We start from the raw sequence: 126,145 nt of genomic DNA, 5'->3' as shown, positions 1-126,145 counted from the left end.
AAGTGCAGGGTGAAAGCTAGCCCATCTTCCAGCATGTCTGTCTATGAGACTATGTCCTGCTAGTGTTCCCATTACAAACATCTCATTTTTCTGGACAGAACTAATGGTACCAATTTACTCCAGCATAAAATCTGCTGTTCAGAATCTGCCAAAAATCTTTTCCATATGTAAAATATTTCTCTATTTTGTATCCTAGAATCACTACTGCTCAAACCCCATCAGTTATTTCTGCAACACAAACACTCACCTCCTAAAGAAATTGCTTTTATTTTTGCCTTCCCTTGGAACTCCCTGTAACTAATTCCCATTCATCCCCACCCCCAGAGGGGAGTTATCCTGTGCAGAAACATCTGCTGAGGGAGAACTGGAAACTGACAGCTTTTTCTGCCCAGCTATTTCAGACGTTATGCCAACGAGCAGAAATCACTGTTCAGCAGACTGACTAAAAACTGTATCAGGTGTTTGGGCTGAGGGCAATCCCAGCAGCAGTCCCTCAGCCCAGGCAGTTCTCTGAAGCAATTTGCCAGCTTCTCCAGCAACCCAACAGCCAACGACCGTGTGTAGCGATGGTATGCTAGGAAAAAGATCGTTAGAAAATATTAGGGATATGAGGATGAAGTTCTTCCCTGTGAGGATGATGAAGCGCTGGCACAGGTTGCCCAGAGAAGCTTGGCTGCCCCATCCCTGGCAGTGTTCAAGGCCAGGTTGGATGGGGCTTTGAGCAACCTGGTCTAGTGTGAGGTGTCCCTGACATGGCAGGGGCATTGGAACTAGGTAATCATTAAGACCCCTTCTAAACCAAACCATTCTGTGATTCTATGATACCTAACAAAGTATGAAACTTCTCCTTTCACCTCCAGCTGCAAAGGGCAGCATTGGTGCACCCATCCTGAATTTCTGCCAGGGACTATCCTAAAAAGCAAGAGCAGCATTAGCTCTGAATGTGGGTGGGCTAGGCCAGACTCTTTGTGCAGTCCAGCCTTAGTCTAGTGATTTCCAATGTGTCAAACCAACCCCAGATTTTCCCTAAAGATCATCCTTAGATGAGGAGAAACCCCTGTGAAACAAATTGTTATGCTGGTGGTGTAGCCTGGTCACCATTAAAATGAAATGAGGGATGATGATGGGAGGGCACACACATTGCTAGATTAAGAGGGAAGAAAACTGTGTGCTTACTAATGATACCATCTGAACAGCTGCATGGACTCTGCAATTGATACACGACATTTTAAGCATGCATAAGTCCTTCTCGCATGCTGCAGGGGAAAAGCAGCTCCCCTGAGACTTGGGAAGAAGGGTTTATTTGTCGCCCTATGCCTCAGCTCCATTAGCTTGGTTTTAAATGACTGAAGACAGTGCACAGTTACCATCCAATCTACACAAATACATGATTTGGTTAAAAAAAAACCCAAGCCATTGTCATTTCCATCTGAGAACGGGTGCTCCTCACTTCACCAGCTGCACAGGCAGACCTTTGTTCCATAACCCCTACGCGCATTTTCAGGGGCCAGCCCAGCGGGACAGATTGTGCCTGGCAGAGAGAGGATGGATGTGGAGAGCATCCCACTGGTGTGCCAGCTCACTGCCTAACCACCGTCAGGATCTGGGGCAGAGAAACCGTGCAGGTCTGTGTGAGCTGACAGATTTCCTTAAAGGAGGATGGTTTTCCCTACCCCCGAAGTTAGACCAAGTTTTGGCCCCCGGTGAATGTGCTGTGTTGGCAGTCATTACCCAGCTCTTGCAAGGCTTGTAATTCAGTTCCATGCTGTGATCATTGTGAAAGAGGTGAGAGAGAAAAGCTGCCTACAGAGGAACATTGATTTTTAAATGGCATTTTGTTTCACAGCAATACTCAATTAGAAAAGATTGGAACATCTCCCATTAGGCCTTTGGAAAAGGAACCTCCCCTGGGTTTGATAGCACCAGGCACAGGCAAGGGCTGTTCACTCCAGCACTTCATGTCATCCAGTGTGAGGGGCAGCCCCCACTAGGGACTGGTATGAGATGGGAATCCCCCACAGAAACTGCTCATTCTGCAGGCTGGGGCTGGGATGAGCTCCTTAGGTCCTCACAGAAGAGATGGCTGTGCTCTGTCTCCAGCCCTGTGCACAGTAGTCTTGATCCTTATGCTAGACATATGCCATTGTCCTCATGTTTCAACAGAGAAGACAGTGAGCATCAGGATAGAGGAAGTTCAAAGGTCTGCCTGATTTTTTGTACCATGCTCAGTTTCCAAAGGGTATCAGAAAGGCTTTTTTCTCCTATGAGAAGATAGAAAGAGCTCCATCTGCACTCACATTGCTGGAAACAATTCTGAATTACAAATGTACTAAGGTCACCTTGTGCTTTTGCTGAAGCAGCACCACCCATGGAGTCATTCAAAAGGCAAAGGTTTTGGTTTAGCCTTCAAGTTGCACTCACTGCTTAAATAGCCTCGCTTAGGATCCAAGCCCCCACCATCCCCCTTTTTTTTCTAATGCAAATAACAAGAAAATACATAAAAATGCACAAAGTTTAAGATTAGACAACAGGAATTTTCCTCTGCAGACATTTTACTGCAGCCCAGCAGACACAGAAAGTAAGAAACCTACTACCTCTGGTAGGATCAGGGGTAAAAAGGCAGGGGTTTATAACTGAGGACAGGGATGGAAGAACAGCAATGCCACCAGTCAGTTCACTTCAGTCAGCAGGGTAACTTCTGCATCATGAAAGCTCATGCTTGTACTGAAAACACAATTGCTGACTCCCTCCACTGGCGTGAAAGTTTCTTTGGATCAGATCAGTGGTGCTCAAGTAAAATTAAACTAGCAATTTAATTGTGCTGCTGTACAGTGCCTGCTTTATGAGCAGAGAGCATCTACATCTGGAACTGTCAACCCAAACCTTTCAATTTACTGAGAACTGAAAGCGTAACCTTTTATACAGAAGGGGAATAAAAAGGGGGTGTAAGGAGGGCCCATGGCAATGCCTCACATTACAAACACGTATCTGCAAAATTACAATCAGAATGCCTCGATCACAATGCTGATTTTACACAAAAGTAGAATGGCTCCAGAAATGAAACAGAACAACGTCCTTTTTCAGTCTTTTTCTGGCTCTTCTAGTTGCATTAGACATGCAAACTGCACACATTTGCTTTTCCAAACAAACACATGGGAGACAATGAAGCAATCTTGTCCATGGCAGGTGCTGGGTGCCTATTAACATGTTTTACTGAGCTTCCCCAGGCAGCCTTTCAGCTGAGCCAGCAGAGAAGACATGGTTCCAGACCCAGGTTCATGACCTATGGCTGATGCCACCACGACAGATGCTCTGTGACACCAGGACGTGGGTGCTCGCTGCTCACCCCTCCTCTCAGCAGAGCAGGAACAATTGTGAGCACTGACAATCCATGTGGAAGCAGTTGGTGGCTGCCAGCAGAGGCAGTTCCTCCAGTTCTTGCCATGCCCATGGTAGAGAAACTCAGGGCACGCAGAGGGAGATGTGCTTTTGCAGCGCACCATGAGAAGGGTTTTTAGCTGCAGCCTTGCTTAAAGGTTTAAAGACTTCAGAGCAAGACGAAAGACAGATTGAAGCTGACTTTGCAGGCTGGGGGGGAGCTGGAGTTGAGAAAGAGAGGGAGGAGGATCTCAGACTTCCCAAAACATCTCAGACCATGGACTACAGAGAGAAGAGACAACCATCGAAAGGAAATTGATACAAGTGCATCAGCAATTTCTGCCTCAGACTGTGTTTTGAGTGCTTGTCAAGTAATAAAAAGAGCTGTTTTCAGAAAGCCTTCCCAAGTGGCTGGTCAATAACTCAACAAACAACCTTGCATTCGTGAGGTTGACCTGGCTGTTCACGGAGCAGCTCCACACACAGCTATGAGAAAGCCCTGAGCTTTCAGCAAAAGCACTCTCAAAGGGGATGCTCTCCTTCGCCTCCCTCTCCAAAAGCTTTTCCAAGGCTCTCCAGAGTCATAACATACCACCCTGTTAACAGACACCAATCTGACTGTGCTTAGTTTTACTTCCAAAATGTCCTCACAGAATGACTCAATTCCTGCTATTAGCACTTGATGTAACTGACTGGTTTTCTCAAGACAACTGCAGCTCCACACAGGGCTCAAGCAATCCCCAAAGAGAAATCCTGAGATGTTCCTGCAGCTCAGCCACACCTGGGCAAGATGTGCCTCACCTCTGGATCTGGATTGCTACTAGAGCTATCTATCGATCTGTAAGGATCAATACCAGTGACTGGAAGATGCATGGTGCTCCTACGTAGCAACCATGACACTAGCCAGCTCCCAAAATTGTTGGCACCTATCTGCTCACCCATCACATGTATTAGCTTTCTCACTGCTGGCTGCTGGGATGATCCAGATCTAAAAGGCTCCACTGGTGCTCTGTACCTCTTAAATTATACATGCAGAGCTCTGCCACAGGAGAAGAACAATCAAAGTGATTTATTTCTGGGTGAGCAGAAAGCATCCCCTTTGTCTCAAAACAGTAATTACCGCAGGCCACATTCCAATGCTAGCTAGCTTTAGTCAGGGCAGAAGTTACTAGAGCAGAGATTATTTGTGGAGTAAGGTATTCCTCAGCAGGTATCAGGATGTTGGTTTTCAGCCCTAAAGCGTCTACGTGAAATACCACATCTTTAATTATTTCAATTTATCTTTAATCAAACGATGCGTAGCTGCAGTGCCTCCCTTTCTCTTTGCTGATAGCTGCTCCCATAGATACACGGAGAAGCAATTAATTACTGTAAATTTTAGAACAGAAATAGCTATGCAGATATCCTTGAAGACGGGAAAAATGTCAGGAGAAAAGCAAGATAAATGACAGAGTTATTAGAAAATAAACATTTACTTAATGCAACATTTACCTAAATGTTTGCCAGGAAAACAGTAAATACAGAATATAAAGCCTGATGCAGCACAATTACACAGGGAGGCTCAGAGGGTAAACCCCACCCCTGTGCTGAAAGGCAGCCTGAGATGCAAATCTCCTTCCAAGCCTTGATATCATCTGGGCTAGCCCTCTGCACAAAAGTGGATTTTATCCAACGTACAGTGACTTCGTAAACAACCCATTTCCTTTTACCAATACTGAGCTTAGTTTCCTTCCACATCCACAACGGTGCCTTATCAAACCCCACACCCTGGCAGAGTGCCAGGATTTAGACTTCCTTTTCCATTCATCGGGGTCCTTGTCATTGCTGCTCTGCAGGACCAAAGCCCCAGGCCTGTGCATGACCTGAGCTCTAAATACAAGCCCCTGTACAGGGCAAACAATAAATGAGCATTTCTCGCATTGTCCCAGTTTATCAAATAATGTAGGGGGCTCTTCCAGGGAGCCGAGTTATCCATCACCTCAGCAGTCTCCAGCCTGCGTGCGTATCTACAAACATTATCAGTAATGATTTTATGTTTCTAGCAAGCTACTGATACAAGTGTTAAACAGTGAAAGGCCAGCAAACGATCCCTGAGGAACCCCGCTGTACACACACCAGCTCGGAGATGATTCCCTCCATCCGTCTCCATTTGGAAAGCTGTCAATGTCAAAACCATTTTCTGTTGGACACTGCTCATTTCATCTCTGGATCAAGACATGAAGGAGACCCACTCAGAAGACTGCTGCATCTTTTATCAGGCACGCTTGTAGCCTTGGTAAAGTAAAACACATCAAACTGATTTGACAAGATGTATTTTCCTTACACTCAGGTAGATGGATACTAACAAAAAGGTATTCCCTTAATTTGTTATTAAAGGAGCCCTATTTCAGTTGTTCCATTGTTTTGCTTCCTATCAATGTGAAGCTGACAGACCTATACTTACTTGATTTTCATAACATGCTTGCAATATGCTTTTTTCCACTCACTGCCTAAAAAGCAGCATTCAGAGGTCAACAGAGCTCCTCCCTCCAGGTCTTTAAAAATTCCCAAATACAAATTTCTTGGATTTAATGATTCTGAAAGGGATCTGAAAGACTCAGCAGCTGTCCCGTATAACCTTCTCTAGCTGATGTCTCACTGGAAAATACTTCAATTTCATCTTCATAATAGCTCTGCAACTTCTATTTGCTAGGCCATGCAAAACTGTGCATCAGCACTGGCTTGAACACCAATCTCAGCAGAAAACAGCAAAATTGAGCCAGTCTCCAGGTTGAATGTTCAAAGCTTCCACCTGAAAAGCTCCTGGAAGGAAGTTTCATCTCTCCACAAGCTCATCCTCTCAGCTCTGTGAGAATAAGTTATTTTCTATAACATCTTTAAGCATTTCTGGTTGAGCTATAACAATTTCTTTGATGCTTGTGTGATGGACTAGGAGGGAATATAGTGGGCTTCATGTCAGAGTTAAACCTCTTCTAAACTAGAATAAAGTAAAAGCTTTGTTCTACCTTATTTGGGTTATGAACAAGGCCTTGGATCACCGCCTAATTCAGTCAGCCTGCTTTATTGCCCCCAGGAAGCCTTGCTGGAAGCAATCACCCTAACACCAGGGTAATGCTCAAATTCACATGCATTGCAAAGAACAGTGACAGAAAACAGCAAATGTCCTCACATGCATTGGCAGCTTTTAGACCTGCAGGGGTTGGACTGCCTGACAGGGAGAGAGCTGGGACCCTGACACTGTTCAGACTAATAAGCACATGCTTGACTGCAGTTCAAACAGCAGCCGTAATTGCCACCTGCATTATTTTCCTCCACTGTGTACAAACAGTGGCAGGCCCATATTTCAAGGAGGATGATATTCCAGGAGGAAGTTCAAGATGGTGATATTCCTCCCCTCACAGGCTGGGGGTCAGAGTACCCAGCCCGCGTTATCCATTCTTTTTCACATGCCAAACCACCCTTGTTGCATCACTTCTGACAAAGTAATGCTCCAGCTTCATCTTCTGTGAAGTTTCCAGCAAGTTGTGAAAACTTATCTTGCAGACCATAAAGATTGTATTTTCATAGCCTAGATATTATCAGCTAATATAAAAACATAATATCTCTTCTTAGTATCCCAGTAATATCTAACCCATCCTAATTTCCTGTTGTTTCTTTCAAGAGACAGCACATCAGAACAGCTGTGGCAGCAAATTCAGCTGCAGATATTGCATGGAGTGCTCCTGCACTCACATCACAGGAGTTTTCAGGGAATGGCTTCCATTAGATGCCTATTAGCAATCCTTCCCTTTGCATGGTTTCAAGATGGTTGATGCAGAACAACAGCAATGGTCTATAGCTAGATTTGATTAAACAACGTAGTTCTGCTTAAGGGGAAGTTTGCACTGTCAGAGATCCAACTCTTCATCCTTTTCACAGGAAAGCCACCAACGTTTTAAGAATCCATTGCAGAATTTACTGAGAGCACTACCACTGACAGCAACCACGCTGTCAGTATGAAAGATGAAGCTGCAACGTAACACAGAATGAATGCCCACTTTTGTGCAAAAACACAGTCCTAGAAAGCTACAAAAACATTTGGAAACAACAGCTCTTTCATTTGGCTGTAATACTGCCCTCATGTTGAATCCAGTTCACCAAATAAAGAAGACAGCCCTGTATCATTAAAGATGATGTCATCAAAAAGCAGCTCCTAGGAAGTTCTCTCACATAGGAGGCTTTAGCAGCCAGCCCTGATGTAGCCTGACTAGGAGAGGTGTTTGCTCAGCACATTCTGGTGGTTTCGGACACCAAGCCAGCATTCCCAAGGCTCGAGGTAATCAAGCAGATGAAGTCATGCACTCCGGATGCTCCAGAAAGAGAAATGGATTTGAGGGGGGAAGGGGACAGGATGGACACACACACCACATTTAGCATTACTACATGGAAAAGGAGATGGGAAGAATGTTCCCCTTTTAATGATTCTATATGTGACCAACTGGCATTACCAACAAAATAGTATTTGAAGGGATGAACTATTTAATGCCAGGAGAAGTCAGACTTCACAGGCAGCCCATCTAAATGCAGACACTATAATGGAGCAGCTAGGCCTACGTGCTCTCCCAAAGATCTTTGGCAGCTAGAGAGGGAGCCTAAAGCCAGTGACTTATTTTAGGGATTTCAGTTAAGTGTCACCTTGTTATCATCCCCATCTCTTTCTAGGAGAGGTGCTGCTAGTCAACGACGCAGAAATAAAAGGTGAACCACATGCTTACAACAAACCCTTCCATTTTGAAGCCTGTTTTAGGAGCAGGCTAGGGAAGAGGAGGAGCACAGAGCAGCTCTCAGTAGTGATACTTCAAAGTCAGCCGAGGTTGGAAAGCAGGCCAGGATTAGATATTGATAACCACAAACATTTCTGAAAGCAACTGGGTTTTTAAGAGCCCTTGGGTTTTGGAGTTGAACTCCAACTGCTTAAGGGAAATAGATTTTCAACCCCTTCTAGAAAATCCTGTAGTAGTTGCTTAAAAACTGAAATCATTGTATTGACCTATCCCTGAACTCCTGTGCCTTCTTTTTATATTCATCTCTGCCTGCAGGCCCTCCAGGGAGGGATCTGGCCTCATACTACAGCATATTTCTGGGGCTTACATTGCAATTATTATAATGGACAGCTTTCTTTTCAGATTGGGGCAGAGTCTGGTGAAAATCCTTTCAATTCGCATGTGTTTTCAATCATTTTTTCCTCCTTCTTACGCACACACACACACACATATCTCTTTCCAATTGAAAAATACATCATTTCTCTGCAGATAGCACAGTTGGATGAGTAAAAGCTCATTACTTTCTTAGAAGCTTCTTTCTTCCAAATGCCTTCTTTTTATTTTAACTCTTGCTTTATGCTTTCTTCTAGCTGGGTATGGATTATGGGCATAGTGTCTGCTGCTGGATGGACGTGTACCATATTCCAGTGATCTGCTGCATATAAGATAAAGCTACCTCTGGGTAAACTGCTAAACTCCCCTGGAGATTGTTTATGGAAGGAAAACTCATGCCAGGTGCCATGCCAGAATTTCTCTCCGTATGAGACAGGCAGCTGTGGTCAGGCTCTGTTCAATCTTATTGCCACTGAAATGGCAGCATGAAACCTTAACAGAGAAAACAGTTCACACTTCGGCATTACAGCCACGGATAAAATATAGCTGGCATCCCTGTTGCCAAACATCCCGCCGTCTCTCACCACACTGATTTCACTTCATGCTGAGTCTAGTGGCAAAACCCCAGCGCTAATGAAGTTAATGCGAGTTTCACCATTGGATTCAAGAGGGCTGGGATTTCACACAGACTCTTCAGTCATAAGATTCTTTCTACTCACCCCTGAGCTTAAAGACTGTGCCCGTTACGCCCTGCACGGAAGATCTGGGGCTGATCCAATATCCTTTTAAGTTAACGGAAAGACTCCCACTAACTTTAATGAGGACTGAGATAGATGGTTAGTGGATGAGAACGTTTCATTTGAGAGAGGAAGATGTTGTTCTACAGCCACTTACATCAGCTTTTAACCCCTCACACGCTTCTTTTGTGTTTCCCTTACCCTCCACCATGTTGATCTCAGTTGTTGCCAATAATGATTTTGCAAGAGTTGGGGAAAGGATCCTCCCATCATACTCATACAAATCTTTACTCCTCCCTCTTCCTACCATTTAACGTGAGAAGTAACAATTGAGGAAATCTGAGTATCAGCAGAAGCATTCAGGAGTGAAAAACATAAAGATGTAAAAATGCACTAGAAAAAATAAACTGGGTAACCGTGGTTGAGAACATGGCATGGCGTCAGTCATGCCTGCAGCTTACAGCAACCTCTCTGCATTAAGGCAATGTAAAAAAGGGAGGAGACTTTAGCAACCAAAGGGCTGTGACAGCAGAGTTGTGCGTAAGGGAAATCTATTACTTTTGTACCAGTGCCAATCAATAGATCTGAATCGATGTTCTTTCCTTTCTGTGTATCGGTGAGACTCACTCCTCCTACTGATCTTTCCTGCCACCCCCTCTATCCTTCTTGCTGCATCAAACCTCACATTCGGGTACCTTGGCTTTCTCTTGTTCTACCCCACACTGTTTTCCAAATAACATTCTACAGGGCACCTCCTTATAAAGGGCTTACTCATACCTCTGACTACTGGCTGTTTGTTTTAAATGGGAGGCAGTTTTTTTTACCCTGGATGAAGAAAGACACAAAGATAATCCAGGTAAACTACTTCTGATCCAAGTCTCTGAGCCTGTGGGAAAATTTTGTGTGTCAGTGAGAGCTGAATGACACCGAAGCCCATGTGAACATTGTGCAAACCTTCACTGTGTTTTGCCCCAAAACTGGCATGAAGTTGGGCTTTTCTTAGTATCTCATACCTCTGTTTTTACTGCTCTCTTTAAGTCCTATCCTTGGTAGTGCACCATGCTTGAAAACTGAGCAGGAAGTCACAGGGCCATGTGCAGGGCTGTAATGACAGTCAGTTACCTGAAGCATCAGCCATGGGGTTTTAGTTCCATGCCATTAGAGAGAAACATTCCAGTCCCGGCCTTCCCACCCTCAAGCTCCACGTCCCCATTTTTTAATGTTTTTTTTGGATACTAAATGTATTATCAGAGCAATGTATTCAAATGGAAATGAATAATCGCCAGCTCAACACAAGTCATTAATCCACCCCTAAGCACGCTTCTGCATGAATCTATTAATTCTCATTTCCAAGTTTTCAGAATTAAAGCAAGTGTTTGATATACGTGCTACCTCATCTCTTTAATTAAACAACCTCCCACTGCTGAAGTGGGTGAAGTATTTAATCAGTCAACAGCACGCACAGCCCTCATGGAAAAAGTTTCCGGGCTTGCCTGACACACAGTAAAACACTGAACATCAGCTCAAATTTCTCAGCTCACATTAAATCCCATTTGTGGCAGAAGCAGTGAGGGAATTAATTTCCTGGCATCTTTATGACATGTACCTTAAGAGAGAATTCCATGGTTCAGATTTATATTGAATAGACTCTGCACCCTTCTTCATAGGCTGAAGTGTGGCTCAGATGAACACCAAAAGAACACGACGAATAACACCCCTAAGCACCTGAATGATAGCAAATCAGTGACCTTTAGGAAACAGGTTCACAGCACCAATGTCCATTCACTAGTGTGATTTGCAACGTGGCAAATCTGCCAGGGCATTTGAGCAACAGAGAGATATGTTGTCTAAGCAGTGCTGAAAAAGGAAGAAAATAGCTGTGCTTATACTTCTCAGTGCTGCAAAGTACGTGGAAGAAATTGGAGATCTAACAAGCTGGTGGCAGAAGATACATAGTACGATTCATTTTAATTAGTTTTATAATTCCCTCTTTTTTAGGAGGGAGGGGTAGGAGTTGTCTACAAAGAGTGCATACAGCATGTAGTACCCTTGTGATAGTTTGTGATTTATTATCATTCTCATAAATGTAAAATGGAAACATACCCATCTGTCAAGAGGGTGGACTTCTACACATCTGAGATAAGCAAAAGTCTCTAAAGGCTTTTTAATGGCGTCTCATAAGCAGGCCCCAAGGTTGTACTTTCAGTTCTATGTGTAATTGAGAAATCTCACATCCTAAGCACAGGTACAAGTGAAAGCATCAGGGCAGTACAGATGTTGGGTGGTCATGTGGGATCATGACCCTGCTTGCACAGGGTAATTTAGGACTAGAGAAGAGCTGAGCATGGAGCAAGCAGACTTGCCTAAAAGACCTTGGGCACTTTAGTAGCTCATGTCTTGGGGCTCAGACCTGGAAACTGGAAATTGCTTTGAGACTTTTAAGCTTTTAGGTCAATTTGAACAAGCTTCTCTTAAGTGTGTGCAATGTAAGCCATTCCCAAAAGTCCCAGAGGCCTAACACCATCCCATCCCTTGGTGGAATCAGATTACAAGGAAAACTTGGGTCATCCAAGAAACATCATCTAATAACAAAGTCATCTCTGGCAGTCCCAGTGGGCCGCAGTGTAGGAGGCTGTGAATCACTGAAGATGTGGGAAAATGGCAGCAAGAGAAAGAAAGAGAAAGACCGGCTTTCAGCAGATAAACAGGTGTAACCTCGCTAAATGCTTCTGCAAGCAGTTGTCAGAACCTGATCCCTGCCTGGGAACTAGCTCCTGTCTTCCTTAAGCAGCCAAGTTCTGATACTCAACATCCTATAATGAATTCCAGGGTAACTGCTGCAATACTGAGCTTCTGAATTCAACCAGCTCCAGCCATAGAGAAGAAAGAAACATCATTAAGAAGCAAGGACTGTGAAGCTGAAACAAACAGAACTTGAGAGAAATGAACTGCCAAACTTTAGCTAAAGTTTATGTGATATCACTACGCCATCATGAACATAAACATCAAAAACCATGAGACAAACAAACTGAAACCAACCATTCATAATCTACCTTTTGAGATCATTCATATATTGATAAAGTTTTTACTACAATGACACAATGTCCATGTTAAAAGCAAGTCCCAAAACTGGGACTATGCAGGGGGGCTGCCTGCTCTGTAATTCCAGAACGCCAAGTGAAAGTATGCTTCCATAGCCAGCTCATTTTTTAATACTGAGTTATTATAGATGAACAAAATGCACAAAATCTCTATGGGATGGGAATGTAAGGTCCGAGAGCACGGGCACAGTAATACCACAGTGTACTTTGGAGAGCTGGAACACTATTCAAAAGGTGTAACAAACCAAATAAGAAAGTAATAGCATCCTTTTCTTCTCCAGCCTGAGGTTTCTAAGCCCAGAAAAAGCATAATATTATTTAAATTTCTAATAGTGAGAAGGTTTTGCCCATTAAAAAAACATTTAGCACTTAAACCACTTTCCTCTAGCTAGGGTAAAATAACATTAAGAAAGGGAACTCTGGCATTGGAGCTGAATTTTAATAACCAGAAAATCTGGGGAAAACCATTGTAATTCTATAGCAGAAAACCTAGGAAATCAAGTTCAGTTAAATAACAGCACAATAGCTGATACCAAAGCAAGCAGGAAATCCTCTTTCATATGACATTTTCTTTGCAGATTTGGCACCATGTCCATTTTTTATCTTTTTTGCAAGATTGGTAAAGTAAATATGCTTCGCCTATGACAGTTTAGAAAAAACACAGATGTGTAATTCATTCAGTAACTCTGGAACAGAAGTTACCATTTCTGATCCCCTCTATCCTCTAAAATTAGGTCTCTTAAAATCATAAGGGTAAGTGCTTTAATGCTTTCTGATATCAAACAAAAGTCAGTAAGAAATAAATTGTATTAGAGTTTGATCCAAAGCCAAGTCTAGTCACTTTGATCTTTCCATTAAATTTCAGCCTGCCTTGGTATAAGCCCTTAGAAAACATCCAAAGTAAACGTTGATGCTCTTTGTGGTTATTGCGTAACGTCGCAAGGCTCTTTGCAAATGATCTTCTCCTTCTGCGTCTCAGCTCATGGCCATTGGGCATTAAAAACCGAAGTATTATCAAAGTAACAATCAGGGTGCCAAATAAAGAATATGAATCTGCAAGCAGTATCTCGTTATGGAAAGTAGCCATGTACGCAAAAGACCAGCTAGAAGTCTATGATAATGTGTAAAACACAGAGTAAGCACTAGCATGTTCCAACACCTAAAAGATAAATGTTAAAAGCGTGTGTGTGTGTATATACATATATATATGCAGAGCTACATGTGCCTTTACTTGGCAGCATCACTGAGGGTCAGCAATTTTGTGTCTGTGCATGCATAATTACACAAGAATCTTGCTGAAGGATGTTAACAAGTCTGTATATTCCACACAAGTGGCGGGTGTAGGTTTTAAGCATTTACCAGAAGACAGTACCAAGACTGGCCAGTTTCCTGAGCTCAAGGGCAAGAAAGTAGGAGGGAAGGAAGTACTGTCAAACTTCCCTATGTGCTGGGAAGGCCAAGGCTTACAGGAAAGGTGAATGATGTTAAGAAAGAAGCATCTTCATTAACGCTTCCTATTTTTGCAGTACCTCACTATTTGTCATCTTAGATGAGCATGAAAATCTCTAGCTGTCTAAGTTCACAATTTATCATAGCTTAATTTCAAAAGACTGTTCTTCTGCTGACACAAATCCAAGCTTTTGGGAAAATATCTCTGCTTTCTTTTTCAGGCCACTAAATGATGGATGTGATTTCCATCACTGGCAAGCACAGCAGTCCAAAGCACAGGGAAGGCTTATTTCAGAGCCCAGCTACAAGTTCCTAAGTCACTTCTAGCCATTCCACCTGGGAGGAGAGGGGTCCTATCCAGAAGTCAGAAGGGCCCACTAGAACTGATGGAGAACCAGAAAAGAGCCTGAGTCAGTCAATAGTGTTAACAGTGTATTTTACTTCAGATCACTGCTTTTGCAACAATTATGTTCTCCTGCTTTAGAAACAGAAGCACCACAATGGATTTCAGTGTTTTTCATGCTTTGCATCACCCTAATGTGTGTACTGGTAAGTCTGCTAGTTCAACTGTACAGCTATAGGAGAGCCAGCACAGCCATTAAGACCTCTGCATTGAAAAGAACAAATTCAGAACAGACATGCACCATATTTTACCTCTTGTCATTAAGTTTTACACATCATTAGCTCCTGATCCAACTCATATCAATGTGGATGTGGAATCACATAGGCTCAACATAGAGCCTCATACCACTCTTCCACTGGTGATGGAACATTCCCGTTATTTTCTGGATGCTGCTGGTGGACAACATGTTCATCTGGTTATGGCAGTGGACAACCAGCTTCCTGGCTGGCATGTGTACAGCTACGCAAGTGCAGCCGTTTTTCATATTCAGCAGGAAAGTCTGGTGTGAGGAGAAGCAGGCTTAAGAGGTTTTTTTCCAATTATCAGACTTAGAGGTGAGATAAAATCTGAACAAGTATCAGGGCTGCAAAACAGATTGCAGAAGCCAAAGAGATACGTGTAACCAAGCAGTCAGCATGGTGGGGAAGGTGGGAGAGTAGAGGACTTTTAATGCAATAATGGGCACTACTAAATGGTTCAAACACTGGCTTTCCCTTCAGAGACCACTGAGCTCATCAAGTATTAGTCACCCATGGGCAGTCCAGGGCAAGTCTGCACTCGTGTTCAAATGTCATTAAACCTTTCCCTAGCGATCACCCCGCTGCAGAAAGGTGTGCACTGATTCTGAAAGGATAAGCGAGTTAGCTCTGGAACAAATCAAATTTGAAGAAATCTTTTAAATGGAAAGTAAATATGTGCACACACACATCTATCGGGGACAAAAGGGATTCCTTATATGTCTTCATTTCCTGCTGCAGAAGCACAGGCTGATGGCTTATTCAAGCCCACTGCTATTTATACCCAGTCTCTGCATCTCGAGAGAAAAAGCAAAACCACTTCAGAACAAAACTGAAGTTCCTCCAGCCTGGGCTTGCCAAGCCCGGTCCCTTTGCAAATGCCTTGTGCAATCGTTCTGAACTTCCCTCCTGCTCATTGGTGCCAACATATGTATCATTGCATTTGTGTGGGTGAATGCACTCCTAATAGCATTATCTGTCACCAGTCCTTTTATGATGCTTCATTTCCATGGCTCCTCAGTGTATGCTCTTTGTCTGCTCTCCACCATCATTGTACAGTACACAGCAATTATTCTGGCTGTTCTTTTCAGTTTGAGCTGTTCCTTCCTTTTGTACGTGGGCTGGGGATATTCTTTTTCTTTAATTAAAAGGATGTTGTTTACAGTATCAGCTTTTTGAATGAAGATTTATAGCAGAGCCCATAATTACAATAGCCCCAATAAACAGTGTGAAATGTCACCTACAGCTACAACACAGTGTTATATTCAGCAGTAACATCTCCACTACACCAGTCTAACTAATACACTTCCAGCAAATCACATCTCACAAAACTGCTACTGCTGAATTGTAACTCTCTTAGACGAATCCTTGATATGCTGTCTCTCCAATACTGGAAAATACCATCCAGTAGGTCAGGGAGAAGAAAATTCAGCAAGCAGGAAAGGAGGGTTGGGCAATCCACCCCAAATACCAAAATAAGAATTTCACTGTCCCTGTTTTTATGAGCATGCTGTGTGACACTTTCAGTAAATACATGGAAATACTGACCATATCATTCTCTCCTCCCCATGTCAGAGTGGCAGCTGCTTAGTCTGTTTGAGCACCAAGCCTTCAACAGTAAGAACACGTGCACTAAAGCCATAAAGTCAAGCTGCTGGCTGAGACTGGGATTATATTGTCCAACAAACCACCTCTGTGAATGGTAAGAGCAGTTCCTTGCTGCACTCACAGCACAAATACAGGCACACCTGAGGAAGTGGGATGCTTCTCTGCAACCTGGATGTATAAAGGAGAAATATGAAGTACAGCAATTTTTCCTGTTCATTAGATGGGCTTTGAATATTAAAGGGCGAAAATGGACAGAGAGTAGAGACAACCAAAGAAAAGAAGAAGGAACTGAAAAAAACCTGAGAAGCTTTAGGGCACAAGAGAAAACAGGAGAAAAGGCAGAGTAGAAAACCCAGCGCAAACGGGGCAGGAAGGCACTGCACAACAAAGCACAGGACAAGTAGGATTCCTGGAAACTCAACAAGCTCAAATGGAAGCAACAGACCACATGCAATTGCACTAGAAAACACGCAAGAAAAAAAAATATCATTCACAGGTCATCATAAAGTAAAACTGTTGCAGTTAACCGGGCTGGATGACTGCACGGTGTCCTATCCTGAGAGGTCCAGAACCATATTTGTTACGCACAGCTTGGTTTCGGGTATGTTTCTGAAGGTGGTTGGGTTTGTTTTACACAAATTCAACAAGTATTCCAGAATTAACGTTCTGCTACTGCTGAGGAAAGCAATATCCTCCTCCCACTGGTAACTAAAGTAGTTCCTGGCACTGCACTATATAATGAGCTTCTACCTTCTTACAGCTTTAAAATGATTTGCAAGCATTTACAGAATGATTTTATTTGAACCAGAACTGTAACCTGCTCCCTCTATTTGTTTCTTTTTAAAGACCGGCCAGAGTTCATTCCATTAGCACAAAGTGCTTCCAAGAACTATCATAACGTTGGAAAGCACCTTCAGTTCTTATATCCCCAGCACAGGATCCTACAATTCATCAAGAATGGTATTATTTCCCACTAAGCCAGCACTGGATGGAAAACCTGTTGTTCCCAAATGGTCCACAGAGTTTCAGAATGGCAGCCAAAAAGACTTTCTGAGAAGTAACAGGACTGCCAAAGACAGATGTACGTGCACTTCTGAGGAAAAGGTGGAGGGGGAAAAAAACACCCAAACCCCAAAAGGAAGAACCATAAGAAAAAAGACAAATCTGATATTAATTTAGGGAGACAAGTCTCAAAGACCACCATTAAAAGCCATGAGATATTGCTATCAAAGGGCCCATGATTGGTAATCTAAGACTTACCACATGGCAAAGGATTTAGCTGAGATTGCTAACTTCTGAAACATGCTCAGACTTCTTATTTTTGCAGAACAGGTTACACTAAAGAGCATCAGAAGGCTGACAACACAGGTGTGCTATATACTGTATCAGAAATGCCAGTTAAAAAGAAATAAGTTTCTCTTAAACTATCCTGAATTTCACAGCAGAATGATTTCAGAGAGACAAGCAAGAGAAGTGGCACACCTGATCAAAGTTACCTGTTAGCACAAGAAATATCTTTGTGCCATATTAACATAGAACATCAAACACTGATAATGTCAGCACCCACTGCTGAATTAGTAAAGGCAAAAGACAAAAATAATTGGATTAAAAGAGTTCTTTGTAGAACCATTACTGGGGAACACTCATTCAACGACTTGCTCTTCTCTTTACATTGAACTCTTGTGCTTAGCCCAAGCCAGTAGCACAAGAGCCTTGACTACGTTATGGAAATGTCCCCTAACATAATCACAGTCACCCCGTCTTCAGCAGAGACAGGTTATGCCAGCACAAAGTCAGGCTGACGCCAGTGCTAAACCAAGCAAAACAGAGGAGTATCCCACTTTTCACTGGAATAGAAACTTGGGACAACTTTCAGCAAGAAAGCTAACAACAAACACCGGTACCTTTCATTTTTCTTAGCAACTCAACATTCACTTTCCCTCATGCAGTGCTAATTCCTTGAATTTACCTTGTACTAAACAGGCTGTACACCAAAAAAGGGTTAAGTTTTACTTTCACAAATCAGCTATGCATATTCAAATGAAAACAAACACCCTAATTCTCCAAAGAGAAACCAACAGATACTTGTTTCATGATCCCAGGAGCCTGTTTTCTCTGCCTGTCTGCTGGTGCCCTTACCCATGACTCTTTGTGGCTGTATTATCATCATCATCTATGGACTTAGTATTCCAAACATACCAGCCTCCCACAACTGAAGGGCTTCTTTGCATTACCAATTATAATTGCACTGAATGCACTACTGGTTCTGTGACATAAAAAAGGAACAACAACAAAAAAATCAAAATAAAAATAAAAATCATCAGGGTTATTTTACCTTGACAGAGTTGAACCCAGGTGAAAAGCTAAACCAGTAACCCACGAACCCACTAATTAATTACCACAGAGATGTACGTGCCCAACCTAATGGAGATCAAAATTAGTTTAAAAAAAAAAGAAAAAAAAAAAAGAAGTAACCCATTATTCACCACCACAGTTTCAATTACAGCTGGGAGAACAATTCCTGTTAATATATTCTCTGTGGCCTGGCTCACACCCAAAGAGATGCTTCTCAGCAAGAAGCTCAGAAGTGAGATTTGGCTTGGAAACTGGAGCAAAAAACCTCTTTTGAAGTCTTCCTTCAAAACTCAGAAGAGAAAACCCCCACTACCAAAAAAGTCCCCACAAATCACAGTTCTCCCCTTTGAAGAGTACTATTTCCTAGTGCAGGGCATTAGGATTAACAATTTTATCCATCCATTCCTTCATTAAGATGGACCAAGTCAGCATTAATTTGTTAACCTTTGTAACACTTCATGCACTAGTGCTGTATGATGCCAAGCTAAATTCCAAACTAAATCCACTTAAGAAAATACAATAGAACATTTCTTACCTGTTACTTTTTCCTTGTAACTGTGAACTCCCACTGCTGAAGATAATCTGTCAAGTTAAATTGATTTTTTTTTTTAACCTCCCACTCCTAAAACATTTAATATTACCACATATGAAAGAAAATGCAAGGGAAAACTTGTCTAATCTGTCAATGGTTACATGCCACTTCTGTTAGTCAGCTTCTGTATGAGCTTGGGTAGATATTTCAAATAACAACAGGGGAGACAATCTATTGTATAACAAGAAAAGAAACACAGCATATGCCAGAAAAACTTGACTTTAAAATACAAAAGTAGCATAGGGTTCCACAGGCATGTAAAGGACCAGAAAATGTAGTTTTATGTATATTATATATTCGTTATATTTCACATAAAGTCAATATAGGTCAAAAAACGTTCTGTGTATTGGTTTCTCCAACAAACTATCACTATATCCAACATCTCCAGATATAAATACTGACCTAAAATAGAGAAGATAATAAGCTACTGCTTTTGCAAGACACCAACACAAGAAAATACACTTATTAGGTAGTGTTATAATATACTGAAGTTGGTGCACATTTGGGTTGCAATTGCAGCATACTTTCTAGAGCAGTATTACACAACTAATCTACTTGTTACTTTAAAAACCTATTCAACCTAGAAGTAAGTAGTGAATGAACAGCAGTGTTTACCTGCATTCCCCTTTTACTCTGTAACCTTTTATTGATGTGGTCCAGGTGATCTGTAACACTATTCAGGACTGTGCACTCTGTACTCTTGCTGGTTTACACTTTTCCACTTCTTAAAAAAAAAAAAAAGGCACTGAATTTCGGATGTACTGAAGAGAAAGGAGTTGAAAGATCCACAGTTTCTGGTGCATTTTAAGAGCTCAGTTACTTTAGCAATACGCCTTTCAGAGCTTATCAGCATAAATATGTTAACAAGTGCCCATTTAAAAATGAGTCATCCCACACCACTGGAGTAAGGAAACAGAACTTGTCAGATTCAGATTCTGGAGATTGCACAGGTTTCATTTACCTCTAAGTCCCTGAATCAAACTAGCATATCATTAAAAAGGAACAAAAGCCCTTACAGTTATTTAGTAGCTTTCGCCACAGAAATTGCCAGACCTAATCCAAAAGTGTGATCCCTTTTCTAGTTTTTTTATTTTTTTTAGGCAAAATATGACTTATTTTTATAAATAAAATTGTATAGTGGTATTTTAAAAGTACTTCAACTTTGTGTTGTAACAAGAATTATCATTCTAAGTGTGGAAGATCTGAATTTCCCCTTAGTGAAACCATTAAACGAGGCAGCAAACTTTACAGTATAGAAGAGCTACAATAAAGGCTTGGAAGAACAACTGTAAACTGTAAGGATTTCACATAAATTCATGAGAAAAATACCTGAATAGAGAACACTAAACAGAATCATTCAATAGTGGGACTTTACAGTCCATTCATACCGTCACATTTATCACCCAGCTGTACATCTTTATTGCCTCTTGTCTCTTCTCCCCAAAAGCAAAGACTAAGCAAACCTGTTGCTTTTATAATACAGTAGATCCACATGAGCTTACCTGGCATACTCTCAATTAATTCTTAGGTTAACCCTTTAGTAATTTGTCCCCACCTCATATGTGACTACCCCCAATACTAAATCAGGTCAGCTGTGGCTACCTGGTACCCAACTGTGCAGTATTTTCTGACAGATGCTCCAAACCATCTGAACACTATACAGCTATATCATGTGTTTTTGCTTGTACTTCTCTGCAAGATTCAGGCTGAGACTCAGCACTATGCCATGGGTTCATGCTAGCAGCTGCCTGGCTTGGAACCTGTGCAAAAAAAGTATGTGTGCATTTATCTGTGAACCACTGTAATACTTGAAGCTCTCTGAATATTTTTGGCCAAATACCACCATCAGCAACAGTAGTGTGGCAGTGTAGGCACTTGTACAAAGAGCAGCAGTTGCCAGTTAGCGTTGGGCTATACACCACTCTAGAGTGGCTGGTGTAACACCCCTTGGAAAATGCCTCATACACACACTCTTTCATAAGATTAAACAGCATAAAAGCTGGGACCAAGGACTACACTGTAGATACTTATGAAGAATAGCTACCAAAGCATCCTTTAAATAAAACATCTTCAGAAGAGGAGTGCTACAGAATAGACGTGCTATGACGTCTGTGACAAGATTTTGACAAGGTGAGGCTATTTGGTGATACTACAAATGGTTGAGATAACTGGAAGAGGGAGCTCGTCAATAAGCTCTCAGAGCTAGAAGTGAAAACATTAATCTCAGACTCCTGCCACTTCATGGAAAGTACAGCAACTGCTATAGATTTGGACAACTCATTCACATTCCTATAAACACATAAGCATGGCAAGAAAACATTAACAACTGTACAGGAATAATACTTAAAAGTACAACTTATGCACCTACACAAACCAGGCATGATGGGAAAAGTGAGACTGAATACTATAAAGAAAAATCACCACTTCTACTCCATCAGAAATTATTTGAGCCTTTAATTAAAACCACAGGTGAAGAAACTCAGGTCACCACAATTCCTCTCATCTTGAAAAAAATTCCATAGTCCCCCAGCTCCAAGCTTTAACAAAGAGGCTTTAACTAGTCAAAAATCAGGGGTGAAGTTTTGCCAAACAATAGGAAGGTACATAGAAAATAGGGAAATAAAAATAAAATCCATGTCTACTGTCCCTTTAATAAGCAGTTAGTACTGGAGATTATTAATGCTTAGGCCTAATCCAGCAAATAAGGTCAAAAAGGCAGCAAGACTTATAGAATCTTATCTCAGTAAAGATGGAAACAATTGAAGAACTATTAATGAGCTTGTTGAATGGAGAGAATGTTGATTAAATACAGCATGAGCAAAACCAAGATGAGACCTATTGGGTCATAAATTCATTAACTGCTTCCAAAACAAAATACTTTCAGCAACTCACACCTCAATACTCTGAAGCTGTTTGCAGAGGACGAAGTAACAAAGAATAAATAAATAAGTAAATAAAAAGGCACATGGTAAAACTTCACTTACACGCCTACCTGGTTTAGCTTTAAGCTACTAAAACTAGAAAGGGGTTAGGGACTTAAAGAGCTTGTAAAAAGGGACTATGAGAAAAAAGTGAAAAAAAGGATTGCAAGAGGCATAGGAAGGCTCCTGGAACAGGAAACATAGGGAACATTTCAGAAAAACGAACAAGGGGCATGAAAGAGTAATTGCAGTAATCAGTTTACTAAAAAGGAAAACCATTCCCATGTATTTTTCCAAATACTACAAAGAGTCAATGAGACTGAAAGGCAATTCACTCAAATCTAAAAACACTCAAACATATAGTTGACTTCCTTAATGTCATTGCCATTCTTGGTACATGCTTAGTTCTTTCACCTAAAGAACTAGGTATTAGAAGGCAGAAAAATACATTCTCTGCAGAATTCGCTTATGATGTTTAAAAAGCAGCCCCCTGTGAAGTCCTTTTGTAGGTGTAGGTATATTGTAAACAACTTGTACTTCTCACCAACTTCCTACGGCAAGCTTCTATATTCTTAGAAGGCAGTCATGGGTAGGTGCTCTTCAGGCTAATGCATGACCATTCTGGATTGCTCTGAATCACTGCTTTTCTTCATTAAGCTGGACGAATCAGAAGTGCCACTGCTCAATTTGTAGTTAATGCGAGTACAGAAAAATACAGTTGTTAATTGAAATACAGCTGTCAATTCAGATAACCTTACAGAAATAAGATTTCAAGAGTGGAGAGAACATAATGTGTGTAGAACTTCAAAAACTGTACTTGCATCTCAGGCCTGAGCAAGACTGCGATTCATTCAAACTTAACAATGCAATCTTCTGGCAGTGGTATGACTTACACCAAAGCAAGTCAGACAGCACTGGTGTCTGCTTAACCCACACTGGAATTATGCACAGAAGTAGTTGTGCTACCACTGGCTGAAATACACAACAGGTAAGTAACATGTTTTAATAGCAAAAAGGTAGCAGGAAACAGCTCCATCTTGCAGCTTTCGTTAAAGCTATGAACAGACTTACTTATCACAGAAACAAGTAACACAGAGCTCATTAGACACTGTCTCATATCAAACTGTCCTCTGCAGTCACAGAAGTTTTCTTTTTAGGACACACAAATTCCAAGACAAAAAAGTTCATTATTCACTCTATTTCACCTTGCTACAGCAACACCAGGACTACCACCCAAGGATAAATCCAGTACTCCATCGTGACATAATACCTTTTTTATTACAATATCCAAAAAACTGAGTATGCAAGATTTTGAGACCTCACGATCCCTTCTTCAGTCTCAGGAATGTGCCATCTAAAGACTGTATATTTAAACCATAAAGGAGTTTAACTGTAAAGAAAAGAGAAAAATGCATTTTCTTCATAAACATTCTGTGTGTCTCTTCCTACCAACCACACCATCCTCTGTAAAACCCGAAGATTTCTTTCTGTAAAGCAAATATATATATAGTGTTGGTAGCCCGCCCACCCCATCCCAAGATCAGTTTTTATTAATCTTCTGTATTAGTGTCAACAATCAGCTACAGATACATATTACTTTGAGAATTAAATACATAATCGTTTAATTCAAACAAGCAGAAGGGCAAGAGGAAAAAGCATTATGTGGATGGCACATTTGGTTGTAGATTACCAAAACATTCAGCCTTTACAATTCAATGATTCTTTCTCTAGTAATCAACTTTCAAATAAAATTTCTCTTTGTTGCAATTACAGACCAAAATACACTAGATAGTTTTCTTTTACTACAATCTTACCATAGTAGTTTAAGAAGTACTATTACAAAATGCTTTTAATTAGTGTACTCTTTACAAAGAGTCAGAGAGGCAATGTAATAGCAGAGTACAGTGTAAAGAGTGCTTCTAGGAACTAGGAGGTTTTGTAATATACTACTCGGTAAGCAATATAGCTACAGAACTCACAGCCACAACTGTTAGGTCTACTCTCTCTCACTTAAGTAGCTGCAGCTTCAGTGCATTCAGACTGTGCCCGATGTCTCTGAATGGAGAGTTCTGCCTGTGTGAGCAATCTGATCAGATTAACACTGATTTGAATTGAAAACACCCCTCCTTGATCTGAGCTAACTATGTAAACGTACACAGGAGAGGGGAGTTTTGAACTCAGCCGGGAAGGTGAGTGCTCGCCACGGCCACCCAAGGGAAACTCTCAACCTGAAGAGAGGTGGTCGGAGATTAACAGAACTGGAACACAAAATAGAGGCAAACAAAAAAAGAAAGACAAACAGCAACCGACAGAGCAAACACTTTAGAAAGAGCCTATTCCTTAAGCCTGCTTCAGATATTGCTCTGCTCTATAAAAGTGAATTTAGGACCTAAGGCTTGTAAGTTATAAGAGGCCCAGGTGGCCAAGTCCATCTTCAACGTCACTGAAGTGCTTTCACAAGATATAGCTTTTCCCCGTGTTCACTGGTGAAGATGGGAGCCTTTTTGTAGTGTTCCACCAACTCATCCATAGTATTAAAGCGTCGCTGCCCAATACAATAGACATTGTCCACGAGCTGCACCTTGAAATGTTTGTTCTTCCCCGATGCCTTTAGAGATACTGAGAAGTCACTGGGCTGTTGAGAAGAATTAAAAAAAAAAAAAGGAAAAAGAAAAGAAAAAATTACATAAAAGTGAACAAAATGAAGGCATAATTTTGTGGTTTCAGGAACAAACTGTGTCATACAGCTTATGGTAATTTATGCTAGGCTTTGTTCCATAGCTCGGTGCTTTAGCTGCTTAAGAAACCCAATAGTCTATTATTCAATAAATAATTGCCACCATTATTAACGTGCAGTTAAGTCAGTTAAGTAAAAGCTCCCCAGATGCACAGTCTGAAGCTGCCAATTACATGACTAAATTGCAAATATTATCTTAGCTACTCAATCTAGAAGCAGGAGAATATCAAGGAGAAGGGAAAAACTTCCATCACATATGATTTCCTTGCTAAAAGTCCTGGAGAAAGCAATTATTGCAATATTGCTTGGATGAGACCAAGAAAATTCCACACACTGCTTTTTTCAGAGCCGTGACCGCTAGAGGGCCATTCTTGCTTTGCATTGCAAAAGACAAAACCACATTCACCTTTTATCTTCATTACCACATGTATGGGGAATAATTTCTCCTATTGAGTACACCTTTTTTGTAAAAAAAAAAGGATAAGGCTGTAGAATAAAAACACAGTATGAACCCCACCATCAAACCATCTCCCACAAAAGACAAAATGTAAGCACTAATTAAGTTATTCAGGACAGAACAATTTCACATGATAAATCTCTTTGTCTGGGCAATCAGTTGCTTTAATGCAGACAGCGCTCTCTTCCCAATAGCTGGGATAAAACCATTCTGCTTTCTGTACCACACCATCCCTTGCTTTCAGCTGAACTCCTCTAGCCATCAATTGCTGCTGGCTGGTCCTAGGGATAGGAGCACAGGCTTTGCCCTGCAAGAGGTGGCTGGAGTGGGTGTCACCAGCCAGGGGAAAAAACAGAGTAATAAAAAGTAAAAGCACACACCAGTTTGTAGCAAGCACTTAATGGAGGCAAGTAATGCAGGATGTGACTATGGACGTACTGCCGCAGGGTCTCTGTCCACTGAAGGCTCAGCTTCAGGCAGAAACTGCTGAAGGCACTTGCTGAAATGCTTCAGAAGCAGCCTTCCTGCAGTCCCTGGTCAGGCTGGTGCTGTGAACCTGAACTTGTCCAGGCTAAACAAATGCCACAAGTGACTATCTGGTTCAGGGCATCACCTTACAAACCACCCCAATGCAGCTGAGACACAGCAGAGGACCAAGCAGTTGGGAGCAGGAGCTCTCAGGCATTACTGCTGTCATCAGACTTTGGTTCATAAAACCACATAAAGCAGACTCTGGAGTCCCCCATATTGTGTTTGGATGGTCAGATATATACTGAATATGCATCCAAGTAAGCTGAAAGACTGCATTTTCACAGGCACACTTTCTGTGTCTCTGCCCTACACATTCCCACATTCTGTCTATTCCCTTCCAACTCCATTTGCCCTGCCCACAGCAGACAAAGTTCCTGCCATGCCTGTTGATCTGGCTCTGGCTCAACGTGCCAGGCTCGCACTTTGGCTTTGGGCAGCAGCTTCTTCTCTCTTGTACTGCTCAAGCCAGCAGCTCCCGACACCTCTGGACCAACACACTTCTACCTCGAGCCACTACATTACAGATCCACAGGCATCATTTCTTTAGAAATTATTTTACGTAACACCCATAGGAGAATTACTTCTTCCATCCATGGTCCATTGTCACTGGGCCTTGGCCAGGAAGGCTGCCTCAGGCATTGAGCAGCGCCTAAGCCAAATACACACAACACCCCCTGTGACTGCCAAGATGAGAGAGCTGGGGAGGGTGGGGGAATAGGATGGAAAGAAATGCGCATAAAAGTGCATCTTTGGTGCTCCCAGTGCTCCACCCAAGATACATTCTGTGGCCTGTCATCCACCCCTAACTCCAAGTTTGAAAACTGCTATTATAAGCCAGCTAGCTCTGATATTAAACCCCTGCGACTGGAGCATCACAAACAAGGCTGCACAGAGTGCACAGCAAGCCTAACTTATTTTCAACACCTACTCTACTGGGTTAAAGCTAACCTGGTTGCACCAACACTGTGATGTAGTTAATACCCCAAACGCAGTGTGGACAACCCCCAGGCAGCAATGACCACACAGGCCTAGGACCTGTTTCAGTGCACACCTCCATAGCCATAATCAGCAGCCATTTTAATGGCAATAAACCACAGTCCTGAACAAACAAAACTCTGGGACCATGGGCTCATAGAGGAGAAATTTAGGGCACGGGCTCTGGGCAGCGTGCTGATGGCTGCGTTTGAAACACATAGTAACAGGCAAGTCTGTAGGTCTGTTTAGGAACAGAGCTCAGGGAAGCACGTATGAACTATCTGCTTATGATTCACAAAACCCAAGATTAAGCCCTGCTGACTTACTTTCTGTTGCTTCCATGGGTGACGCCTACGTCAAACAAAAAGCAGTAACCTTCATTTAAAACAGAAGAACTTACAAGTGGGAAGTTCATAATCTGCACCAAACACATTGTTTTTTGTTTTAGGAACAGGAAAAGTTGTTATGACAAAGGTTTAAAAATAAGTGAAATAATCACTTCAAACTCAAAAAAGTTTTAATGTCTTCTGAGAAAGCACAGTTGTTTTCAGCATGTCAAAATTACATGGTTTTAAAGCTCTTTTTATCTGCTAAGAAACACTGTCTTTAGAACAGAAAGGATGTGCTAATGACACAGAGAAGCGCTGGAGTAGGTCTTAGACCTCTGATCTACTGACCTATGTCCCAGGCACGGGCCTGACTTAGATCTTTGTGAAGAATACATTAGATGCTTTTCCTGCCATTTTAATTATAACATTAATGAATGAACATTCTCCTGAACTATTGTCTATTCTTCCCAGCCTCAGAACTGCTAATTGGATTGATGCATAGATAGAAGACATTATTATCGCTTATTTTCTCCAGAATATGTTACAAAGTTTATTCTTTTCGTGATCTGATTTAATTCAGTACAAAAAATAGCGGAAAGGCTGATCTAACTCTTTTGAGAGCCATCATCCGGTGCAAAGAGATGGAAGAGCTCAAACAGCTGTTGCAAAAACCCTGAAACCCTTTATTGGCCTCAGCGCAGTAACTTCTACAGGATTCAAGACCAAACATCAAAGGCAACTGGACTTGCATTTGGCTTTATTTTGGTTCCTTCCCACTCTAACAAAGATGCAAAATGGTTAAAAAGACTTGTTAAAAAAAATAAATAAAAAACTCTAGATAAACTACTGCTTTTAATGTTACCATTTCAAAGTATGCTGGTTCAATACAGCTTGAATTGGTTCCCTGCTGTCCTCCTTGGATTTGCTCCAAGTCTGTTTATTTTATTTACTGTTAAAGCTATTTTGTTTCAACTGCTGGCCAATTTTTCTCCCTTCTCCCTCTTAAATTAATTGCTACATTTGGATGTTTGCACACTAACTCTTCTAGGATTAAAAGCCTCACATACACCAAATAAAGGCACATCAGAAGTAAGCTTTAATCCCTGAAATCTAGAGAAGAGTTGTTAATTCTGCAACAGAAGTCCAGAGCATAGCTCTGTGGCAGGGAGCCTGTGAGTATTTCTGTACCATCCTAAATGGGAAGACCAAAACCTGAAGTTATAGCAATTCCTAAAACAGAAAATTGAATATTAGCTGTCATGCATCTGCAGCTCTTCAGTCCAGGTGTAGTAGTATTTTTAATTATTTCAGATTCCTTTAACTCCTGCTTATGACTAAGATGATCATAAGCTAACTGGTGCCTACAACGTGAGGAAGACAACAGGTAGGAAGATGTTTCTTTTACTTCTTTGGTCAGAAACTTCACTGTCTTTTCAAAAAAAATATGGAAAACTATCATGAAGACAAGTTATAAAATGATATAAGGGAAAAGAAGTGAAATCAGGAAAGTAGTTTCCCTCTTACAATCTCCATTGGAGAATGAAACAAGGCAATTTTATCATAGATGGCAAAGCTGGGAAAAATAACTCCCTCTCAAAAGCCTTTTACTGATCCTGTAACTTGTTTTTTCCCTTTTAATCCAGTTCCATTTGGCAATGTCCTTCCTCCATCATAGATATTATGATGCACTCGCTCTTCAGACTATTCTAGACCATATCACTTGGATCTCCCCAACTCCTGCTACTTCCATGCCCAGGTTTGCCCTTCACCCCTCCTCCTCCTCAGTCACCCAGCCAAAAAAACAAGTCACAGCTCAAAAGTCTAAGGTCAGGCTGAAAAGAACCATCTAGAAGTGTTAATTCCTTTTTCTACCCCTTCTACCTCATTTAGATATAAGTAAATACCCTTCTCTATGCAATGTTCACCATGTTCCAAAATTCAGTGTTGCACAGATCAGAAACATGTATTGGCTCCACTGATTTTCAAATGCAGCTCTAATAAAATTTCTATACTTCCATTTAAAACAAGCCACTGAGCTATTTCCTTAGCTTATTTTTAAAGATAAACTTTCTTCTCCTCTCTGCTGTACTCATCAATCACGGCACGTCACAGAACATGACAAATGCTTCAGTTTTTGAACAGTTGCCACATTTCACTGCTTCTATCCAACACTTGCAGGATTAAACCCACAGGAAAATACGGAATACCCTGAATACTACAGAATTAGCACCTGAAAAAGCATATGAACTATCAGCCTGTGCCTCCTTCCTCTGCTGCCACTAATGCTGGACAAAGAGCACAGAAGGCAAATGCTGTATCAAAGACTGACACAAATCCAGTCGTACCTACAATCCTCAGCGCCTTCTTACTACATCCACAGTCATCAGAATCACCTTAATACTATGCCCTGCAACCCCATTTAGGATCAGTTGCTGTAATTTCATATCTGTGACACTATTGGCAGCCATTACTTCCTAATGAATAATTGATTCTGAAATTGCAAAAAAAAATCATGTAGCCCATTCATGTTAATAAATACAACCGGCCTGAGAAAAATAACATTATCTCTGCTTTATGGAAAGACATCACAGGGCTATGAAGCAGTGGTGTTTGTCTCATCACCAGTTTCACAGACACTTGCAGCAGAACTTAAGAAGCCTGCAAGTCCCAACAGAAGTTCCCTTTGAAGTTTAAGAGTGTCTGCAGCAAAGGATCAGCTCAGAAGCTAGAAGCGTGGTGTGGTTGCCCTCTCTCATCACCAGCCACAGCCTATTACTGCTTCCTGTTAACTACAGCACTCAAAAGCACATTTGTTTCTCAGGGTGGAACTGAACAAAAAACTCTTTTCCTTCCAAATTTGCTTTTCTCCCCAGTGGAATCTTAGATCTTCAAAGCATGACGATCACCTACCCAACCCAGGCCAACAGTGTCAGCCAAAACTTGTTTGTCTTGTGCTAGGTACTACACTAACAGAACAAAACAGCCTGCAATTCAAAAAGGGTAAGAAGTGGCTGTACATAGACTGCAAAGATTAAATCTGCATTATTTATTCAGGAGTGCTGCTTAAATGAGAAAACCAACTTCAGTTTTTAATCAACCAAGCAGCCTGCAACAAAAGAACAAGTCAAGCACTACCTCTAACTAGGTATGTTCCACTTCAGTTTCCTTCTTTACATCTCCAAAACCAAGGTGACATGACCTAGGTATTACAGAGCTGGCAAAAATGTTATCAGTAGGGAACTGTGGCTGTTACATAAACTATGAGCTTAAATGGTTCAAACAAGCTTACGGTTCTAATAATAGTATTTCGTAATTAATTAAGATAATCGGGCTCCTATCTACCTGACAGTGTTCATCTCAGGATATTCTCCACTATGGCAGCATCTAAGTGTAACTGAGGAGAATATTTTTGGCTAAGGAACCTAGCTGTGAGACAAACATCTGGTGAAGTTAAAATCTAGAGAAACAGTGTAAAATCTTGAAGCTACTAAAACCTGAAATGGAAAAACATGTCAGTCTCATCAAGTGAATACAGAATAATACAAACCTTCATCTATCCAAGGAGAGCTTTTCATAGCTCAGTAATGAGAGCAAAACTCAAAGAAATCTAAGAAAAAGTTTAATGCCAGCAACTTCTTGTAACTATGGTGATGGAAGGCTATAGAAAACCCTAAAATAGGTCAAAAATCAGGCATGGGATTAGCAGGATGACTCACAGTTTTATTGATGGGCCTTTTCAGAAAGGAATAACCCCTGCATCCACAGCTTTAATAGGTGGATTCATAACACAATGGAGTAGGAAGTGCTGGTCTGGTGGAAAGATGAGCAAACTTTGCTATGTTGTTTCTAATCAAGATCTTTTGCTCTGATTGTGAAGACACTCCTGGCTACTCTTAGCCACAGCATAAACAGCCTCTAGTCACACATATGAAGTATGGCAACTGCCAAAAATTTATCAGTTATTTCTAACATCTTTATTTGTTCCATACATAATGAGCTTGAAATAGATCTTTTATGATCTTCTTCATAACTATGCCCATTTGCTTATTGTATCGCTCTTAGCACTTCAGGAACACCCCCTTCTTCCCCCAAACCACAAAGTAGGTATCCCCAGCGCTTTTATAATTCACATATATAAACAAATTATATGATGGTATGATCTATAAAGATTAGGGCAGACAAAAGTTTGAGATGTAAAATATTTCTTTAAGCATAACAAAGCCTAAAACTCTCTAGTAGTACTAAAACAAAGGAGGCCTTTACTTTACATGCATAACTACAGTTTATCTCATTACTCAAAAAAAACCCAAATACAAGATCTGCAAGACCAGACAGAGATTAAAAAAAGTGGGGGAAAAATGGAGAAGAAAAGAAAAAAGAAAAAAAAAAAAAAAGAAATAAAGATCAGTTCCTCAATTCAGCATATTGTTCTTTTATTGCATGTGTGTAAGAAACTTGCTGTAATAGGAACTGAGTAAGTTTTCTGGGATTCCAGCAAGAGTTAGATGCTGGAAACAACTTGAAGAACACATTCTCCATAAATCTTTTTGTGCTCCACAAAAAAAACTTCCCCCGCAACAACACAGGTAGCAAATTTGAAACTGCTTTGAATACAAGTGTGTCTAATGCTATGATGTCATATTAAATTGAAAGGAAATTTGTTTGCTCCAGAGGTGTACTCTTAAGAGCAAAGAAACAAACCATGGCACAGTGGTCACTGTGACATGGTATGAGCTGAGAAATGGCTGCGCATTTTTGTATTTTAAGTAATGTCTTAACTTTCAAACTTCAAAGTTCTGGCACCTTCTAAAAAGGCAGAAGGAAATCGACAGATACTGTCTCAGGGTAACCCCACATGCAGCATCCGGATTTGAAAGTGAGCTTCTGTCTACTGGATAGACACACCAAGGGTACACTGCATCCAGTATATCTGCCTGCCCCTGTCAGACAAGATGCTACTTTGAAGAGACAGTTGAACTACTGTAATTTAATGATTACCATAATCCTCTAGTAGCTTTGTACATTATAAAAGACTGCATGCCCCACTTCCGTCTCTTCTGTTGACTAAACAAACTTGATTCCTCACAGGCTCTGTCAGTCACATTTTCTAAATTTCTATTTTTCTTCCTGTTCTCCTTTGTTTCATTTGTATCTAGCTTCAGTTAGTGGTTACAGTTAACTAAGAGCAGAAACAGGAACTCGATGACATGGAGCTTCAAACAAAGGGTAGTTTGACAGCTATCATGTCTTCTTCAGAGCAAACTCATCAAGGAAAGATGCCCGAGATTTAATCAGACAACAACAGTATTGGATACAGATCTAGAAAAAAAAACCAGAATATTTGGGACTGTTACAGAATTATATTTTGTCAACAACGTTCTGCACGATGTAAAAATTTCAGTATAGCAAGAGTCCTAACTTCAGCAATAATATCAGTAAACTACTAATGTTTTCAAAAAATTAGACTCCAAAGTTGTATCTGGATACAGAAAACCCTGCAAAATTAACAATTTCCTTGTCTTTCAGCTGTTGCTCTGCTGTCACTCTAAGCCGCTACTCATCTCTCTTGCCAAGAGCCAACATGACACTCAATCCCAAATTTCAGCATTGCACATGAGAAATATGTGAAAAGTGAAACTGAAGCCCAAATTTTTTAGTTGTTTGTCCACTAAAGATTACCCTTTAGTTTGCACTGCCTAATGCATCTGTCTCAATACCATCTCAGACTTTGACTTCATTCTGGGACCTCTGTGAGTACCTGAAATTGTTACTTAGGAAGAACAGAATCAGCAAATGAAATATGAAACATACTTCCAGAAAATTATCAGGAGCTAAAAGGATCTTTACTCCGAGATTTGAGCTCAAGCTTAGTTCTACCCTTTACTTAAATCAAGTTCTTTGCTTTCCAGCGTGCAGTCATGCCAACAACTATTACTGACTAGTTACTGAAATCATTTACATGAGGAATAGCATATGAGAACAGTTTTCCCCGATTTATAGGCAATTATGATAAAGAATACCACAAATTCTAACCAGAAGTGATGAATGAAATCAATACAGCCTTCTGAAGCTATTAGAGTTAAGAAATCTTTTTAAAAACATATTATGGCTCAAACTATGAGCAGTTGACACTGATTCAGTTTCTATTTGCAATCTATATTATACACCAGGATAGCCCACGATACACGCAGAGTGAAACCTCACACAAAGATGATAGAAGACTGTAGCTGTATATGTTAAACTGATTTTAGTATTATTATATGCTCAAATTAGAAGACTGTACTATTAATTAACTATTAATTTTTAACTTTTATATGTGCAGCAACAAGATAGGAGACATCTATGAAACAACAATTTGTTTTCAGGGAATGGTCCTACAACTGAAGCAGTAAATGTAGAAAAGCCCTAATTGCAAATTCAGATTTTATTCAAATTTTTTTCATACCTTTTGGAAACTGTATTAGGGAACTATTAAAATCTGTCACCTTTTCCAAACCACAGTCGAGGGATAATAAAAATTTGAGTGCCTTAATTATGAATTCTCTGGCCTCAGCATACATGAAAGGCCTTTCACTGTAATTTTAAATCTGAATTTTCAGGATTACAATGATCCCTAATCAGTATTACTTATATCCTCTGATGTCATCAAGGCTCAATTTACAAAGCATGTGAGCTGCTGACTTGGCCCTCATTGTGTATCATAATCTTAACTATTAGATACAATACTTTAGATTTAGGTTGTAATAAGGTAAATAGAGCAGAAATACATTAAAATGGAATTTTAACCAATAAAGAACCTATGTTACTATTCAATTAAAAGCAGAAAACTGACCAATGCAAAGACCTCATTTGAAATTACCTTTAAAATAGAATTAATGACTAAATTTGCAATTCACAAGAACTCTTTTACCTTGTAGCGCTGTAAATTTGAGGAGGATTGCAGATAAGGAACACACGAAAAGTCAGACTGAAGCCTGAAATATTTACTTGCCTGCTCACCAATTAAAACCCCCTGGATAATACAGACCCAGCCATTAAATTTCAGTGTAAATGTCACTGCATTTCAGTAACAGAGCAACTCTCACAAGCATCAAGTGTATCTGTTGGTAATGCCTATATATAGGGAAGCTATTAGTGGTCATGCTTGCTAACCCAAGCATGGAGTATTACGAAGCCTGCTGGGCTGGTACCACTTACCGAAGATTCACTATCTCTAACAAGGAAGTCTCCTTCCACTCCCCTTTCATTCAGGGCACATTCCGCTTGGTGTCGGGTAACATTCCCGTAATACCACTCTCTTCCAGCAAACCGTCCGGTAGAAGATGGTCCCGTGTAGCTTATCTGAGGTGGATGGGAAGTGTTAATGGTAGGACCATCACTAATGATTACTACATAGTTTTTAGGGACAAGACCAATTTGCCCTCTGGAATTTTTACATTTCCACCATTCAGGGTCATTTTCTGGTTTTTCAATGACTTCCATTGTTTCCCCTTTTTCAAAGTTGAGCTCTTCCTCTGTGACGGAGCTGAATGGATACAGTGTCTGAACAACGTGGAGTACTTTGGTGCCCTGGCCGTTACTCATGGAAGCGCCTTTCCTTAAGTTGAGAAAGCTGGGTGAATCTGCGGTTGCCTCCTCAACCTCCTCTACCACATAGTTCGAAGGAAACCAGCCAATCTGTCCATTGTAGCTACCTCTCCACCAGCCGTCACTGCACTTCTCCATGACAATCACTCGGGACCCTTTAACGAGGGACAGTTCATCCTCCCTCTCAGCAACATAGGCAAATTTCACATAGGCTGGAATGTTGAGATCATAAATCCGGTCGGCGCTGCTGCCGTTGGACGGGTACTCTGCGTCTGTGCTAGGGGTGGGTGAGGCGTCTCTTGCACTCGTCTTTCTCTTGGTTTTTCCCAAACCTGTTCAAGAGAGAAAGGTAAAGTGGTCACTTGGACTGCTCGTCCCCAGACTGCAAACGCTGGTTTTTAGTGATGTGCTGCTCCATCACAGCACTGTTAAATGGAGATCTCTTCTGTAACATTATATAGAAACAGTAACACCTTTAAGAGATTAACATCCTGCTGATGTACCATTAGCTAAGCAGCAATTAATTTGTAACTGCTCAGTTTCCTTCACAGAAGTGCCAGTTTTAACACACTTAAAACCCAATGGTTTCTTCACATTACAAGAACAGCCAATCACTAAAATGCTGCACAGCTTGCTGTTATGTCTCTTAAAAATCCAGCCAACAGATCATGCCTTTAATTTTTAGCAATGACTTTAATTTGGCTTAAGCAAAACATGAAAGAAAATCTACAAAAATAAACTATCACAGCAACAAAAGCTTAAGTTTCTCTGCAGATTACATTTTCCTCTCTTCATCCTTCAGTCAGTCCCCAGGCAGCTACAGCTGCAACTCCTCCCTCTTGAAATGTACACCTCTTTCATCTACAGTTCTTCATGTACTGTAAAAGCATAAACCTGACAGTCAGGAAGACCATTTGCATACATTCCCCTACAATCTGTAAATTCTGATGTACTGTTGTGGCTTTAATTATAGTGCGAAATACAATGTACAAAAGAAACAACAATAACATTAAATACATAACTTTCTTCCTTAATTAGAGGAACCATTCTAATGTCTGTTTAAATGTGGAACTAAAACTGCAAAACAGACTTTGCGTACTTTCCAAACGTTTGCAGCAAAGACTGCTTAAGCATATATAAAAACCAGAAAGATAAAGACAAGCAGTCCTTCCTGGTGAAACTGACTTAGAAAAGTTCTGAAGAGAAAAAAGATGAAGTCTCAGGATAGTACAAACCAAGCAACACACAGTATGTCATGTATGGGACAGAGAGCAGAAACCAACACAGAAATAGGAGCTTCTGTACTTTTCTCCGTGCTCCTGGAAGTCTTGCTGGCAGCTGAGAGATTCACTTGAGACACAATGAGTACATGCTGATCATGGCAGATTGAATAGGAATAAATAAATAAATAGGACTTTGCTTTTCTTGCTTCCAATAATCTGATAAAAATGAAATAGCATGCATCTCCTTCTAACAAGTCAGGACTATTTAATCTGGCCACTCCACTGCTGAAAAGCTCATAAGCTTTTTTAATATATATATATGTACATGCATGTACAATGGATAGCTTCAGCAAAGCTGTTTATTCAGTGCAAAACTACCTGGTTTATTCACAGGGTTAGCTGTATAGCACAAACAGCACACATTGGACCACACAAGGATTGCTAACTAGAAGGGTTAAATACATTAATTAATACAGTCTGCAGATCTCAAAGACAGCAGAAAATTCCAGTGATCCTGAAGTGTTCCCTGACCTTCCCCAGCAGCTCCTTACTTCCTGCAGGAGCCTGCTTACATCCTAATGTCATTCTAACTACATAATTTCAGCCAAGAACACTGGTGGCTGCACTTTCACGCAAAATGAGGGAGAGCAGCTTATTGTACTAGGAGAGACAATCACAGGAAAAGCATGTCCAAGCAAGCATTAATCGGAAGCTGGCGAGGCTCCCATCTCTGCCTAGGCTGGAAATTTTCATCAGTTTAGAGATCATTTTCAACAAAAAGATGAGGATGCAACAGAGCTAAGGAGCATTAAATTAGGGTGATATAAACAAACACAACTTCCGTTAGGAAAGAGGGGAAATTACTTGTTATAACTTCATGGAAAACAAGGAATTGCTATTTCAATAGATTCATCCTACACAAAGCCCTACACTGAGACTGAACCTTCCAGATTAAAAGCTTAGGTATTGATGTACTTTGTAATGGAGATATGCAGCACCACTTCCTGGAATTAAGCAGGAGAACTAATAAAATAAAAGAAAAATCCAAGCAGATGATGAAGTAGCTGGCCAGGAGAAAACAAGCTGACAACCAGAGCAGAGAAATAACTGTGAGATATGGGGTTGCGGTGTGATAAGAGAATTCCATAAACTGGAAAAAAAAAATAAATAAAAAAAAAAGTTGACAAACAGGTGAAAATTTTTTCCCAAAAGAAAAATTTGACATCTGATAAAGTTATTTAAACATTTAGTGAAAGGTTATCATCCAAGCATTTTCTTGCACTTCGAGTTTTATAAGTTGTGTCTTTTCCCACAAACCTCCAAATACTACATCTAGTGTTTAAAATGTTCCTTTCTGTCCTCCCAGTTCAGCACAAATATTGGAGGGGGAGGGAAGGGAAATAATCAGAAACTTCACTTTTTTTTTTAATCAATAAAGGCAGTGAGAGCTCTTCAGTTTAAACTTAATTTTTAATCTAACCAAACTTTCAAAGGCTGACAGCATGATTAGCCTGTAGCAGTAGCAGTGATGTGCATCAAATACTGTGTTTCCAGTTGGTTTGACCAAGGTAGCTAAGTATGCAGAGACCCATCTGCAGCCAAGCACGGCAGAGGGCATGCACAACATTATCTAACACTCATTTTTTTCCGTGAGGTTACAACATTCATAGCTGTGCCTATGACAGAAGAGGAAACAAGTTGTTCCATGAGCAGAATAAAGGAAACCTGTTCCTGTTTTTCTCCTTACACCTCCTACTGCACTATTCCTCCTTTGCCTCCCCCATCTTGTGCAGGAGCCACAGTAAGTCCCTTTACCCTATGACTGCCTTCACACTCCCAGGTCCTCCTCATACCTCCAGCTCCCCACTGCCATCTCCAGACTGCCCTCACAGCACACTCCATCTCCCATGGTGCTGCCTTCCCTACCCTTTGTGGGTCTGGCCAGCCAAGCTCAGCACCCGGGCTCCCACTGCTTTTCAGCCCTGCATAGACTGAGCAGAGCTGGGATTGCTCTGGCCTCTACGCCAGTGAGGGACACCAGCAACAACCCTCCCAGGCACAGAGTTGGAGAAACCTAGTTAGTTTACCTCTGCCAGTCTGTCAAGTTTGCTTGAAATTGGCTGAGTTATCAAGGGTGGACAGATGGATGGACAATGACAGCTGACTCTAACAGCATGACTGGTGTAAGCTTCATTTCCTTAGGAAACAAGTCTAAAAATACAATTTAGTAGGATGGCTGGTCATAGCTAAGCAAGAATAAAGTTAGGACAATTATAAACTTCGTATGCATCTGTGACAAAAAACACAACTCTATTAGGAAAAAGAAAGTACGATCTACATGAGTCATCTTTGGAAAAGTAAACACTGCCATTACTCTTTACTAACAGAAATGCTCGCTTACTACTATTTGTAAGGGTAACCCTATTATGTCTGAATGGAATGAAACCCACACAAGGAATTCACGGAAAACAAAACATCCATCCACTTGAGGAGTCATATCTGGAAGAGTCAAATATATTTGTGATTGCAGCCATAATTTTGTCATTTTTATCATCTTTATTTTAATGAAAACTTATCTACTCGTGAAATACAACTGCATTTTGCCATTGTGACTCAGTGGTTACAGTTCAACTGAAACCATAATCCTTTGTAATACAGCTAGTTGTTAAGGAAAAACCTAAAGCAATGGATTAGCTTTCAAGTGAGGGCAAAAGAGTGGAAGCAAAAGCATTGCATAGCAGCAGAAAAATTGTTTTATGTTATGGCATTTCATAGGGAATAATGCTGCTCACAGTCTACAGCTGACCCACACTGAACTGGCTCATTTGTGTTCTTAGAAACAAGTTGCCAAGTGATGTGAGAAGGTTTAATTTTTAGGTGGATATATTGCTGAGATAAAACCCATAAAATGGTTAGCATCATTTCCAGAGAAGGGATCCATGACAAATCCTTCTTCTCCCTGCAGTGAATGAAATCCTCTGGCCCCAAGGTCAGTCCTAGGGAGACTCAAGAAATGTGCCTCCCACATTACTTCATGCCCTCTTCCTTTCCTTGCTCAGTTTCAGCTCTGAAGAATAGCTTGTTTTGCGAGCAGCAGGCTGAAGGAAGATCAGTTTCCTATGAATTTGCTTCCTGTCTAAGTCCCTATTGTGCAAACCCCAGCTTTGAACCCTTTCGTTACCAGCTTGCCCTCCTGATGGCCTTCCCACTGTACTTGTAGGTTTTCCAGCTCAAACCTACAGTGCCTGCTCTGTGCAGCTCTCCCAGCCTTCCCACTTTATGGAAAGCTCCTTAAGCTCCCCCAGGAAATGCCTTGAGCCCCCCTCTAAACCCCAAACCTCAAAGTGGTGGAATTTGTTTCTGGTCACTCCCTTTTGGCCTGATACTGTGACAGTGCCAGTTCCCCTACCCCTGCCTGTGTCTTCGGTTATGCTCCTGGCCCAAAGCTTGGCCGCCTGTCAGACAGCACAGATGCCCCAACTGCCTAGCCTTCTCCCACTAAAACCAAAAAGATCTTCCTGTCTTCCTTCTGCCTTCACTAAAGGTGCTGAAACAAGGATGCTTAGCTACCAGCTTTGCGAAAATTGGTGCTTAGGGTAAAGAAGTTTAATTATGTTTAAAACTTTATCCTAATACATACTTTATCAAATACATAACATTTGCATAAAGGTATTTTTTTGACACTGGTAAAAATTCATATTCAATTTCCTAATTATGGTTTATATTACATACTCCCTTTAGTAGAAAAAGCCCATTTACAAAACATTTTTAATGGTTTAATACCTAATTTTAGGAAGACTTATTTGATGATTCCTTTCATGCTCCTGCGAGCTGCTATCCTTGCCTGAAACAGATGAGTAACCACATTTTGTATTTTAAACTGCTTTTGCTCATCCCACAGGTAAAAGAACAGATTCACTGACATGGCTCTATAATGCATTTCTACAGGCTTATCTGTACTCACATTTATTTCATTAAGTTCTATTTAAGAATAATACACACTAAACACTGAAGATATTTGCAGTCAACTTCTCTAGCATTTCCCTCCAAGACTGCTCCCTAATTTATTACATCTCATATGTAGCTTAACTTTAAATAGACTAAATACAGTTGTGTTTCTTTTCCAAAGGGATTTTCAGTTTTTTCGATACCTCAGATTATTGACTTTTCCATCCTCCCCATCTTCTGCATGTAAAAAAGGTCAGTAAATATCCAAAGCCAAGTTCTGAAAAACAGTTGGCAGTGAGACTAGTGTCATCTGAATTCTCTCAATCTGTCTTTCCTAAAACCTTCTCTGATGCATAAATCATGATCAAAAATATTTTCTGTAGCTTACCCTGCATATCAAATCAAATTCTCAGGATAAAAATAAAAGGCCTTTCAGAAAAAAAAAAAAAAAAAGTGCAATACAAGAAAACTGTAATGCTCTGAGAAATGATAAATGCAACATTTATTTTCCAAAACAGAATTCCTCAATCCCAAACCCAGTAGAAGAGACCACATGCCACTAAATATGCCAAATACAACATTTTAAGAAGCCTCCGGCAACTTCTTATTAAAAGATTGAGGGCCATTAAAGAAGGACACCCTCCCTCCCTAAGTAAGGGCCATTAAAGGACACCCTCCTTCCCTTTAAACTATAAAGGCCATTGCAAAACCAATAAAAGAGTCATAACCAAATTCTTGTAAACTGCTTCCTCTTGAAGGACTAAATTTTTCACTAAATGGTATCCTTCAAATATCCTGTATCAGTGTAGCAGTAACTAGTTTTAGTCTAAATATACAGCAGGAATTTAACATCAAATGCAGCTGTTGATGTTGGTAATGCTGTTACCTTTCCTCTCCCTGTGGCAATTAGAAAATCAACTTTTAATATTTTCTTTTATTGCTATATTTACATCTTAATAGATTCTTTTTCCATAACAAGTCAGAACTGATTTTTGTACCATGTTCTCAGCCTTTTGTGTTTGAAATTATTTTCCATCAGTTATTAAGTATTATAACAAAGCTGTAAATCAACAAAAAAATTAAGTATTATAAGGATCATTAAATAGATATCTTGAATTAATAGTGCATCAAATACCGCCAGCTACTTTCTCTTACAGTCTATTTACAAATACAACAGCTTTTTCTCTATTAAAAACCTAAATTGTGCTGCATCACCTAGTCAAAACACAGGAACTCATACTAGAGCTGAATTAAAAGCACGCTTACATACAGTCAAAACCAAAGGTAAAAAATAGTGTATTTAACTTGTATGCCTCTAAAACAGATTTTGCAGATTCATTTTTTAAATCCTCCAGAAATACGATGCTCTGTCCAACTGAAAAGGCAGGCAAAGCTAATGAGAATCTCTGCCTTCCCACTAGCCCCCAGGTTACCCAAACTGGCCATGCCATCCACAAAGTAACTTGCTCTGCTGTGAAGTTAGTACCCCAAAAATCAACCCATGATGCATGGTTCTGTCAAAAGTTGGCTAACTGGCATGATTTTAGTGAGATGTATGGAACACTGGGTTTATTCTGATGAGTCAGCAAGAGTGTGGTGCTTTGCAGGGCTGAAGTGCTTCCCCTCCTTGCTTGGGATGACACCCTGGCCCAACTTCCCAGTCCACACTGCATGGCAATGCCTTTGAGCACTAAGCTCAGATTCAGCACTTGAGTTCACAGCTATTCAGTATCAAACTGACCAATGTATAAAATCAAAGGTTTTGAAAAGAGGAAAAAGGCAGAAAATTCTGGGAGACGTTTCCTTCAGCTTCTGCCTTAAACCTTACCCATGCTGCCCCAACTCTCATGCAGGCTGTCAAGGCATGGGTTTTAAACATAACATGAATATTTGAAAATTTATTTATGGGAAAAAGTAATTTAAAAAATACCCAATAACTGAAATTTCTTTATTTTACTGGTCATTCTTCTCTGAATTAAAGCAGACAAACAAAACACAACAAAGCAGTTACTTTACAATTTGTACAATTTGTGTACTGCTAGAGTAAAATGCTTTAAAAGGTTAGTACCTGCTTTATGCTTAAAAAAAAATGAAATCAAGCCACCACAAAGATCATAAGTACAGTATGTGTTTTATGAAAATATTTTCATTAGATTTTTAAAGGAATATTTTTTAAAAAATAAACCCATTATAATTCTAATTGAAACAAGGCACTGCAGAGCTGAAAAATTTATCATTACTGAAATCTATTCAGACAGCTTTCATTAAACAGCTGAAACATTCAAGCAAAACAAGTCTGAGGCTGATCAGTTTAAGGAAGTCAAACAAATGAGCTAGGAGAACTCCAAGTATAAGTACACAGAGTAAGAGCTTGTTCAGATACTGGGTAATAATAGTCACCCCTGAAAAAGCAAGAAAGAATATTTTAAAAATAATTTCTGTTAATCTTAGTGATTTAAAAAGCTAAGAAATAAGATGGAAATACATTTTAGTTCCCCAAATTGAAAACCAAGTTCTACAGAGCAGCTCTCCTAGTTCTAAAAATCTTCCAAGAAGAGGCAACCAAAAATTCTCATTCAACATGGTAATCAAGTGTATTGCGTCAGAAGCAGCAGAACCAAACAAGTTTATCAAAGCACGTTTTTGGGGTTGTTTGTTTGTTTTTTTTTGGGGGGGTGGGTTTAGAGGTAACATTTATTCAACATTTTAGTAAATTTTTGAGAGAATTCAAAATCATTATTTTTCTGCTGCATTTCAGTAGAATTGCAATTCCATCTGCTTCATATACATGCAGTTAAAAAAAATGATCCTTTTCTGCTTACCAACTTACTCATCCCAAATACTAAGGCTCTGAATTATATTTCATATTAATGCATATGGTTAATAAGTACGCAAAGGGTACAGTGTCTTTTTTGAAACAAAAAAAAAGCTTTGTATTAAGTTGTAATTAACTTTCTAGTAAAATTCTTAGGAAAAAGCACAAAACTATGTAAATTAAGTAATTAATTCACCCAATACAGAGATAAACACATAACTTCTTGACAGCTGGAATGTCCAGATCAGATATACATTCAGCTTTGTAATTTATTAATTTTTTTAAATAATTTTAGACTAACTTTGGTTCTTTATTAAAAAGGAATTCAGCAGCCTGAGGTTTCTTCTGTTACACAGAAAGAAAAAACAAACATTTCTGCATGTTTTCACTCTGCAACCTCCCACCCCTTCTTCTCCCCCTCTACCTACACATTCATTTTCCAAGTGAATGTTCAAAGGCCAAGATCCATATGGTATAGTCAGTATTTTAGAAGCAGCATCTCCATCAATAGTACTCTTTAAGGGACACTGCTATAAATTCCAGACTTCTTCAACTGCATCTTTGATACAGAAATGAAGTTTTACAGCTCTATTAATGACTTTTTTCTTTTTATCTTCTTTAAGAAGCACAATACCAAAAAAACACTGCACTAGAACAAATCAGAAAATGGAAATTCTTCTTTAAATGTCAAAGTGAAACTCTGACATTTCGACAGTCAGACTGCTTTATCTCTATGTTTTTCAAATACAGGAAAATGTAGTTTCCGAGTAACCCGTACATCAAGCACTATTTAGTATGGAGGCTTCCATAAAGAAATCAGCTCAACAACTGTATTAAAAAACAAGTACTGCATTAATTCCTGTAAGTCAGACTGTGTTAAACATGCCTATCTTATCAGGAAAGGTACATTCAAATTCCAGCACAGATAATGAGTTTCCTGTACCCAATGAATTTTAGAGCGAGGTTAAAATGACAGATGTACTACAGGAACATATGTGGACAGAGTTCTTCCGAGGGTGCCAAACACGTGATCCAAAGGCTTCCATCAACCGCCTCATGTATGCTCATGTATGTTTCCCCAACGGAAAAGTGAGTAGATAAAGTCGTACCAGGAAACAATAAAATGGCATTGGGATTCTAAATCCTCTATGGAATAGCAAAAAATGGTCATTTCAGTCTCAAACAGAAGGCATATAAAATGAATGGGGTTTCTCAGAATCTGTAGTTCCAATTTCTGACTACAAATTTAAATTGAAGACAGCTTTCTTTAAATACACAGTTTTTGCTTTCAAATAGAGAACATTTAAAGATATTTCCACCTACTTTATAATCTTATTAAACTGCTTTCTTGATTTTGTAGGATGCCCTGATAAGAAAAAATAACCAGGTACATTAAATCTAGGGCAGCCCTATCCTTCCACGAACAGACAAGGTATGGGAAGAAGATATAGTAGCCCTGTAGGACTTCCTGTGCTTTCTGTTCCCTTGATATTGAGAAGAAGAGCTCCGTTTTGCCCTTCCTTCATAAACACACACTGACAAAGAAATCCCTTTCTGCATGAGGTGCTCCAAACTGTTTACCTCAATACAAACTCTTGCCCATCAGAAAGTATACAATAGCTTATATTTCCTCTCCTTTTCTAGCACTTGATGGAAAGATGATTTATATTTAGTTATCTTGCATTTATATGAAGTAAAAGAGGTACACAGGACAGCTTGGGATACAAATCCAGCTTGCCAGCATGAACCCACTTTTTTTTTTTGTTAAAAAAATAAAGTGAAAGTTACAGCAAGACTATCCCAAATGTAAGATTATGGTTCTCCAATTTAAAGACTCCTCCAGCTGAGATGGAAACATTCTATTTTGGATATGGGCAATTTTAGTGCTAACTTGGTCTTTTCACTTCTTGTTTGCTCAATTTGCTCTCAACTCTGTACATGAAAATGAAAGACCTAATAGGTGTTAAAACCGCATATTGCAGTTCACATTATCAATCCCAAACGTGAACAGGTAAATTACAAAGCAGTAACTATACAAACCCTTGACTCAAAGAAAGGCTTGAAAAGTCAGTGATGCAAATACTGACCAAAGGTCAATCTCTCCTAGCATCAAAGAGCTCAGGTTAGTCCTTCCTGAACCTAACACAGTCAGCTACTCTTTAAGGTTATAGCATTTTATTCCAGTTGGCCCATGCCAACACCAATAATGACATAAAGCCTTGGCAAGTCTACTGTAAAGGTCACAATGACAATGCTATGCTATACTATGTTTCCAAACTTTAAATCCCATGTTACAAGAAAATCCAAGGTATTGATTACTTTCACCTTTGGAAACCTCAGAACTCCTTAGAAGCCTGTCACAGACGCTGCAATTTTACTCAAAGTTTCCTTCAGGAAATAAAACTGAAGTAAATGCCACCTTTTCTTCACAAACTTCCTCTCTGAACTGCAACGTCCATAGCCCCATTAATCAAGAGCTTTTAGGTTATTTGCAACTACACAAGTAAAACCAGACCTCTCCATCACTGAAGAGCAAATAACAGGAGAAAACAGTTCACTTTATGAAACAGCCCGTCTCCTCTGATGTTTGGCCCTCACAGCCAAAACATAAAGCCTCACAACTCACACAAAAACTAAAGCAATTACTTATGTAGATTAAAACTCAGTAATGAACTAGTAACAGAGCAATAGATTTTGCTCCTGATCTGGAGATCAACCTCCTGAGTTAACAATTAGAAAAAACATCTTACAGGTCTGCAAATTGGTAGATCCCATGTACAACAATAACATTTTCACTACATTAAAATAAGTTTTCCCCTTTTTTGTTTCACCTTCTCTTTTCTTTCATTTAGAAGTGTCAGAGACTGCTAAACAGGAGTGATGGCAATGACAGTGTAGAGTTTAGATGGTTTGCAACCGAAGCCCTGAATCAATTTCCTGGTGCAAAATACAGCTTCAAATAGTCACCTACTAGAAACAGTACCCTGAATGCCCATTTGGATGACCCGCAACCACAAAAACTACTAGTAAGTAAACAAACCATGTGCACCTTTGAAGTGACTCTCGAAGAAAGCCATTTCTGCTACTGGAACCCTTGTCTTTCAAAACGAAGAGAGGTGGGTGTTTTCTCTCACATAGCAGGTTTATGCTGTGTCTGCATACGTTATGCACCATCTTGATTCCTGCTTTACAGATGTGCTCCACAAAACATAACATTTTTGAGGCTCAGAAAAAGGAAGGAAATCTTCTCTTGTGCATTTTAAGACAAAGCTCATTTTTTGTGGTGTGAATGCTAATCTAGTAATTTTATTTGCACAGTATGAAAACATGTCACAGAATGGTCACCTATTGTTCAGGTTTTAAAAAAACCTGAGAAACAGAAGGCAAGGAAACCCAAGCGGGACCACACAGAGAAAAAGAAACAAATTTACACTCCAAGAGACCCTGGGAGATGAAATGTGAAGACAGCCCAAGGCCTTAAAAGAAAAAAGGAGAGATCCAGTAATACTGAAAGACTTATTTGGAGATGCATATTGGAGAAAATTTCCACATCTAAATGAGAATTCCCTAATGATGCTAACAGCATAGTAAGAGCTGCCACTGTCAGTTTGATATAGAAAAATTGTCTTCTCTTTAAGTCACTAGAATTCTTTGGAAAATGGTGTCCCTGAGATTACATACTCTCAGGTTATTGATTTTTGCCAGGCATCTTAGTTCAATCTTTAGAAGGGTGACCCAGCTATACACACCAAACAAGTTATGCACAAGACCTCAAATCCGACTGTTTCTTCTCTGTACCACCCTCATGTGCTAAGTCATGAATCTGAAGGTAAGGACAGTATACACAACTACTCATTTTCTGAAGAATTGTGGTCACTGCATATCCCCATAAGCACATGCTTATGGGAAGAGTTCAACCCAGGCAGCAGAGTGTGACACAGTGGCCCTCACTGCAGTCCCAGTTCTGCTGCTTCAGAAGACTTCAGTCCTCCCAGGAACCTGAGGGGAAAGGAGGACAGAAGAGAACACAAGGCAAGAAATCCAGTACATGGCATGACTTGGAAAAACTTAATCTATTTTCTCTGCCTCGGAAGAAAAGACATGATTAGGAGATTGCTTGAAGGATTTTATTCTATGGAAAAAAGAAACATCAAGAATTGAGGAGACTCAGACACAAACTTTTAACACCAAAAGGCTCTGCCACCGTAGCTGGAACAGGTGTGGGAAGAGCTAAAGGCAATGGGGTGACTCTCTTTAATAGGGAACAATAAAACTACCTGAGGAGCTGATTTTCAGGTTCACTCTAAGCCAAAAATGATAACATGCTGAAGCATACCTGGCTCAGAGAGGTGCAAAATCATGGGTCCACAAAGGTGACAGCCAAGGGAAGTAATGTCACCAAAGCCACCAGTACATGCAGCCACAATGGGTTAAGGTGATCCTTTTATCTTTTCAAACCATAATTATGACTAAAAGACTAATTTTGAAATCTGTAAATGTCAAATTGTACCTCCCAGCACACACACACTGCATGGGAAGTGAAGGAGAGAAGTACTTATTACAGTAAACTACAATAAAATGACCAGATTTATTCACTCAGCATTGACTAAAATCAGCAAGATTTATTTACACCTTCAACCTTGCAACATTTTACTGCAACCATCATATTAGAAAAACCTGCTGAAAGGTAGGACATATCATGGTTTTGGTTATGTTATTCTCTGCTGGTGACATGGACAGTGGGATTGAGTGCACCCTCAGTAAGTTTGTCGATGACACCAAGCTGTGTGGTTCAGTTGATACGCTGGAGGGAACGGATGCCATCTAGAAGGACCCTTACACGCTTGTGAGGTGGGCTGATGCCAGCCTCATGAAGTTTAACCATGACAAGTGCAAGGTCCTACACTTAGGGTTGGGACAATCCCAGGCACAGCTACAGGTTGGGTAGAGATGAGATTCAGAGCATCCCTGTGGAGAAGAACTTGGGGGTGTTGGTCACTGAGAGAATGAATATGAGCCGGCTTCACTGTGTGCTTGTAGCCCAGAAAGCCAACCGTATCCTGGGCTGCATCAAAAGGAGCATGACCAGCAGGTTGAAGAAGGTGATCCTGCCCCTCTACTCTGCTCTCGTGAGACCTCACTTGGAGTATTGTGTGCAGTTCTAGTGTCCTCAACATAAAAAGGACATGGAACTGTTGGACCAAGTCCACAGGAGGGCCACGAGGATGATCAGGGGACTGGAGCACCTCCCATATGAAGACAGGCTGAGAAAGTCGGGGCTGTTCAGCCTGGAGAAGAGAAGGCTGTGTGGAGACCTCGTAGCAGCCTTCCAATATCTGAAGGGGGCCTATAAGGATGCTGGGGAGGGACTGTCCATTAGGGACTGTGGTGATAGGACAAGGGGTAGTGGGTTGAAACTTAAACAGGGGAAGTTCATGTTAGATTTAGGGAAGAAGCTCTTTACTGTGAGGGTTTTGAGGCACTGGAATGGACTACCCAAAGTAGTGGTAAATGCCCCATCCCTGGCAGTGTTCAAGGCCAGGTTGGATGGAGTCTTGGGCAACATGGTCTAAATGTGAGGTGTCCCTGCCCATGGCAGGCGGGGTGGAACTAGATGATCTTAAGGTCCTTTCCAACCCCAACCATTCTATGATTCCACAATTCTATACATTTGTCTCAAACTCTTGAAGCAGCAAACCCTTTAAAGAATCCATTCAAATAAATAATTAACGTAAGACAAACTTCAGCAGAATACAATGCATGCAATTGTAAATGGAAAAAAGCATGAGCTTCTCCTGCTGCCACCAGCTAGTACTGGAGCTCAGGGCACTGCAACAAGCTCCAGGTTCTGCTTTCACTGCTGCTTTTGGCTTTGCACCTTAGATCAAATAAAGGGCCTGATGCACACATCTGTCAGAAAAAGTCTTTTTATCAGATACTCTGCTTGAATCATTAATCTGTACCTGGACTTCTCCAGAATATTTATCAGCTTTCTCTGATTTCAAGTCCTGCAGGTAACAGAAAAAGTGTGAAATTCGTTGTTTAGACTTTGTATTTGGTTGCTTTGGGGTTTTTTTTGGGGGAAGGGGGTTGCATTAGTCTTGTCCACCATTTCAGATTTATTTTTTCTTTTTAAGCACACATCCCTTTAGAAATTATAACATAGGGTTTTTTTTAGTCTTATTTTAGTTCCATAGAGCACAGACTTCAATTCTTTTAATGATACTTTCACTGGAAGTAGTTGATATGCATAATGTTATTTAAATTTTTACAGGCTTACAATAGGTCCATAACCATAAATTTGTGAGGGTTTTTTTGGCATTCTGGGTAGCTATTAACATGAATAATAGTAATACTAATTCAAAATGAATATATTCTTCAGCCATTATGTATATATCAAATTGATAGTAGGATAGCAGACCCTACCATGTCAGCAATATCTTTTTGTATCATTTTCCATATGCAGAGCTACTGCTACTGAATATATCTTTCGATCTTTAACAATCAATAATGAAATGAAAATAGATGCTTAAACAAAGTAAGAGTTTTGATGATGATCAGGAGGCAGGTATGTTTCCAGAACGTAGCAAAGCACTGGAATTCCTTATTATACAAATCACCTGCTACCACACCACTGGTATCAGCATTGCCAGCTCCTAACTCCATGTGCTCTAGACAGGAATGGAAAAAATCTCTTTCCTGTGTTCTGGAATAATTTCTCTTTTTTCCGCATCTAATGACAGTAATCCATGCAACCAGGTTGATCTATTATTACTGTTAAGATGGAAGAAAAGCAACTGCTCCAACTTTTTTTATCCCAAACCACCACAGACGACACACAGAGGTCGTACCAGCTTCTCTCACTACCGCAAAACCATGTTTCTCAATTTCATCACTGGTGAAGAGTCACCACTGTTGCCACCCTGCCCCACAACAAACATGCTTATTTTGAGCAATACGGATAAAAAGCAGGATGCAGTGCAGCCAAGAAAGTGCTTTTACCAAGCAATTTCAAACATGGAATAAGCTATTTTAACACACAGATTCTACATGAAACTGAGCAAGCATTTGTGCTGTACATAAAAAGTTCAACTACTTCTCTATAAAGATTAGTTTAAATTACCGCATATCAACTGCTTGAAAGTACCAATACAGACAACATATCATCATCCAGTCCTCCAAGAAACATGACAGACATACCACTACTGTCATGCCCACATTTTCTGACAAGCTAGAAAGCTTCAAAACAACAAAGTCTCACAGGAAAAATATTTTTATTTGTGCTAAATTCCTACAACGGTATTTTACTTCTTATTTCATGTAGAGATGTTTGGATTTCATATCACTCCTTCTTTGAAATCTTTATATATGATAAATAACTTGAAAAGTAGCTACATACTGTAGAAAGTTCTGAAGGTTAGTTGGTTACTTTTTTTTTTTTTTTAATCAAATTTATAAAATTCCTGCTCTTGAGTGGAAAGATCAGCATTTCTTATAGATCTGTAACAAGGAATTCCAACCACACTGGGAACTTGAAGTTCTAAAGAGATTAAAATAACTTCTGTTGTCTTATACGGCAGTTCTGTTTTTATTAACATGAGCTCTACAAGGCATAAGAGGCTGTGCTATACAACAGTGAACTTAAACAGTGATTCCATATTTGTTCTTATTTCCACCATTCTTTCCTTTTGTAGTAAATTTTACACCCACGAAGTGTCCAGAAAATGCTACAATTTAAAACAATTAAGAATAGAAATATTTTCAAGCTAGCACTTGGTCATATCACAAATTCAATGTGTTTTCTGTGATCTTTCAGCAAATATGGCTAAGGCGGTTTGCAGACAAACACATATTCATCAAGCAAAGACTATGAAATACTGTGTATGCTTCCTTTAAAAACTAGTGCTGAAGAACGGGAAAAAATTCAGCTAAAAACCACAACAATTAAGAGTAATGTAAGTAGCTCTCACCAATGAAAGACTTCAGTAGTAATCAAATTTCAGATGTCGAGACAAGACTTAGAAGCAATCTGATCGATAATTAAATGCCACCTTGCACAGTTAAATCTACTAGCACACCACGTCAGAACTACCAAAATTGGGCCATTAAGGTATTTTTAAAAAGAAAAATATCCTCAAAACCAAACCAAAAAGTAAAGATCACTAACCCACACACCAGAAGCTGAAGGCAGAATACTTGAAGTGTAAGATTTCATATTGCATGACCATGTTATGCAGAACTATGATGGTATCAGTTTAAATACGAGTTGAAATACTTGTCTCTAAAATGGAAGCACACCAAACTTAACTGACAGTGGTTTCCAATGTTAAAGAAAACATTACATTGAAAAGATGACCTATTCTGCATATCTGCTTGTAGTAAGAAGTGTTTGTCTAGAGAAAAAAGAGCTAACTTCCTTGATAATTTGCAGAAAGACACAGTGAAAGATAGCATTTAGTAGCTCTCAAACAGGCAAATGTTAAGTTATAAAGTGAAAAAATCCCAAGCTTTTTCACATACATGAATAAAAACAATCAGGGGAGGAGAAAGGTGTAAAACTATTGGTTTCTGGAAGCTATAGTATATATAGCACCTGGGAGCTGCTGCATTGATCTACAGATTGACCCAGGGAGACACTGCAGAGGCTGACAAACACAGGAAATACTCCTGGATGCTCACAAACTTCTGAAATAACAGTAGCAGTAGTGATGCAAGTATAGACTTGTTTCTGTACTTAACATCTCAATCGGCAATTCTTACTTTCCATGTGAAAATTTGGCACACTGAGTAAATTAAAACCGAAAAGTTACTGAAATGTTTTGCTGACTGACAGCAGCTTAATAAAGAAGTCATATGAAGGATCTTTCATCCAACTTAAATGCCTCTGTGAAATGTTATCGAGATTACTGTTGTCTGCCACCATTGTCAACAAACATCTCCACTGTTTCTATTGTTCCTATGCATTCTGTAAACACCTCTCCTGTATTCCTGGTGTCCAATCTCTCTTTCAATACCTTTTAATAAACCTTCCTTATTTTGCTGGGCATCTGTTCAAAAACCCACACCAAGAACCAAATGGAAATGTTTTTAAGGTTTCTTAAGTGGCTCTTCACTAAAGGCAGAAGGCCAGACACCTTTCAAAAATCCCTATTATGCAGTGTTGGTTGTGAAGCAAAAGCAGTAACATTCATAAAATCACAGACTGCCATGAAAATGGCACCCTGCTGCTGGATCACACACATCATTCACCCATGGACATGCTGCTGCCTGGGGAGTTGTGCTGTTGCCAGGAAAATGACTTGCAAAGGGATGGAAAAAATGCAGAAGTTTTATTTTACTTACACAAACTACAGACTTCTGAATTATTTTTGCTTCCTTCAGATAAGGTTTCTGTTCAGCGTGACGGAGATGAGCCAGCAAATACGGTTCATCTTTGCTGTAGAAGGGGAAACCCATGGAGCCCCACTCAGAGCCAGCTCTGGGGGTGGTGCTGGCAAACACCCGCTGCATCCAAATGGGTATGGGAATTCCTCTCCACCCCCAGCGCATGGAAAGAATTATGCCACAGAAAATTACAATTTGGAAGATGCATGCTGGAGGTCTCTTCCTTAGTAAGGCTTAATAGATATGTGTGAAAAATACCCTCCTCACAAAAGAAATACTGCACAAGGAAACTATTTTAAACTTCATTATAATGAAGATGAAATTTTAATCACAGGACTAGAAGCTGTCTTTTGCCTTAAGAATAGTAATAATTACCAGATTTCATTCAATATGAGCAAACAGAAGACAGTCATTTCAAATGGCTAAATTGCCATTAACTTTTAACTCGCAGTATCAGTCAGTTAAGACAAAAAAGAGAATGAGAAGATGAATCATTTAAAATACTTAATAGGTGGCCTATATGCTACATTTCCATAATTAAAACTGGGCCACTGTAGGTACAGACCCATTAGAGTTTGCTCAAGAAAGAGATTTTACATTACATAAGTAACACGTGTAAAACAGAAAACTGATACGGACAGCCACCAACAGAGAAATTACAAGACTTGAAATGTCTTCATGTCATGTAAGGAAAACAACAAGTTTTGGAAGAACTCCCCTGTGACAGGGCTAAAAGCTGATACAGTATAATGGTATACATCCTTAGAAGGGGAAAGAAAGTGGTGCAGAAAAGGTTACTGCTTTGTCAAAAGATGTAGGATGATCCAAAAGCATCTCTTCAGAAACTAGTGGGGGTCATTTGAGATTTGAGGTAAGCTGTTTTGCAGTCCACAAGTAACTGATTTAATGAACGTATGCTAAACAAGTGTCAATCAGCATTTTAATGTGCAACCAACATCTAAAAGAGCTGGTTCTGAAGGCATTCTAATCACTGAGGTTCTTTTCCAAAAATGCTCAAGTGCAATGGAAATTCCCGGAACCTCAAGACATTCCTGAAAATGAACTGATGTTTTAAACCATCAAGCCACATGTTCTAAGTACCCACATTACCATTAACCTTTCACCAACCCCAAGCCAAACAATGGTAAAGCTGATGAAATCCTATTAATAAAGTATTCAAGGGCTGAGATTTAATTAATGACAGTAAACAGAGTTCCAGGAAAATTAGTTTTCAGCATCAAATAGGCATGACTTCATTCCCTGATGAGATTAAAAGTTTTCCTGATAAAGGCAACTTCACAGAGGTAGTAAACTCTCATGATGTATTTGGCTTTTTATGTATGAGACACCAATAGTATTAACTGGTACTATAAACTTTCATTAGAACACAGACTACATAGATTAAGTACTATTTAGATGACGCATCTTCAACAGCCAGATATAGGGACTATTAATTAAATAGTAATAGCTCTTATGGGGTCTGCCACAATCTGACATACGGCTGGCACTGTTCGTATTTATGGAATACCTGGAAGTATAAATCAAGCACCGGTAATTACTGTGGATAAGCATAAAGAGTGGCAGATAGCTACAGGCAATGCCATAGACAACACACTACATCATTCGTGCGATAACAATGCTTTCAGATGAAATATGTTTAAAGACAAGGAAATGCAATTGATTAAGGAAGAGGTAGGAAAAGTGCATCTGTATGGGAGCAACCATTCGCAGGAGCGCAGCAAGTAAGGAAGGTGGGCCCAGGTATGTCAGGGTTCTTCTACTTAAAGCCCACTAGCCTAGTCACTGAAAAGAGCTATAAGCCTGCTGTTTCTCTCCTGAGACGTCATAAAACTTTTGATTAATTATTCATTAATTATTAAGTCAGTTTATTTATTTATTTTTTTAGTTCAATACCTGGTATTTCGGTAACAGGTTCAAGATCAAAGTTGAAACAGATGTGGTTTACAGACTAATACTCATGACCACCATTCCCACATGTGCTGGGTTAGCTGGTATTTTAATGTGAATTTTTCTTGTGATCTTAGGAGAGGCATGTTTGATTAGGCATTAGACATATTTCTATAAAGAGAACTTAAGAACTTGTTTGACTGGGCACAGCAATACTTTCAAAAGCTGTTTCACTAGATCAAGCATCAGCCTTGCAATTTGCAAGCCTTTATTTAAGAAGTGCATTCTTGATGGCCGCTCAGAAGAAAGGATCCTCTAAGGAAGGACACAGGGTATCCTTTTTCTCAATGGGAAATTACTGCAAGACAAGCAAGGCTTAACGACTGTACTTTAGTTGAGGACTCCAACCCAGGGAAGGTAAAAATATATTTGTACAGATACATGGTGCATAGCACAGATACAAGTTTCATTATGCTAAGCATAAACTGTAACAAAAGAAAACAACTCTTAAGCTCCAACAGGGGGGTGGGGGGCATTAAGAATATCCTGAGCCAATTTGTGGGTTAGATGTGGGGTAGGTATGGCTTAGGCAGCTGCTTACTGTCACAGGATGTATGAGCATAAAAGAACAGAAGAGATGCTTCGACCTCTGTGCTTAGCAGGTACATGTGGTCACTGCATAAGAAAAAGCTAGGCTCCACCACATGGTATTTTCCACTTCATCTGAACAAACAACATATAAAGAAAGTAAGGAGGGAATCAGTAGTTTGTAATAACAGTCCTTCAGAACTTAAAAACCCTTGTACGTGCATGCAAAGGCCTAAGGTTTGGAAGATGTGACACTAGCGAAGGCTCAGACATGAAACCACCCAGCTTTGTTCTTATACCCTTTCATCAGTTGCCACCATAGCGAATCACCCTGCAGCATGCAGTTTTGTTAAGTTCAAGGAGATAAACATGTATATATGCTAGGACAGTCTTTGTTCCTTCACTTAAACTCATCCCTGTTGGATATAAATAAAAATGTGTTTATTTACATCAAGTAAATACTGTCCACATTCTACACAAACACTTGATATATTATCATAACAGAAACAATCCTTTCATAAACTAGCTTTTAGACAAAATGTGTATTTAGACAACATAAATCTATATAAAAGGGTATTAAAGTCACAACCGGGACTTTAATATTAACTAACTAATTGATGTTGGAGTGTATTCTTTATGCAAATCTTTGAAAAGGCATAATCACATTTGCTAGCACTGTGATGAGTATACTCCAAGAGTACCTGCAGAAAGGCCTATGGTTTTAAAAATTACAATTAAATCTTGTGATAACCTTGATCGCCTGCCACCCACACTACAGTCTTCAATTTCTGTGTACTTCATGGCAGCTCAGCAATAGAGGACACAGTAAGGAAGTGACAAAGAAACGTAACCTATTAGACATAACATTAGCACAGGACACCTGTAATAAACCTACATAAGCTACTGCCATGCTATTTTTAAGTGATTTTTTTTTTTCTTTCTAACAAGTCCAATTCGAAATATTAATTTTTCTGTGGAAGAGTCAGTATTTTCAATAGCAAACCCTAACAGAATAAGCTTTCCCTATGTAAAGCTCCTCAAAACAGGAACAACCCAAAACACGAGTCAAAAATAGCTTTAAAACATCTCCGGGTGCATATATGTTTCTGTTTTATTCATTACATCCTAAAATACCCCTAGTAGATTTCTTTTTTTAGCCCCCAGATGTAAAGTAATCACATATCACTATGTTTAACCTTTTGCAGCTTATGCAAATACTTTTATTTTTTTAGTAATTTAATCAGTCACTAAAAATCATTGCAGAAGAAGGAAAAACATCATTTCACTTGACTCCTAAATACATTTACTCAAAATACACTCAAATTTTTTTCAAAGTTGTATTATTTTACATGCATGATACACTACTGTGAAGAATTTATGAGCAAGTATAAAACAGAGGAAGGACCTGGAAGCAGAAGGAACATCTCAGACAACAGAAACTTAACCCTTGACGTTGCACATAGCCACATCTTATAATCCCATTCATAAAATGATTTAACTATGCTATAATCGCTATGCTGAACAATCCAGTTTACATCCTTCTATTTTTGAGTGAAAGGACTTTGCATGAGTGGAGAAGATTCAGCAGTTAATATCTCAATGAAAACACATTTCTTCAGCCATTGAAAACACACAACCTCTGACAAACTGGAATAAAAATAACATCTTATTCTCCTGGATGTGATGCAAGAACACCCACCCCTACTCTCTCCCTCAGTCATTTAACATGTCACCTCAAAAAAGAAAACCCAAGTAAGCATATTAAAAAATAATATTTATACACACATTACATGCCCATCTGAAACCCATCAAGTCTACTACACAACTTCTAAAATACAAAAGGACTTACCCAATGTGTCTTTGAGATTTTTAACCAGAGAACCCTTCTTCAAGCTGTTTTTTCGCTCCACATAATTTGATGGCACATATCCCGTTTTGTTGGCCGCGTTTCTTACCCTCCACCATGTTTTGGAATCATCTAATAGCCAAAGACGCTCATTTTTCTTGATGTCAAGTTCTTGGTCCTGCTGTGCAGTGTAATCCCACTTTGCAATAACAATAACTTCTTCTGTCATCTTTCATGGAGTCCTTCTGCAACAAAATATTAAAACACACTCATCAGTAAATTATATGATGTAATTCTGACTCAGATTTTCCTTTAAGTTCTGAAATAAACAAGAAAAGGGTAGGGGAAAATCAGAAAGTTTTACAGAGCAAAAACTCATAGATCTGAACTCCTCTTTTAAAAAGAATAAAAAATATTTTAAAAATAATTGACCTTTCTTGCCTTTTTTCCCACTAAAATATGACAATACCTTAATAGTAAATTCTAGTCATAATGTATTATGTCTGCTTCCTCTGAATATATAGAAAATATTAGTCAGCTATGCATTAGCAAAATATAACTTATAAAATCATTTAGTTTTTGCATATAGCATCATCAAATTATCCCACACCTGGCATTCAAAGTTCTGATCTGAGAAAAAGAAATTTTAAAGGCACCATTCAAAAAATGTATTTTCCTTCTGCCCTAGCTCCTCATCCATATACTGATATATTATTTATAAGTTTTCTGCATCTAAACAAAGTTATCCATCTTTATTTTGCAAATACTTCAAGAAGTAATGTAACTCAGCAGGGAAATCTGCCATCAAAAAGAAGGCACTGTCATTAGAACCCCTTTGTTCACAATGTTTTGTGCAGGCAGCACAAGACTGTATTTTAGGAGAAGCTTTCGTTCCCACTTTGCTCCTGGGAAGATCCCAGTTCACCGCAGTCCTGCAACGGTCATGAGTCAGCCGGGTGGAGAAGAGTACCCACTGTGCTTCCCTCAACTGTATTTCATTTCTTGCCTACCCGAAACTTACCCAGAGTTCTGTTAAGATTGAATAAGCTGGCTTGTTTTACTTACCTGTAACATTAAGGAGCTTTTCCAAAGCTATTTGTCAGCTGCATAAAGACAGCTGCATGCCTCCACATTTTCCTACGCACCCCAGTAATTACCAGGAACAATGAGAGGGAGCACAGTAGTGTGCAAAGAAGAAAAAAGTCCCACGCCACTACCAGTGCCATTCTAACACATTACAGTGCCAACCAAAACATGTTGGTTTGACCCTTTAAATTCGGAGAAGTTACCTATAATTTTCTAATCACTGTTGAGTGATTTTAGGAAAGAGGAGGTCAGGACAGACTGGGAAATCAGAATGTAGTTGAAAATCAATGCAGCAGATTTTAAGTAAAAGCTGTAGATTTTCCTTTAAATTACGGGTTAGAAACAGGTCCCAGAGTACTTCAACTATTCATATCCAAGGATCTTTTTAACATGATTTGACTTTGTTGCCCAATCCTTAGAAGTCCACAACCACACAAACTCTAACACCTAATACCTTAGGTGACAGATAGGTAATTAAAAAAAAAAACAAAACAAAAAAACAACACTCAAACCAACCCAAACCTCACTCAGAAATTCTGTTCAGCACATATCACCCTGTATTCAGAAAGGGTTCCTTCCGCAGTCTGTAAGCACACACACACACACACACACACACACACACACACACACACACACACACACACACTTTCTCCTGTCGGCTACAGCATAAGCTGTGGAAACTACATGTCAGACAGCCTAGCAGCCTCCTCTTTCAAAGAAAAAGAAGTTAACCTATTTATTTATAGTTGAACCTTATTCAAAGTTAACCTGTCATCATAAGACACAATAGTCAACTCTATTATAATTTAGTAGCCTCCTATTACCACAATTTTTGTTTTCAGGAGAGCATTATATTCGATTGAGCTATGGTTGCTAAACTGTATGACAGCAAAGCTCTGGAAAGCATTAGCAACTTCACCCTTCATGGCCAAGGTAGAACAATGTTTTTTAAAATCTGAAGTAGTAATCAACATACTTACATTCATTTTCTAATTAGAAAACACAATGGAACACACAACAACAAAACCATTATTCAAACATGCATTTGCATAGCTGAAAGCCGCAAGATGAATTCAGAAAGAAGTGATGATGTTTGGAACACTCGAAACACAACTCTCAGAATTCAAACAGGCTATGACTTATGCAGGTAGAATTGATGATTTCACAATAAATAAGTCACTATTCCCTTTAACTTTTCTTTTTTTCTCCTAAAATAATAATCTGTTAATGGCACAGGATAGCCTGAGCTTTGGACAGCAGTCTCCAATAAACTGCCCTGGTTTCTGACTCACATGAAGCGGACAGATAGCCTACAGGTCGATAAGCTGAGGTAGCCACAGGGGAATTGCAATCAAGCATGTTCTGAAAACCAGCGTTGTCAATATAATCTCTCTCTCTCCAATTTAAATCTGTTTATTTTATCTCAGCAATTGTAAATTGGTCAATTCTTACTATTTCTGGCAACATGGAGAACATAAAGAAATAGGACACCATCAATGCAATTGGCTGATGTTGCCATCACAAAGGCTCTACTTCTAAAAAGGTTATTTTCACAACACAGGCAAGTTTAAAATATCTACCAATATTACAGTATATGAATAATTTAAAACAACACATCAGGCATAATATTTGACTAGTGACTGATGGAAAACTATAAAATTCGTTCTGTTCCTCTGAAGAAAACAAAAAAAACCCCTCACGGTGACTTGGCTCTGCTGCAAGAGTCATGAAGTGCTTCCCCAAGGTGCTGTACAAGGACAGAAGCACAGGAAGAGCCCACACATCAGGGCTGACATCAACTATACAGGTCTCCACTACCCAATTTCTTCAATTCTGGTTCCTATAGATGTGTAAAACAATGTCATTTCACAAGCAGTCCCTTGCATGATGCAATTTTGGCAAAAGTGTAGAGAAGGTATGTTTCTCAAGTGGCATGCTCCTGCTGAACCCGATTCAGTAAAGTACTCCAGGTTTTGCTGTATGTTTAATGGCACAAGTGTTCCTACCCAGGTGGAGATGGGATTTATAGTCAAAATGCATCATATAATTGCAGCCAAACATTTGCGCATTTAAAGCTCTACGCATGTGTGGAGAAGTCTGGTTGTGCCAGTTTTTTAGTTTAGTTTGGGGGGGGGGGTGCAGTCCGGCAGGGGGATGTTTGGAGGTTTTTGGGGGGTTTAAGAGGATTTTGGTGGGTTGTTTGCTTGGGGTTTTATATGTGAAGAACTAGTATTAAAGTTGTTAGAACTACTTTCTTACAATTATGGCATGAGACTGGCTCCATCAAGGACAATATGGTTCTTCCTGTGACATTTGCAGAGCTAAGATTTCCTTGTGTGTGAATAAGGACATATTTGTTCCTTGGAAGGGGGCTGTAGAATTAATAGTTTTGAAATGCTTCTGCAACACAGCTGAGTGCCAAACAGAAGATTAGAAGCAAATGACATAACTAGATTTGGAAAAAAAAAAACTTAAGGAAAAACCAATAATACAGCCTTCCAAAGCATCCGAATGTCCAGTAAAAACATGACATGCACTCAAAACATTAAATTTCTGTAGAACATTGCTTAGTACACAGACTGTACAACAAAAATTCCATAGTCTCTATAGTTTCTAATGTTAGCATGAGACTTCACATCAAGAAAATGAAAATCCATTACTACAAATAAGGTACAACCTTCTGGAATGTTCCTCCTCAAAAAGCTGAAAAGTTCTAGCACTGAAACAGTCTTCTTCTCATGACTGATAGGATAACACTCCCCACTGTAACAAGCACCAGTGAAAAGCTCTGAAATACCTATGCAAGGAACTGTAAATCTACAAAATATAACAGTCATTTCTCAGTACAAGATTGTTTCACTTCAAGAAGTACATATATATGGCTTTGAGTTTTAGCTTATCAAGTGGTCATTTTCTTTACTTTTACAGCAATACAACTTCCAACTGCAGTTTTTGAAACAAAATACAAAAAAAAACCCAAACCCAACCCAAGGCACCACACTAAGCGAGCAAGCAAACAAAACTGCACAACCCAGACACTGAAAAGGTAATTCTTATACTAGCTATGTGACCAATCCACACTTCCAGTCCCTTTAGGCCAGCATTTTGTTTGTTGCTAGCAGCAGTAGCAAACTATATTTTTTACCAACACTGTTATTTGTTGAAATGCTACAACTAGTTAGTTTAGATTGAGCTCAGATATTTTCAGCCCCCTCCAGTCTAGAATTTGTTGGGAGAAGAGTCTTGCCTTCAGTGGCAGCTGCCCTACTGCAGAAGCACACGTAAAAGTTTTCCTACACAGAAACACCCTTGGGAGACAGGGAAAAACTGAGAAATCCGCCAGGCTAGAAACATACTGAACAAAAACCCAGCCAAGGCAAAGTCAGTTATAAGAGGCTTCATTGAAAGCCTGCTCAGATAGGTGAGCAACACTTGCTGTCTCTAAGGCAGAACAAAGGCAGACGTTAATGGAATATCTAGTAATGTAACTCCCATATAGACTTTATCAGAAGAAAGTCCAGAAAGGAAAAAGTTATGTTCAATAAACTATCTATGATTTAAGAGTTTAGCAATATCAGGAAAAAAAACCCAAACAACCACCTATGCCATTTTGAACCAATAATTAAAACTGAACCGCACAAGCAACATTTGAGATTATGTAAACTTAAACGTGGAGGAACTTAGGAACACATGAATCTGCTGATGATTTTTCATGTTAAGAGATTTGCTCAGGTAATGTTATTTTAAATATCAAACTACATATAATTGTTACACAGATCTCACCTTTCACCAGGCCTGCATTCTCACACACACATACGCACACACCCAGCCATACAGGGATAATGTGTTTATCCCACAATGATAAATAAGAAAGAATCCACTCCAGCATGCCACCTGAATTGGAATCTTCTCCCTAGAGACTGACACAAGTTAACACTCCCCCTAGTCCGATGTCCTGTCCCAACGGGCAGAAAAGCAGCATCTTTTCTTGTCCTCAGGAGGAAGGCTCAGGGTTCTGCTGGGGATACAATTACTTAGGAGGCATGGCTGAGCTTTAAAGATCCAGCGAGAAAGGAAGTAGGTGCTCTCCTCTTTCAAAATGTATTTCGCGCAAAGGAACATGGCTGAACAATGACTGACAGTAATGCTTGAAATTTAATCCCTCACCAAGGGAACAAGCAAAAATTCTATTAATAGGAAGTGCCAATTGATATAACAGACTGTTCTGGAGTTGGATGTCCTCTTAAAGCACACTGAAAGGCACTAAATTGATATGAAGGCTTCTACATGACACTGATGTTCATAAAAGACATAATTGCTATACAATATTACATAAGACATAATCGCTATACAATATTTAGTTAATTGCCTTGGGAGAACAGAAAGCTAACAAATGACATATCACAGTTTTCTCTAAGATCTGAAGGCTGAACAACCTCTCCTTCTCCTTCCCCCAAACTTAGAAAATCAAAATGGGTTTTGAATGCATATGTTGTCGATGGGCCAGCTCTTTGGTGTCTACTTGGTTTATCTTCCACAAGCTATAGCAAACAGGCAATATATGGTCCTCTAAGCACGGTGGTGGAAAATAAGGGAAAAAGCCTCTTTCCTAGTAAGTGAATGTGCTTACGGTATTCTATAATTAATAAAATAACTTGTATTAGATCACTTAATCTCAAGTACACTCAAAGTCTGAAGCTTTCTTACTTACTAAATGCACTCTCTGGTAAGCCTGTCTACTGTTTCAGAAGGTTTGAAGCTTTGTTTTCACTTACAGTTGTTTTCTGTCTTGCTGTGTGTGGGTGTGTGGTTAGGTTCGGGTTTGTTTTTTTTTTTTTTTTCTTTACATCAGCCTGGATGAATAGTTTTGACATATAGAAAGAGTTCTAAAAAAGCGCATCTGTCTACATTTGAGATCATTTAATTAGATTCTTGGCGATCAGTAAAGCACCAAACTCAAAGACAGAGCTCAAAAGGCATTAAAAAGAAAAGGAATGTGAATTCAAATAAAAACTTACGAAAAGAATATACCTTTAGGATGTGCTTTCAGCTGTTTCCAGTAGAACACAGCATTTCTGACATTTATGTGTGCTTGAAAAACCAGGAAAATATCTCTTTCGTGCAAAGTTAACCTAAACCAAACAAAAAATACTTCTAAAGATTGCTACAAGAAAACCTCAAAATGAAGAGGTTTAAAAAGAGTAAGCAAATGGCCCAAATTATCACAGAATCATAGATGATAACAGAAAAAAGAATCACAGAACAAATCACAGCAAATCAAATCACAACCCTTTGTTAAAACCAAAAAACCGTTTATTACATGGGCTACTTGCTGGTATTTAGACAAATGGTGATGGACCACATAAAGGCAACCTTGTCTAACTCCTACAGTTTAACACTTCAACACTGCATACAGTGTGTGTCAATCCACCCCAAAGGACACATTTCTTTGGAAAGACATTACTGCACTAAAACATATTGTAAGAATACTTCCTCCTACTTTTAAAGAAAGTTAACTAAATAGCTGTAATGACCAAATGTCCATCATCCGGCTATGTAGTTCTGAGGTGTCAAACTGATACTTAAGCAGAAAAAAAATGCACATACCTGGGCTGCCTAAAATTGCTGACTGTTTTAACACAAGCTTGACAATTAATTTGGGGTATTTCACTATTAGGTCCCATTAGGATGTATTGACTACAGAACTGAAAGTGATAGCTGAGTAAGTGCAAGTGATTATTATCTAATTTACTTTGATGTGCAAACTGAAGGCATAGTCACAATCAATAGAAGCTGCTGTTGGTATTGTAGGCAGGTCAGTTTTCCAAAGCTGAAAGAACGAATGAATGGAAGCTATAAAGAATAAATGTGAACAAAGATGTAAATAAATGAATACACTGCAAAGAAGGAGTGCTTTATTACATTTCCTAACCTGCTCTCACAATTTAGCATTTATGTAGGAAATCTTATATCGTTAAAATAATACTCTGTTTAAAAAAAGTGAGTAAAAAGTTCTAGAGGTTTTCTGTGTCTCCCCTCCTGGTCCTTTCTTTGAAAAGGAAAAACTCATAGCACCATGCTCAAGTCAGGAAATGCAAATAAAAGGTATCAAAAGAAATAGTTCAGCTCTCATTAAGAACTATAAGAAGTTATTAAACTGTGTCTGGAATAAATTAAATATTACCAATACAATAAATACAGAATTAGAACACTAAGTTCCCCTGCACATGATATAGGAAAGTGTTTAATACCTATTTCCACTCTACGGGATTATTTTACAATGAAAACCATTTTCTTATCTCATTAATTACAGCATAAAAATAATAAGAAAAATTAAGCATTTTAAATCTTCAAATGTACACCAAGGTAACAGAACCATCCACAAAGCTATCACAGTTTTAAGAGTCAACTCTGAGGAAAATTTGGAGCAATGAAGAAGTTCCAGAGCATTACAGGTTTGACACTAATTTGAAAGCATAAATTGGATGATCCTTGATAGCACCTCCAAGTAGTCAAACTCTAATCCTAAAGCAAAATGAAGAGACAAAGAACCTCCCTTAAAAAACCCACACAGCAATTTCAGACAAAACTGTGAAGGCAACACAGCCCTAACAGTCAAACGGGTTAATGACATTGGAGGACGAGCTGCCACACAGCAGGTGTGCCCTGCCACAGCCCGCTTCTATGGGCACTGCAAGCGAGGGTTTTTTAGATGATACAGGCTGCACATCTTCCAAAACAGTGAAGGATCTGTCTTAACTAACCAGTAATTTAGAACTGTACTAACTTCACCTTGATGCTACTCAACAGCCTGCCCCAGCACACCTCAAACCCTCTCTTCCCATCTCTATCACCCACCATTGTTTCAGGGCACAACACTGTGAGGTCTGGGGTTTTGTTTCTTCAACCGGATGTCTCTTGACAGCTTCTAAGCAATGTTTACTTCTCTCAGCCCCACAACATATCTGATATTTCAATCTCTAATGCAATTACAGTTACACTTTGCATCTTACGTTACAGAACAACTGCAAACCGGAAACCTCAAGGCTAGTTTAGTGGTAACGAATTTCTGCATAGCTCAAAAAGAGTATAAGAATTAAGCTTGCTTTTGTCTTGCAAATGGCTTATAAGTCTTTTTAAAAGACACACAAAGAAATGAAGGAGAATACAGATTAGACACACCCAGAAATGCACCGTTCCTGCTAAGGAGTCAGTACAGCAATTTACCATTCAACAAAAAAGAAATCTCACTTTCTGTATGTTTATATAATAACATCTAAGAGGATGTTTGCAAAAAAAACCCATGTTTCCATGAAGCCTATCACACGAATCAGTCTGCTCAAATGAAATAAGCAGGGACTGCTTCAAACAATCTTTTAAAATGTAAACTTGCCATTTAAGGAAAAGCAATAGTTTTAATCACAAAGCCTGCATCTCCTTGGCAAGACCCACCTGTGTTTTGCATGCATCCCAGAGTCTTAGCAATGACCACCTCTGACAGCTGTAGTTGACGCCTAGGCCCTTTCCAACTCTCCAAGCCCTGCTCCAGTAGGAAGGTATAGCACTAGTGTCTACCAGGCAAGATCAGAGGGGATGCCCACCAGGTGCAAAGCCCTGCTAAGAAGGACTTCAGAATACTGGTGGATGAAAAGCTGGACATGATCCAACAACACAAGCTCACAGCCTAGAAACCAACCATACCCTGAGCTGCATCAAAAGTAACATGGCCAGCAGGTCAAGGGAGGTGATTCTCCCCATCTACTTCACTCTGGTGAGACCTCACCTGGAGTACTGCATCCAGCTCTAGGGCCTTCAGTACAAGAAAGACATGTCTTCCTTTGGACATGCTCCAACAGGAGCAAACCCAAAGCAGGGCCACAAAAATGTTAACATGGAACATCTCTCCTATGAAGAAAGGCAGACAGAGTTGGGACTGTAAGGAAGCTCTGGGAAGACCTTATAGCAGCCTTTTCGGTACTAAAAGGGAGCTTATAAGAAAGATGGGGACAAACTTTTTATCAGGGCCTGTTGTAATAACACAATGGGTAAGGTTTTAAACTAAAAGATAGTAGATTCAGACTAGATATAATGAAGAAATTTTCTTACAATGAGGGTGGTGAAACACTGGAGTAGGTCACCAAAGAGGATGGAATAACCCTAAAACATTCAAGGCCAGGTTTGACAGGGCGCTGAAAAATCTGATATAGTTGAAGATGCCCCTGCTTATTGCAGGGCAGTTGGAATTAGATGACCCTCCCAACCCAAATTATTCTGGGATTCTAAGAAAGCAGTAGATACTTTAGTCTGCCACCTCTCTAGTAGCAGAAAAAAAAAAAGCCATCTGGGCTGTACAAGGTAGGCTGCTGAAGAACCAAAAGACCACAAATCTGAGTTCTGGCATTCCGTTAGCTTGCATTAATTCAATACCACCCTAATTTTATACAATGCTCACTCTGTTTCATGTTGTGACCTTCACACAAGCTAACCTTCACAATTCCGTATTTTTAAAATTTCATTAGTCATACTGCTGTGCCACAGAATTTCCAAATGCTTAATTGCTGTGACCATCTTTAAAACACATAATGCTAAGTACTATCTTTCCTACTTATGTGATAAGCACTCTGCTGTTTCAAGAAAATAAGTTTTTAAAACTCTTTTGATGTCTTACTTGAAAAGAATATTTCTACACCCTTTTGGAACAGCACGCCTATTATAAAGTAGGCACTATTCATTTTTAGCCTCTGACAGATGATTTAAATTTAAAATTCTATTTCAAAGGACAAAAAGCTGGTGTTCTACCAGAACAAGCTGGTATTATAACAACATGTATTAAAGTTCTGCAATATTATAACTTACTTATGCTTAAAAGATAGATAACAATAGTACAGAGGAAATACTCTTAGTAAGTCTTTAGATAAGCTGAAACTGAGTATGGTCACCACTGCATAAGGCAAAGGGCTTATAATGAAAGCCTGGCTCAAGTATTTCCATGAACATGGGATGACTATTAAGAAATTGGCTAAGGAGAGGTTTAAGGGATAAAAATAAATTAAAAAAACCCTAACAACAAAAAATCCCAAACAAATATATTTCAGTTTGGGATTTTTTTTCTTTACACGTTTTTTTTTTGTTTGTTTTTGGTTTTGCTTTGAGGGGGGTAGGAGTGTTTTAAGTTATTTGTATTTTTATGTCATTCAGAAAGCAGAACAAAGGTTAATGGACAATACAAGAAATCTTCCACAGACCAAGCATAAAAATGCTAAATCATAAATTTATGTAGTTAGATGAATTTGGCAAGAAGTTATTTCTCTGTATCTTGAAGACTATAAAAAAAATTGTACCTTTTCACACCCTTTTATTACATACCTATCAGAAAACATAAGAAGTGTAAATCAGTAAATTACCATCACTCGTTTCTGTCTGTTGAAAGAAGGGAAGGGGGGGGGAAAGTGGGAATAACATCTGAATATAAAGGAACATCCGACTGCAGATAGTCAGCTAACATCCCTTCCTACAAAGCCTCCCCTCCACCCTTTAGCCTCCACAATGCTCCTGCCATCTGTCTCCAGCCTCCCTTTCCTGCATCTGTTGCTGCAAACTCCATCAGTAGGCACGGCTCAGGCAGGTGCTGGTGGTGACTGCTCTGTCTCCATCAGCAGCCTATGCAGATGCAACTACTGTGGATGACCACATCTGCAGCAACATTTTCCACTACTAGGGCAAAGAGCTACTTTGTGCTTTATTTTGAAGGCATTGCCATCAAGAGCAATGGTTTCACACATTCTAGAGAACAACGGCAAAACACAGTCTGTGTAGAGAGGACTTCCTCAGACCTTTTGGCTGCAAACAGCATGAAACAAATAAAGGAGGCAGCAGCTTTTTTAGCCTGTATTTCTTGGCTGCAGAGTAAATACATCACAACCCCAAATGCTGCCTCACATTTAGGTAAATAGAGGGAGAGGGCCAGAAGGGAGTAGCAGCTCACCTTTTCCTGAATTCTTTTAAAAGGAGTTTCAGGAAAGCCACACAGTTAATAAATAGCTCAACTGCACTAAAGGAAACTTTTGGGAGAAGCGACCTCATCTCGCCTCTAAAACAGCACCAATGATTAATGGCCACATCTCCACAGTGGTTTATGGGTGTTTAAACTAAGTCAGAGAGACAGATAAGCTTAATATTAGCCAGTGTTGGTCTGGACTGTTCTCTCTCCATTCCTCCCAGCTGATAGCTTACCTATACATTTAGAAATACATGAAAACAAACAAACAAAACCGAGATAGAAGAGAGTGAAAAGTCCAGGAAGAATATAACATACGTGTCTACACAAGATGAAATTACAAATCATTTTACACCTACCAACCTCTCGACAGTCCCTTACTAAAAGTGGGTAGGAGGGAGCCAAGCACTTAAGATCACAGAACTAAAAACAGACCCTTTACTGAGAGAACATTTAGGTAGTATTATCTATATGACAGATTGGTGAAACAAGAAGAATAAATTAAGTGCACCACACTTCATGCACTACCATCCTCAATTACTGATAAATCTCCATTCTTGCCTTGAAGTTAAAACAACGAGACACTCTGGATCTAGTGGACATAATGAAATTTTATAAAGTAGACATCCTTGAATTTCTTTCAAGATGCCAAAAATCCCAGGTTGCAATGATTTGCTTCCACTGCTGCTTCTTTACCCCTATGTCAAACATTCAATGGTCTACAGGAATTATAGTTCACTGGAAGTATTAGCACATTTATGTACTGTATAAACAAAGAACAGTCCTCAGACGTAAGGAGTTTAACCTTGATCTTGTGCAGAAGGACAAAGCTCAGAATCACTGTGGATTGCTACATTTTGCTGCTAATCCCTTGAAACACTGCTACCTACTTTTCAAGGGATTTCACTTTAAACTGTCTATAAAATGCTGAAAATAAAATTGAACTGCTGACCTTCTGTTCCCCAATAGAAAAATCATATATTCGCTTTTTAACTAGAAAGAGGAAAAGATGTTTGTTCAGTTCAAAAACGCGTTTATTCCCAACCAACGCTGTTTAAGAAAAAAAAAATAAAAAAGAGTACATTGTCTATTTCTAGACAATGTTCACTTTATAGTCTTAAGCAATTTATCAATTGCTCTACAAAAAAGCCAATTCAATCCACCTCATGACAGCAGGAAAATGTGAAAAATACATATATTAAAACAATTTTCAACTTTCTAGCTCAAAGAGCACTAACATAAGTGTCCTGCTCAGACTCTGCTCCCGTGAACTTTCCAGTTTACTGTCATTCCAAGTACTGAGTAAATTCGTAAGACTTCTGGATTTTTTTTATGGGTCATCTGGACCAGAGTTTGGATCCAATACAAAGAGGTGAATGCAGAAACAACAACAAAATACTGAGATACTTCTCAATTTAACTCTCAAAGTTCCACAGATTTTTACCTCAATTTGGGGTTGCTGAATGCTTATTTCTCATATCTAGGCAAAGAGCCACTTTCTAAAAGTACAGTCTTTGAATAACACAGGTAAAAATAATCGCCAGATGCAAGATACCATTCTTGACTCTGTGCTTATGGACATAACTGAAGAGGCAGCTTGAAAGATAGTGTTAGATTTCATTTAGAAACAGCTAATTCCATTAAATTTATTCCTATATAAATCTGTACATCTTTCTGAAGAAAATTGGGCGATGAGATAGTTACTCAGAAAGCTATCCTTTTAATTTCCTGTTAGGACAAGTACCAAAAGAAAACTCTATTTAAATGAAGATCCTTTATCAGATGTAGAGTGACTGCTGCAGCTTCAAGTCAGATTCAAGTCAGTCAGTCTCTTGTCAGACTGACTACTTTGCTAATGCTATACAACTGGGAAAGTACCAGCCCAGACAAGAAATGGGCATCCCAGTCTCCCCCTAAAGTTAGCAGTTCTCCTTCCATCTAACAGCTCTTCAGAGTCAAGTCAGGAATCCTCTCTTAGCACTCCCAAAACACAAGTGCAGAGGAAACTCTTTAATCCTCCACTTTTCCAAATAAAACTGGTTTCAAAATTACCTGTCCCATAGCTCTTATAAATGCTTTGAAGTCAAGACTATTTTTGGTATGGAATGTTGGCAGTGTTCACTTATTTCATTCAAATTATTTCTTACATATCTTCCTCCAGTTTAAAAGACATCCTCTTCCAAAAAAGTAGTGTTTGTGAGTACTCTGCCACACAATTATAGCAGCAATCCATTGTTAATTCCTCAGATGAAAGAGAAGGGGACAAATCCAAGAGAAAATTACCATTCACTGAAGGGTGAAAGAGTGAAGGGGACTTACTGAAACCCTTCTGCCAGACATGCTCTAGAGAAAGCAGGCTGCTGTGGCACATTAGGATACTCTTTACTCTGAACTCTTACCTTTCAGTTCAGGTGTTGGCTGCTCTAAGACTACTTAGGCAGTCTGAAAAGTTGTTCCACTAGTATTACCCTGACATGATTTTTCACTGCCCCAGAACTAGTGCTAAAAAAACCACCCCAAACTGTTGAAAGTAAACTTTTAGCAGATAAAGACTAGGAATATCTGATTTTTTCTGTAGAAACAGTTACCCAAACCCAAGAATAATCAATTAGAAGAGTCTACACCTCTATGAGCAAAAAACACATTCAATAGAAACCAATGTTGCCTGGCAATACCAGCCTCATCCTCCTTTATTTCTACTCTCAGCTCTCGTGCTTGAACAAAACTGAATCCTTCCAAACTCCTCTAAATCTCCTACAGTTTTATCTTCTGCCAGGAATTTCTTCACAAGGCACTTTTCTGAATAAAATCCCCCCCCCCCCCCCAGTAAACATATTGGTTCAAAATTAAACTTTGGCTTTGGCTGCTGTATCACATTCCCTTTCATGCAGAAATGTTATGTGCTCTTACACCAATGAGATGCTCTAACCTCACGTGCTCATGGACACATTTTCTTCCCTACTCCCACTAGATAACAATAAAATGCATCAACAAATGTGGAAGGCAAATAATTGTAGCCAAGTAATTTTCAAGCATGGGAAGACACTGCGGGTATTAATATCTGCAGTAGAACCAAGATTAAAGAAAGGAAAACCAGGTTCAAAACCACAGGTCTGAAATTTGGAAGTTCAGCCACAGAGTTCTCATTCCCTCGAGATTAATGCAGATTTTTCAATTTCCATCGCTACTGGGTATCAGTAAGAGTGACTGTGCCATCACTGTTTCATACATGAGTTTAGCTGGCAGCCACACAAAATATTTAGTACTTGACAGCTTCCTATAGTACCTTAGTATTACTTGCAGTAAAAATTCAAGAGCAACATGCCACGACTTTGTTATAAGTAATATTACAGCAACAGTAGTCAACTCCTTCATTATCTAAATCAGACATTACTAAGAGAAGCCAATAGTGTTATGCAAACCTAGGGAACAATGAAAAAGGTTTCTTAAGGAAAATTCATACATAAATATTGGGAGCTGTGGAGCAGTATATGAAAGGAGTGGCATGTTACAATCCCTTGACTCATTCAAAAGTAGAAGCAAGCATATAAAATTTTGCAAATTACCTTACTGTGGGGAACAGAACAAGTAGGGAGATGGGGGAAAAATATATGCATTCCCTCTCCCCCCCTGGGACTTCAGGCAAAACTTAGAGCAGAGACTTCTCTCCCTTTCCTGCACCACAGAACCTCTAAATGCTTCTAATGACTAATACCAAGCATTTTTATTTGTTCTTGTTCTTATGCCTGTTGTTGAAAAGTAAATTCTGAGGAACAGATCTTGGTCTGAAGCGCTGCCTGATGCCTTGTTTCTGCTCCTCTAGCATACAATACGTTCAAGGTTCAAAAATTCAACCCTGAAACCATGCTTTAGTTCCATGAAGGTAAGCAGCACTGTGTCACTGCATCAAATGCTGCCTTCGGGTTTTGTTCATCACATTTTTAAGGATTCTGCAGAATCAATCAGGGGGCTGACTCAGGTTGTGGAGATGCTACCACTTGCAGGCCAGACTCCTTAGTCTGATCAGGGGCCTGCTTTCTGCTGCCATTTTTCTCCCCTTCTCCTAAACCACAGCCATAGAGCATGTCACAACCACCTACTGATCCCTTTACAGACAACTTTTTTCCTGAAGAATATGCAGCAGCAGCCGCTCCTCACACAACTGGAGATAAGCCCAGCACACATATGGGCCACACCAATTTTGGCCACATGATGATGTGTGACTAGCTACAGGGGAAAAGGCTTTCAGCTCACAAGTCAAGATTCCTGAAGTTTCAGTAACTTACTGCAGTCAGAAAGTATGTTATAGCAGCCATGCATCTGAAGAGTGCCTGAAGCACAAAACCAGCAGCTGAGAATGCAAGTTTCCATTACCCCTTTGGCAGTAAATTCTGTTTCTAAGGCACACAACTGTCAGAATCTTGCTTATGAACCAGGTTCAAAACCAGTTTTATAAACATACATATATACACACATAGAGAAGACTTGTAATTCTAGTCAAAACATTTAAGTTAACCCAAGGATTTCACACCTTCTTCTTCTGAGGTAAAATGCTTTAGCTTACCAAGCACCCTCATCTCCATCATCATAAACCACCACTCTAGGAATAATGGAAAAGACCTTTACAGTTCCTATACAAATCCAGGACCAGCAGAAAATACCATTCCATGATCTTCAGGGAGAAATAAGAAAGAAAAACTAATACTCTGACTGTTTAATCTTGAAAAACAAACTCAGAGATCAAATATAAAGAGGTCTAACCCTCATTCAACAGCATTTTTGGGGCTGGTACATGATAACTTGAGAACTAATGGTATGAGACAACTCAGCTTATCAGGGAATGTGCTAAGCGACAAAGAGTTACTGATTTTGGTTCAAGATGGAGAATTCAAAATCAGTAACTCTTGGGAAAATCTGGATCCCCCAACTACCTGCTGCTTCAGGGAAAGGAACTCTCTAACGTGACCCGCCATAGCCTGCACGCATGAGAGGCAGCTATTTAATTTACCTCTCATGCACACAAGAACATATAGGAACAAAGCTGTTCAGATGTTTGTGTTTCACATTAAAAAACTGGGCTACAGGTAAATTTTGAAGGTTAGTAGGAAGAGATAGGACAAGAGGTCACAAGAAAAAAACACAATAGAAAGAAATGCAAGGACTCAAACTAGTTAGGAAAACAACCCAGTGTGAGTAGCAATGACTGTAGCAGGAGATCTGCTAGAAGGATTATGCATACAGCTGGTGAATAAAAAAGCAGGAGTAGGATCATTTAAAAGAAAGGAGGGGGGGAAAGAGGGTGACAGAGCAGGTAGAAAATGAGCTGCACAGAGGCTCTATTATGGGGAACAACTCAGAGCAGCTGACACAGACAACAGCCTCCAAAATTAGGAGGGGTAAAATGAGAGCTGCAGGAGATCCCTGAAACAAAAGGGTGTGAAGAGAGAGCACAAAGGAAAATAGGCATTAAACCTAGGATTCTGCCATGTCTTATAATGAGACTCTTAAAATCAGGGAAAGAAAGACTATAAAAGATTTGTGTTTGTATTTGTATTCTGTGTTTTGTGTTCCTACTAGCTTAAAAAATAAACACAAGTACAAGCTCATTTTCTCAGTCCTCTCTGCTTAGTACAATTCAAGCTTTGTTACTACAGTGCAAGCAGTAACTGTAATCCAAGATTAATTAACCGAGTTATTAGAAACAGAATTCCACAGTAAATATACCACACTAACCTTTAAATATTTTTTGTTCTGTGAAATTCACTGATTTCAGCAGTTATCCCGAGTGCCCCTGGGTAACACACAGAACCATGTGCCAGATACAAACCAACATGAACCAAGCATACAATCTCTCCCTACTCATTAAAAACACAGTATTTCAGCAAGCAGAACTGTTTTTAATATGATAACACTTTTGAATATGTACCATTTAAACATGATGTTATATGGAATATATTGAGAGCACTACTGAAAATACACATTACAGTTTTAGCTCTATTTCTACTACACACCAATTCTAACATGAAAAATTAATCATTTAAAGTTCCCTCAAAGCCTCCACACCAGGAGAACTGCCTTCCAGCCATTATCAAATGGACGAACAAGCCTTCAACTGATTTTATAAGTGACCTACACCAACACTGGCGGCGTGCCTGCTCTGCAAAGCAACAGCTCAACCAGTCACCCCTAAAGAGCTACAGAACAGAAACCTGAGGGGAGGAGATCCCCAGGAGGTATTTGCAATCAGGAGATAACAACAGCTCCTTCATAGGGCAGTTAGAATTTGGAATAACTGGTGACCTCAGTGGCCTCAGCTGCTAATCTGCTTCCTCCTTCAGGAGGGTTTGGGATCACTGACTCCCATCCCATGCCAATCCCTATCACACTACACAGGCCTGGCACAAGGACTCCTCCCACTCCCCACATCCCAAAAGCCTCAAGCTGACTTTCCCTGACCTATGCCTCTATGTACAACACTCACCTAAGGCATGAATGCTTTCAGAATCCCTGCAATGTAGCTTAACTGCTTAAGAATTCTTTGAGATCATATTCTAAGTTGTCTCTCAAAAGTGCAGTGCACATTTAAATCTTCTAACTGAAACTGGCGTAAGACAGGGATATATTTATTTAGAAACCACAGGAATAAGGGCTCAATAACCTGTTCTGCCAGTGCCATTCCTTTAACTGCTGGTTAAGACACCAAGGTTGGTTGCTGTATTCAGTACTCGCTGTATTGAGTACTGTACTCAGTTCACAAATATACTCGGGCACACACTTAACCTTAGCTTACTCCTATATATCTACTTTACATATATAGCTAAGCTCATATGTTATATTCATGCATTCTTTCCAGCAGGCAAAGCTTTTTTTGGCTCAGAAAAATTGACACACTGGATAAGGCAACAGCCAAAGTCCATACTGGCTATCAAACCACAAAACTACTTCCACCAGGAAAAATGCAGTCATAGTTTTAGTTTTTTGAACTGAATTTTCATGTATTGATGAAAGCTGTACAGCATTCTCCTATGAGGAATCCATATGGACTGCAGTTAAAGCATACTGAAAAGGCCATTTGTGGATCGTAAAAGCTACTGTTGAGATCTACAAACCTGAGTTGCATCTGAAGCCATCAAAGTTGGACAAAAAAAACAGACAAGTGATTATTAAGAATCTAATTTGACATTATTAGTAAGTAAAAGCATGCCTGTATTTGCAGGAAACAACTACAATTACTATAAACAGAAAAAGAAAAAATGTAAAAAAAATCCAAAAAATAAAGAAAAGTACATAATTCATGGAAAATAAATTAATTTGGGAAGTATATCTGGTAATAGGGTCTGAGAGTGGGATGAAAGTATTCTTCTCTACTGTCCACAATTACAGGTTAGAAAGTATTATACCACCAGTATAACATAATAGGCAGTAGCCTACAAATTCATTTACTATACTAGATGTCTGCAACTATGTTTAAGTAATGCTAAAGTTGCATTTAAAGGCTTAAAATCAACTCTTCAGGCACCTGGGATAACTGATGTAATTACAAGAAACTTTTAAGGGAAAGGAATCCAGACACCCACTCAGTACATACCTTTCATTCTTAGTTACTGTCAGAATCAAAATTTCTGACATAACTAACTCATACGAAACACTAAGAATAGGTATTGCTTATAGGTATAACATTCTGATCCACAGAAATCCACCAAGAAATATTTCCATGCAGCTTCACATAGAGTTCCATCAAGCTGAAATGTTTGTATTGCTTTTTCCGCTTTAAACAAGGAGGAAGATTAGTCTTTCAGAAGCTGTGAGCAGGTCCCCAGCTTCACAGTGTCAGGAGCCTATTTGTGTCACAGTTATTTTGAGTGCCTTTACAGGTTAGGCTTTCCACCAAATGTTGTGGTACTGTAGCTACAGACATCTGATCGCAGTTTGGCAAATCTGCTCAGTATTAAGTCACTGATAACTTTGCTTGTACCTGTTTGCTTCTGGTCTTATCAAACGATCTCACTCCTGTGAACAGAGGTATCCCTGAAGAACCAAACAGTACCTTCCATATAGGTGCATGAAGTTTCAAAAAACTATCCTATTAAAGAACATTTCCCAGAAGATTTTTATCTTAACCACTTAAGGCACATGTTAATGTTGGAATCACTTTTCAAAGTATTCTATTGTGAAAAAACAAGATGCAACTTATTTTTTTATTCAAAACTGTAAGTAAATGAGGAACAAGTTTAAAAGCACAGAACCCCACTACATACAGTATGACTTCTAAAATAGATTAAATACTTTTTGGATAATTTCAGATTTGCAACAACTGAATGAGCGCAATAAACTGCCAGAACCTTAGACTTCATCTATAACTTCATCCTAATTTAATTGCAGAAATGACAGATTTTTTGCATTTTTAAGTATGCTTTCCATGTAGTCCTCTTCCAGAGAAAGAAACAAAAACAAACAACTGGAAAAAAGACAGCTTACGCAGACAGATTAAGGATGAACTGGAAGATCTTGACACCCACATACTCGAAAAATCATGTAAGGGCACATTATTGTCCACAGTTCAGTGAAGCTTAAGAACATTTTTAGTGCAATTTGTGAAAATTTACTCTCTGATCTCATTTCCCTTTCAAAGGGCAAAAGGTTTACTATATTCTGCCTCATGCGTTACTGAACCTACACCTAGTCAGTTGCTTCCTTGTGGGAAAAGCATTAGAATATTCCATGTTTTGAAGAATTACATCTTTACCAACCTAAATACAGTCCATCAGAAATACGCACATAAATAATGGAAATAGACATAAATATTAATACAAAACTAAGATTTAATTTTGTTACTCAAATTAAGTGTTGTCTTATTGGACACAGCAAATATACTGGGTACCCATCTTTTAAAGAACAGGAAGCGAAAGAGATACCCCTACACTTCCTGCCAGCTGAGATGTCCAAACAGTTCTTCTGCTTCTTCCTTTCAGTGAGCTATTATCAATTTACTGCCTTTTGGGAAAGTATATAAAACCTTCATCTGCTGTCAATACAGTTCAGGCATGTTTGCTTTCCCTCCCTCCTCCTTGTTTTAAAGGGTAGAAGAAAAAATTACTTCATAAGCCAAATATCACAGAAATAAGCTCAGCACTTAAAGATTACTCTAAACTCAGAATCCAGATTCCAAACAAAGCAGTGGATTTATTTTTTATTATTTTCACTGAATATTTAACTAAAAACTATTATAAAAAAGGACATGAGATTCCAAAGGTAAAACTCCAAATAATTTTATAGTACATACACAAAATGTGGGCCATAGTAAGATACAAACTTAATCTTGAGTAGAAATTTCTTGTAGAAAAATTAGAATAATTTTACTATAGTTAAGTCTACAGTCTGATGAATCATTTGCTTTAGGGTTACATGTTTATTTTGCTTTTACATTAACAGCCTTTGCAAGAATATTTTAATTTCGCTACCTACACAACACAGAAAAAATACAAAGAACACTTAATGGAGTTTCTATTTCAGAAAATTATTACAAAAAGATTTCTCACTATTACTCATCAAGCACAAATACAAGATGTTCAAAGCTAGATGCTGATCTGTTGGAAAGGCCAGGGTTATAAATTTATTCATTTCATTTAAAGATATATAACAGATAATTTGAAAACGCAGTGCAAAAGCTGTCTGTAGCATCTCAGTTTTTATCCTAGTACTTCAGAATTTCCTTTCCAGTTTGAAGGAAACAGAATCATTTGCAACAACACATGTAGATGCTTTATTTAAGACTGGATCACATTTTTAATTCTAACTGGCTCACCTGCACTTTATTAAACAAATTAAGTCTAATTTCAACATCTGATAACACTTCATTGAACAAGTATTTAATAGAACTCACAACAAATATCAAGGCACATGAGGAGCTCATACACTGCTTCCCATGTGAAGGCTCAAAAAATGCCAATAATTAGCCTGCATAACTTCCTTTTGAAGAAGGTAACATTACCTTTATTTTATAAACAGAGAATTTGAGTAAGAAATAATAAATCCACCTGGTAAAGTAATGAATGAAACTAAGACTCCCAGTTTTCTGCTCCATGCTGCAGCCTCAGAGTGCTGAAAGTTCACTCTGTGTTCAGTCTTTTTGTGTTTATTTTTTGGTACACTTGTAATGAGCTTTCATTTTATTAAAAGTTTCTCTTAATAAATCTCTTCTAAGCCACAGAGATCAACTACAGTTACTAGAAAACAGGCAATAGGGTATACAAATTAACAGAAAGGTAGCCAGTCTCTACCACAAAATAAAGCCTAGGGAAAACATCAACTTCATTAGGTTACTTCAGGTCTTCAGAGACGGTCCAGGAAGATACTCTTGATGTACTGAATGCAATTCTGTTACACTCCCACAGAAAACCCACAAGACTTCATTCTTCTCAATACTTTATAAGCTATTACTTAGTTCTCAGAATTCAATCAAAGAATAATATTAAGCTTGCTCCACCATAGGCTATGGACGGCTGCTACTCCTCCATACCTCCCACACCACAATGTCCTTCCTACAATGCCTTCAGGGAAAAGCATCTCAAGTCAAAGCAGTAGGTAACAGGAGACAGGAGCCAAAAAGAAATGGTAGCAATATCCAGCACTTAATTAATAGTCTGAGCCTATCTTTTTTTCTTGCCTTTTTTTGAAAGTAAGAGTTAATACTGATTTGTCTAAGATCACTGAAAGAAAAAGACTTGCTATTTAATCATCCATCCAGCAGTTAAAAAAATAAATCACAGATACTATGCTACATAAAAGCAAAACCCAAGCAATACATCCAGTTCACTTGGTACCTTTAGTTACAAAAATAACCACTGAACTTGAGCCACTCACCTTTGGCACGTTGTTAAAAGGATCCAGGCAGTGAAAGGCAGGACTCTTCAGCAAAGCTACGTACACCACTATCTGAAACAACAAACAACACGTATTTTAGATTCAGCACTAAACTTGGAAGACCTTTAGCTAGGTAACTTAATACTAGCAGAATCTCCTAAAAGGAGGCAGAATGGCTCTAACTTGACCCACCTGTTTAGCATAAATAGAATCCATCTTCAATTTAACTTTTCTCAATGAATACAAGGTCAATTTAACCACAGTCAATTCAAACCAGGGGAAAAAAAAAGCTACTACAAACTGAGGCATCACAGTCAAGAAATGGAACTAAGAATTCAGCCCAGTTTTAGAAATATTATATTTTTTAAAACACCATTATTTACCCTTGCCTTTAGTTTACATTAGTCAGTTTAACTTGTCCATACTTCCTAAGAAAATGGAAACACCATTACACATAGAAAACTGAGGTACATCAGCAAAAGCATAGCCAGCAGCTTTGTGGGACATGACTCTTTCCAACCGTGAGGCACTCACACACATTCAGATGTGTAATCCTGCTAGATTACTACTGTGTGTGGTTTGGGGTTGTCTGGCACAAGAGATACTGACCCAACATGAGTGAGCTCTGACAGAAGTGGTGAAGCCTGTCATAAGGCCAGAGAACTCTGTTAAGTATTTTTAGCCACAAAAGTAATCTTTCAGAAGAAACTTCAAAGTATTTATGTATGTGTTTCTGGTTTTTAATGACACTTCTAACTCGACAGGATGTCTGACAAATTCAGACAGTAAATCCATTAAGATCCAATGCAAAAAGAAGGAAAAATTCTGAGCATCTTTCTGTGCTGCAGCCCCTAGCTAGTAAGAACAATATATTACAATGCCTACTCAACCTGAGGCCACTCGTGCAGAAATGTTTCTGTTCAAAGTCTTCTCTGAAGAGACTTCAACCAGCTGCCACTCTACAAAAGCATCCTATGAAGAAATTCAATTAAAAAGAGAAATTCACTTAGTGATCTCATGCATTATCTGAAGGGAGTCTACAAGGATTCTGGAGAAGGACTTCATCACAGACTGTAGTGGTAGGACAAGGGGTTAACAAGTTCAAACTTGAACAGGGAAAGTTCAAATTAGATATAAGGAAGAAATTCTTTACTGTGAGCATGGTGAAGCACTGAACAGGTTGCCCAAGGAATCTGTGGCTGCCCCATCCCTGTCAGTGTTCAAGGCCAGGTTGGACAGGGCTTTGAGCAACCTGGCCTAGTGGAAGGTGTCCCTGCCCACGGCAAGGAGTTGGAACTAGATGATCTTAAGGTCTCTTCCGACTCAAACCATAACGAAGGAGTGGGGGGAAAGTACTGACAAAAGTATTATAAATGCCTCACAAAGATGTTCAAAGGTGAGCTTTAGACTTCCACCCATTAATAAGTGGAGTAACAGAACTCCTAAAACTATAGTTTGACAAATACATAAGCATAAACATATTGTTAAGGGGTAAAGCACAAGAGTGTCTAACCCTCAGCTCCCCAGCTGCAAGGGAAGCTACAGCATTGTTAGCCCTCCTGAAAAACATACAAAAAATAGCCCAATCCAACCAAAAATGGAAGATAGCAAATTATAAGGCTCTTTTCCAAACAGAAAAGCCTCCTGATCCAGCTCAGATGGATGAGGAATATGCCTGTGACAGCAGAGAACAGACAGGACTGAAGGGTCACCTACCCCCTTCTCCTTTGACAGGGATTCTGCTGGAGCACCTTCTGCCCCACTACCCAACCCAGCTTTTCAGCTTTCTGCAGACACAGACTGTAAGCAACCACACTTGGCTACATCAGTTTTCCTACCCAGTTACATACCTTAACAGTGCTCTTGCTGAAAACTGTATTTGAAATTATAGAACAAATATCAAGTAAATGGGAAAGATGCTTCAATAAATGAAGCAACATTAAAAGCCTGAGGCATGACAGATCTATTTCCCTACCAGCTGAGTGTTTTGTAGTACATGCTTTTCCCCTGTCAGTAATGCAAGAACATTTTTAATATTAAGGGGGAAAAGTGAGAAAACAAAAGTAACTTCATTTTTTGTTACAAGATCATCTGAGGTAGTTTCTTCCCTTTCTTACCTCACAAGTCATCTACCACCCATTACCATCCACCACTGAATACTGCACCAAGCTTCAATGTTGTTTAAGATTTTTCTTAAGGATGTTTCTTAAAGGAAAAGCCAACACCTCTCTCAATTACTGCTTCCACCTTCAGAAATGCACATTTACATTTAGAACTTGCATTTGAAAGTGAGATGAAAAACAGGACTGTTAATCACAAATACAAAGGTAGTTTTTTCAGGTATTTATTAAGTCAACTGGGGAAGTAGTACAGTTGAGGAAAATAAGAGTCCAAATTCTATCTAAACACATAAGAAAAGAATGAGTCATGTGTTTATCTCAATATAACAATGCTAACTTCCTTCTCTACAAGAATGGTTTTATTTTCACAGCTCAATTAATGTACATTAAAAGTAGCTCAGGATGTTAATGGTGATAGGGCAAAGAGCCAAAGGAAGAAGATGCACAAGAAAGCCTCATTCCTACCAATACTTCAAATAAAACACTGATAATCTAACACACACATAAGCACAAGATTCAGACCAGCCTCTGTCCTCTCTGGGCTCAATTCCACTGTACTGTGACCTTCTATTTTTCTCTTGCTAAAAATCTTCACTTTGCTATGGAAGAGCCAGAGGAAGTTTTCTGCTAGGAGTCACAGAGTCTCACTTCCCCAGAAGCGTAACCAATTTCCATCCACACCCCCACAGCCCAAAGCTTTGCCTGCAATGGAGTTGCAGAGTGACTCAAACTCACGATGGAAACCTGGACAGCAAATAATTCACTTATACTTTAAATATGTTCTGTGAAACAACCTTTCAGTTACAGAAGTTTGAGATCTTTCTTCTTGAAGGGCAGTCAATGGAAACAGTGGTTAGGGTATGAGACTATCTGCCCCTACATAGGAGGTTTGTATCGTAGACGGGGTTTTCTGGTTCTGCTGCTGCATCCTACCAGCCGGGACTCTAAAAGCTGTATTTTATAGCAAGGCCAGACTGGGGAATGAATACTTAAACTTAGAATAGGAAAAAATTTCCATCAACCTTCAAATTAAATCGACAATTTCTTTGAAATGCAGCAAGGCAAACAGGTGAGAACTGGGCAGTCATGCCTTGTGGTATTACGAGTTCCCATTACTTCTATACTACCTGGTGTGACATCTAGTTATCATATCCCAATCCTAACATCAACACTATTGCAGTAGTGTCAGCCCTGCTGCATATAAAATGCCACCATTCCTTACCATATGCGACTGCCTCCATATCTTATGATTCCTGTGAGGCCCAGAGCAGAAGAACAGAAGACAACCACAAGGAACAGGAATAGCAGAATATATGAACTGGATGAACATGTGATTACAAACATACAAGGTAGAAAGACAAAACTACATTTGAACAGCAACCTCAGTCGTTCTCCTTTGGTTTCTATACCAAAGTCTTCAGAACACAAGGACTATATAAGTTCCACAGCAAAAAGTACTCTTAAATAGTCAGAAATAAAAGTTTGAACTTGATGCTTGGGGGGGGAAGCATCAGAGGATGAGTATCAGCAACATCTAATAAGCACTTTATATTTGTGTAATCTTTAAAGATTACAACCTTAAGAATAAATCAGTGCTCTTGTACTGACTACATTACAAATAACATCCAAAGTTATTAATCACCCTTCCTTTCACTAACAGCTCTGATGTGCCCCATTTTCTTTATCTCCATGGTTAAAATCCAGATTCACCATTACAATGACTATTTCAATGACAGCTCTCTCAGGCTCTCTCTCTACTACCTGACTACCTCCTATTTAAATTCTGACATGAAATAGCTAAAATAATCTGTGATACTTAATATGCTAATACACAAGAATGACCTGACCATAAACCTGTAGTGCACAGAGTGGGTATTTTACCTCTGATGGTTAAGGCATTCAAGTGACTCCAATAACTTTGATAAAATTCAACAACTGACATATTATTGGTGACCTTCTGGAGAACAAATGAAAAGCATCACATTAATACAAATTCTCCTGTGGAGAAGATCAGGCTGGCAATCTGCCAGTTCATTACACCATCTAGCTCCAACTCCAACATTAAATATTGCCTTCCTTTGTAATTGACTGAAATGCACTGGAGCAATTGCAGGTAACCACTTTGGGCTATTAAAGTATTCCATTAAGACTTCTCCATTAGGCAGATATTTCAAATGAAGTTATGTCAAAATAGGCTACACTCAAAATATTTTAACTATGCAGACAATTGGGCAAGCACAATCCAGTTCCCCAGAGCAGCACTCAAAAGCTCGATGCCTGAATTTGCTTAAAGGGGAAAGAAACTCACTAAGTTCATTCAAGACTCTAGTATGAGCTGAGTATTTTAACCTATTTATATATATATCCTCACAAAAGTAACTTGCTATTACCTACTTCTAAAGCCTAAGAAAATAATAATGTTAAAATACGCAACCATTCTTTAACTCAGATAAGTTAATACAATCACTAAATACTACCTTTTAAAATTAAGTATGAAACACAGGGAGAAAACAAGAAGCAAGACTGGATTCACACACTGTATAAGGTTTTAAAAAGGCAGCAAATTGCAACATTGCATTACAATGCGTATAGCATTCTGAAAACAAAACAAAATTTAAATCCTTTCACACTATACACTCTACACAACTAGGATTTTCTTCTCTAAAGAACAGTTCCTTAACATCAAGAAGGCGAGTGAAATGGGCACAAGAACAGGCTCACTCCTTACATGCAGGAAAGACTGACACATACTTAAAACACTTGAAAACATTTAAGTCCATATGCCAGCTGTGAAAATGAGAATAGCTCTTGAAGCAAAGAAACTTCTGTGTTTTAATGGTCTTTTTTAAGCTGCCCAGGTTTGGAGCCATCACTAGAGGCTGTAAGGGTTACCCTAAGAAGTCTGTGTCTTTTCTAAATGGTGCACAGGCAGGAGGTTGTATATCTTATCTGTGCTCTTATCTGACATGTAAGACCTGTAGTACATGTCCCAGCCATGCTGTTTGTATTAGAGAAGTTATTAGACATGTATCATTGGTCACTCAGACCACATTTTTGGTTTTGTTTTAAATAGACATATACTTGGCAGGGGGTAGGGAGAGGAACACAGCTAGAGACAGTGCAATGGCTCACACTTCACACCATGCAATCAAAGAGGCTACGCTGACCTATATTCTCACTTAACTCCTGTAGTCAAATGCATGTCCTCTTCAGACTTATGTATACAAGATGTATTTCAAAAACCAAGAACATTTTTTACATCTACTTGCGCAATCACTAACTCCCAATCTTCTCAGGAAACACAAGCAGCTGACTGTCTAAATAATATCAATGTTTAAAATAACTACTGTATTTCAAAAAACAACTTCCATTGCCAGCTTCCTCTGTAGCTGCAATCCAACTGCATGCATGACTCGCATCTTTTTACACTGGAAAGAAACAAGGAGGGTGACATCTGTTAATAACTGCATCTGCTAAGAATTCTACAATATATATAATACAGAATCACATTATTTTATTAAAAGTAATCACATACTTCTTACATTCTTTCAGCTAGAAGCTTTCCCAAAGAGTCTGAGCTATTAAAAAACCTAACACTGATACCAAATTACTACCTAAACTCACTGTAATATGCAAGTTTCTAAATTCCTGGTTTAAGCAGGATTTCCCAACAACTTGATACTTATTGGTATGGACCTAATTCAAATTTGATTATGCTGAGCTGCAAACTTCCAGGGCAGTCCCTGCATGAGAAAAAGCAAAATAAAAGGAAACCCACAAAGCAGAGTGGAGAAATTGTGAATGGGAGGCCAGGAAGCCTTTCCCCCAGCAAGGCTACAAACTCTTTAGGAGGACATGGAATATTGCAGTCACAGGAAAATAAACAAAAACCCAAAACCAACAAGAACCCCTATGCACCTGTTTTTCAGATGGATAACTGAGCATCAAAATAAATGCAAGCCCTGTCTAGTCACTCTGCAGGCTGAAGGAAACTCACAACAAAAGTACCGTGCCAGCAAAATAGCCCCAGGTTTTTTAAGCACTCCTATTCAGGAGCCATCTGTGAAAAATGAAGTATTGAAACTCCATTTTACCTCAATTCCCTTGTTTTTTCTTTTCTATGTACAATAGGAATAGGAACACACAAACTTTCTCATTTTCCTTATTTAAGGGTCTACAGCTGGCTATGTAAGTGTATGCATAAATATCCCTAAAGCACACACGGGAGAAGCAACAAAGGTCTTGATTTATGCTTAGGACAGCTCTAAGCTCCTCAAGAACCCTTACAAATATATTCTCAAAGACATAAATTACCAATTATAATTGCAGATAGATAAGCAGAACATGAACTATAAGTACCAAGGCTGTTCTTAAACTTTGTCTCCCACTATCTTTAAGGAAAGAAAAGGATAAGACTTCAACCTTAGGCAGTGCTTAACTAAGCAAGCTTCTCAGCTCATGGTTTGAACATAATTATTCAAATTAAAGATTTCATTTTTAGAAACATCTTAGCATTTATAGTTAGGTAACTTTTTTGGCACTTATAAATTATAATTTGTACATGTAGTTTAATAATTTGTGCCGCTGGAACTTCAGACTTTTTCTGATCAATACTTTAAATTTTTGGTTTGTAAAAAACCACACAGTGACAGTATTTCCATTAAGCAAAAACAAGATCAGAATCTTTGAGCACCTGAGTGGCTAACAACCCATCAGCTCAAGCACCTCCTTCACAAGTCTGTTTTTTCCTACTGCGTATTTGCATTAAAATGTTTTTTGCAACACATACATGACCAGTTCTTCCAAACCTCTCTAGCAGAGTCAGAGCTTTAAATTCAATACCTGTGGATTTCAGAGCTATGAAAGATGACTACAAACAACATACTAATACACTCTTTACAGCAATCGAGTAATATGCACACGTAAATTACTGAAAATACACACCTCTACTGGAAAAAGGCATTCACCAATGCCTTATGGAGAAGTGAAAACACAGATTCCAATGAATTAGCTACCACAGAAGGATGCAACACTAACTCACTATCAGAGAAACACTAGGCAGAGATGCCTGGTTATCACTCATAGCTAGGGAGACTCATGTTTAAGATAAGCAAATAAATCTTACATCTCCACAGTTAGTGAAGATTTGCTTTAGGGTGAGATGTAACAGAAAATTAACTGTAACAGGGGCTACAGGGAGACTACAGATTACTAATACCGTAGAGTCAAGTAAGGCAGACCTTGCCCACTGGCAATTCAAAGTTAAAGGCTGACTGCAATCCTTATTAGAGCTCCTGTTCTGGTAAATTATTTATTCTTTCTTAGTCCAAAGAAAATCTTTCGTATGTGTACATTCAACACAGCACTGTCTGAATTTGAAATATCAGTGCCACTACTGTCTTGGTGCTAAATTATATGGGTAAGGCAATGTTAAGCAGGACAGGTCAAGATCAGTGACTTTCTTTGAAAACACAAGGCAGATAGAAGGAATTGGTAGAAATACACAGACCAGGACCTGACTGATGTCTTCAAGGAAGACATTGTCAGAAGCTTCTTGATAACTCTCAAACTACAAAGCAATGACTTACTATGTTACACAGATAGGGCAAGGCCTGGTCTTGGCACTCCTGACCTGCTGTAAAATCTGCCATCACCATCAGCTGCAGCAATCACTTTCTGCATCTGAACCTGTTTGTTGAAGGTGTCTGGGTTTTTTATCCTTTCCTCAGAGCCACCAGGTACATAAGGATGCTGTAGATACTACTGTTCAAGTAGAGTATCTTACACTGGAAAATTATGCAAGCTCTGCCCTACAAACTTACTGAGGTAGGGAAAAAACAAAACAAAACAAAACAAAGACCACAGCACAAAATCCCTTACTGAAACGGGAATATGCTCAAATAGGACCTGGTGTTAGAATTCAGTAATGCCCTGATGAAAATTATCTTCCCTGGGAAGAGCAAGGTGGTTTTGTCCCAGTATATTTATGTATCAGAGGCTGGGAAAAACTAGCATCCTAGATATAAAGTTTTCCTGAGTCTCCTCTGATGAATCAACTGAAAAAAACAATAAACTTCATGCAGTTCAGGTACAAAACTACCATAACAAGGTGCTCACAACTAACAGCCAAAGGTGACTAGAAGATAAATACTTGGAACATAGAGGTAGCTTTGATTCCTACATGAACTGGCAGGCGATACATGCTAGTCAGTGATGTGTGGTACTGTGCCCATCCTCTTTGGGCATGGTAGAATGACAGTCTCTGAAGTCAGCACCTTCAATGTGCAGGTCAAAACTAAACCACTAGGTTCCTCAGATTCACAAATAGGAACTAATACCCAAGTTGCTAGGATCAGTACTTCTCAAGAACACAGTCCACTAAAATACTGCTTTTTCTTACAACTTAACAGTCAGAAATTGTTGAAGCAGCTTTTGCCGGAACTACCCCACAAATTTTGCTTTTGATTGACAATGAGAAACATTAACACAGCTTTGGTTCCACCACAGCTTACAGCAGTCCTAGCCGCAGGCGCTACTATTATTGCTGTTTGAAAGATAACTAGATATTCCAAAATCTCGTAATACCCAAATAGAATTTGGCAACACCCTACCTTCTGAGGTTTTCGGCACCAATTTTCTCCCTTTCATGTCTTGTACACATTTGATGGTGTCTTATTCTACTCATTTTAATCATGCCAATTCAGTGGCAGACTACAAATGAAAATGCAATAGAAACATTGCAGGCACTGTAACAATAGTCAAAACAAAGATTTCCTATGGCAGCTGTCAAATTAATGACAGCTCCAGAGCTATCTAAATACAGTATCTGGGCAGAAATCCAATTATGTCAATTCTGCCTGAATACCCCAAAAGAGAGTCCTACTGGGGTTAGAAGTGGAAACAATTTTAAGAGCTGATTAGCTACATAAGCAGCTTCACACTTGAAAACAGAAAAAGGGAACAAAAACCTAAAGGCATGACATTTATCTGGACACATGGGAGAGGGGGAAAGAGAACTGTTAGACATCTGGCAAAAGGTCAAAGTCAATTACCTTGTCCAAATTTGCCCCCCAAGATAATAGCTTCTAGGTTCCCTTGTTCAAGAAAAGATGTACTGACTCCAGTAGTTACAAAGTTTTCTGCTTACCTCTACATCCTCCACTACTGCTTTGGTTTTTCCAAAACTTTTTTCCCAACAAATATTAACAGCAGTAGTAGAACATGCCAACCTCCCAGAAGCATGAGCTAAATTTATCTAAAACCCAAATGAAATAATATTCTGCCTCACTTAAATACTAGGCAGCAGTGACAAATGGTATTCAGTGCTTTTAATTCAAGAGTATGATTTCTTGCTGGTTTTGCTGATTTCCTTAAACCATTGTAACCGCTGATTTCTGTTTTCCCTTGGAAGTGTCTGTGTTACTGCTCAATTATGTGGCAAATTCAGTTTGTTGAACCTTGCCACAGGATTGAACTACAGACAAGGACCAAAGTGGGGATGAAATAGACTTTTAATTCAACAAAGAAAACAAAACAAAAGGATTCTGTTCTTTCTTTGCAGGCATATTAAAATAACTGCTTTTGAAACCACAGAGAAATAGAAGTTTGCCTGTTTTTTAAATGAAACTATTAAAACTAGGAAACGAGTAAAAACTGCATGTGCCAAGTAACTGAAGCAATATTTATTGGTTAGTAACTATGTCCTAATTACAAACCTTTATGTCTATTATTAATAGATAAACCTTTAAATAAATCTAAGTGAACGATGAAAAATGGCAGTCTGATTTAGACTGTTTCCAACCCTGATCTGTCTGTATACTGGAGAGAACACTTTCAAAGGTAAGGATATAACTTACTGTACATATATTGTGAATGCTTCTGCTATCAGCATAATACCAAATTCAGGAGAGAGCAAAGCATTCATTATGAACATGCCTATATTTAGGATTGTGCATTCCTCACTGAGCTTTTTACACCAAGACTCTCACAGTCAGAGGGCAAGGGAGTTTTTGTTGCTGTTGGGTTGGGGTTTTTGTTTCTTGAGCACAGACATCAGGGATATTCAGAAAAGCCTGAATATAAGAAACTTTCCTGCTCAAAATCTGTTAAGTTTCAGAGTGTACAGCTAATTCAAAAAGAAATTCAAAGAAGTGGGTACTATGCAAATGCAGGGTTGCACTGTAGAACTCAAGACAGCTCTGATTTAAAGCTATGCCAATGAACAACAGCTACCGTGTTCACCCACTCAAGGTGAATCTCAAAATCATTTTGAGAGGCATGCACAAAGATCCCTTTGCAAACCAGCAATTTTCGATATTACCAGTTTGGACCAAATCCAAATCAGTAACCCACCACATTTTCTGCTGTTAAAGCATAACTCAGAATATCAGATACAATTTTAACTACGCTTGTTCATAATATACTGTATTTCTTACAATTAAAAAATACAAAGTCTATTTAAAATAGCTTCCAATTGAACCATGCAGTCAATGAGGCTGTAAAAAGCATTTTGGCAAAGCCTAGAACAAAATTCTTCATCATCAATTTTATTTTCATTTTTTAGAAAATATATAAGGAACCTATGTGTTGCCAGTTCTTTATTACAAGAGATCTTATTTCTGTATTTGCTCTCTAGAATACATTGAGCACAGTATCATGAATCCTCCTTTGTGTCACACAGGCACTGAAATCCAATTACTACTCTATTAGGTCTCATTTAGATCCATACGGTATGACAATAAACTGAATGAAATGAGCATCAGCACGTTTTTCAACCATCTTTACAGTACGACATAGATGGCAATCACAGCTTAATAAGATTTCATTTACAAGGAAGGTAGCTCAGAATGTTCTCTTTTTCTGCCAGGCATTTCAGGGAAACACCACTTCTTCACACCCTCCCTTGAAGAAGCCAGTTGACCATCACTATGTCATGCTTCTCAAACACCGGAGCCTTCTGCTCATGGCACATAAGTTTGTCTCGGTGCTCAATGCTTACAACACATGCAAACCATACCAACCAATTGAATATTTACTCCAAAGGCATCCGTATCTTTCTTTTCTTTTTTTTTAAGATTTTCTGGATAAGGAACCCTTTGATACAAGGTGACATCAGGTTGGGAAGAAGGGAGAGAAGAGCAAAACAAAACTACGCCAATCTGAAGGGTAGGAAAAAGATGATGGCATTTTAAGTACGCTGTTATCCTATTTGAATGTAAAAAACTATTCATTGCTAAATCACAAGGAAATCTGAATAACTTTCAGAAGCTCTGAATACTTCGCCACTTCAATGCAGGTAATTTAGGGATGATTTATGAATGTATTATAATCACATGCCTTTTTACCTTCATTACAGTATTTCCCAAGCTTGTCTCACTACACAGCAACTACTGTTTATAGACGTTCAGGTCTGCCCTTTGTTTTCATTCGTTATTTTTCATTCACAAAAGAAACAAAATATCCCTCATTTGTAGTAAGCAGTCACCACAGTCAAAGCTCTCTGAAGGATGCACCTTTGTTCAATTGCTGTTTCTTAATAGCTGACCTGACTAACTCATCTTCCTCATGCAGACTACAAATGAAAATGTCATGCTGACATTTAAACACATGCTCTGTTGCTAAAAAACAAAAGCCAGGAAAACACATGCTGTCCACTTTCAAACATGTTCTCCGGACAAAAAAGCTCAAAGTTTTAAGAACAGACTTTGAAATATTTCAGTCATTACATGAAACAATTTTAGTTGTAATTTTATTAAATCTTATTCTTTACATGCCTACCACGAATAGTAAACCATGAGAAACAGGTTAAATTCCAAGTTGAGGGAGAGACGATGATGATGTGGGGAGGAGGGTAATTAAATCATTTCAAGGGTTGTGCTCTAATTCTGCAATTAGAATGGGAAGATCTGGGCCAGAGCTTTCTCTGTGCAGAGATTATAAAGACAGTAACATTATTGATATTTTTTTTTTTTTTTTTGCTAGAAAAGGAAGCAGAAGGCGGAGGCATTTCTCCATGCGTATCACTCAGTCACACAGTCTTTTCTAGTGTATTTCCGCAGGGGTTTTTCTGCATGCTCTTTAAAATGCCTTCCTCACTGCACTGCCTATCTTTCTCTCCAGTTTAAGTTCTTCCCATTCATCTTCACCTTATACCTAAAACTATGGGCAGGCCACATGAAGGAACAACAAAAGCCAAAGACCACAGACCCTCAATTCATTCTGCCTGCTACTTTGAGCAATATAACAGACCTTAAGGAACATGAGCTTCACTTGCAAAAATTTGAAGATGTCAGCTTCAAGATCCAAATGCCTTTGCCTAAAAATGAAGTTAAAAGTACCATCTCTTTGTTTTTAAAGGTAATGAAGAACTGAAAACACTAAATTGTACTTACAAGCTTAAATAACTTTGAAAACTCTAATTTACTTTCAAGAAGACAGAACAATTTCCTTTCTATGGGATTTTAATTATATTTGCTTTAGCTTTATTTTACCATTCCTTTCAGTACACTATGATGGCAAATACAGATCTTATAAAGAACTTATCCTCTGGGGAAGTTATACCTCTTGAGCTGCAGAAGAGCACAAACATCTTGCATGCTTCAGAACACAAAGCCTATTGCCATGAAACCTCAGAGTAACAGTTTCAGAAACCCAATGTCAATAGCTAAAGCATGCACAGAATTTGTGTCTGAAAATGGGTTATAGCAATCTTTCATTTAAATCAGCGACATCACAGGTGCCATGAGTGCTTTCTTCTTCTTAAATAGAAAGCAACAGTTCCCTGTAAAAAACAAGAATTTTCAAAACTAGAGCCTAAATACAGACTAAGAACATATCAAGTGCTTAAATTATTAGCTACTGTATTTTTAGAAGCACTAGGTACCTTAAGAAAGCAGCAAAAGAAGCTTCAAGTTCTTAGAACATTCAACATATGGTAGAAAAAAATAAATAAATATATATATATAAATAAAAATCAGTCCAGGAACAGACATCCTGCATGAACAGGATTTAAAATTCTGGTCATGGTCCAAAAGACAGAAATAAATGTACCACAGTGAAGCAATATCAAAGACAAAAAGCATGATGCATCATCTAGTACCCTCTTATAGGGTACACTACTAATTTATTCCTTGGCTAAAAAATTATTCTCACCTTACATTTTACTAACTTACAGTAAGTTTACATGTGCAAACTTGCTTGTTCAATTATAATCACCTTACTCTTTCTGTGATGATGGGCATTAATGATCTCAATATTCAAAATACAGAAATAATCATTATTCAGCAATTCAAAATACAGAAAGTATGGAACCAAGAGACTCAGGCCTACTTGTTTTTATTACAGACAGATTACTGTCTCACTTTGAGAGACACAAAGGGAAAGAGGACAGGAAAAAAAGCAACCCTCCAGAGTGCAAACCCACTGAAATTCCCTGCCATGGGTTTCTATGCCTATTAGTAATCAGTAATGAAGTCCTGAAGTGCTGCTCTTATAAACTGTAAACGTTACAAAACTTTGCTCTTTGCTCCAAAGCAAGTTTTAGCTTTGCCACCTAAAAAAGTTGGCTGGCTTCATCACAGAAACATGACTCCTTTCCTGCAGAATACAACCTGATGGGAGTTTCAAATGAACACACCGGGCCTCAGAACCAAACTCAAAGCTGTCACAGAATGAAAACACCTCCTGCTTGAGTAAAACTTCAGATTCTTGAAGGATCATTGCAAAGGAAGGAGGTATTGTTTCTTCTTCCAGCCTCTTAATATGTCCACAGGCAAAAAAACTTCTTTCCTATCAGTGCTCCCCCTGAAGCAGAGGCAGGAGTACTTGCTACTGGAAGAACAGTTACAATGGCAAGCAGAAAAGCAGATAACCCGATACAAACACCAGTTTAAAAACATTCTTGGCACATATTACTCAGTGAAATTTACAATGTTAAATTAAAGAATGAGCCATCAGACTAATACACATGCATCTGCAAACACTGAAGGCATCTTGTGTACCTATGACTGAAAAACGGAATGAGACTGTTGGGGTCCTCACAAATCAACCACAGGACTTCTGTAATTCTCAGCAGGGCAGGATTTCCCCCACAGCCCGAAAGACTGACTCAGGCTAATTACCAGCAAATGTTACGAAACAATTCTTCACTAAAAAAAAACCCCAAGCAACACAAAACAAAGCCAACCCCACACATTTCAAAGAAAACTTGCAGAACTAAAAGTATGTGTAAATTGACGGCCCGAGGGCAGCATGACTTCTGCTTCTGGTATACAGGGCTCCTCCAGACAGTACAAACACATGAACAAGAGCACAAATCTAGCAGGGATATACCCTGGTCGCTAGACCTTGCTATCACATCTTCATTACTGCCATTACCTGTGATACCTAGATTAAAGCTTGGATGGGCATGCAATCATAGCTTAATTGTATTGCAGAGATCTGCCAAACTGCTCCTCACTGGTGTCTTCAAAACAAGAGCTTGGGTAGCAGATGTAGTCTGCTAGTAAGTGGCTGGTAAAGGCTCTACACCTTGCATACAATACAGAGTGCGAGGCTGGCGTGATAACTCGCATGAGAAGGTCAAGCAGTGAAAAAGAGGAGGAAGAAACAGGACAAGAGCAGCCATAATGTAAGAGGAACAACACTGAACGAGACGCAGAAAGACTTTATGCAATTAGCAATTCCCTACACAGACAGGGGAGGAAAAATACACACAGAAGAGCTATGCAGAGTTTAGTTTTCTTAATTAAGCTGGTGACAAGCAACCATTAATTAGAACAGATATTTTTAAGCATTAAGAACAATTTGATAAAAAAACCCAACAAAACCCAAAAATCAACACTTGGCTGGTAATAGCCTAGGTGCAGACATCCTTTTTGATACACTGACATTTTGGAGATAATAAATTCAAGGAAAATTATAAACAATAAAGGTAACGCAGACCATCTACAGGAAGCATTTTGTACTTGACGGTTTAAACTCTAATCCTTAGAGATAAAATCAGTACTAATGAATTCAAGCCAGTCTTTGAGAAGGGAAAGAACGGTGGTGACTTTTGTTGTTAATTCTGATCCAAGTCAAAGACACATGACGAAAAGGTTCAGCATATAGGGATTCTTCAGATGTCTGACTACATTTTGGGATTTTTCGAAGTTTCTTTCCAAAGTTTCTTTCAAGATGTGAATACACACAGTATTTCTAGAAAAAGTGGGAGAAGAGTTTTCAAACAAAGAGATGAAGAACAAGGCCGAACTAACAAATTCAGAATGTACTAATACTCCCCTTAAACCATTTCAAAACCAGTCCAGTTTCTATACAGATGGAAATTTGAGAAGTGTATTACCATTCTCACACAGAACACTATGCTTAAAAATTGTGTTGTGCGTGAAAGAGGTAAAGTTCTGCCTTTTCTTTTATTCCCATAAAAAAAACTCACAGAAGTTGCATTTCAGAAATGCCAAATTCTTGACCACAAATAAACAATACACTCATTACAAGCTTAATGCTACATAACTTGCTACAGAATTTCAAGAGCAAGGAACAAAGTTTTATTATTGTTGGGGGATTTTATCTATACTCAGAAGTCTTTAAGTGGAGCGGATACAAACTGAGATCTGTATTAAGAAAAAAAATCCTTTGTCTCAGGAAGAGTAAGATCATTTGAAGATGGATTTCACAGTAATAAAAATAAAAGCCATTCAGAGAGAAAGGAAAGATACAATGCTCCCCTCCTAGAACTCTTCCTGAATTTTCAGACAGTTACCCATTACCCTCACAAAAACACACACTCTCAGCATCAGGAACCCCACACCCTGTGTCTATTCATGCTTCTGACCATGACCTCTAACCAGGAATTGCAGCTCCATGGCCCATAGCAGGAATACACAAGCACATAACCCTAACTATTCTGTGATTCTATCCCAAGTGCAGCTCCTGGCCCTCCTGTCTGCTGCCAGCAAGAGCCAGTTTCCTCCTTCTTGCCTCTCACCAGAAGATCCATCCTTGTCAAACTGATTTATTAATTAACGTAGGCCTAATGAATTGGTATTTTCCAGAAGGTAGGAAAACATTTTTCCACCAGAAGTCTGTGTGACTAAGAACATCAAGATTGTCAGTAATTATAAACACATGTAAAACTGCTGCTTTACATCACTGAATACCATCCCTTCACCGTCACATTTTTATTGCAACTGGAGCGCATAACACACACTTTCACTCAAGGTCAGAAACAGCAATTAACTGGCACACGGCAAGTTAAACTGAACCATGGAGATGATCTAACACAGAGGAAACTCACAACCATATTGAAAGCCTTGGGGTTTCAAGCAAATCAAAGAGCATAAGGGCTGTGGGTTGGAAGCAGTTAGGAACAATTACTGTATCAAGGTACAACACTTTATAAAAGAAAAATCTGGGGAAAGGATTTAGTAGATGAACATAATTTCCCCTGTGAACTCCCTCTTACTGCTACAGGAAGACACAATTAATTTTAACGAATTCTACCGAACAAGCAACAACTGTGGCAAAATATTAATCAGTCACATCTCGTAAGAAAGGGTTTTTTCCCCCCTCTTTCTAGATAAAGAAAATTTAAAAATTCATTGTCTTTGAATCTGAAGAAAATTCACAGTTTGTGTAAACTTACATGAACACAACCAACCTCGATCAGAAACTACATTATCAGTTTGCCCTTCGGAAGGATATGTTTTTTTCTAAACAAAACCTGACGCAAATTCCCCAAACATCTTTTCTGCATTTAAAAAGTTTTCATAGAGTCTCCAGGATTAAAAATAACCCTGGTACAAACATCTCCAGTAATGCTTCCTCAGCTTTTACTAACCAACAAAAGCTTAAGTAATCTACTCATGAGGAAGAATCAATACAGAACCTTTTAAAGAGACACAGCATATATAAAAATAACAGTTCAACAATACCTAAGAATTAAGTTCAGGCATTAAAGCCTGAAAGAGGAGTTTAGGCACAAAAAGGGTTGGAAATGAAGGACTGCAACCAGTAACAGCATTGCCAGCAGCAAAAGGATGCTCAGTATTTCTTAGCATCTCCCAGAATAACACAGCGGCACGTAAACTGCAGACCTGCTGAAATTAGTACGTATTTTGAGACATAAATTATGTCTACACTTTACTGCATTAGGACAGCAGCTCAGAAATAAGCATGCGATCCCTCCAGCAGAATTTACTTCAAAGCCTCCCCCCTCCTCTGCCTACAGAGCTTAGCAATAGATAAAATTGAGAATGTGGTTTTCATTCATTTCTTCCAGGCACTCTAAAATTCACACACGCACCTCAGAGTGGCTTGAAATCTGGCATGCCATATGGCAGTGCATTTGTCATTTCCAGAAATATGTTGAATATGGGTTCCAGAGATATAAAGCCCAAATGAAAAAAAAAAAATAAAAATTAAAAACAAAACTCCTGAAGCCAACAGATTCTGTTCAAACGCCACAAACTTTATACTACGCACAACTGGAGAGCCTGGGCTTTGATCAGGCTTCAAAGAACCTCTTCATTTGCCCCAGAAAATAAATCTGATGCCTTAGCTTGTGGAGGCTTATTTCCCTACTGTTTTGCAACTCTGTAAAGTTATTTACACTTGCCTTAAGTGAGCCTGAAGTAGAAATAATACATCAACATCAGTACTAGAATTACAGAAACATATTGCACTTGGAGCACAAAGTAAATGATTTACAAGCTACAAAACAGTGGAGAATCAGGATAAAGAGTTTTATGGCTATTTCAGTGTGAACCAACTGAAGAAGAAATAACTTCTTCCCATTCCTGCATACAAAGTTTAATGGTGCGTATTATGAAGCAACATTAAAAAAAAACACAACAGAACAATTACCAAACAGGGGGGGTTTTACACATGAAAAACAAGAAAGGCTCTCCTGCAGGCTGAAATAATCACAGTCTCCAAACTCAGAAATCCAAGTAAGATTTAAAAAACCAAAACCTAACTAAATTGGCAAAGCTGAGCAAAACATCTTGCTGTTTCTAAAATAAGCAAGTCCCATGCTGTAGGTAGTAAACACTACAATCGCTACATTCCAGGGATGTGTACTCTCCACTATTTGCAATCTGTGATGAAATGATCCTTTCTCTTTCTTTAAGAAAGAACATGCAGATTAGCAAGCAGCAATGAAATGGCATTACACGACCAGAACAACTTTCCTTCTTGCTTTTCTTTCAAGGCTGGAATCACAGATCATGGTATTTTCCAACACAAATACATAGAAATAGAATCCGTCACCTTTTTGCTGGCGTGCTCAGCTTTACTTACCTCTCTTTTCTCCTTATGTTGCCTCTTGAAACTTAAGTTACCTTAGGCACACATCTTTTTACCCCAAGGATGAAAATTGAAAGCAAGTAGGAACTGTTAACAAGAACTGTAGGGGGGGGGGGGGGGGTATTTTGTTTTGAAACAGACACAGAACTCAAGGGGGGAAAAAAAAAAAAAAGTCTTACTCCAAAGGGATGGATCCTGGAGTGAAGAACTTCTTGTGTTCATATTCCAAGTAAAATTTGTTTTGGACACAGTGTATATATACTATGTATCCAACGTAGGGAGGTGACCAGAAAGACAGCAAGGAGGCGCAGGTGATTCTACAATCAGTCTTACCCAGCCCTACTGCAAGGTTTCTAAGCATGAGGAAGAAAATCAAGCGCACTTCCACCATAACTAGGAGAGGATATTTGCAAGCACCTAAACAACCTACGGCAGCATCATCTGGGATATTTAACATAGCACAGACATTGTTCCACTATACTAATCACTCATGTTCATCCAAAACCAGGATCCATCCAGCTGCCCCAGCCGATGAGTGTTTCAGCAGTGAAGAGAAAGACAGGATCTGCCACTCGGATCTCCTAATGATGACAGTGTATCTGCTCAAGGCAGTGGGCTTTCAGAAAGCCAGAGTTTTTTTCTCCAGGCATAACAAGCATAGAGCTGCCAGCCGCCGGTGTTGCCATCTAGAGAAGCTATTCCTAGAAAAGCAAGAAAAATGTGTGGGCTGAGTTGGAAAGAAAACGTAGAAACTAAAGCAAGCTGGAGAGTCCCCTGTAATAAAAGAGGTGAAGAAAAACCCTGTGTCTGCTAAGATTTAAGTTGATGAGCAGAACTCTCCCACCCAGCCAGTAACTGGGCTTTTTATGTATACTGAGCTTGTGGGTGGGATGAAAAGCTGTTTTCACATGCTGCTGCAAAATTTTACTGTGCCCAGCAGACAAATAAAGCATGCTAAATTTCCTGAACATTTTAATATTCATTGCAAGGCAGAATAAACCCAAACAAAAATCTTAGAAAAGCTGCACTTTGCAGAATTTTCTGTATGTTTTGAAGGTTACAGAGAAACCACCTGCTGATACTGCTAGAACAATTCAAGAACCCTAGTCCATGTTTGACAGGTCAAGCCCTACTGCAAAGAAAGGAAAATCCCACATGGGAAGCCTAAATGAGACAATGATGTCAGCATGATACATGCAAGTGACCCCGGATAATTAAAGAAGAACTTTCTTTAATTATTCTTACAGTAAAACCAGTTTGAAATTCATTTTTTACCATATTCTTAATTGTAGGTCTAGAAAAAAGAAAACTCGTCAGCTACTGAAGTTGCATACACTCTGCCGTTCTCCCATGGCTATAACTACACTGGCATCAAACTGTCCTAGACAGACAATAGTAGCAGTTCTCACACTGCGACAACTAAAATGCTAGAGACAGAACTGATTCTCAATTGTGAGCATACTTTTAATCACAATTTTCTTCCTAACATATGTGCTTTTCTTGCCAAAGTCCCAAATCCAAGCCTTGGAAAAGTTAACTAAACAAATTTGTAAGTGCCTTGAGTATCATAACTCAGTTGATTAAACACTTGAAAGGGTTCATCTGGTGGCTTTGAAGTAGAGCAGAGGACCAAACCAAAGCTCTGCAGGTGGTAATATAATCCTTGGGGATCTATCAATAAAATTGTAACAATTCTTTAGTTCAAGGAAAGCCAAAAGATTCACAATAGGAAATGAAGCTACATGCAGTAAGAACATAAAACTTTACTCCCTGTACCCAAGGTTAGCAAACTATTACAACATCAAGGTATATGCCAGTAAGGCTATTTTCCTGTCTTACAGATTTAGCCTTTAAGGCATTTTATGCACTTTTTCAAACCTTGCTGCATATTTTAAGTTTATACTTAAATATCTTCCTGCATTCCGAGACAATTCTTATTATTGTCCTTTGATGCTGGCTTTTTCTTGGATATTTTCCAGATGAAGCTCTAAATTGAAGTTTAGCAGAAAAACGATCAGAGCATTACATTTCAATAACAGAAGCACTGAAAATGTGTCCTTCAGTGTATTAAACTCATTGCTGGAAGCTACATATGAAAATATATTACCCACCTCGGAAAACTCTCCATTGTTATAATTTGGTCATTTCACACACCAGTGATCAATCTCAACTGAGCACATTCTGTAAGTCCACACATAATGATAAAAAATTAGACATACCAGAGAAAAATTAAAGCCATTCCTTTGTGAACAAGTTTATTCACCTAGTGATTTTACATAAAAAACACTTTTCTACTGCTTCTTGGTATGAAGCTAAACAAGCTGAAGATATATAAATTGCTGACTACAAGGGTCAAGGACTCAACAACCTGCACCGTGTCCACGTTGCAGCAAAAGCTGGTAGGCACAAAAGCTTTAAAAACCAATCTTAGAAGTATGGCCAAATGAAACTGCTTTTTTTAAAAGAGAAAGGAAAGGAGCAAAACTTAAGTAATACTGCTTCACCATTCCCCCAGTGCCCTACCACACCAAGAACCAGCACTGGACCTCATCATACAATTCTCACTACAGCAGCTCCCCCTCACCCATGACAAAGAGTGGACAAGCAACAGAATGATGCTGCATAGCAAAGGAGAGTATAGTGTTATTTGTATACAACTCACTTTAGTCCAAAGCAAGCTCACACTGGTGAATCCTACCCCAATTTGGACCACAGCAACAGTCATAAATTCAGTTCAAATTTAACAAACCATTCCCAAATACCAGGTTGGAGGCATATAAGTATGCAGTGCAAGACCAAAAATACAATATTCAACAGAACAACCTGTAATGCACTCAGTACTTACTCCTAGCCTGAGCAGATAAAGGAAGCAGGCACCCTCATTTCTGTGACTGGTGTGCGACTACATGCTTAGCCAACAAAACAATAACAAAACATCTTCATCGAAATCCCATTCATAGCTGTTAATTTAATGGAAAGACTCTTTCTGCATGAAGAACACATGAGTAATAGCCTCCACAGCAACTTTAACAGCAGGCTGTTAGATAAGGGGCTACATAACCTAGCAGCTGGATGCTATTCAGCTACCTGACAGCCTCTAAGTAGCTTGGAAAAAGTAAATTAATCAGAAAAAGTATGTTCCTAAGGCAATGACCAGTGTTCCCCTGGCAATGCAAAGGGAGCAGAAGGGAGATGGGGAGGAAGGAGGTGGATTCAGATGCTTTGAAAGAGGGATTAGAACAAGGGGTTGTGTGATTCAAGACAATATATGATGATCCCTCTGACACAGCAGCTGCAGGAACATACAGACTTCTCCACAGGGCGGTTACACACATTTATTTTAGCCTTCCATAAATTTACAATATTTTAAGACAACTGCACTGAAAGCAATAAAAAAAAAGCACACAAAAAAAACCCCACCAAAAACAACAATAAAGAAAAACCCATGAACCCTAAAACATTCACTCGTGACTTTTTTCCATGTGAAAATGCTTTTCCTCATCTAGTGAAAGACACTTATTGACAGAAATATGTGGAAGTCACCCCCAATATCCTAATTCAATGCTAGGAAATATTCACAGAAGAAAAAAGTTTTAAACAATTATATAGAAATGCGTGCAGGGGTTCAAAAGTGTGGATAATTTCAGAAACCTCATTAAGTGTATTTTTTATCACTTTTAAGTGCAATGTTTCAGTCAAATCTTGTTCATTTTATTCCCAAATGAATATAATCATGCTAGACAGAATACAGGGGTTTTCAGTTTTACCTCATGACTTTTACAGGCAACTCCAAAACATACTCACAATCAAGGCCATTCCTAACCTTAACTATGCACAAAGCACTGCAAAATGGAAAAGGAGGAGGGAAAAGACTAAGATAGTCCCAAAGCAGAGGTTATCACCTTCTGTTTAGGTAACAGCAGCTGAAGTATGCACAGAATAAAGTTTTTTCTAAAATGAAGATCAAATACTTACAAACTTTGAGAAATTAAATAGTATTTCCCTAAGAAAATCTGAAGGGGCATCTACACAACCACAAAAACTATGAGTTATATTGATACCAGGAGCAAGTATTCTTCTTGGGGTTTGGGATTTTGATTGTTGTTGGGGTTTTGGGGGGTTGGCTTTGTTGGAGTTTTTCTTACATCTAATAGGCACCACAATTTTAGAAAGATAGTACCAGCAAGACAAAACAACTCATTGAAATCTGGCTGCTTAACACCAATCATGGCATCTTGCAAGCTGGGCATATCCTTTACATTCAAAAAGCTTGCCCAGGAAAACGGGGTGGAAACAACAGCCAAGGGCTGCTGCCAATCAGGCGGGCAACAAACAGGCAGAGGGACGTCACAGCTTTCAGCTGCCAGCACTACTCAAGCAGACACAGCACAGGCTCACCTGCAGGCAGAATGGCTCTGCCTGAGATTTGAGGCTGGAAAGGCAACACCCCATTTCCACACACACCCACACCTGGGTAGGATGAGAGCTGACCAGTAGACAAGACTGAAGGCTGTTTGATACTGCATTTTGTTTCTGACTTCTGGGCAGCTCGCAGATTGTGAGCCCTGCCCTTTTACCAACACCTCCCCCTGCGGTTGCAGAGCACAGGAGACCTGCAAGACCTGCAGCCCTTCCCTCATTGCTCTTCCTTACCAGCTGCTTTGTCAAACACTTCCAGTTCATGCACTGAAAAACAATTTCTAAACTGCCAAATGCACCTGGAATTAGCAATACCAAGCTGTTATCTACACAAACAACAAGAAAAAGGGTTTACAATCACAAGTTAGTTGATAATTATCTTGCTGATCTATGGTCTATATACAGAGAGAGAACTCCTAGGTTTTTCTGCAAAGCGATTTGCTAATACAGCAACAGGTGCTCTGCCTGAAACATCAGCAAAATTATCTTCTCTTTAGTAACTCTACCTCGATTCACCTGCACTCATGATTCACTGACATCAGACTCACGACCACTATCTCTGAAGAGCAAAACACTTAAAATTTCACTACCTGCTTAGCAAGCACAGTATAATCTACTGAATACCAAGCTGCTCCTAATGCTATGTACACTTAGTAACGGTATGTATGCCATCACTGCAGAAGACTAAGGCAATGTCCATTAATTCAGATCACAGTTATGTATGGTATCTTTTAACCACAAGTATGTCACTTATGTTATCTCAAAGGAATCTGAACAACCAACTACTTAACTGCTAAAATTATCTATCTGGAAAGAAGAAAAAAAATAATCAAAGAACAGATAAATCACAAGGACAAGCTAAAAAGACTTTTACCATAGAAGACTGAAACTAAGTCTAGTTGCACCATTAAACAATGTCTTATAGCTAAAACATGGGGAAAGGGGAGAGGAAGGAAGTGTTATGTTAAAAATTGTTTATATAGGTGATCTGCATTAATATGCTTGTCTTCAAACCCCGATTTCTCCAAAAGAGACAGTTATCACCCTCTATGCATTTAAGGGCTTTTCTTGCATCCCATTTTAATTTTTCCTTTGTTTGCTTTCATACAGTATGGTTTTCGGTTTTAAATTCTAGGTTTTCATATTTTAAAATTAAAAATCAAACTAAATCATTCCTTGTTTTCCCCTTGAGGAACTAACTTCCTCTTTCCATCAACTTCAGCAGGCATTATGTCAAGCACTGCCTGATCCACTCCTGGTCTTTAACATCTCAGTACTATCATTCATTAAATAAAGCTAAATTACTAGCAGTCCCACTGACTTCATGGGACTGATGATAGAGTGATGTAATACAGAATGTATAGGTGTAAAGTCTGCCTGTAAAAATAAGCTGCCTATGTGACACCGCAGGCAGAAGTTTAACATGTAATTTAACATACATGTCATGACAAGTTAAAGAATGTATAACTAAAGAAGAGTTGACCTGCAATGTAATTGTGGTTCTTGTCTTGAAAAAGACATACTTATGGCTCTGCTTTGTGCTTTGTAAATAAGAGGCATTCATTCCCATAGGACTACTAGCAGTACACAGGGCCACAGCAACAGTAGGAGAAGTTAGGATACAAAACGAAGAATAAACATTTTGACAAAGCCACAACATTGCATCTTCCTTATGTTCCAGAAAAGCAAAAGGAATATCTGAACTAAATAAACATCCAGGATCTCTGGTCAGCAAAATCAGAAAAGATCCTAAAGGAATACAACCACCACTATTACAAGACAGGACTAACGGCAGAAGACACACGTTGCTGCAATAAAGATATTACACAGCCTTTAATAGTTTTCTGTCATCGGAGGTCTATAACATTTCAGTTTGTTACAGTTCCCCATGCATTCCTTAAGAGCCTCAAAGCTCGTAAAAATGATGTGTCATATTTTGATACTTGTGCTAAACACAAGTTTTATTATTACCAGTGTTTAAACCCAATACAATCCACTCAGTCCTTACTGAGCTACCTGATTAAATATCTAATATTCATGAACTAGAATTTTAATATTGAATGCTCAAAATGATTCAAGGCTTTTGATGTAACAGAACATAAGTCATTCAGTGTCAAGTGGAAGGCAGAGCCTGTATTATAGCATTAATTATTTGGGATACTAGCATTAATTTCTTTCTCTATTTGAATTAAATGGATTTCAAAACAGTGTGAATTTATGAATAGCCCACAATATAATTATTTCTATATTATCCCTGCAGCATTAGCACAAAGACTGCCTGCATACCTGAAAATCTAAAGGAAGGAGATTGATCATCAGTTTTCCTTTTCATTTTTTTCTGAAAGACAGGAAAGGTAAAGCTCAATATGTTCATACTCTAACTGGCTTACACTCTTTTTTGATTAAAAAATGCATGTCTATCCTTATAAACATCATCTACATATTTTTCGTATTCAACATGCAATGATTAAAAGAAAACACATTTAAGTAAGATATACTGTAGCCAATTTCTTTTATAAGTAAAACAAAAACAAATCTTAATTAAAACCACAAAGCTGCAAAAATAGCAGGGACTTTTACAAAATTTCAACACTCACTGGAAAAAAACACTAAATCTTAACTTTGATTTCCAAAGTTGCTACATCCCCAGGAGTTCAAGGAGTTCTGGTAGGAAAGACTAATGAAAGATACAGACATGGTACCTTTTTTCCATCGCCTAAATGGTACCAATTTTCTATTCACTTATGTTACAGGTACAGCCAGACAGTACTTGCTAACAAAAACAATTCAGAATGCAAAACAAATAAAGAAATACACCACCACTCATAAAACTGCTGTTTGCAGATCATCTGAGTCAACGAGTTACCAGAGCTTCAGATCCTGAAGGAGCCAGCATAACATTCCCATAAAAAACATGCAAAAATCAATATTTACAGGTTTTTATCCAACTTTACAAGACTTGTGCAGTCTGGTTAAACCAGAAACAGCTGTCCAGTTGAAACTGCAACTTTACAAATAATCATCAGCCAAGGCTAAAAATAAGCCAAACAAACCAGCTGTGCCACTCACTGCCCCTGCCCACAGCCCATCCACACAGGTGCCAGGTCCCGTCCCTGAACTCCACAGCGTGGTGTTTGCACCATCACTGACTGACAGTACTGACACAAAACCAAAGATCAGTGAATAAAGTGCCCACTTCCGACCTAAAAAGTACTCAATACTTGTCTTTCTGGTTTTGATGAAGTTCTTGCTAAAAACACTGAAAGCATCCAAAACATACATATCTTTAGAGTGACTGGATGAAGTCCAACTACCTATTTTTTTTCTTCTACTCATCCAAAAAAAGAGCTTTCAATCTGAAGCTACCAACTGCACTTTCAACAAACACTACATTATTTAAAACAAAACAAACAAACCCCCAAATTGCAGTTGTAAAAACTAAACAAAAAAACAAAAAAAACACAACAAAACTCTACACCAAGAAAAAGCTTACAGTCAGTTTTGCTAAGCCAGGTGGCAGCACACATTTGCAGCAGCCCGAGTCTCCTGTGGTGGAATCCAGAATCCTTGACATGTCATCTTTCAAGATCTGTCAAATTTGATAACACTATATGTGTGTCTGGAGGGACACCATCCATTCAGGGAAATGAACACACGATTTGTTGTCATGACAGCTATCAAAATACAGCCCAAGAACATACCATACAGCCATGTGTCTTTCCTTCTGCATTAAGAGGTTGAAAAATACTTTCCTTGTTGTCATCTGAAGCATCATTAGGACGTCAACTAAGAAGGTGACTTCCTTGGAATAACAGTAGCCCAGGATGGCTCTGGGAGCCAAGTCCGACACACAACGGATGTGGGAGAAAACAAGTGTGTTGAGTACAGTGCTATTCTAAGAACAGGAAGGGAAAACCTTCCAGCCATGCTATGCTGAGGGTATGCCTAATGCACTGAAACCAAGAGATCAGTCCGATCAATGTTTGGGACTCCTCTCCTCTGGTATCAGTGCCGGCAGAAGGCTTAATTTATTGCTGTTCCTTGAAACAGTTTTACTAGTCCAGAATGCCCTAAAATTCACAGTAATGCACCAATTTAACTCTCCATGTGTAGCGTAAGTTTTAACAGGATTTTGTGTTTCTCTTCGCTCTTAAACATGTGAAAGGACTACCCATGAGCTGCTTTATTTTACTATACAGTTAACCAAAACCTTAATCAGTATGCAAAAATTATTATTTCAGCCAACTTAAATTTCACAAGGACGAGTTAGAAAATCCTGATCTACTTCAATTTACAGTTTGTATGCTTCACGAACACCACCATTCCTTTCTAAACCTTCCCGCCCTTCAAGGATCTACCTCATTTTGAAGGAAAGGTTCTGAAACAGTGCTTAATGACTGTTTTTAAATAATATAAACAGGAGAAATATAGTTAAATCAAAAGATAAACTGGCTATTTTAACAGCTTACTTTTATTCTTAATAAAAAGATTTTTCTTTTTCTTTTTTTTTTTAAATGCTGCTCTGCTAGCAGAACGCAGAACCTCACCACAGCATGACCAGTAAGCACCTGCTTTGCTAACCCTCCTGTTCTCCTGCTGGGTCTGACAGCTCTCCCATACTTGCATGGAGCTGATCACAGTATCACAGTATGTTAGAGATTGCAAGGGACCTCAAAAGATCATCTAGTCCAATCCCCCTGCCGGAGCAGGAACACCTAGATAAGGTTATCCAGTGTAACCTATAGGGAAAGACAGCTGAGAGACAGTGTTCAGCTAGAAGTGGCTTCTCAACACTATAAGAGGACGTGACCTAGCATCAGGAAGAGCGTCTGCAGCCTCTAGCCTCTCTCTTAACTTTGGTGTCTGCTTTCACACTCCTGCACCTTTTCCTCATAAAGGCCTTCACATACACTCTGATCATTTCTAGAACTCAGAAACTTTAAATGTCTCCAAAGGCTAAAAATCTTTTTTTTTTTTTTTTTCTAGTAAAGTAGTAATACTCTAAAGGCCTGCTCACTTATTTTTGGTTACTGATCCATTTTGACTAAACAGTCCCACCCCGGCACAGCAAACACTACCCGCATCACTTCCAAGGACTACACGTTACAATACTTGCTGAAGTGACAGAGGAAGAAAGCGCCCTACCTATCAGAATAATACAACCTGCTGAAACACAACTGTAATGGGTTATCATCTAACTATTTTTATTTTTAATTAAAAATCTTCTTGAAAACAAAGTTTATATTTCATTTAGAAAAGCTGGCTGCCTAAGCAGGTTATTCCCAAATTTTGTAAACATACTAAATATACCAGTTTTGTCTAATAAAGTTTCAGCTAATATCTGTGGTATATCTCGCTACCTGTTTTCACATTTATTTCTACAGTTGTATGTACTCTACAGACAGTAGATGAGTTGAGGAAAACTGGATTGAGTTTCTTCAGCCCAGATTAAAAACACACCTGTATTGCATTTTATTTTGCATCTTTATTCTGCCAGAATTGTTAAGGGAAAAGCAACATTTTTGAGAATTCAGGTTATCTACCAGGAGTCCCAGCATGCAGACCCCACTGTCTGCTTCACAGAATAATCACTATTAGTTACACATCACCATATTAATACCTTGCTAACGAGATCAGGACCAAAACCAACACAACAAACCTACAGAGGGGAAAAACCTCTAAGCTACAAAGTTTGTTTCTATGAGTTTGAACAAACACTGGCTACACCAGCATGCCTGAGCTTCCACTGTAACAGATGTTTTTCTTAGCACAAGTATTTCTAAAACTTCACTGACATTGGGTTATTGTGCATAGCTGCAGAAATTTAAAATGCAATGGGTTGCTCTTCTCTAATCAAGATTTATTTCTCTGCACCTGAATTCTTGAAATTTACAATATTCTATTAAAGTTTAAAAATATACAATGCCAAACCACCTCACTGCACACAGTTATTTATACTGGGTTTAAAATATGAACTCACTTCATTAACAGTGAGGAACAAATTCATTTGTTGTGCCACATATATTTAATGGAATACAAAAATATATATTTCATATTTCGAGGCACTTCCAATTTACTCATTTCATTAGCATTTATGAAACAATTAAGAATCCTTATGATGGAGAAAAAAGATTACTCCAAGAAATAAAAAAAAACAACACTTGAAAGAATTACTTTACCCACTACTGAACAGAGCAATGGTTTAATTGGGCAGAGCACCGACAACTACGTTATTATGAGGAAACTAATGGGCCTAATTGAATCTGCAAGAAAAATTTAAACAGAACTTAAAACAGAAATGAGCTTAGTTTTCCAGGGCTGAGACTCATAAATTTGCAAAGTAAAACAAACAGAAAAGTCATTTTTCGGAAGGTGTAAGTCATCAGGATCTCATATTGTATCTTCTTCAGAAGACTGAACAACCGTGCATGGGTTAAATAGTACAGGCCACGCTTCCACGCTTTACAAGGAAGAAACAACACTATTTCCCACATTACAAATACTATCCAGTTCTCTCGAAGGTCTTCCACTCCAGGAACTAAGGGTTCTTGACTTTCACTCTGTGGAAACTATTGTTCCGCAATGTTCCTGTATACCTAGTACACACAATGATAAAGTGTATTGCCTTTAAGTTTATTATTTCAGAGAGAGAGGAAAGCAGCTTTCCTGCAGAGCGCCTCAACTCTCCACCTCTGCAGCACATCAGATGACCTACTTCAGGGGAGCAGGGTGCCCAGCGACAAGCATCCAGCACCTTACTCCAGGTCTGACTAAACTAACCAAAACACGGTGGCATCTAATCACAGGCAGTTTTCAGCTACCTGAAACCTCCTCCAAATACCTCTAATAAATCCCCACCAGGATTCCCGCTTCCTCAAAATTCGGGGGGGGAGGGGGGGGGGGGAGGGGGGAATACCCATGGCTTGGAAACCATCAGGTGCCTTGATGCAAACATGAAGTATTTTCTAGAACACACACTTCGGATTCAAAGATGCCTTAGTTTTGATTTCAAACCTGCAGCAAGTAAATTGATACAGCACCTGTCTCCATGAGTCTGGAAGCAGCTTTTATGCTCAAGAAGCATGAAAACCACAGATACTCCAGGTAGTTTTGCTGCTGCTCAAGACCATGACCAGCAAGCAAAGCTACGTGGGCATCACTTTTGGAGTCACTAGCTTACATTTTCTACCAAGGAAAGACAGGAGCACCACAAAGGACTAATGTACCAACAGCAACACAAGGTACAAAAAAAACCCAAAATAAATGCTGGAAAAGAAGCAGATGCCACTGACATTGTCCCTCTTCTTTAGCTGACTCTAGATGCGAGGTGACACATAGGACAGCAAATACCTCTCCTTACACTCCCACACAACTGGCCAGGAAACTACAGATGAGAGGAAGGGGAGAAAATGAGTTCCCTTTCCACTGCAGTAACAAGCCAAAGGCTGATGTTTTAAATTTATCATACATTTGGTAGCAAGGATGTAATAAAAAGGATCACCAAGACAATCAAGGACTCACTTTGCTGTTGATTGGGGGGGGGGGGGAAGAGAGATTCTGTGTATATCACAATCAGAAACATCATCTGATAGAAGTCCAACACAACAGCTAATGTTGCAATGACAGAACAACGGCAATGAGAGCTAACATCATAAGGAGTCTGTGTCTGTTTCATGGCCTATATATATTTTGCTAATTACAGTCTTGATCTTCATGGTGCCTTCTATCTCTACACTTATTCACTGTTCCCAAAAGTGACATCTTCTGTCAATGTCTCAAGCAGCAAGGCAGTCACAAAGTTATTTGCTAACTGCTTAAACTGACTTGGGCCAGACAGAGGATTTCAATTTCCAGAGCTGTGAAATCAGTATTTCTAAGAAGCAACAACATTATTTTACTTCAAAACTTAATAACCCTAAAAACAAAAACACAGTACCATGAACATCACCTGCATAGTACTGACTGCTTCAGATTACTAAACAGCAGTGGCAAAACAAGTACTTGGCAAAACAAGTACTTTCAAACACAAATTCTTCATGAGCTCCTATCCAGTAAGCCCTTTCAAATTCCTCCATATTAAGTTACTAGTCCAAACTCCCGATGCTACAAAGCACGCGTGGTTAGGCCATGAAAACTTGTTTTACAAAGCCACCACCAAGGTTGGTGACAGAGCAGTCTAATTCTCCCAGGTTGAGCTGCTGCAACAGTAGCAATATGTCCCTCAGGAACAAGCACTGCTTCACAGGCAGGGGAAGAAAGGCGGCTCAGCAAGGGAGAGCTTTGAATTCTCACCGAGGTTCAGTCAGCATTCAAGTTTTAAAGTAACAAAGTAACAAGAGAGCTCCGAGTGAAATACTACACTGAATTCATGGAATAACCCCGATACATGCAAAGGACCATATTAACTCCAAAAAAAAACCAAAACCCAGCCGTGGGAGATGTTAACATATGAACCAGAGTCGAAAGGCACTCACGATTATCCAGTCGCAGGTCAGACCTGAATTACAAACCTGAATCCCGACCTGACAACTTTATCTGAGGTGGGCCACAGTGCCCTGCCTGCCTGCAAGGGGTACCTCTTAGTTTGGGCGCATTTTTAATTAAAAACACGATGAAAAGACTTATAAATTATTTTCTTTCCCAGACAACCCGGGATGCACTTTACCGAACAGGTATTACATGAGGTATAATTTTACCTTATTTTCTCTCCTTTCTTTTTACCTTTACATCTTTTACCTACGCTAGCATCAACCGGGGGCATATTGCAACGCGCTCCTCAAGGAAGCCCCCGGTTTTAGCTCTAATCAAGCCGAAAGTAAGGAACGGAAAGAGAGAAGAAAAGGGGGACGAGGAGGCCGGATCCTCGGCGCAGCCCGGTGCGGCAGCCCGCCCGTCAGGGAAACTTTCCTGTGGCGCCGCACTCCTCCGGCCGAGAGGCGCTGCCCGCCTTCCTCTGCCGCCGGGACCGACGGATACACAGCCTCCATTCTCCCACCGGGCCGGGAGCGGAGCCCCAAGGGGGTGGGGGGGTGTCCCAGCCCGCCGTTGCCCCGCGGCAGAACGGCGGGTGGCACAAAGCAGCGGCTGTCACACACACACAACTCAGGAAGATGAGGAGGAGCCGACCCCGGCCCCCCCGCAGCCGGACGTGGCACACAAACGCCTCCCTCTCCCAGCCCCCTCGGGCTGCCCCGGGCAGGTACCGGCCCCTCCACACCCCCCTCCCCAGGGCGGCGACGGGGCCTCCACCGCCCAGGTGACACCCGCCCCTCCCCCGCTCCCGGCGGCCTTTTACCCCCGCCGCCCCCCGCGACCGCCACAAGTTTACAGCGGGCCTGCACCCCGGTCCCCGCCCTGGCCACATCCCCGTCCCGCTCGCAGCCGCGCTTACCTCCGGCCGGCCGGCCGACGGGGAGCGGGGCGGGCGGCGGCGGGGAGGCTCCCAGCCCAGGCGGGCTCCGCTTCTTTGTCTCCTCGGCAGCGGCGCCCGCTCGCTCCCCCCTCCGCTTCCCTCTGCCCTTCCCCAGGCGGATGCGGGCCGCGTCCTCCAAGAGGGACCGGCTGGCTCCCCCCCTTCCTCTTCCTCCTCTGCTCCGAGCCGGACGCGTCCAAGGCCCCAGCCCGCGGCGGCGGCAGCGACTCCGCTCCCTGCCTCCCCTCAGCCTGCTGCGCCCGGCGGCGGCGGCCCCTCCCCCGCCAAACGCCCGCCCCCCTCGGCACAGGCACAGCCCCCGCCCTGCCCTTCCTGCCGCTGCCGCTGCCGGGATCGCGCGGGAGGAGCTCTCCGGACTCCCCCTCACCCGCCGGGAGGGCCGCCGATACCCCCGCCCCAGCGCGCCCGGGCTAGGCTAGGCCGGGCCGGGGCTGCCACCCTCTGCTCTGTTCCGCCGGGACACGGGGAGGTGGAGCAAGAGGGGTTCCTGCCCGTCAGGAGCGTTCTAACACCCCCCCGTCACCCTCCCCCTTCGCGCTTCGGGAGACCCAGCACTCCCGGTAAAGCTCCTCCGCCAGCAGCAGAAGCACCCGGGGAAAGTAGTGGTGAACGCTTAAACAAGCGGGGTTGGCGGGGTGGGGGTGCGCACGTCGGGGCCGGTGAGGGAGGGAAAGCCGCGGCTCTCCCCGGCGATGTCACCGGCTGGGCCAGGGTCACGGAGCCGCCACCGCCGCCGGGGAACTTCCAGCCATAGCATCAGAGCGCCTCCACCGCCCATTGGCCGCGGGGCGTGACGTCACGGATGTCCCCGGCCCCAACCCCGGAGCGGCGGCTGGGGCGGGATGTGCTCGGTACCGTTCCCGGCCGGTTTCCGTCTCCGCTTCAGCCGCGGGGCGAAGTTTCAGCCTCAGCGCCCTCCCCGTTAACCGTTTTGGGCGGTAATTCTTACTGAGGGTACGTACGTGCTCAGGTGGTGTTCCCTCAGGGGAAGGTGCCGGGCACGGAGCCCACCCCTTAGTCCCAAATAGCGCCCTGTTCTCGGGAGCGTGGCCGGACCCCGGCGCCCCCTGCGCTCTCCGCTCATGGGGAAGGGGGTTTCCTCACGCGGAGGCCGGGGTCACTCGTGAGAAAGGCCACCATGAGGCCACGGGCCTCAGGCAGGCATGTCCCTGCCTGTCCCAGTGCCTGTTGAGGGCGCAGTCCCTCGGCTGGGGTGGGTGACCCTGAGCTGTGTGAAGCGGAACGTTCGTCCCTTTGGAGTAACCCTGGGAGTTAAGAGTAAAGAGCTGCAGGGGGGAAGCTGCTCCAAACGTGATAAACCCATTAGCCCTTCCCAACATGGCAGCTTCCAAAGAGAGGGGACTTCCACGTGTTGCCCGTGTTGATTCAGTCTCTCCTCGGGATGTCTTTCCTTGGGAGGCAAGGCTACACACCACCACCTTTTCCCAACCCAAAATAAAGTCAGCAGCCCTGCTGTCCCCTAGCAGGGAAAACTTTGGAAAGGATTTTCAACTCTTCAAATGCATACTGTCAGGTATTTCCATGCTCCTACTTCAACTAGTTTAGAAATCCTCAAATAACACCCTCTTCCCCTTGTTAACTTTTACTAATTCTTGCAGCATTTAATTGAAGGTTTGGGAAGCCCCAAGTGCCTTTCACATGCCTGTGAGATAAACCTGAGAGGAAAACAGCCTCTTGCGTCTTCCAGGAAAGGCTCTGCATGCACCTTCAGGAGGAACAGAAAGCTTTCCTTTCCAGGCTTTCCATACACACATTTGACTTTGGTTCAGAGGTGTTAATCTTCCTTTTGAAACAATAATCTGCCCATGCATTTTTAGAGCTGGAAAATATTTAGGGTCCCTGCTGCCTCTGCCTGCCTCACTGCACGTTCGGGCCTCACTATGGCTTGCAGAGGTTTAGGCAGAGTTTAAATAGCATCAGCCATCCAAGGACTTTCAGATATAAGTCTCTTGTTTTCCCTGGAACAACATGCACTGTGAGCAATAAAGGAGAGGTGAATTATCTCTGCTCTCCTTTGCGTTTATAATATACAGTTAGTTAGGTTTCAGTCTCAATTTTGTCGCTTCTTACCACACCCTTACTAATGCCACCCTAAAGAAGTCTGCCACTTTGTTGTTCCGCCTACAGTGCTCTTGAGTAGAGGATGTTCAGGAGAAGCTGATGTGGCCTCACAAGGTTTACAAGCTAAATTAGACCTCTGACAGTGCTCAGCATTGCAGGGAGCTGAGTGAGCAGTAGATCTGGGGAAAAAAAAAAAAAAGATAAAGCACACCTAGCTTTAGCAGATTAATGCTAATAGGATTTACAGAAGAATAATGTTTTAGGGAGGGATTTGGATTAATACATTGTCTTCAGGCAAAGGACTTTATTTAAGGACTCTGAAGCAAACTGTCGTTATATATGTTTAATTACATTAAGAAACGATCCATTAAAGCTGTTTTTTTTCAAACTATGGCTTATGATGAACAGAAGACTATGTGGAAAGGGCTTGCAAGGGTATATTGAAGGGTGCTTTAACTGCTTGTCTGCTGAACACATCCTTATGTTTCACCAGCAAAAAAGACCAAGACGTTGCCCTGAGTAGTATTTCAAGACGTTGAGCCTACTGAAATATTAATGTGCACTTTTTGAAATGTCATAATTAGCTGTTATCTCTGGAGTAACATATTAAGAAGAGCTGGCTGCTTGTAATTTGAGTGAGAATTACATTCTAAATATGAGGAGATGATAAATTTGGGGGAATCTGCACAGAAGTGAAAGCAGTACATGATGTGGGGGGCACACTATTTTGTGTAAAGTAAACGTGCAAAGCATGCACTTTTGCATATGCATAAAAGTGGTGAAGTCTTTAGAAAATACATACACGGGAGAGAAGAGCATGAATATTTCTCCCAGCCTAAGGCTGTAACTGTATAGTAAAAATGAAAGAAAAAATGGTTAAGCAATAGAAAGATGCCTCTTCGTCTTTGGCAAAGAAACAGCCCACCTCATGCTGCTGCTTCAGATAGGGTTACATGCAAACAGCCAACCCAGAGGTTGTGTGATGGACTTGTTTTGCAATTACTTAATAGCAGTCAATTCATCTTGACATTCATATCTTAACACAAGAGGCTAAAAAAATCATATCATGTCTTTTGGCTTGTATTTCTTTATTTTTCTTCACCTTCCTTTTTTTGACTACCCAGTTTCTGTCCCCTGTGTGATGCTGGGGACAGAAGATGGACACCTTGCCATCCTCATGGAACAGCAGTGGCTTCCTCAGGATGGGTGCACATCCGTAATCTTTGCCACATTCCTAGCAGTATAGATCCAAAACACACTAACGTATTTACACCCCATTGTAGCAAGGAGACAATTACCATCTTGCAGATGGGGCTTCTTCCACCTTCTCAGGAACACAAGTACCTGATCCTTTTTCCTGGTGCATCAGGTTTTCTCATCAGCTGGTCTATCTAGAGTAATGAGCTAATACCCTCTCTTAGCAGCCACTGGGAGATAATTTACAAGTGATGTAAGAAGGGCTAAAAAGTTGTTAGAGAATCTGGAAAACAGCATTGTCCAGAGGTGGACAGCACAGGTGTTTGGTCAGTCTGTGTTAGTCCACTGGGTAGAAAATACACCTAAATCTAAATAAAATTGTTCTAAAAATCTCTAGTCCTTCTTTCCAAAACTTCCATTTAAAGGTATTGATATTGTAATAAACTCCATTTATATGCATGGAGTTATTGTGTCACTAGCAGATGGAGAGGTAAAGAAACATGAGTTAATCTGAAAAAAAAAAAAAAGTGATTTTAAATTCTTTCTAATCTGAATTTAAAAAAATCATTTAATAGTGCTTTTCAGAAAACTTCCCAGCTTTTGATTCAGTTAATTTTAAAATGTAGAAGGCAGTGGCAGTGTCTTCTCTCCCTCAAAGAAAAATCCTTCTTAAAGGGTTTATGTCTCTACACATCATCTAGTTTCTGTTTAAAGCATATGCTTGATTCCCATGTAGATGAAGGGGAATTACATGACCACTGCCAAGGGAGAATAGGTACCAAATACTCAATTAGTTAGTGCTGAGTCATTTAAATATATTTGCACAATGTTTTTAATTCAGCCTGACGGTAACGCAGCTGCTTTTCTCACTTGCTGCATGGCTGCTGCATCTTCAATGGCATTAACTAAAAATACTGAGGGGGAAAAACGTGTCCTTAGAGCTCAAAATATATCCAAATTCTTCTCTTCAATGGACCAGAGCTACCCTAAGGTGCTGTAAAACCACAGGCTAAATCTATCAGCAGATCACATTTTATTATGACAAATTCTATCGTTATCTTTTGTAGACAGTTGCTAAGATTCAAAGTTTCATGTAAGGAGAACAAAATGGTGTTTTGGGCTTTGGAAATGTCAGGGCCTTTGATTCTCTTGTTTATTTAAAAGTGCAAGTGTGCTGAGGGACATCTTTTGAACTCTATTCAAAGGTTAAAACTGATCTTTCATACAGTTTTGAGATTCAAAATATTGCTGCTAAATGTTTTGACTCTGCATTGTAATCTCTGGTTTGCACTTGAATAGCAAATTCTGTCCAGAACTGGCTGTTCTGCACACTGCAGGGACCCGGGCACTGCATCTTCCAGCCATAAGATGCAGCCGTCTCAAGGGAGGAGCACAACCCCCTGGCATGTGACAGGCCCATGCAAGAGTTCAGAGCCAGCAGGACAGGCTATAGAGTCCCGCTGCCAAGGTAGCTTATGGCGTCAAAATGTAATTAGCCACACTGGACTTTGCTTGGGACTGCAAGCTGATACTCCTCTCTCATGGGGAAAAACAGGCAGGGAGATGCAACGGAGAAGAAGCAAAGTAGATTTTCTTGTATTTGGAGATCCAGTAGCCCACATGGCAAATTTATGGCTTTCATAAGTGTAGAGACCAGTGCTTTCTTTGCTTGGAAGGTGCATTTTTCAAGTACATGTAGTTGTTTACTGATGAGCAGCTCAACACTGGGTGCCCTCAACCTGGAGCCACGAGCCAGAACCTGGTAGCATATGTGTGCTTGAGCAGGACTTTTTTTGTGGTCTATCCCAGCTTGGCATGGCAGCCACAGCATGGGGAGGTGGGCACAGGGAATTGCTGCAGATCGATAGTTACACTGGTGGATCCTGTCAACACAAGACCTTGGGCAAACAGAGCAGAGGGAGGGTGGCACTGATTTGGGCCAAGAGGTTGGAAAAGCAGCTGCCGGTCCTGAGTGAAGGCAGCACAACAATCCTGTAATGTGACACTGACTTGGATTTAAGCTCCTACTCAGCTCTGTACTATGTCTCTACAGTCTTAACTACCAACTTCATATGCGCAAGGTGACCTCACCATGAAGAGCAATAGCTGTTGTCAGAGTTTCATACGCTAACAATACTGTAGTTGACTGCAGAGAAGGAAAAGAATGATTATTAGCCTTCTTATTTCTTTTCTAATAACTGATGACTAATCATATGCCCTGCCTTTGACAACTCTATTGTCAATTACTGTGGTATTGTCATTGTTATACAAAATATTTAGTATCTGTCAGAGCAGCAATTCCAAGAAGCATAAGGCTATGCAAGAAACTCAACCTTCAAACAATGTTTTCATCCTTCCTGACTGCCAGGGGAAGTCTGGAAGCCCAATTCCTGTGAATTTAGAAGCCTGTAGATGAAAGAAAAATCAATGTGCTTTAAAATCAAGATTTTATGTTAGTTTCATGGTTGGTGTCCTGATTGAATTTTTGAATGTTTGAGGTTGGCAATTCTGAATTAGGTCAGATACTGTAAGTAGTTTTCTGCTATTATATCCTGGCATGAAGTTTACCTTCATGAAATGTTTCCTTTTTGAATAGGTAATGCAGCCTGTTAACCGATCAGTACAAGAGGTTTAATCTACAGTGTACACAGATGTACAGTCCACACAGATCAAATATTGTCTATAATCTACATGGGTGATAGCCAAATCTGCTTTTTCTGGTTCAGAAAATACAAAAGCATACTCTGTATTTTACATTTCAATCTGGAATTAAAAGGCAAAGAAAGACGGTTTCAGTAGATTGATCGCTAGACGATTCTTTGCACCTACATGATCTACAATAACAGGGGTCAAACACAATGGATGTACAGTAACAAACCATGGTTCCACCTCCTTCTGGTGAAAAATTTAACCTCAAGATGTTCTGTACGGTTCCTTCTTAATGTTACAGAACTTAGGATCTCTGCACTTAAGAAATTAAGTCATCCTTGGTTTTTAATGGGGATTAGGCTAAAAAATATGTAACTAGTTGTAACATTAAAATGAGCATTTGGATATACAAGATGGTGGGCCTCTGTTTCCAGTAGAACTGGCATGTAATTATTGTAAAATAGGGCGTACTCTGGTATTTTGCTGTCACTCAGCAAATAACCACAGTCACCACTGTGGAATTAATTGAATAGTACATCAGTACAATCAATCGCTGCTCTAACTAATTAAAATTAGAATTAGCTGAAAGAAAAATAGTATAGAAAACTAACATGATTGAAAGATAAATTGTCCTGTGACTCCATCAGTTATAACTGAAATTGCTGTACGATTATCCATAATAGAAAATCTGAATACAAAGCAGCAATATAAAAATCACTGGTCAGATACAAATATTACATAAAGGAATCTGGAAACACTGAATTTTTAAATCAGAGATGGAGAAAATTTTAACTATGAAATTATAAATATGAGTTATTAACTGAAATCAAGATAAAGTAAAATTTATTTTAGATGTTGATTGCTTTTTAAACAGAACTCATGTTCTGCACCATTAGTTATTTTAATGAACAAGCTTACTTTTTCATTGTGGCAATGGGCTGGATAAAAAAATAATCAGGTTGCAAAATAGCTATGAGTTTCTTGGGTTTAGGTGGGTTTTGTCAGCTTTAAAGCAACCCCTTTTTAAGTAGTGATTTCAAAGATAGCAACCTGGCCATAGCAAATAGCTGAACACACATCACTTCAGATCTGCCCCACTATAATTCTTTTAGCTGATTTCTATTACATGCAAGTATTGTCTATAGACAAGAAAAATAATTCAGAAATCAGTCTTCCCAGCCTTTGCTTTCTCTCTGTCACTGTCATCCAAGTTCTATATAGCTTTAGCTTACTCGGTAAAGCTTGGGCAGTTTAGCTTTCATATCTTTCATGTGATTATAGTAATAGTTTGCTGGGATGATGGAGGGCTAATTTATAGATGTAAAGCATGGAGAGCATCATATATAGGTGGTATATTTTAGCGTTATGACTCACAGCAGCCAAGTCACTTCTGATGTGGCTGAAAAATCCAGCATTCAGCTGAAACATATAGGGTGCTATTTTTTATTCTTTCTTCAATAGATTTTGTGAGTATCCATTGTATTTATAGTTTTAACACTCCTTAGCCAGATACCTTTGTCATACTAACATAAGCCAAGGCACGTTCATCTGCAGTCTGCGAACATACATGGGCATATGAAGCAGAGGACTCTGGGCAAGCATCTGAGTCAGTGCCATCTGCCAAAAGTAGGAGCAACCCTTGGCAAGAAATAGGCTATTCTAGACCAGGGATCTGAGTAGTTCCCCAAATTCCCAATATAAAATATCGCAGCTTTTTCAGTGCCAAGCCTCTCTTTAGTGGAGATTGCTCACCATAGCTGTGAACACACACTGTGCAGGAGGCACATGGAGCAGGAGGCTACATGCTGCTCAGCTGCCATATGAAAATGCAGTGGTCCAGTACAATGGGTTACTTGACCTAATACTAACAACCAGATCTGTTCTACATTTGAAATTACCTACATACTGGTTTTTAAATGTATGTGGAACAAGTTCATTCTTATGAACTTTTACGTGTTTTTTTCATCCCTGTCTCCTGGAGGGTTTTCTGCAGAGATCACCAGCGCAGGATCCTGCTTCTTTCCTGGGATTTTAAATTTGGTGGTGAGGTCCCTAGCTGACAGGGAAAATTGTGTAAGCAACCTTAACTGCAGCTCATTTACTTTGTGTTGATACTGGTAGGTCCTGATCAATCAGGAAAAAGAACGTTCCCTCTTCCCGCACCCCACAAAACAAGTTCATTTACCATAGGAATTTCCCAGCAGACCACAGAGAACCATGCAGAGGGTCAATACTTCAGGTCCATTGCCTCTACAGCCCCCCTCAAAGGCCACACCAGCACAGCTGTAGTTTCCTCTCCTCCCCTTGCCAGTCACTGGCTTCAAAGATCCTGCAAAAGCATTGGGGTGGCAGAAAAGCTCTGCACCGTGGGAGGGAAAAATGATAACGGGGTGTGGTTGCATTCTCCCCATTCCTGTCCCAAACCTCCTAGTCACTGGGCCCTTTCCACTAAAATACCCCTGGGAGGGGAATTCCTGGGAAGTATCCAAGCTAGAGGGAATGAATTGTGCCTTCAGGATGAGATGTTATTGTTCATGTAGGTCTAAGGATGTTGCAAACTGGGCTTTGTGCTGGTCCCACACTGTCATTTGCCCCATGCAGCATATCATATCACCGTGTGGTGTGTTTCAATGGTATCCTCCCCCAGTGGATGCCTTGTGCTTCAGTGTCTGTAACTTTGAAATTGTTTACGGAAAAGCTCATGGTTCTCACTGATTTCATCTGCTCTTGCAGTTTCACTGTGAGTCATCCAATAGGGTGAGTACTTTGTTTTACTTATGGACCGGGCTGACCGAATTGAATCTTTAGTTAGGTCATCTCCTCTCAGATTTCTTTGGGGAAAACAAAAAAAACCACACCAACAAACAAGAAAAACAAACAAACAAACAAACAAAAAAACCCAAGCACATGAGGTTTCTCACTCTTAAAGCTGTGGGGGCACACTTGAAAAAGTGTACTCCTAGGCTCTTTTGTACTAGGAGGTAAATAAAAATAAGCCTGCCATTGCACTTTCAATAGTGCATATTTGGGGTCACAAGTTACGCATACCAGTGGCTGGCAGTTCCAGGTGTTTGGTGTCTCTGAAGCTTCCATGTATCTCCATGCAGGCACTGAAAAATCGTATTTACCCACCGTTGGGAAAGGAGCACTGTTACAAGACAGACCACACAGGGTGGTGGTGGGGCTCAATGAATGTTTGTGAAGTGTTCTGAGATCCACAAAAGGAGAGCACTGAAAGAATAGTAGTCCTGTGTTTTTAACTGCCTATAAATAGTCTACTTTCAACTGCATTCAAGTGTCTTAACTGGGCTTATACTACACTGCTTTGCCTGTGAATCTTAATAAGGAGGATAGTATGATTGCTACAGCAGTGCAGCATCTACCCATTTATATTTCAGGCTTAGATCCGACTTGGTCTCTTAAAGGTGGTTGTTGCAGCATCACACAGAGGAGCCCAAAAGAACTGCAGAGGGAATCTGCTGAGGTGGGTATAACCACCTGGCCCCCTTCTAGCCCAAAGCTTTACTTGCTGCCCTTAACCTGTGGGATAGAAATAAAGTCAATCTCACACTCTTCTTCCAAAGCTGAGCCTATTGAGAGCACCAATTACAGTGGAAATCCTAAAACTACACCTTCAGGGAAAACCCTTTTATGATTTGCTGAAGCCAGGATGTCAGCCCTCTCGAAGCAAAGATGCTGCTAACAAGCAACATCAGTGTTGGTTTTAAGAGTAACATACTCAGTTGCACAGGCCAGGCTCACAGAATGGAAAGTTATTTTTCCCACAGTTTGGCTAAAAGTGGAATAATTATGTCCATTACTTTATCAGAGTTGATACCTTTGCAGTTGTAAACAAGAAAGCCTCACCAATTTTCCACTCAATGGAAAAAATCTGTATGCTTTGATAGCAATACATCAGAGACAGCACATAATGGAAATGTTGTCATGGAGTGCCAGCTAAAAAAAGAGAGGAAAATGGCTGAAGAATTAACTCTCCAAAGACTTTTGCCTTTTTTCCTTTTTCATCTTTTATTTTTACTTCCTTTTTCTTCTTTTATTTTTACTTTCTTTTTCTTCTCATTTTCCTTTCTCTCTCTTTTTCTCTCTCTTCCTCAATCTTTCCTCCTCCTTCTTCTTTCATTCTCCTTTCCTTCTTCTCTTCCTCTTTCTCTAATATGGAAATACATAGAAGAAATTATTTCTATCTCAAATAGGCCTGTATGCCTTTTTTGCTATAATTTAAGATTTAGAGTTATAGCAAATCCACTTGAGTTTTCAGTTGTAATTTCCCAGGCACTTCCTGCGTATGGCTTTTATAATTTCTGGATTAATATTGGAAAAACAGACTTACAGACATGCAGATATTGTGGAATTAAAGCTAGCATTCTGCATAAGCAGAATAAAGCAGCTTGGGGAATATATCTGCCAATTAATGTCTCTCAGTTAGATGAATGCTGTACTGTTTTTATATATCTTTGGGTCAAATTGTGTGCCCTCACCTGGCAGTTCCTTGCCTTCTGAAGAGCAGGATGGACAGAAGGGTCTTGGTAAACTTGGTCAGTGCTGCCTACATACATCAGCTGAGCTTCCTGAGGAGGAAGCAGCCTGTCCCATACAGAGATGTATTTTGGTCTCAATTCTTTTCCTGCAGCAACAGCAGTGTGTGTGTTTGACCTGTGCTGCCTGAGCCCTTTTTAATTCAAATTAATTTCTTGCTGACCAACAACCATTGATTATCTGAAACAAATATAAATATTGCTTTAGACGTTTGCGGTTTCCCTAAGGCTAATTCCTAGATTAAATCATAAATGTTTATACTCTGGCAGAAAACCTTTATTCAAAGCTAGGAGAGCATCTATCTAGTATGAACCCCAGCAGCCACTGTTCAGGCTGTGACTATTTGGGAAGCTGCCTGTGTTCCTATTGATTGATCTTTTTCTAATGAAGTTACGCTGACTTTATTCCTCAGATCTTTGCTAATACTTTCACCAGGAGAGGTGTTCATTATGTGCAAGCATGATCCAAGCCTGGAGCTGGGCACTGTGCTCCATGAAGTACACACACAGAGCCATGGAAGCAGACACCTAAATGCTCAGATCACGATGAATAGAGGCCATGTGTCTCTTTCCTTCTTTCCCAGTTCTGCATCCTGCTTACAGCACCTCTGGCTGTGACTGGACCCTCCCCTTTGACTCACTAGTGTGGCATAAAGCTATGTAGGTTTTGCTAATCTGTTTTCTTCTGGGTTGAACTGAGGTGGTTCAAGTACAAAGCCGACGCATGACTGACAGTATCACCGCGAGATACAGAGTGGGACTGTGTGGTGGTGGCAGGGGTGTGAGAGATGGGTGGGACTTCTAGCTTCAGGGTCACAAAGTGGTTATTTGGCTCCCCAGGACTTGTGAAACCAAACCCTTTGGGGCAAAGGGGTCAGAATAACAGCACCCTCATCCAGCACCTTCTGCAAGGAGCACCTGCAGCCCAGCACCAAGACACATGGTGAATGAGAATCTCTGAGAGATCCTAGCTGTGCTCCTCTGGCCAGGATGAAGGGATTCTGAACTTGCCTTGCTGACCAGGTGATGGAGATCTCTACATTTTACCAACTCCCTCCTTCCCATCTGAGTGCCTGACATGGCAAGCTGTGACAATACAGTCTTTCTTCAGCCCCCAAAATCTTGCCTTTACCTTCAACAGTGAAGGTTCTCATAGGCAAAACTGCTCCATAACCATTGCTGCCTCCTGTGGTGGATACATCCTTCAGTTGTGTGCCAAGCCCACTGTGACAGGCCCTTAAGAAAAATAAGCACTGTATTTTTGAGTTGCAATCAAGCCCAGATGTGACAAGTGCATCGGGGACGGTTCCAGGCACGTGCAGGTGCAGAGCTAGCTATTTTTAGATACTTGTGGAGTCAGACAGGAAGGTGTGGATTTGCAGTGTCAAGCACAGGCATCTTAATAATATGTAAGTCTTTTGTTAGTCATTGGGTCAAGCCCTAAGCAATTTATTAAGTTGCAGTCATACAGTCAGGAAGCTGAAGCGAAGTCACGTACAGCCAGTGCAACCACACTGTCCCAGATGAACAACTGCAAGAGTGCGGTGAGCCATCCTTAGACACCTAAAATAATCCCTGCAAACTTATTTCATGGCTACTCAAAAGTAAAGTATACATCCATGATTTATGAGTGATCGGAGAATAAGCTTTCTAATTCTCCCTGACTTTCTTGGACACTTCGTTTACTGTTCGAGCAAATGTCCTATTTCTTCAGATTAAATTGATGGATGTGTTTAGACAAGAAAAGTTCTACTACAAGTGGCTTATTTTACGGGTTTTCATGTATTGGGAACAAGTGCTTTGTGTACTTTGCAAGGAATTGGACGCGATGGAGAAACAAAAGGCTCTGAGCATCAGCCTTAGGCAATAGCATTTTGTTATTAAAAATAACAAATAACAAACAGCTGCAAAGAGGGAGGTAGGATCTATATTGGGAAATTATTGGAAGACTGCAGCCAGAGAAGAGGGAAGCTGGGTGTAGGATTAGCAAATGAATTCCCCTAACTCGTCTCCTGCAAATAAATCAGTGGAACGTGATTCTGGTAGGGAAAGGCAGCACACAGTAACCCTACCCCCTGCACCCAGCTCCCTTTGCTCCCAGTAACACCCCTGGCCCCAGAGAGCAGAAGCCACATCTCATCCTGCCCTGTGGCTCTGCCAGCCCAAGCAGTGCCAGATGCAGGAACATCGTCTCTACCTTTGGCTCACACAGTGAGCTGCTCCTCCTGTGCTTATGTGTTTACTGTTATTCCTGCACGCTCTTCCCAGCCTTCATTTTCAGGGAAGTGGATGTATTCTGATCCAAATGCTTTTTGTGTATTTTAGTAACGCTTGCATTCATTTACTGCTTGCTAAATGAACAGTGTAATCAGCATGTCCAATACAGGAAGGAGTTCAAGAAGGATGTTCACACTAGGACAAATTTAAATAGCATGTATGTAAGAAGCAATTTACTTCAGTATGGTTTTAGGTATTTTGCCTCCTATTACAAATGATGCAGTGATGCCATTTAGACTAATCAAGTATGATTACTGATCTCTTCATTTTCATTAAGTCTGAGTTATAGTAAAATATGCCTTCTATAAAGCAGAACCATGAAAAACAGATACATCTCATACCTCCCAGGCAGGCAAAGAGGGAAGGCATCTCTACATTGAGTATAGCTACCGGAAGCCTGCATCTCTTATTCATACACAGGGAAAGTTTGCTTCAGGTTTAAGTGCTCACTAGTTCAGATATTAGGATGATGATTGAGGTCTAAAATGTTAAACCTATTGATCAGAATAAACCTGTGTGTGTTGAAAACATCAGCTGGACTAGACTGGCTCTGTACCACTGCAGTGCTATAGACATGAAGATACAAGAATGATCATGTTACCTGGATAACTTTAAATTACAGCCCCACTCAAAGCAATATTCTTTTCTTCATTTTTTCATTTTCCTGTAGAATATCATCTGTATCCATAGCAGCATGAATAGCAATAATAATACAATTACTACTGCAGCAGGAGTTAATGTCTGAACAACTGGATGCTCATGTGAAAGTCCTCTTGGAGGGGAAAAAATAGATCAATGGGCGAAATCCACTGCATTTGCACAAGGCCAGGATGCTTGGGCTGCCTATGCAGCTGACGAGCTGTAACCCAAATCCTCTCTGCACGTGACCAGAGCGAGCTTGGGGGCTGCTTTGTCAGGCTCTCAAGTGTAATCTTTCCCAGAGAATGAGCAAGCAATAGGCTGCTGGACTTGTTGCAGCCGGACTGCAAACAGGTTTCCTGGGGTGCCAAGCCCTGCTGTCTGGCCTGCTCCCAGCTATTCTAGGGCAAGCAGGCGTCCTGGCATCGGGGCCATGGGAGACAGGTTGCTGGAGAGGGAAGCCAAGCTGCTGGGGAAGCTGTGAGGCCTCAGAGGTCTTGACTTTCCTTCTGTCAAAGTGACCAAATGTGGTGAAAATTGTCCCCTTCTTCATCAGAAGAACAGCCATGGCTGAAACAGCATGGGGTCCCTGGGAGACAGCAGTGCACCCCAGCTGAGCTGAAGGGGTGACAAGGGGCTTGTGCAGGTCCTCTGCACAGTGGGTGAGGAGGGTGACTGCAAGGACAGCCCCAGTTGACCTTCCTGACAATCTGGCTCCATCTGAATGGTGCAGTTAATGCAAATCAGTGTGGTCTACTCTGTGATTTGCCTACAGCTAAATTGCACAGCAGTTGCGAGGGACATGGTGGTAAGTCCCTGCTGGTGAAATCTGCCATTCCCCTGCACGAGAAGCCTCCAACACAGGGGTCCTTGGCGTTGCTCCCACATCCAAATTTCCCTCTACAGCAGAGTGGAACACTTAGGGAAAGCATTTCCATATGTGTGTGCAGAGGAACGGGCAGTGAGGGCTCCTGTGCATCCTCCCACCACAGCACAGCTCCCACACACAGCCTGATGCTCATGGTACAGATGGAGTTTGAAAACACATAGGTAAAAAGCCCAAAATAAACCTTTCTTTCCAGTAGGGATATAACTCTTCAGTTTAGTCTAAACCACTCAGCCAAACCACAATATTTTGAGAAAGAGAGTAAATGTAAGTACTCATGTTCTTGCAGCCAGTAAAACAATGTAACATAAATGCAGCAGACAGCCAGTTATAATGGACAAACAGTCCTTTGGGGAAGACTTTCCCAAGCCAACCATTACATCCGATACGTTTTCGCCTTCTCACTCTGAGTTGAGCTCAGGGAATGACAGGGGAACTGCAGAAATAGGATGAAAAACCTACCAAAATTGAATTTCCTCACACAGTAGTTCTTCCATAAGCTGCATAAACTTTCCTTACCTAAATAAATACTCTGGGGCTCACAGGTTTTTACATTTCCAGTGTGGGAACCATTTAACCATTTAACCATTTCCTTCAGTGGTAACTTTTTTGTTGTGACTGCCCAAGAATCTCAGAAAACAACTGGTACATTTACATCTTACTGGTGCATTTACTGTCTGGAGCTAGACAACAGTTGGGAACCACAAAACCCTTCCAAGCCCTTGAAAACACCAGAGTCTTAAAAAAAAAAAAAAAAAAAAAAAAAGGAAAAAAGAAAAGGGAAAAGAGAACAAAAAAAGAAAATAAAGAAAGAGAAAAAGACAAAAAACCCCAAACAAAACAATCAAAGAGACAAAAAAAAATATTCCCCCAAACTAACCAACGAACCAAAAAAAAACCACCAAACCCCAACTTCCCCACCACCACCTCTGGCTGCAAATGATTTTAAACATATAAAGAAAAAGATCTCTGGACTTTCTGGTGACAACCATAAACACCTCTGCCCCTTTCCTTGTTGCTGCTTAATTGATTCTGCCTGGACAAGCCACATATAAGCAGAAAAGAAAACAATGAGGTAATGAGAAAAGTGTTTCAGACACTTAGGCTGTAAAATATCAACCTAAATATCAGCTATAGTTGCACTGTGTGGTAATTTCTGCTCGTTGCTGGAGTATCCCATGAGGCAGGTACACTTTATATACAGCTACATTTAGAACAAAGATATTACAGCGTGCAGCAGTTAGGAGACTTGCCTTTGATCAAAAAGCAATTCATTATCAGAAACGAAATTCAACACAAAGGTTCTGATTCCACTGCTCCACCCACTTTCTCAACAAGAAAATATTTTTACATTCATAAAATAAGAATTAAAATTCTTTTGCTTCAAGCGCTT

At 39.9% G+C, this 126,145-nt stretch overlaps 1 protein-coding gene across 3 annotated transcripts; it reads right to left on the bottom strand.

The window, feature by feature from the left end:
* Nucleotides 1-23,174: 23,174 nt before the first annotated feature.
* Nucleotides 23,175-110,731, bottom strand: NCK2 (NCK adaptor protein 2). Of its 3 annotated transcripts, none has more exons than XM_061377807.1 (5): nt 110,425-110,731; nt 78,190-78,261; nt 56,247-56,488; nt 34,142-34,863; nt 23,175-24,550 (listed from the first exon to the last, which is right to left on the bottom strand). In XM_061377807.1, exons 3-5 carry the CDS (start codon nt 56,470-56,472, stop codon nt 24,356-24,358), a joined length of 1,143 nt encoding a protein of 380 aa, XP_061233791.1. In that variant the 5' UTR covers nt 56,473-56,488; nt 78,190-78,261; nt 110,425-110,731; the 3' UTR covers nt 23,175-24,355. The 3 variants fall into 3 exon arrangements, with proteins under 3 accessions (XP_061233791.1, XP_061233790.1, XP_061233792.1); XM_061377806.1 differs by having other exon boundaries at nt 78,190-78,257; XM_061377808.1 differs by lacking the exon at nt 110,425-110,731 and adding an exon at nt 103,320-103,379.
* Nucleotides 110,732-126,145: the final 15,414 nt, after the last annotated feature.

Source organism: Neopsephotus bourkii, unplaced genomic scaffold (assembly GCF_033783945.1).
Source record: "Neopsephotus bourkii isolate Nb327-2 ecotype Australia unplaced genomic scaffold, CSIRO-AGI_Nbou_v1 NB_1760, whole genome shotgun sequence".
Taxonomy (NCBI): Eukaryota; Metazoa; Chordata; class Aves; order Psittaciformes; family Psittacidae; genus Neopsephotus; species Neopsephotus bourkii.
Note: the sequence above shows the minus strand (reverse complement) of the source record. Positions and strands in the feature narration are given on the sequence as shown.

What these genes read in the sequence shown, in the direction of transcription:
- NCK2 (XM_061377807.1), bottom strand. Translation starts at nt 56,472, where the DNA reads ATGACAGAAGAAGTTATTGTTATTGCAAAGTGGGATTACACTGCACAG. An exon ending in AAATCTCAAAGACACATTGG is followed by an intron (nt 34,864 to 56,246) that starts GTAAGTCCTTTT and finishes TCTCTTGAACAG; the next exon opens with GTTTGGGAAAAACCAAGAGA. An exon ending in TTAGAGATAGTGAATCTTCG is followed by an intron (nt 24,551 to 34,141) that starts GTAAGTGGTACC and finishes TCTTCTCAACAG; the next exon opens with CCCAGTGACTTCTCAGTATC.